At 42.4% G+C, this 144,179-nt stretch overlaps 2 protein-coding genes across 10 annotated transcripts in view; both read left to right on the top strand.

Annotated features, from left to right (window-relative positions):
• Nucleotides 1-55,799: 55,799 nt before the first annotated feature.
• Arid1a (AT-rich interaction domain 1A) lies at nucleotides 55,800-134,786 on the top strand. Of its 5 annotated transcripts, none has more exons than XM_047549299.1 (20): nucleotides 58,530-59,694; nucleotides 86,986-87,198; nucleotides 88,989-89,441; nucleotides 90,720-90,836; nucleotides 117,211-117,451; nucleotides 117,710-117,799; nucleotides 118,301-118,468; nucleotides 119,270-119,582; nucleotides 120,990-121,135; nucleotides 121,234-121,343; nucleotides 122,734-122,943; nucleotides 125,765-125,972; nucleotides 127,366-127,498; nucleotides 127,668-127,840; nucleotides 128,172-128,322; nucleotides 128,405-128,539; nucleotides 128,624-128,720; nucleotides 129,008-129,899; nucleotides 130,240-130,370; nucleotides 131,695-134,786. In XM_047549299.1, the coding sequence occupies exons 1-20, from the start codon at nucleotides 58,570-58,572 to the stop codon at nucleotides 133,423-133,425; spliced, it is 6,837 nt and encodes a 2,278-aa protein (XP_047405255.1). In that variant the 5' UTR covers nucleotides 58,530-58,569; the 3' UTR covers nucleotides 133,426-134,786. The 5 variants fall into 5 exon arrangements, with proteins under 5 accessions (XP_047405264.1, XP_047405255.1, XP_047405245.1 ...); XM_047549289.1 differs by having other exon boundaries at nucleotides 127,665-127,840; XM_047549308.1 differs by lacking the exon at nucleotides 58,530-59,694 and adding an exon at nucleotides 55,800-55,820 and having other exon boundaries at nucleotides 128,405-128,720.
• A 5,559-nt stretch (nucleotides 134,787-140,345) lies between these two features.
• Nucleotides 140,346-144,179, top strand: part of Pigv (phosphatidylinositol glycan anchor biosynthesis class V) — an 11,802-nt gene continuing 7,968 nt past the window's right edge. For 2 of the 5 annotated variants that reach the window (XM_047524369.1, XM_047524333.1), the window contains exons 1-3: nucleotides 141,201-141,283; nucleotides 141,967-142,027; nucleotides 143,938-144,072. In XM_047524369.1, the coding sequence (XP_047380325.1) occupies nucleotides 143,995-144,072 (78 nt within the window). In that variant the 5' untranslated portion in view covers nucleotides 141,201-141,283; nucleotides 141,967-142,027; nucleotides 143,938-143,994. The other 3 variants (XM_047524350.1, XM_047524342.1, XM_047524359.1) reach the window with 3 other exon arrangements.

The following is a 144,179-nucleotide window of genomic DNA, read 5'->3' as shown; positions in this document are numbered from 1 at the left end:
CAAAAGAATTAGGTAGTCTACATGGCCAAACTTTTATGTTTTTAAAATCATACATAAAAAAATGAAAATATGACCTCCTGTCCTTCTGCACCTGATTGCTCCAAAACTCGCACTTTTAAATTCTTGGTCATATAACAGTTCAGTACAGAATTCTACAAAGTGTCAAGGATTCCACAGAAATTTCTTTGGTTCACATTGGTTCTTATATTGTGGTTCACATATAGACTACATTAACATTGAAGAAATTAGTTTAGGTTGTGCCAAATCTCCTTAAAATACATTAAATAAATGCAAAGAGCCAGAACAAAGAAAGTGATTAAGTTGGTTTAACTGCATTCAAGCCCACTCTGCTAAATCCCCTTAAGGGGCTCCCGTTAAACAACAAATTTGGTTTCTCTGCCTAAATCTTTTTCTTCAAAGAAGAAAATTTTCTTGCAATTCTGATAAGTTTGTTTACATCTTCATTTTTCTGTCCCTAAGGAAGCTGGGGGTGAAAATAACCTATCTGATTGGGTTGCTTTCCAGGAGATGACTAGAGAACGGAATGGAAGGCGATGGTTTATACAGTTCGCTGGACTAACTGAGGCAGGGAGGTGTGTGATTGTTCAGCCCCAGAAACAGGCCAGCTAGTGACACTCGGGATGAGGATTTTATCCGGCAGTGAATCAAATAAGGCTGTGAGGGAGATAATAAGGTGTAATTATAGCAGTGCTGTTAGTGCCTGTTTATGGGGTCTGGCAGCAATTTGGTTGAACACCCCTCATTTTGAGAAATTTGTAATTTGGCAGGAAGAATTCTTGTCTTAAAATTTGGCACAAAGGCTCCCCGTTTAATATTGCAAAATCTGGGAAATGTTGAAATGTGGCTGGTATTCTAATTGAAATTTTTCAGGCTCTTTCGAATTGGTTTTCTTCCTGTTGGATTCAGAAACAAACGCGTCTCTTTGGAAAAAAGTTCACGAGGTTTTTTTAAACCACAAACTCCAGTAAGCTTACAAGCAAATGCACTGCTGTAATCAACTCTCATGACTTAAATCTTTGTGTACACAAGGGCGGGGGAGGTATCACTTGAAAACCCCGAGATCCTGCTGTTGGAAGTCCTTTTAAAAATTCCCCACAATCAGTATTTTGTTTGATTTCCTTTGAGTCAGAGCATTGCAACCTGGTGTTGCTCTTCGTTTCACCGACTGCTTCCCCCAAGATTATTCCCCGTCGTTTTGAAGTACAAGGGAGGTCACTAGGCTAGGGAAATGTGGCCAACTTCGGCTGGCTGGGACAAAGTTGGCCCATCGGGCTTCTCTATAAAGAAGCTGGAAGTTTTCTAACAGGAAGCCGGTCAGTTCTCGTAGGTCCCGGCTCCGGTTCCCACGGCCCGAGCGGCTGCGGCACCCCCGACGCGCCTCCCGGAGCCGGGCAGGGGCGCGGGGCCAGCGGGCGGCAGGGGGCAGCAGCGGGAACCCGCTGTTCTGGAGGCGGGGGGTGGGGCGGGAAGCTGCCCCCCCTCGGTTTCCGCGCCCCGCTCCTCCCTCCCCTCCCCCGCCTTCCCTCGCCTCCGCGGGGAGAAGGGCGGGGGCGCAGCCCTCCCCCGGGACAGGGGGCGTGCGCGTCCCCTCCGCACCCCTCCCCCCGGCCCGGCTCTCCTGGCTCCCCGAGGCGGGAGTTTCCAGGAAGAGCTCCGAGCGCGGCCGCAGCACCGGGCGCACGGAGACATCAAGTAGTCCCTCCGAGCGACCTTATTAGAGGGGAACTGCAGCTGCCAGGGGCGGCCTGAGTTGGAACCCTGAAGAGATAGGGAGCGGCTTTCCGTCTCAGGGAGAGAGGCCCGAGAGCCGACTTTCCATCCCTGGAGAAAGATGTGTGGGGGAGGCGCAACGAGTTCCGGCGGAGGGCTCGGGCGCGCCCGGTGGAGTGAAGCGCCGCGCGGTCGAAGCGCTCACAGAGTTAAAGTGGGCGGGAAAACCCGGAGCGGACTCTCTCCGACACGCCCAGGACCTCCCGCCCCGATTTTCGTGGGGGAGGGGAACGAAGAGAGCAAAGGAGAGAAACGTGTTCCCTTCCGGGGTTCCCGAAACCCCCACTGAAGAAACAGGTGTCCGCCCGCCACCTCGAGAGGTTCGCTGCAGGCCGCTCGGGTCCCGACGGGGCGGGGCGGGGCCTGCGCCTCCTCCTGCTCTAACGTCCGCACCGTCGGTGCCCGGCGCGCGGTCAGGAACCCGGGCCTGCGGGGCGCGCGCATGCGTGCATTGGGAGCGCGCTTCCCGCCCCTTTCCTGAGCGTGTTCGCTTCTCCCCTCCCCCCACGTTCCTCGGCAGCCACCTCAGAGCCTCCCCCGCACCCGGCTCCCTCTTTTTGGGGGAGGTGGCCCGGCTTCCCCATCCACTGACTAACCCCTTCACCCCAGTTTCGCCCCGCCTCTCTCGAGCTTCGGTCCAAACTCCGCTGCTAGGGTTCGGCTTTCACATTCCCGCCTCCGCCCTCAATCTCCCCTCCCAGCCCTAAAGCACTTCCTGCAAACTGCCCTGTTGTGCGCGGCGCGGCCGCCTTGGCGCTGGGGGGCCGCGGGCTGGAAACCTGGTGTGTGGGCTCCCTCCGAGTAGCGGCGGCCAGCTCCATTTCACAGATGGGGAGCTTGAGGTCCAGGGCCCCGACAGGCTGCCCCTAAAGGCTCCGTGGGTGGGTCTCAAAATCGAGTCACGGTAACGGATACGGGAAGGATGAAGCACGACTTTCTACAGTCGAAGCCACTTAGAAAGCCAGCCCTAAATCTTCCCGCCCGGGACCCTCAGCCCTCCTTGGACGTACCACGCCGGCCGCGTTAGCAAACGCCCTCGAAAGAGTTGATCCCGAATCAACTGCGTAGCGATGGGCCGATTAGGGATTTCAGCCGGCACAAGGCTTTCAGCAGCGAGGCGGGTTATTTGTTCAACGTAAAGTCTGTTTTCCCCCCTTTCCGGGATGGAACCTTAGGTCTCCTGTGTTCTAGGCAAGCGCTGTGCCCTCGAGCGACACCCCCAGCCCTTACTGTATTCTCGTTTTTGGTTTTTAAATTTTGATACTGGGAACTGAACTCAAGGACTTTCTACCACTGAGCCACATCCCCAGCCCTTTTTATTTTTTAATCTGGGACAGGGCCTTGCTAAATTGTTGAGGCTGGCCTGGAACTTGGGATCCTCCTGCCTCAGCCTCCCCAGTCGCTGGGATTACAGTCGTGGATCACAGGCTCAGTGAAATCTTTTATAAACAAGTCGTATGTTTTCTTCTATTTTACAATTCTCTTGTTTCCTGCTCCTGAGAGCATTCTTTCACTAATGAAAACATTTTCTCATAGCGTATCCCCTAAAACAAAACCCCTACCATTTTATTTAAAGAAACAACTTTTCTTTCTTTTCTTTTTTGGTACAGGGGATTGAACCCAGAGACGTTTAACCACTGAGCCACATCCCTAGCCCTTTTTATTTTTTATTTTGAGACAGGATCTCACTGAGTTACTTAGAGTCTCCCTAAGTTTAGAAAGCTGCCTTTGAACTAGCGGTCCTCCTGCCTCAGCCTCCCATAGGGCAGAGATTACAGGTGTGCATCACCTGGGCAAGTTTCTTTTTTGTTAATACAATTGGTATTATAATCCAGATTCCCCTCCCCCAAATCCCAATGTCAGTCCCTAAGGCTTGCAACAGAAGTGGTGGATGCCATAGACAATCTCCTCTCTGTAAACCTTTTGTGCACCACAGACAAAAGCTATAACCAGGAATTCAAGCAAACAGGAGACTTGTGCCTTTTTATGTATAGAAATTAATTAATGTTTTAATTTTGGGGGTGGGTGGGTACCGGGATTGAACTCAGGGGAACTCGTCCACTGAACCACATCCCCAGTCCTATTTTGTGTTTTATTTAGAGACAGGGTCTCACAGAATTGCTTAGCACCTCGCTTTTGCTGAGGCTGGCTTTGAACTCCAGGTCCTCTTGCTTCAGCCTCCCAAGCTGCGGGGATTTACAGGCATGTATCATCAGGCCTGGCTGTTTAAATGTCTTGAGGGTCTCATTCCAAACATTGTAAATATGAATCTCTCTGTTCTGTTTTGTTAGTTTTAAATGACAGCTTTATCATGATTTTTTCTATTGCAAATATTCCTTAATTATTTATTGGGTTGATGTCTTTTAAGCAAGCATAAGGATGGAGAAGAACCAGTCTAAATTTATTACTATTTTTTTTGAGGGGGGAGTCCTGGGGATCGAACTCAGGAGCTGCATCTGCATCTACCACTGAACTGCATCCCCTATTTTTATATTTTATTTAGAGACAGGGTCTCACTGAGTTGCTTAGCACCTTGCTTTTGCTGAGGCTAGTTTTGAACTCCTGATCCTCCTGCCTCAGCCTCCGGATCTGCTGGTATTACAGGCTGAGATTATAGGCGTTTGCCACCCAGGCTGGCACAAGACAATTTTTTGTTGATTTGATTGAGGTGTTGAATGCTAACATCTTCTGAACACCTATTCAGTAAATGAATGTTTTCTGTGTGCACAGTGCTATGTTAGGTATTTTGTGGGATATCAAGTTGAACAAGACAGGGCTATTCTTGAGCAATCTAACAGATAAGACTTTATCACAGGCTCAAATCAGTAAAAATATGTTATTTTTAGATAATTTTATTATTATATCTCTTAAGCTATATATTGTACTAACTGAAGATGTCCAGAATGTTTCCCTCTATTATTTATGTGCATTTCACAGGTTCTAAGCATGTAGATCAGGAGATGGGAACAGTGGATAGCCAAAAAGTTTACGTCGAAGCAGGAGTGGGAGCGGATTTCATAGGAATATGAAGAGTAATGACACTGTCTAATATTGAAAAATAAGATTATAGGAATGTCAGGAAAGAGAAATTTCAGTGTAAAAATGGCTAGGTTTCCAATACTGAAGAAAAATTGTAGAGCCTTAGGAATTCTGTTCTGTTTAGTCATATACATCGCTTTTATTTAGGAAGAATGAAACTGACTTGTCTGTAAGCTTTTGCTTACATACAATGGATATGGTGAGTAATTTAAAGGAAGAAAAATGATGTAGAAATAAAATGTACTTTGCAGTGGAATTCAAACTTCCTAAAGTAGGAAACGGAGCAAACCCTTTGATTTAAGTTCAGCAGATCCAGAATCTTACAATGGGCTTGGTAAATTGCCCAGTCTATCCTGAAACTTGTGATCCTCCTGCCTCAGCCTCCAGAGTTGCTGGGAATAGGAGTGAGCACCTGGCTCAGATCCAAAGTTCTTACCCACTCAACCCACAAAGTTTAGAAATTGTATGTGTAACTTTAACTTTCAACTTAAATCTAAATACTTTTTTACCAATTTAGAAAGCATTATATACGAAGTATATTATTCATTTTTTCCCTTCTAATGTGACCATTTTAACTTCAGCTTCATTAATTTCCTCTAAAATTTCCTATTGGGCTCCTGTCTCTGCCTCCAAGTTCACAGCAACTTCAAACTGATTGGTATGTCCTGGTCTTCAAACTGATGCCTCTTATGGGTACTATAAGATAATGTAACTATGTTTTCAGCTTAATCCCATTTTATTTCTAACATTTAAGTCCAGAAATTAAATTTGAAGAACCCCAAGTTTTCTTAAGATGAAAAAATTGCATTTGAAAATATATTACTTTGAAGTCTGGGGGTGCAGCTCAGTGGTGGAATACTTGCCGAGCATGTGGTGAGGTCCCAGGTTTGCTCTCCAGGAAAGAAGAGAAAATATATGACTTCTTATTAAATCTAGGGATACTTTTCTGAATTCTTATGCATTACTATATTGATAAAACCCACAACAATGTCCCATAGACATTAGAGTCAAACTGCTGTGGTTTATATATCACTTAACTGAGAGAATAATGACATTATCTGATTTCTTGAAGGAAAACCACATTGTATACTAAAACCTATAGAAAAAGTGACACATATCATCAGCTTTATCATAATGGAGTCCAGACCTTTCCTTTATCATCAGCCTGTGTCATATAGTCATAGAGGAGATCCTTTGTGTTTGGAACTTTATTTTATTTTTTGTACCAGGGATTGAACCCATGGGTGCTTAACCATGGAGCAACATTCCAGAGATCCTTTCTGTTGGTCTTGCATCCAGGCTGGAATTTTGTTTTTGTTTGTTTGTTTGTTTGTGGTGCTAGCATTTGAACTCAGATTGGAATGTGGGGGGGGATACTAGGGATTAAATCTAGGAGTGCTCTATTACTGGGCTACATACAGCCCCAGCCCTATTTTTATTTTTTATTTTGTGAAAGGGTCTCACTAAATTTCTGAGGCTGGCCTTGAGCTCACAATCATTTTGCCTTAGCCTCCTGAGTCACTGAAATTAAAGGCATGTGCCATCCAGCTGAACTAGTTTTTCTTTTTTTTTTTTTTTTTTTTTTTGATACCCAGAGGCTTTTAACCACTGAGCTGCTTCCCCAGCCCTTTTATTTTTTATTTTGAGACAGGGTCTTCCTAAGTTGCTTAGGGCTTCACTAAATTGCTGAGGCTGGCTTTGAACTTGTGATCCTCCTGCTTCAGCCTTCCAAGCCTCTGGGATTACAGGCAAATACCTATAGGCTGGCAAAGCTGAAATTCTCAAGGTTTCCATTTCTAGTCATTTTTAGAAGCTTCAGTTTAAGTACATGCCCATTAATTAAGCCTTTCTATTACCAGTTCTTCTAAAAACTTCTAGCCATTGAGTCTGACTCCATTCTTTGTAGGATCCAGGATAAGTCATTTCTCTCATTTGCCCTTCAATTTCTCTACCTTTGGTCTGGCTGGATCCACAACCAGCTCCTGGCTATTGAAGGTTTCTGGGACAGAGGTGTATGTTCTGTTCCTTACTGCTGTTAAGACTCTTATTTTTTGTTTAGGTATGCTTTAGAAAGATAAAGGCATAAAGAGACTATATCACTGGTTCTTAACCTGGCCTCCATGAAAAAAATTAATTTGGTTCATGAATATGGATGGGGAAGGCATCACAACACCAAACTTTAAATTATATTACAGAGCTATAGTAACAAAAATGGCATGGTATTGACACAAAAACAGACATGAAGACCAGTAGAACAGAAGACACAGAAACAAACCCACATAATACAGTTATCTCATACTAGACAAAGGCACCATAAACATACATTGGAGAAAAGATAGCTCTTCAACAAATGGTGCTGGGGAAACAGGAAATCCATATGTAGCAAAATGAATTAGACCCCTATCTCTCACACTGCACAAAACTCGACTCAAAATGGAACAAGGACTTAGGTATTAGATCAGAGAATCTGCACATACTAGAAGAAAAAGTAGGCCTAAATCTTCATCATGTTGGCTTAGGAACCAAACTGCTCAACAAGACCCTAACGTGTAAGAAGTAAAATAAAGAATCAATAAATGAGATGGTATCAAATTAAAAAGCCTCTTCACAGCAAAGGAAACAATCAAGAACATGAAGAGAGAGCCTACAGAAGGGAGAAAATTTTTACCACCAGCACCTCATATAGAGCATTACTCTCCAGGATATACAAAGAACTCAAAATACTTTGTGCGTGCACACACACCCACACCCACACCCTCCCACACACACATACGCCAAATAACCCAACACATAACAACAAGCCAATAACCCAATCAATAAACGGGCACAGTTAAGTCTTAATGATTGAGTTGCCACAGCGTGCCAGGATTATTACCACTTCCCTTGTTGCCCTTTGGCAAGGCAATCATTCAGTTCTGGAATCTCATCCCAAGGATCTTCTTTTTGAGACTTCTTGACTTACTAAGGATCTTAATTTGGGCTCTCACAGAACTATATCCTGGGAGAAAGATGGGAGTACAGCAAGTGTATTTGGGAGGTGAAGCAAACTTTAGTAGAATTAAGAAGAAATGCCAGAAGGGAAACAGTCAATAAAAAGGTACACTGTCTGGCAAAAAAAAAAAAAAAAAAAAAAAATTATGGATGGATGGGAAAAAACAAAACTTACATACTTATTTTTACTAATTTGTAATTGACATCTAGTATTTCCTTTCATGTAGGCAACAAAACCACAGTAGCATTAGCAGTCTAGTACTTAATGATTGTCACCAATAGATATCATAGATGATTTCATATTGTATTGCAGTTGGTTGCAGACATAGTGATGTAGTCTGCACTCATCACTACTAGATTTTTTTTTTTTTTTGATACTGGGGATTGAACTCAGGGGCACTCAACCAATGAGCCACATCTCCAGCCCTATTTTGTATTTTATTTAGAGACAGGGTCTCACTGAGTGACTTAGGGCCTTGCTAAGTTGCTGAGGCTAGCTTTGAACTCTGTCTTCCTGCCTCAACCTCCCCAGCTGCTGAAACTATAGGCATGTGCCACTTCACCCAGCTAGATTGTTTTGTTTTGTTTTTTAAATATTTTTATTAGTTTTTGATGGACCTTAATTTTATTTACTTATTTGTATGTGGTACTGAGGTTCGAACCCAGTGCCTCACACATGCTAGGCAAGCACTCTACCACGGAGCCATGACCACAGCCCATAAGTGAATAATTATATAAATGTAGAAGGGACAGCTTTTCTTTATAACAAGTGACAACTAGTAAGCACAGAATGATGAAGAGACTCATTCATGGACACTAAAACTAGTGGGTGAAAGTTTGATGGGTATATTTACAAGACTGCATGTATCCCCATAAATTGCTTCATAGTTGCAAGGATAAAATAATGGAAAAGTTCATTAATACCACCTGAACCAAGTCATTAGGTCTAATATCAATATCGGGACAAACTGACCTTATGTGCCCTTCTAATAAGAAGCATTGAGGACACAACATTGCTTCAGTGGTAATCCTGCCCAAAATGCACACACTGAATCTATCATGAGGAAATGTCAGATAAACCCAAATTGAGGAACATTTTTTTTTTAATATTTTTTTGGTTGTCAATGGACCTTTATTTTTATCTATTTATTTATATGCAGTGCTGAGAATCAAACCCAGTGCCTCCACGTATTAGGTGAGTGCTCTACCACTGAGCGCTTAAGGAAATTTTATAAAATAACTGACCTGTACTGTTAAAAAATGTCAAGGTCAGGAAACACAAAAGTCTTAGGGACTGGTTCAAATTAAAGAAGACAAAAGAGATATGACAACTGAATGTAATTTGTGATCTTGAATTTTATTTTGGACCGAGAAAAAAAAATCTTAAATGATGTTTTTAAGACAACTGACAAAATTTAGTATGGACTGTAAGTTAGAAAATAGTATTGTATCAATGTTAAATATCTTGATTTTCATATCCATACTGTGATTACATGAGAGGAAGTTTTGTTTTTTGATTTTGATGCTGGGGATCAAACTCAGGGTCAAACACACACTATGCAACTGCTCTACCATAGTCCTCTCTGCTCCTGTATTTCTTAGCAACAGTATCATTCCCTTAGAGCTGAGGGTGTAACTCAGTGGTAGGGCACTTGCCTGATATACACAAAGCCCTGAGTTCAATCTCCATCAAGACAAAAAAAAAAAAAAAAGTTTCTTAGTCTCAAATGGTTCAGAAAAAAATAGGCATATGTTATAACTACATATATAAAGAGGGAATAATAAAACAAATGAAACAAAAACCCTTTGGAAAAAGGGTTTGTGGGAGTTCCTTGTACTATTCTTTTTGTTTTTGGGTTTTTTTTTTTTTTTTTTTTTTTTTTAAGTACTGGGGATTGAACTCAGGACCTTGTGCTTGTGAGGCAAGCACCCTACCAGCTGAGCTATCTCCCCAGCCCTCCTTGTACTATTCTTGAAAATTTTCTATAAATTTGAAATTGTTTTCCTTTAGATTGTTTGTTCATCTCCCTTATTTTGAAGACATGAAACTTTAGTTTTTGCTTTTTTTTTTTTTTAAATCCCAGTGTTGGGGATTGAACCCAGGGCTGCTTCAGATTTTGAAAAAACGAAGACTTGCTCAGGGTCATACAAGTTAGTGACAGAGTTAGGGCCAGATCCCAAATCTCCAGATGTCTGTCTCTCTGTCTTTCTTTCTAACTGAATCCTTTGGTGTTTGTATTTGGATGGCAAAAGTTGAGCCACCCCTTTATGCTTCTCTTTTTTAGTTTCTTAGTTCCTTAGAGCTAGTTCCTTCTACCAGAGAGCCAGAATAATGTAACTAAATACTTCTTTCAGTTCCTCTCTGATTAGGCAAGGATTAGTTTCAAGGTTTTAAGCTATACAGTTGGGATATTCTTTTCCTCTTCTAGGTTTAACTTTCTTCCCCCCCTCCCCCCCCCCCCCCCCCCCCCACAGTGTTGAGGTTTGAACCCTGGGCCTCATGCAGGGTAGGCACGCACTCTACTATTCAATTATAATTCCAGCCCTGAGAATTGTATTTTAAAAATAAGGGGATTGGCGGGCGTGGTGACACATGCCTGTAATTCCAGCAGCCCAGGAGGCTGAGGCAGGAGGAGCTGGAGTTAAAAGCCAGCCTCAGCAATTTAGCAAGTCCCTAAGCAACTCAGTGAGACCCTGTCTCTAAATAAAATACAAAAAGGGCTGGAGATGTGGTTCAGTGGTTGAGTGTCCCTGGGTTCATTCCCCAGTACAAAAAAAGGAGGGGGGATTAATCCAACCACAATTATGAATAGTAGGATCCTTGTAATAGTAATAGTTTTTCTATTTCACTACATAACATTAACTTTGAAAAAAAATTTAAAAATCTACTGTTTTCCATGTAAATCAGCTAATTGCTAATTGTCAGTACTGTGAGGACTCCTGTCTCCAAATGAGATAATGTAAAATATTAAGTTGAAATAGCCATTTTTGTATAATTGAATATCAACAATTTCATATGGTTCTTCCTAATAGCAGTAATTATATGAGGAGGTAGTGGTGTGTTTTCTCTTCTCTTATTGCACTAAGAGCACTTGCAGATGGTTCATGTGGCAAACGCTCTTGACTCTTCAACTTCTCAGTTTTCTTTCCCTACCCTGGCTGTTCCTCTATCTGACAATCTCTGCTAGATTCTTGCTGGGCTTCAGATTCCTCCAAATTTCCATCTTAGCTTGTATTAACTTCTACCACTTGGGAGCCTTCTAGGGATTCATAGAAAGTTAGAGATAGGATATCAGCGAAAGTTTGTTCAATATCCTTGTATGTCGGATGAGAAAACAGAGGCTTAGAAAGATACAATGACCTACATAGCATCACCAAGCTGGTATCTCAGAGGAGTGACATGAATGCAGTATCCTGTCTCTCAGCTTAGTGATCTATCTCAGCACCCACATCCTGTTGGGACTTTTCATTTTCTTCAGTCCAGTTATATGGACTTGTGTTTATCTGTCAATCTCTCTCTCTTTAATCTTTTTCTTGGTTCTCAACTCTCACTAGTCATCTGGATCTTTCTTATTTCCTCACTTTTATTTCCCTACTGAAGAGGAGACGTCCCAGATGTGGCGGTACACCCTTATAATCCCAGCAACCTGGGAATCTGAGGCCTGAGGATTGCAACTTCAAGACCAAGCTTCCCAATTTAGAGAGATCCTGTCTGAAAATAAAAAGATAAAAGGGCTAGAGATGTAGCTCAGTGCTAAAGCACCCCTGGGTTGGTTCCATCTCCAGTAGTGGAAAAAAAAAAAAAAAAAAAGAAGAAGAGGAATCTTAACTTTTGCATTCTTTCTCTTTCCAATTTTGCCATCGGTGAAAAGTGAAGAAATAATTTTATTCCTTGATTTTTTACTTTGGGGATGTTATGATGGGGGAATGACTAGGACAATTTTATTTTTAAAATAACCAAGGTCCAGGCTGGAGGTGTAGCTCAGTGGTAGAGTGCTTGCTTAGCGTATGTGATGCTCTGAGTTTGATTTCCAGAATCGTATAAAACAAAACAAACAAACAGGTTGGTTTAGTGGTAGAACTCATAGCATGCTTAGGGCCATGGATTCAATATCCAGCATAAAAAATAGTAATTGCAAGACATGGTGGTGCACACCTATTATCCTAGCAACTTGGAAGGCTGAGGCAGGAGTGTGAAAAGTTCAAAACCAACCTCAGCAACTTAGCCAGGCCCTAAGCAAATTAGTAAGACCTGTCTGAAAATAAAATTAAAAAAAAAAAGGCCTGGGTATGTGACTCAGCGTTTAAGTGCCCCTGTGTTCAATCCCCAGTACCAAAAATAAAATAAAAAGTAAAAAAAAAATAATAATAACCAAACATCCTTGTATATTTGTGTATTATCTTGTGCTTACTGAACATTTATTTATTTTTTTGGACAGTACTGGGGATTGAACTGAGGACCTTTTAGCCTACTATGCAAGCATTCTACCACCAAGCTACATAGATTGTTCTTGTTTTGTTTTAATTTTGAGGCAGGGTCTTGCTAAACTGACCTTGGATTTGGGATCCTACTACCTCAGCCTCCCAAAATTACTGGGATTATAGGCGTGCACCACTGTACCTACTTAATGTATTTTTAAGATAGTTCAGTTAGAAATTTAGCCCCTAAGTAGCAAACTTGGGTATGAATGCTTGGTATATGAAACTGGTACTTCTGAGGACCAGCTTAGGTTTTCTTTACAGATTAAGACTTAGTTCTTGACAAAAAGTTCCCTGTAAACACCTCATTTTGTCACCATTTGCATCTTTCAGCCCACAAATTTGATTTTGTGTGTTTTACCTGCTTTGGGACAAATGGGCCTTCTCCTGGTGGGTCTGTGGTATCAAGATACTATTTCTGGGGCTGGGGAGATAGCTCAGTTGGTAGAGTGCTTGCCTTGTAAGCACAAGGCCCTGGGTTCAATCCTCAGCACCCAAAAAAAAAAAAAAAAAAAAAAAAAAAAAAAAGATACTATTTGTGCCAGACCTGTGGCACACACCTTTAATCCCAGGGACTCAGGAGGATGAGGCAGGAGGATCACAAATTCAAGCCCAACCTGGGCAATTCAGAGAGAACCTGCCTCAAGAAAAAAAAAAGTGTGTGTGTGGGGGGTGCTGGGGATGTAGCTCAGTGGTAGAGTACCCCTGGGTTCAATCCCCAGCACCACAAATATAAAAAGGGTACTACTTCAGCCTGCAGTTTGGATAAGAATAGACTGATGAGACGGGTTGAGCACTTGCCTAGCATTTGCAAAGTCCTTAGCACCAGGGGGAAAAATTGACAGATGGAAGTAAGAAGTTATTGGAGACTCTACTCTTTTACACACACTCTATCTCTCTGTTTTTCTGCACTGGGGATTGAATCCAGGCCACTCTCCCACTGACCTACACTCCTACTTCTTTTTCTTTTATTTTGAGGCAGGGTCTCACTAAATTGCTGGGGCTGGCCTCAAACTTGCAATCTTGCTGTTTCAGCCTCCCCAGCTGCTGGGATTACTGGCCTCACTGTGTGTATGGAAGCTTTTTTCTTAAAGAGAAAGACCAGAACTGGGGTTGTGACTCAGTGGTGGAGCCTGGCATGTGTGAGGCACTGGGTTCGATCCTCAGCACCACATAAAAATAAATAAATAAAGGTATTGTGTCCATCTACAACTAAAAAATATTAAAAGAGAATGAGAAAGGCCAGTGTTTTTTATTTACTTATTTGAATGTGCAACTAGGGGCTGGGGAGATAGCTCAGTTGGTAGAGTGCTTGCCTTGCAAGCACAAGGCCCTGGGTTTGATCCCCAGCACCGCAAAAAAAAAAAAAAAAAAAAAAAAAAAAATTAGAAAGGTGAATGTGCAACTAGATATAGATGTTCATTTTTTGTTTTTGTTTTTGGTTCTGGGGATTGAACCAGGGGTGCTTTTCCCACTGAGCTATATATCCATTCCCAGCTCTTTTTTTTTTTTTTTGTGGTACTGGGGATCGAACTCAGGGCCTTGTGCTTGTAAGGCAAGCACTCTACCAGCTGAGCTATCTCCCCAGCCCTCTTTTTACTTTTTATTTTGAGTCAGGGTCTTGCTAAGTTGCTGATGCTGGCCTCAAATTTGCCATCTTCTTGCCTTAGTCTCCTGAGTCACTGGGATTATAGGCACGTGCCACCTTATTATTTATTTATTTATTTATTTTGCTACTGGGAATTGAACCCAGGGTGCTTTGTCACTGAGCTACGTCTCTAGTCTTTTTTATTTTGTATTTCGTATTTTGAGACAGGTCTTGCTAAGTTGAGAGGCTGTTCTTGAACTTGCTACCTTTTTTTTTTTTTAGACATTGATAGACCTTTATTTTATTCATTTATTTATATGTGGTGCTGAGAATTGAACCCAGTGCCTCACACATGCTAGGCAAGTGCTCTACCACTGAGCCACAACCCCAGCCCTCTTTCTACCTTCTGAATCACTGGAATTACAGACCTGTGTCAAGGTGTTCTGACATTTTTTAAAAAATAAATACTTTGAACTACAACAACAAAAAGAAGCTACCTAGATCCATTCTACTTGTTCAGGATTATAAATCTGTTAAAAATTATTTTGCTGGGCATGGTGGCGTGTGCTTTTATTTCCAGCTACTCAGGTCCCTTATACTGAGACAGGAGAATTGCTTGAGTCCAGGAGTTTGAGATCAACCTGGGCAACATACCAAGATCCCATCTCAAATAATAATAATGATAATAGTTGTTTCAAATGCCCTCATCTTCATAAAAGCTTTCTAATAACTTGGCCAGGAGATCTTGTTCTTTTTTTTCTGGCCATGCATTAACATTATAAATACCAGTGTTTCCTGTGCCATCTGGATTCCTTGAGTTATTACTGTGTGTTTAGGGTGAAGTAAATTTAGTACACACTGCATATTATGTCCCTCTTTTAGATATATTCATAATTCACATTAGTATACTAAAGACTCTCAGAAGGTCTACAGTAAAAGAAATCTGCTTAGTTTTGTTTAACCCACAGTACTTAGTCAATACTTTATAATTGGAAGGTTGTAATTCAGATGTTGCTTTTCACATGAAACCTTCCATCACTCCCTTGGACAGAATCCATTGTGTCTCCCACTGAATTCATGTAAGTCAAAGTTACATTATAGGTGTTATAAAAAATCTTACTTTCTGCTAATATTGAGATATAATATGTTGATTGCAAGCAACAGAAACTTAATATCAATACAGTAAAGGAATTTAGTCATCAACTGAAAATTCAGGCTAAGCTTTGTCCTCAATGATGCTAACAAAGACCTTGTTTCTTTCCATTTCTGCTTCTAAAATATTTGACATTTCTAAATTTATTTCTTCATGATGTCCATATGGCTACAGCTGCTTCTTGGAAAGTTATCTGTGCTTCCTTCTCTTCTAGTAGAAACATCTTTCTAGAAAGTTACTTCAGTATAACAAGGAAACATCTTCCCCAGAAAATGCAGATAAGGCCTTTCATAGCTCATCAACCTGAATTAATGTCACCTGCTCATCAATGAGCTCATGGGTGTCTATGGAGTTAGTATGGGCTGGGCTTACGTCAAACTGGGTCTATCTCAGATATAGTAGTAGTCAGCTTCTTTGGAAACATTTTATGTGGTTACACATAAGAGATTATGGGTACTATTACTAAGGAATAGCAGAGGTAGATGCTCGGCAGCCCTAACCAACAAAAATCCACTACATGATGCTTACCACATTCAACTACTTCTGTAGATTTTATATTGATACATTATATATAATTAGTGAAAATAAAAGTAACAAAGCAATAAATTGCTGGATGTGGGCTGCATGCCTGTAATACCAGTGACTCTGAAGGCTGAGTCAGGAGGATCACAAGTTCAAAGACAGCCTCAGCAACTTAGTGAGTCCCTAAGCAACTCAGCAAAACCTGTCTCTAAATAAAATATATTAAAAGGGCTGGGGATGTGACTCAGTGGTTAAGTGCCCCTGGGTTCAATCTTTGGTACCATAAAAAATGTAATTAGTGCATTAATGAATATTTCTGTATTAACTTTATTCACACAAAAACTTGTAAGTGAATATTTGTAGCTTCACTATATCACTATAATAGTCGAAAAGTAAATGTCCCAAGGGTTCATCAACTGATGAATGTGTAAACAAAATGTGATATAACCATAAAATGGAATATTATCCAGCAATAAAAAGGAATGAAACAACTACAACATGGATAAAACTTTAAAACATTACATTAAGTGAAAGAAACCAGTCACAACAGGTCAGATATTATGTGATTTTTGTTTATATGAAATCCAGATTGAGCAAATCCAGAGACAGAAAGTAGATTAATGGTCACCAGAGGCCAGGGAGGGGATTTGGGGCATGATTGCTTATGGGTACAAGGTTTCCTTAGGGAGTGATGAAAATGGTAAACAGTGGTGTTGCTTGTATAATCTTGTGAATATGCTCAAAACCACTAGATTGTACACTGTGTTTTTTATGTGGTACTAGGGATGAAACCCAAAGGCTCTCTCACTGAGCTATGGCCCGGCCCTTTTTATTTTAATTCTGAGAGAAAACTAGGTGACTGACTTTCTGCATTTTAATGATAAAAATATAATAAATTATTTCAATTTAATTGGAAATTAAAATTTGTAGGAATAGGGTTTCAATAAATTGCCCAGACTGGTCTTAAACTTGTGATCCTTCTGCCTTAGTTTCCCAAGTTCTTAAGCCACCAGGACCAATTTATGCTTTAAATTTAAATGTTAGTTTGTGTGTGTGTGTGTGTGTGTGTGTGTGTGTGTGTGTGTTACTGGGATTAAACCCCAGGGCACTCTATCACTAAGCTATATCTCCAGCTACCCACCTGTAATCATTTATTCTCAGGCAGGGTCTTGCTAAAGTGCCAAGGTTGGCCTTGAACTCATGATCCTCCTGCCTTTGCCTCCCAAGTCTCTGGAATCATAGGCTTGTGCCATAGCACCAGGCATAGGGTACCTTTTATGATGTGTGAATTCATATAACAGGTGCTCAATAAAAGAGTTTATATATATATATATATATATATATATATATATATATATATATATGACACACGTGTGTGTGCATATAGAGAGTATATATTTTTCCCTCAAGCCCACCCCTCCCACAACAACCTGCTCCATAATACTCTATATATGGCAAGTGTTCAATAAATATTGGAATATATTAGTGGAAAATTAAATTGAAATAACATTATATTTTTATTGTTGAAATGCAGAGCTTGGTGGTGCATGTTGAAAAGCTGGGCTTGGTGGTGCATGCCTGTAATGCCAGTGGCTTGGTAGGTTGAGGAAGGGGGATTGCAGGTTCAAATCCAGCCTTAGCAACTTAGAGAGGCCCTGAGCAACTTAGCAAGACCCCATCTCAAAATAAAAAAAAAGGACTGGGGTGTGGCTCAGTATTTAAGCACCTGTTGGTTAAATCCCAGGTACCAATAAATAAATAAATACATAGGTAAATAAATAAAATAAATGCAGAAAAAGTTGCCAACCTAGCCCCCCATTTATTTATTTATTTTGATGATGGGATAGAACCCAGGGTCAGAGAAAGAGAGAGAAAACTAGGTAGGTAACTGTCTTTCTGCATTTTATTTTATTTATTTACTTATTGGCACTGGGGATTTAACCCAGGGGCACTTAACCACTGAGCTACATCCCTAACCCTTTTTTTTTTTTTTTTTTAATCACATAAGGGAGTTTATTAAGCAGAGTGTCTCCCTGCAGGGTAAGAGAGAAAATGAGAGGAAAAGAAAGGGAAAGAGAAAGGGCGCATGCTAGAGAGTGGAAAAGCAAGGAGGAGAAAGAAAGTGAGTCAGGGGGAGAGAAAAGCAAGAGAAAAGATGGTGGGGTAGCTACCCTAAAGCAGTTGAATTCCGCTGGGCTAACAGGGGACCAATAACAGAGAAGGATACTTGCAAGCTGACTGATGAACCAATAGCTAGCTAGGATGTTCACAGACTGACAGTAGTTGGGAGGCAGGGAAATGGCTGCAACAGAAAGGGCGGGGAGAGCAGCTTTGTACATTACATTCCCCCATTTGTTTTTTAAGAAAATCTTTTGTTCTCCAGTTCTTTCTGAAGCCTTCTCTCTCCTTCCTGCCTAAGTGACTGGGGCTGGTTTTGCAGGTGAGACGTAAAAAGTTCATTCTCCTTCCAGATTTCCAAAGGCAGATGGTTTTTATGGACTTCATTTCCTCAATTTGACTGATCCCCTGTTTGTACACTAACTGCCTGTCCCCAATTCTGGCTTAATTCACCCCTCTAATTTTAGGAACTCCTTTACTGCTGTAGGGAAAGGGGGGCGATGACCGTTCTGGCTTCTTCGAGCTGAAAGTGGGCAGCGTGGGGCAAGCAGTTTGGAGTTCCCTTTTTAGAAATTGGGTTAATTGAGGGGTCCATGGTAGAAGTCTGGTTGGGGAAGAGCAGGTTGTAAAAGCACCTGGGAATGGGTGCTTCTGTGAGAGAAGAACAAAAAGACATGTGTACTGAAATGAGATTAATATAATATAAATGTTGCAGAATCTGGAACATGCCAATGAATCCCTCACCAGGGGGTGGAAGAACTGAGAAGTTGTTCCCATAACAAGACCTAGCAAAGGCTGGAGAGGACGAGGCCTTTATTTGAGAACTTTAACATTGTCCAGGTTATCAGGAATGTGTTTAGTAGAGATCTCTATACTTCTGTTACTTAGGGCTAGATAATCATTCTAGCAGACATAGATTAAGCCTACCTGTGTAGCTTAGGAAGGTCTGTAGGCTTTAAACTGACTACAACTTCTGACTCTGGAGTTTCTATTGATAGTTATCAGGCACATTTGCCTAAGAATCTCTCTTTTGTAGCTTTAAGTCTTTAAAAAAAAAACAACAAAATATCGGACAAGTGTACCAACAGTATTTGCCATCTCTTTCTTGTTGAAGAAAAGTCCTGAAGTCCGGTGTTGCATGCAAAAAGCTGAGCGTCCAGGCGAATGGAAGGTGGGGCCGTGTCCGGGGGCACTGGGGCTCAGATGGGATTCCACTTGCTTAAAAGACAGTGGAAGGACCCATCTCAAGGCACGGCACCAATGTAAGGAATCCCACGAAAACCACACAGGACACGGGAAATCACATAAGGGAGTTTATTAAGCAAACAGAGTGTCTCCCTGCAGGGTAAGAGAGAAAATGAGAGGAATAGAAAGGGAAAGAGAAGGGCGCATGCTAGAGAGTAGAAAAGCGAGGAGGAGAAAGAAAGTGAGTCAGGGGGAGAGAAAAGCAAGAGAAAAGATCCCCTAACCCTTTTAAAAAATTTTTTTTTAAGTTATAGATGGACACAATCCCTTTATTTTATTTTTGTGTGGTGCTGAGGATTAAACCTGGTGCCTCACATGTGTGAGGCAAGCACTTTACCACTGAGCCACAACCCCAGCCCCCAGCCCTTTTTAGTTTAATTTAAATTTTTAATTTTGAGACAGAGTCTCACTAAATTGCTTATAGCCTCACTAAGTTGCCAAAACTGTCCTCCAACTTGCTATCCTCCTGCCTTGGCCTCCTGAGTTGCTGGGATTACAGGTGTGGGCCAGCATCCCAGCATTTGTTCTCTTTCTTATATTGGCAATGTATATGAATGCAGTCTGCCTTACTAAAAGTATAAATTCAGCTGGGCATGGTGGTGCATGTCTGTAATCCCAGCGATTTGGGAGGCTAACGCAGGAGGATCACAAGCTCAAAGCCAGCCTCAGCAACCAAGTGAAAGCCCTAAGCAACTTAGCAAGATGCTGTATCAAAATAAAAAAAAGGAGTTAGGAATGTGTTTCAATGGTTAGGTCCCCCTGGGTTCAATCTCTAATACCAAAAAAGAAAAGTCTAAATTTAGTCAAAGATTATTACTCTCTTCTCTTCTCTTCCTTTCCTTTTCCTTCCTTCCTTCCTTCCTTCCTTCCTTCCTTCCTTCCTTCCTTCCTTCCTTTCTTCTTTCCTTCCTTACTTCCTCTTCCTTTTTCTTTCTTTCTCTTTCTTTCTCTCTCTCTCTTTTCTTCTTTCTTTCTCTTTTTCTTTTTTCAAGGCAGAGCCTTGCTATCTTGCAGTCCTCCTACATCAAAATCCTGAGTAGCTAACAGGCTACAGGTTTATGTTACCATTCCTGTCTTCAAAGATTATTCTTCAAAGATTTGGTTGACTTATTTTGTGATTATGTCACTTGCGCAGATATCATTTAGCTATATATCATTACAGAAGTGAGCTGGTTAGTTCATGTTTTCCTCATTTCCACAGTATTTATTTTACTAATTTACTTGTAAAAATTGCTTTCATTTCATTTTCAACTTTGAGAGCAAAGAGCTTAACTGGGCTTTGAATTTGTTTCATCTGATAACTGCTTATACAATATTTATGCTATTTTAAACCACTATTACTTTGGATTTGTGTTTTCTCCCCAGATGGTTTTTAATAATATGGTCTCTGTACTAAGTTCCATAAAGGTAGAATGTGGAAGAACTTATATGTGTAGATGAAATTGTCACTAATACAAATAATAATGAGTCTCCTAATTAGTTCTTTCTAGTTTTATTTAATCTTGCCACTCTTCCTTGTCCTTAGTTTTTTTTTTTTTTTTTTTTTTGCAGTACTGGGGATCGAACTCAGGGCCTTGTGCTTGCAAGGCAAGCACTCTACCAACTGAGCTATCTCCCCAGCCCCTGTCCTTAGTTTGTAAGTAAGATAAAGAGCTTGCTTAGCTCTGCCATTAGACTGCTGGATAGGCGGTGTAGGGCAGCAGATCTTGCTGGTTTTGACTGGTTTTTGGGGTTTCCAAGAAGCTTTTTATTTCTTTCTTTCTTTTTTCTTTTTCCTTTTTTTTTTTTTTTTTTTTTTTTGCGATGCTGGGGATTGAACCCAGGGACTCGTGCAAAGCAAGCACTCTACTGATTGAGCTATATCCCCAGCCCTCTTTCCTAAAATTTTAATTTTTTTACAAATTCTAGTTCTATATAACAATGGAAAAATAGTGCAATGACCATTCCATATACTCTTCATCTTAATTTATCAATTGTTAACATCAATATTTTACCTTATTTACTATGGATGCATGTTCATATTATTTATACACACATATACATATATATATTTAAACACAGAAATATACCCTTCCTTCCTTCCTTCCTTCCTTCCTTCCTTCCTTCCTTCCTTCCTTCCTTCCTGTGTTAGTCAACTTTTCACTGTTGTGACCAACATACCTGACAAAAACAATTTAGAGGAGGAAAAGTTCATTTTGAGCTCATAGTTTCAGAGATTTAGTCCATGATGGACTGATTCTATTGCTTGGGCTCAAAGTGAGGCAGAACATTATGACAGAGGGCATGGTGGAGGGGCACTGCTCCATTCATGGCAGCCAGGAAGCAGAGAGAGTAAGGGGAAGGAGTTGCAGGGAAGATGAACCCTTCTAGGGCATGCCCCAGTGACCACCTCCTCTAGCCACACACCACCTGTCTACAGTGACACCTTTAGTCCATTCGAATTAGGATGAACTGATTAGATTATTGCTCTCATAATCTACTCATTTCACCCTTGAATGTTTCTGCATTAACCAAGGAGCTTTTAGGGGACATCTCATATCCAAACCATAATGCACTCTTCCTTCCTTCCTTTTTTATTTTTATTTATTTATTAATTTTTTTAGTGGTACTGGCGATTGAACTCAAGGGTCTCATGCATGCTAAGCAAATGCTCTGCCACTGAGCTACACCCCTACTCCCATATAGTTTTAAAAAAGATTACTTTCGGCCAGGCACAGTGGTGCACACCTATAAAACAAGTAGCTCAGGAGGCTGAGGCAGTAGGATTTTGAGTTCAAAACCAGCCTCAGCAACTTAGTGAAGTCCTAAAGCAACTCAGTGAGACCCTGTCTCTAAATAAAATATAAAATAGGGCTGGGAATATGACTCAGTGGCTAACCACCACTGAGTTCAATCTCTGGTACATATATATATGTAAAGTAATTTTATGATCCCTTTAAAAGTAAGTTGCAAATTATAGACATCATGGCACTTTCTTTTCTTTTTCTTTTGGTACTGAGGATTGAACTCAGGGGAACTTAACCACTGAAGCACATCCCGAGCCCTTTTGTATTTTATTTACAGACAGGGTCTCACTGAGTTGCTTAGGGCCTCACTCAATTTCTGGCGCTGGCTTTAAACTCTCAACCCTCCTATCTTCGCCTCCTGAGGCGCTGGGATTACAGGTGTGCATCACCACACCTGGCTGTTCTTTCTTTCTTTTTCTTTTTCTTCTTTTTTGCGGTGCTGGGGATTGAACCCAGGGACTTGTGTATGACAGGAAAGCACTCTGCAAACTGAGCTATATCCCAAGCCCCTGTACTTTCTTAATAGGTTAAATATTTTAGCATTTAATGTTTAGGGAAAAAAATCATTCTCCTACTGTATTAGTTTTCTGTGGCTGTGATAACAAATTGCCACAAACTTTATAACTTAAAACAACAGAAGTTTATTTTCTCTGGTAGCCAGAAGTCCAAAATCTGTCAGCAGCCCCACAAACCTCTAGAGGCTCTAGGGGAGAAGGAGTCCTTGCTGCTTCCATGTTCTGGTGGCTGTTAGCATTCTTTGATTTGTGGCCTCCTCACTCCAGTCTCTGCCTCTGTAATTACATTGCCTCCTCCTCTTCTGCCTCCTGTGTGTGTGTCTTGTAAGGATACTTTTTATTAGAATTAGGGACCACCAAGATAACCCTGGATAATCTCTTCATCTCAAAATCCTTAATTACATCTATTAATTCCCTTTTTCCAAATAACACTCACAGGTTCTGGGGATTAATTAGGACATGAGCATGTCTTTTGCAGGGCCTCTATTCAGCCCAATACATCTACCTAACCATGATACAGTTGTCATCCTTGAGAAGCATAATGTAGCTGGGCCTGGTGCTACATGCCTGTAATCCCAGCTACTTGGTAGGCTGAGATAGAAGTGCAAGTTCAAGACCAGCCCAACCCAGGCAATTTAGCAAGACCTGTCTCAAAATAAAATAATAAAATGACTGGGATAGAGCCCAGTGGTAGAGTGCCCCTGGGTTCAATCTGCAGTTATACAATGCAGATGCAATTTTAAAAAGTACATTTTTAGTTGTAGATGGACACATTACCTTTATTTTATTTATTTATTTTTATGTGGTGCTGAGGATCAAACCCAGTGCCTTACACATTCTAGGTAAGTGCTCTACCACTGAGCTATAGACCCAGCCCACACAGATGCAATTTTATTGCATAATGTATGAGCCTTCATCTAATATTCTCATAATGTATTCTTATAGCTTTTTTGTTTTATTTGGTTCACATTTATTCCTCAAGTCTCTTTTAGTTTCCTTTATTTTAGAGCAATTCCCCCACACCCTACCTTTAATTTGGATTAATCAAATTATTTCTTCATATTTAAAAGTTAAGCATTTTGGACAAAAATATAACTTAAACTGGGCACAGTGGCATACACCTGTAATCCCACCAGCTTGGGAGGCTGAGGCAGGAGGATTGCTAGTTCAAAGCTTGGCCTCAACAAAAGCAAGGTACTAAGCAACTCAGGGAGACCCTGTCTTTAAATAAAATACGAAATAGGGCTGGGGATGTGACTCAGTGGTCAAGTGCCCCTGAGTTTAATCCCCAGCACCCCCCCCAAAAAATTATTTAAGTGGTTAGTTGTTCTTTAAGAAAGAGCATGCTTGCCTGTAATCCCAGTGACTCTGGAATCTAAGGCAGGAGGACTGCAAGTTTGAGGCCAGCCTCCGCAATTTAGCAAGACCCTGTTTCAAAACAAAAAATGAATGCTGGGGATGTGACTCAGTGTTAAAGCACCCCTGGGTTTGATTCTCATTACAAAATAATAAAGAAAGAGCATGCTGGGCTTGGGGATTTTGCTCAGTGCAGAGTTTGCTGAGCATGTTCAAGGATTTGATTCCAGGCCCTTTCGGGGTGGGGAGAAGAAAGAAAGGAAAAGAAAGAGCATGTTAAAGGTGTGATCAATCACTTGTTCTGTTCTTGATATCCCTCCCAAAATTTTCCCTACTAGCCATTTGTTCTCTACAAAACATTTGCCAGAGGTCATAAAAATGTACTGGTTCTGGCTAGGGGTGTCGCTCTACGGTAGATCACTTGACATGCGTGCATGAGGCCCTGGATTCAGGCCCAGCTCTGCAAAAACAAGAAAACAAACAAAACACCACCACATAAGTTATTTTTTGGAGTTGGAATTTCAAAGGATCATGGAATATAAGATCTAAGAAAGAAATTGTATGGTAAAACTAGTGTTCTTTTATTCATTGATTCATTGTTAAATGTGCCTGGCAAAATCTTAGGTCACACAGGTGAAAAAATAATTCCTATCCTGAAGGATAGAATAATTGTTAGGGAAAGGTGTACACAAGTTACAAAGGGCATACAGAGAAGAGACCCTGGTTTGGGGGGGTTTTGTTATCTGTTTTTGAGATGAGCTATTTTTAAGGTAAGTACTAAAAAAAAAAAAAGTGAACAGGAAGAATTTCTGGCTGAGGGGATCTCATAAGATAAGGAAATAAACATAGGAAGATACTTTTATATATTTTATTGTATTGGGAATTGAACCCAGGAGTGCTTTACCACTGAGATAAATCCCCAACCCTTTTATTCTTTTTTTTTTTTTTTAAGTTTATTTAAACAACAAGATGCTTGACTTGAAGGGAAAACTATCTAGGAATTTTTTTTTTTTTAAGAGTAATTTACTTAAAGACAGATTGCCCTACATGTAACAGCTACATACAAAAGAGTTATAAAATTGTCCTTGGTTTTACAATGATAAATGAAAAACACTAAAATTCTCCAATCGAACAAGGTATGCAAGGATTTTTATGTTGTTCAGGTTTTTTTTTTTTTTTTTTTTTTTTTTTTTTTTGTTAAAACAGAGCAAAATAACTTACTGGAATATAAAGATAAGAGCTGAATGAGCATGCCACTAATGGAGAAAGGGGATAATTTCACAGAACCAGCATTTCCCCCATCCCATCTCCATTTGATGTCAGTCAAAACATATCATTGGCCATTTAGTTTTTAAAAATGCAATATGCGGGCTGGGGAGATAGCTCAGTTGGTAGAGTGCTCACCTCGCAAGCACAAGGCCCTGAGTTCAATCCCCAGCACCGCAAAAAAAAAAAAAAAGAAACAAAATGCAATATGCTTGTGCACATACACTAGTTACTTTATGTACAATAAAGGAATGGGGCAAGGGAAAATGAAAGAATAGAGAAAACTATACTGTAGTGGTCAGGATGTGGTGGAACCAAATTGCAGTTTTCTAATTAAGAATGTATTCTTGGTCTGTAGGAACAGAGTTCTGAAGTAAAGTAGCAGGTTCCCTTTTTAGTAGACACCTGTCTACTGCTGGAACACATCAATTGTATCTTCATCCTCCATTTCCAGCTGTGCAGGTGTGTCTGTTTCATTAATTGGCTGTCCATCAAATCGGAATCTGACCTGCCTCTTGGACAAACCCTGTCGTTCACAATAGGCTTTCATTAGTTTACTAAGTGGTGTCTGCCTCTTCATCTTAAACTGCACCACAGAACCATCCTGCCCTGCCACCTTCAATTAATATGATCGTTGTTCACAGCCTTGATTCCTTCCTTGGACTTTTCCTCTGCCATGGGGAGCGACAGTCTCCTCAGCTGCCGCTTCACAAACGAGGTACCAGGTCCGCACTGAAGGAGCACGCAAGCAGCTCCAGGAGCGGCAGAAAGAGGCAGCAGCGGTGGACGAGAGGGCTGTTACTCTTTATTTTGAGACAGGTTCTCCCTAAATTGCTTAGAGCCTCGCTAAATTGCTGAGGCTGGTCTCCAACTTGCAGTCCTCCTGTATCAGTCTCCCGAGTCACCGGGATAATAGACACGTATCACCACACCCAGCCTAGAGGATACTTTTAGAGAATAGCAAGTAATTTTGTAAATTAGAGATGCCAACCGTTTATACTATATCAATGTCCCCTTCTTTGAAACTGTCCCTTCCCAAAGTCATTATATGGTCAATTTAAGTGACCCCACGTCCTTACCAAGACCTGAAATGAGTCTTTGACTAGAATTAATGAGATTTTTCTCTTGCAGGAATAAAGTAAACTGAATGAACTTTCATTGTTGGTAATGGTAGGCTGTGTAATTCAGGTCATAGGATGTAGCTAAGCAAGCTGGATGAAACATAAAAGAGCATCTTCTAGAAGCATTTACTATGTCAGGCACTGTGGCACACCTCTGTAATCCCAGTGACTTGGCAGGCTGAGACAGGAGGATCAAAAGTTCAATGCCAGCCTCAGAAAACAGTGAGACCCTAAGGGATGTAGCTCATTGGTAAAGTAACCCTAAGTTCAATCATTAGTATCAAAACAAAAATTAAATTCAATTAAATATGGATGTAGCTCAGTGGTAGAGGGGTTGTCTCACATACATGAGGTCCTGGATTTTATTGCTGGCACTGCAAAAATAATAAATAAATAAATAAATAAAGTGATGGGGAGGAGGTAGGTCAAGAAAAATGTTATTTTTTTGTGTGTGTGTTTTGTTTTGGTAGTGGGTATTGAACCCAGGGGTGCTCTACCTGTAGCACCCCCTTTTATTTTTCATCTTAAGATAGGGTCTTGCTAAGTGGCCCAGGCTGGACTCAGAACTCTTGATTCTCCTGCCTCAACCTCCTGAGTTGCTTGCTGGGATTACAGGAGTATGCCACCACCCGAGGATAACTCTTAAGATATTTTAAATAAAGACAAAATTTTATTTTTGTTTTTTAAAAAAATATTTAATTTCAGTTATAGGTGGACACAATACCTTTATTTTATTTTTACGTGGTGCTGAGGATTGAACCAGGGCTTCACACATACTAGGTGGGTACTCTACCATTGAGCCACAACCCCAGCACCAAGACAAAATTTTAAATAGATTGTATTACATTGTATAAAATTTTAAAGGTACAAAAGGGTATGTAAACCCGGTGGGGCAGCACATGCCTATAATCCCAGCAGTTTGGGAAGCTGAGGTTGGAATTTTATAAATTCAAGGCCAGCCTCAGCAATTTAGTGAGACCTTGTTTTAAAAAAAAAAAAAAAAAAAAAAAAAAAAAAAAAATGGCTAGGGATGTAGGTCAGTGGTAAAGAACCCTTGAGTTAAATCTCCAGTCCCTCTCCCCCAAAAAGAAGTATATAATGAAAAACTCTAACTACCATAACTTTCTCTCATCCACAGTGTTTTCTACCCTATATTCAGTGTTTTCAGGCTCATAAGAATTCTTTTGGAAATATTCTTTATATATACAAGCAAATGTTGTGTGTGTGTGTGTGTGTGTGTGTGCACACATTCTTTCACCTTCCCTCCTTTTAAACAAAGATACACAAAAGGTAGCTCCCTTTGCATACTACTGCTGCCCAAGCCCCTTCCTTTTTCACTTATCAGTATGTCTTGGCAATTGTTCCATAAATGTATACGAAAAGGTCTTCTGCTTTATTTATGGCTTCATTGTGTTGTTATACCATGATATGCCATAATTTATTTATTCAATTCCTTGGCAATCCCCACTGATGAATGTTTTAGGTTATTTTCACAATTTTGTTATTACAAACAAAACTGCAAAGAATAATTTTGTACATAGGTATTTCATACATGTGACAGTGTATCTGTAGGATAAAATTACTTAGAAGAATTGCTGAATCAAAAGATAAGTACATTTGTGAGTTTGACAGATATGGTGCCAAAATGCTTCCAAGTAATTTTTACCAATATCTCTTCCACCAGCAGTGATGAGGCCTGTTTTACCATACAGTATAATATAAAGTTTTTATCTCTACCCTCCTGATAAGTGAAAAAAGGTCGCTTGGTGTGCTTTTAATTTTCATTTCTCTTATGTTGAGAGAGGTTGAATATATCCTCAAAAGTTAAAAAACTCCTTGTATTTCTTTTTCATTGAATTATCTCTTCCTACACTTGACTCATTTTCTAATCAGATGTTGGTCTTTTTCTTATTCGTTTGTAGGAACTCTTAATATATCAGGCACATTGTCCCTCTGTGATATTGAGTTGCAAATATGTCTTCTCACTTTGTTAATGGTGATTTTTATCCTACAGAAACTTTTCTTTTTATGTAGTTTAATTTTTTCCAAGTTTGGGTCAGATTTAAAAACTATCTTGACTCCAAAGGTTTTGTTTATTTGTTTGTTTAACTTACCAGAACAGTTTTTTAAGTATGGGGAAGGAGAATTAGAGTGTACTTGCATATTTTCAACAAAAAGGGGAAAACTGATGATGCAGAAGAGATTTGGGAAATTTTCAGGAGCAAAGTCCATGACTGGGCTGGAGGGAATAGGATACAGAGCCCAGATGGCATAATTGACTTCATACAGTAATGGGGACACTTTTTGCCCTATCACAGGAGAAAGGACAAAACATGGGTGCCGATAAAGATAGGTTGGTTGATTCGGTGGTTAGAAGATGAGAAATTCCTGATTGCCTATATTTTTCCAATGATGTAAAAACAAATCCATTAGGTGAGAGTGCAGGGCAGGAAAGAGGTTTAAGATTTGAGGAGAAAAAAAAAAAAAAAGATTTGAGGAGAAATGAAGATTTAGAAAGTTTAAGAGGCCTTTATTGGATAGGGTATTACGACTTCATTTTCTTTCTCCTTTGGAAAAAAGATAATTTATTTGAAGTTTTTATTGGCACAATGATTCAACTGATGGTATGACTCGGTTTCCCTTTATCCTTGGAGAATGCTGCATAGAATTATATTTTTCTAGTAACCTCAATGACTTAGCCTCTATGTGTTTGCTATTCGTGGGTTCCTAGTAGGGTGAGCTTGTTTTCAAGAAGTGTTTGGGTTCCCTCTTTGGATGACAATTGAAAGCTTCTCCATAAATAATTCATTTTCTACACTTACCACACAGCTGCTAAAAGCTCCACAACTTGAGCTTGAGTTACTTGCCTTCTCTTTGTTCACCTGGCATTTATGTGTCCCTAAAGAGAGAATTTGATTGAATTGATTTGCCATTACTTGGTCCTGAGTGCGGCTTTTGAACACTAAACCACTGCCACTACCTCACAGTGGCAGTTGGCTAGTCTGTATATAGTTGCTTTTGGTTTGTTTAAGTCACTGGTTAATCAACAATCATAGCAGAGTTTGTTTCATTCAAAACAGGTTGTACGAGTAACAGCATTTGAGCAAGAAAGAACAGTTTGGATCACTTTACCAAGAAGGGGACCATGTACCTGGCAAGCCCAGATGGCTGCATGGACTTCAACCCTTCTAGTAAATTGTTCATATTCTTCGTCTCTGTGATCATATTGTAACCTAAGGAAGCAATCCTTAGGATGCAGGGTAACAGAATGGTTAAGAACACACGTGCTTTGGAATCAGACACACTTAGAATTGAATCCCAAGTGGTGGTTCAAAAAGAATCTTCTAGAGTTTTCCTTGCTCCTCAAGTCATCAATCACTATGCATTGTTTTTTTTTTTTTTTTTTTTTTTTGTTCTGGGGATTGAACCAAGGGCCTTGTACATACAAGGCAAGCAGTTTACCAATTGAGCTATATCCCCCAGCCCAGTGTTTGTTTTTAAAAACACGGGAAATAATTCGCATACCATGAAATACACTCATTTAAAGAGCACAATTTAACAATTTTAACATATTCACAGAATTATGCAACCATCACCATAATTTTAGAACATTTTATCCTCCAAAAAGAAACCTATTATTCGCCTACCCCTCATCCTTTCAAACCCTATGCAATTACAAATATTTTTGTCTCTACTGGATTTGCCCATTCTAGACTTTTCATATAATGGGGATCACATAATGTGTGGTCTTTGGTCACTAGATTCTTTGTTTAGCATGTTTTCAGGTTCATCCATATTTAAACATGTATTGGTCCTTGATTCATTTTTATTGCTAAATAAATTTTCCACTGAATGGATATGTCACTTTCATTTATCCATTTAGGAGCTGATAAACATTTAGATTGTTTATAAATGATACTCCTATGAATATTCATGTACAATTTTTTTTTTTTGTATTGGGGACTGAACCCAGAGGTGCTTTACCACTGAGCCATATCCCCAACCCCTTTATTTTTTTATTTTTTTTATTTTGAGACAGAGGCTTGCTAAGTTGCTTCAGGTCTTGCTAAGTTGCTGATCTAGCCTCAAACTTGCAATCTTCCTGCCTCAGCCTCCTGCATTGCTGGGATGTGCCACTGCACCCAGCTCATGTACAACTTTTTGAAAACAGAAGTTTTTGTGTGACACATGCTCTCTCTGTTGTGTTTATACCTAGAAGTAAAATTGCTAGGTCATAAAGTAACTCTAATCTTGGTGCTAGGGATGCAGCTCAATGGTAGAGTGCTTGCCTAGCATGTGTGAGCCCCTGAGTTCCATCTCCAGTACCACAAATAAATAACTAAATAAATGAACTATTTTAACTTTGAGGAAAAGACAAACTATTTTCCAAAACACAGTACCATTTTACATTCCCACCAGCAATGTGTGAGAGTTCCAGTTTCTCCACATCAGTCTGTCTGTCTGACTGTCTGTCTATCTCTCTCTTTTTCTTTTGTGGTACTGAGGATGGAACCCAGGCCTCCTGCATGCTAAGCAAGCACTCTACCACTGAGCTACACCCCAACTCTATTATCTGTCTTTTTTATGATAGCCATAAGAATAAATGTGAAGCTCTCTGCTTCCTGATAACCTTGATGTGAGCTGCTTTCTTCCACCACCCTCTCCCGCCATGATGTTCAGCCTCACCTGGAGCTCTGAGAAATGGAGCCAACCTTCTATGGACTAAGACCTCTGAAACCAATAGAGCCATGAGACTGGAATATTGAAAACATCAACCAAGTTCCTTTGGTAATTGAGAACAAAAAGGCAATGTGCATACAGGTGAAACAGTGCAAAGGAAGTGATAGACCATTCTCCACCTTGGAAAGTGACAGCTCTTTTGTAATAGTCACCAAATGCATCTTCTGTCGGAGAGATCCAATGGACTTGCCAGCAGAGGCTTCATCATCATTGGAAACTGAGAACGAAGAGGACTGACAGCCACTGGACCCTTTGAGTGACTTGATAATGGGTCACCTGTCATCCAGGTTGCAGGGCTTTCTGCAGGGATCCTTCTCGGGATCCCTCTGCAACTGATGGGGCTGCCAGTCTGGGGCAGGGGCTGATCCCTAGCTGGGCTCTCAGTACAGTGCCACCTCCTCAGTTCCACAGCATCCTTGCGGGGGTGAACATTTCAGTGTTCATGCAGAGTAAATCTAGATTCCTTTGGAAAACAAGTGTGCATATGAGTTGTAGAAGCAGTTTTGCTATTTCTAAGCTTCATGTCATGGTGTTCATTTTGTCTCGTTTTGGGGATGCATTATGGATTCATATTCTGGAGTCTGGAGCTGCTCTGTAAAGTGACCCCTGGCACCAGCATTTTCTGAAGATGGGTTTGTCAAAAACATAAAGATGTGTGAGGCCCTTTTGTGGATGACGATGGCAAAGCATTGTGGTTTATATGGTTTGACCCTAAGAGTTCATATCCTGGAAGCTTGGCCCCAATGTGATGATATTGGGAGGTGGTACAACCTTTATAAGGTGGGGCCTAGTGGAAGATGATAAAGTCATGGGGGCATACCCTGGGAAGGTATCAGTACCTGCCTCTTGAGAGTGGGTTAAATATCAGGGGGCTGAATTAGTTACCTCAAGAGCAGAGTGTTATAAAGTTAGCTCTACCCCACGAGCTTGGTTTCTTCTGCATGTGCTGCTGCTTGTTCTCACACCTGCTCCTGTCATGTGGTGCCATCTGCCATGTTATGATACTATATGAAGCTCTAATCAGATGTCACTGGGTGATCTTGAACTTTCCTGCCTCTAGAACCGTGAGCTTAATAAATATTTTTTTCTCTATTAAAAAAAAATAGGTGTGAAGTGGTATCACATTGTGGTTTCAGTTGACATTTCTAATTTGTCTAATGATGTTGGGCATCTTTTCATGTGTTCACTGGTCATTTACATATCTTTTTTGAAATGATGTCTAAAAATCTTTTGCCCATTTGATTTTTAATTCATTTAATTAATTAATTAATTAATTTGAGACAGGGACTCACAGTGTTGTCCAGTTTGGCCTTGAACTTCTGGGCTCAAGCAATCATCTTGCTTCTGCCTCGCGAATAGTTGAACTACAGAAGTGTGCCACTATCTTGATGAGATCATTTGCAGCACATTTTTAATTTTGACGTAATCCAATTTATCTGTTTTTCCCTATGTTGCTAAGGTTTGAAATTACTCTCTTCCAAGTCTCTTTTTTTTAAAAAAATATTATTTTTAGATGTTGATAGACCTTTATTTTATTCATTTATTTATATGTGGTGCTAAGTATCGAACCCAATGCCACACACATACTAGGCAAGTGATCTACCACAACCCCAGCCCTTAAATTGTTTTAATAAATATTTTTTAGCTGGCAGTGGACCTTTATTCAATTCACTTATTTATAGGCAGTGCTGAGAATTGAACCCAGTGCCTAGCACCTGCTAGGCAAGCCTTCTGCCAAGGAGCCCCAACCCCAGCCCCCAGGTCTCTCTGGAACCTATGCCAATCAGGTTTTGCCCTTGCCATTCCACTGAAATTGTCCTGGTAAAGTCACCAGCCACCTTCATATTGATAACCAATGGTCAAGACTCAGTCTTCCTCCTTATCGCAGCTCTCAGTCCCTCCTTGAAATACTACCTTTCTTCAGTGGCATTCTGGGATACTAAGTTCTCTTGGTTTTCTCACTGCCCCACTCACTAGTTGCTACCTTTCAGAGGAGATTGGGCGCATTCAGGGTGGTATGGCCGTAGACTAGTTGCTTCCTTTCAGTCTCCTTTGCTCGGTCCTCCTTGCCTCTCTGACCATTAACCATGGGAGTATACCAAGGTTCAGGCCTTGAATTTGTTTCTCTTCTCTATGTTTGCTATATTGGTGATTTTGTCTAGCCTGGTGGGTTTAAATATGTGCTGACAACTCCCTAACTTATATCTCTGACCCTAACACTCTGCCTAAAACATTCTTCTCCCAGATATCTGTGTTGTGTGCTATGAACTGAACTGTATTCCCTCGAATCACATGTGGAAGCCCTAAGTCACAGTAAAGTCTGGTATTTGGATATAGTATTTTTTTTGTTGTTGTTTTTTTTTTTGTTTTTTAAGGCAATTAAGGTTTAATGAGGTCATGTGAGTAAGGTCCTGATCCAAGAGGATTAGTGCCCACATAAGAAGACACAGCAGGACTGGGGATACAGCTCAGTGTTCCAGTGCCCGGGTTTGATCCCCATTACTGCAAAACAACAACAAAAGCCCCAGCAGGTGCAGACGTGACAAAGTGGGGAAAGAAGAGACACAAAAGACCTTTTGCTCTCTTTCTCTCTCCACACACATTCGCACTGAGGAAGGGCATGTGAACACACAATGATAAGGCACTGTCTGCAAATCAAGAAGAGAACCCTCACTAGAACCTTACCAATGTTCCACTGATTGTGAATTTTCTATCTCCAGAACTATGAGAAATTTTGTTTCTATTGCTTAAGTCAACTAATATGTGGTATTTTGTTATGACAGCCCAAATCAATTGATACACTCCCCTACTTTATTCAGGTTTTTGCTCAGATGTTCTCTTCTCATTGAGGTATTTCCTCATTATATTATTTGAAATTGCAACTCTGCCTAACCCTGATATTCCCTATCCCTCTTGCCTGCCTTATTTTTCTCCACCACTGCATCATCTGACATGTCTTTTACTTATATTTTAGTTACTTTTTTTTGTGGTGCTGGGGATTGAACCCACCAGGGCCTTAAGCTTGAGAGGCAAGCACTCTACCAACTGAGCTATATTCCCTGCCTTTAGTTACTTTTTATTGTCTATCTCCCACTGCTAAAACCTAAGTTCCTTAAGGGTAGACTTCTGTCCTCTTTGTTTACCACTATATACCTAAGTCCTGGAATAGCACCAAGCAAATTATAGGTCATCAAAAATATAGTGAATGAATGATTGCCATTGCAGCCTGAGAATATATAAAGAAAATGAATATGTTAATTTCATAGCTGAAATCAGCTACTTCTGTGAAAGACTTCTGGGCAGCATGTTTGCTTCTTAAAAGGTGTTAACAATGTTGCCTGCTTTATCAGTTAGTAGAGATCCTTCCCTCATTCAAGGCTCTCAGTGAGCAAGTCACAATTTGGAGCTGAGATACTTTTAATATCAGCATCATATAAACAGAATCTAGTCCTAGAGCACCAAGTGAGAATGTTCATTCACGGGCATGGTGGTGCCTTCTGTGACTCTGATTGTTAGAAGGTCCTCTTCAAAACTGTGGTCCACAGCTGGCATCATTGTGCCTTTCTCTTTTGGATTATATATGATCTGAATAAAAAATGTTTAAATATAGGAGCACCTTTAGGTTTTGTCTTTGTTTCTTTTCTAAGATCTGTGTTCCATGCTAGTCATTATATTTTGGCAATTTAAAGTAGATTCATGGGGCTGGGACTGTAGCTCAGTGGCAGAGCACTTGCCTAGCATGTGTGAGGCACTGGGTTTGATGCTTTGCACCACATAAAAATAAACAAATAAAGGCATTCTGTCCATCTATAACCATAAAAATTTTTTTAATAAAGTAGATTCATTTTGCTTATTGCTTTATAACATATAAAGGTCACCAACTAATCAGAAAGACCACCACTGAGGAAGTCATGGGTGTGCACATAATCCTAGCTACTTGGAAGGCTAAAGCAGGAGGATCACAAATTTGTGGTCAACTGGGCAACCTAGTCAGACCCTGTCTAAAATAAATAGGTTTGGGGATATAACTCAGTCATAGAGTACCTCTGGATTCAATTCTCAGTATGGCAAAAACAACCAACCAAACAAACAGTGAAAGATATTCTCTCAATATTTTAATGATGGAATGCTATATGGATGTATTAGTATGAATTAGTTCATTCTAATAGCTGCTGCAATAGGAAATAGAAGTAACAAGAGAAAATTAACTGATTCAATTAGAAGTCATCCCTAATTCAACTGATACTCTTGCCAGTTTTAATTATTATGTATACTTGTTATATAATCTGTATAAGCAGCTTTGGTTGAAGTCAGAAGAACAAATCATGTTTGATATGTCCTAATGGTAACCTGATGGTTTAAAAAAACAATTTTTAGTTGTAGTTGGACACAATGTCTTTATTTTACTTATTTATGTAATGCTGAGGATCAAACCCAGTGTCCCATACATGCGAGGCAAGCACTCTACCACTAAGCCACAACCCCAACCCTAAACTGATGTTTTTGATGGATTTTTTCTCCTGAGAATGATTTTAACAGTTTTATTATAAATTTGTACAGTAGCATAAAGTAAAAACTAATTTCAAAACAAGTATCTTCTGACTTGTTGAAACCATAATAATGGTATTTGGATCCATAGATATTTATGAGTATTACTGTAAATACAGTTTAGAAGCATTTTTTCTTTCCACTTTTCAGTTCTGTAACATCATGAGTCTTCCAAATCATCTGTCATCACTTGATCTTTCTATATATTTTGAGTGGCATTTTCTGTCAAGGGAGCCCTTCTAACTTGAGAATCTGTGCCTGATATCTTTGGATTTCCTAGCGATTGGTTCATCTCTGGATCTGTGTGTCTTATGGAATGTAAACTTCTGGTGTTTTCTAATTGCCAAACTGGAATAATAGTTGGAGCAGAGAAGCCACTTTCCCTACTCTGATCTACTGTCTCCTTCTGTAGAACCTCTATTTAAATTTGGTTTGATAAGAGATGTTATTAAGTGGGTCTTATTTCAGTTCAGTATAATTGATGATACCACAACAAAGCAACAAATTCCCCAAAATGCAATAGTTAATGAGATGGTATTTACTGTCTTTTGTTTGTTGGTTTTGAAATAGCATAAATTTAAGTCTTGAATTGTTTTAGGGAAAGTCCACTTTTAGTCATTTCACAAATCAATCACCTCTCCTAATCCACTCAATAAGACTTTATTGCACAACCTTTATGATGGGAAATTGCAAGTACTGGAAATACAGAGGTGATCAGCTAGGGTCTTGCACTGAAGGAGCTCACACACTGACCACTAGTATTTTTATTAGTTGGTGTGATAAATACAAAGGAGACACATAAATGTATTAATCCTATATGAAAAATGACTTGGGAAAGACCCCCTTATATGTTTCAGGGATACAAAATGTTGGTAGCAAATCACTCTTAGGTTTAGGATTTTTTGTTACTAGATAGTTGCTGAACTATATTTGAATCCCTCCTGAATGCTGGGAGTTGTACTTGACTAAAAATGAGATGTGGTCTTTGCTACAGTGAAGGAGATAGACAAATAAGCAATATAGGATTAGATTTTTTTTTTTTTTTTTTTTTTTTTGGTGCTATTAGGGATTGAATCCAGGGGTGCTCTACCACTGAGTTAGGTCCCCAGCCAGTTAGGCTGTTGTGTCTCAAACTTGTGATCCTCCTGCCTCAGTCTTCTGAGTCACTGGGATTACACATATGTGTCACTGTGACTGGCTAGATATTTTAAATGCTAAGAAAAGAACCAGTATACTGAAAGACTTTAGGAAATTTAGATGAAGGAAAGCCATTTAGCATATTGTATTCCATAAAACAAATTATTCCCAAAATTTACCATCTTAAGATAATAATAAACTTTTGTTATCTCACATAGCTTCTATGGGTCAGTTTCAGAAGTGTCCAAGTAGTGTAGCTTGTAGAGAACCTCACAAAGTTACAGTCAATTGTTGGTGGGACAGCAGTCATCTAAAGCTGACTGAGGAAGAAGATCCAATTCTAGGCTGACTCACTCTCAGGGTGAGGCTGGGGGCCTCACTTGTTTATTCTCTCCATAATTTGCCTGACACAGGTTTTCAAGACATAACAGCTAGTTTCCCCCAGAGGGAATGTGATCCAGAAAAGAACAAGGCAGAAACTCTGATGTCTTTCATGATTAGTCTCAGATGACATACACCTTTATTTCTACAATAGCCTATAAGTTTCACAGTCATCCCTATTCAGTGTGGAAGTGGGCAAGGAGTAGCAGGAGGGAAGATCACTAGGGACCATCTTGGAGAATGACTCCATGAATCTTCAAAAGCAAGTTTGCTGAAGTCACACTTTTCAGAAGAGCCCAAAGTAGCCATGTTAAAAACAGCATCTAATTGTGTCATAGGGGAAGAACATATTTAATTGCAAATCAGTGGAGGTTTTGCACAATCCTGTTTTTTGCTTAATCAGGATCTTACCCCTTCCTACCTTTCTTTCTTTTCATTTTTTTTTTTTTTTGAGACAGGATCTTGCTATATTGCCAAAATTGGCCTAAAACTTAACAATCTTCCTACTTCAACCTCCGGACTCACTGGATCACAGGCATGTGCCACCACACCCAGTCACTTGCTATCTTTCTTTTCTACTTACTTCCAAAATATTTGTAGAATACCCATTAGGAGCTCAGATTTGCTTAGTTCAGAGAGATGTAAGCTCACAACACCTGTCCTCAAGGTGCTCATACTCTGGTGGAGGTAAACTTAACAGAAACAAATATGATAATGTAGTCATGAATATTTAGATTGGAAAAGAAATATCTAAGCAGAACAGGGGTCAACAAACTGGGTCATAGGCAAAATTTAGCCTCTGCCCTGTTCTTATAAATGAAGTCCTGTTGCAGTGGAACCACTCCAGTGGCGTATGGCTGCTTTTTGCACTACATGCGTGGAGTTAAGTCATTGGGACAGAGACCTTATGTCACACTCTTATGACTGGGTCTATAAAGCCTCCAGTATTCCCTATCTGGTTCTTTAGAGAAGATCTGCTGACCTCAGGTTGGGCAGAATTAGAGTCTGCTTCCTAAAGAGGTGATATTGGAGATGAGATGTGGGGAGGCATAAGATCGGATCACTTGCGGTAGAAGCAACCTGAGAAGAGGTGTGAAGGGATATGTCAGTAACGTTCTGGAGAAGAGGCATTTATTGGAGCAGAATTGACACCAGGTTAACCCCACTCAATCACTGCAGCTCAGGAACTAAAGCAGCAATGCTAACAGGACAACACAAGACTCCTCCAATGGACACAGAGCTCACTGCCCACAGCCCCGCTTCTCCCTCCCACTCACACAAAGACCCAAAGCAAACCTTTAACTGGTGAGTTGTGGCCCTCTGTAAACTTTTAGTAAACTGAGTAGTGACCGCAACTGAGTTTTTATGTCAACTTTGATGGGGTGGCGGGTTTGAAGAAAGGAGAACCCGTCAAATCCAAACTGTTTACCACGAGGAAGATGAGCTGTTTCACATCTTCTGGGTAAAAAGGTAGTAGGACACAGAAGGCCAAGTAACAGAAAACACCACAAATCTGAAAATTTAGGAAAAAAAAAAGAAGTCTTGAAAATAACAAACAAACCCCAAACTGAAAGCAGCAACCAAATGGAGAATCATGGAACGGTATAGCTGACCAGGTAGAAGCATTTGGGGTAGTAGCGGAAGATATGTACATATAATTAATTAGAGCATAAAACTAACCTCAGGCAGAAGCAGAAAATGAAAGAAAGACTATTAATTGAGGCAAACCCAAATTGGCATGTTTGTCACAATTTAAAGAAAAAGGGAAGAAAAACCAAAAAATTAAAGACTTCAAAAAGTTGCTGTAAGCCAGGCACGGTGGCATGTGTAATCCCAGCAGCTCTGGAGGCTGAGGCAGGAACATCAAGAGTTCAAAGTCAGCCTACGCAACTTAGTGAGGCCCTAAGCAACTTAGCAAGATCCTGTCTCAACATAAAAAATAAAAAAGGGCTGAGGATGTGATTCAGTAACTGAGTACTCCTGGGTTAAATCACCACTACCAGAAAAAAAAAAGCTACTGTAGGTGTTGGGCATAGTGGCACACGTTTGTAATCCCAGCAACTTGGAAGGCTGAGGTAGGAGGATCCCAAGTTTGAGGCCAGCCTGGGTAACCTAGTGAGACTCAAAATAAGAAATAAAAAGGACTGGGGATGTGGCAAGGTGGTTAAGCATCCCTGAGTTCAATTTCAATCCCTGGTTAAAAACACACACACAGGGGCTGGGGATATAGCTCAGTTGGTAGAGTGCTTGCCTTGTAAGCACAAGGCCCTGGGTTCAATCCCCAGCACCACAAAAAAAACAACAACAAAACACATACACACAAAACAGAAAAACAACAACAAAAAAGAAAACACCCCAAAACTGTTGTAAATATTAAATAAGAACTCAGAAAATTGCAGTTCTCAGTCATTTGTTCCTTAGGGGGATGGTTTCTCTGATCAAGTCATTTCATGCATCTTCCCAGAAGATCCTTGTTCCATTTAAGCCATGTAGGCCCATCTTCCTGTCTTCCAATCACAGGTTTTTGAGAAAATTGCTAAGATTATTTTTTTGTGTGTGTGTGTGTGGTACTTGGGATGGAACCCAAGGGTGCTCTACCACCGAATCATACCCCCAACTCTTTTTATTTTATTTTGAGACAGGGCTTCACTAAGTTGCCCAGGCTGGCCTCCAATTTGTGACCCTCCTACCTTAGACTCCTCCCTCAATCTCCTGAGTTGCTGAGATTACAGGCATGTACTAAAATGCTATTTTTGTTTTGTTTTGTTTTGTTTTGTTTTTTGGTGGGGTTGGGGAATCAAACCTAGGACCTTCCACAAGCTAGGCAAGTGCTCTACCACAGGGTTACATCCCCAGTTCCCTAAGACTTATTGAACTATTCTTGTATTTATTCTTATTGAAGTCTCAACTCTATATTTCATCAATTGGATATTTATTTGCCTTGTACTTTGGATGGGGCTGTTCATATACCTGTTGGCCTAATATTTGGTCCTTTGGCTTTCATCAAGTGACTATAAAGTTGCTCTTGCGGAACCTAACCCTAGACTTTAAATCACTTGGCCTTTGGCCCCAGTTGGGCTAATATAAGTCATTTCTAATATTTTCCTCAGGGGGAGATTCTAGCCGCTGGGAAGAACGACTTCTACTTTATCTTCTAATAATAATGGCTGATTATAGATACAGTTGGTTGACTACATTTATTACCAGTAAGGTCCATGGTCAAGTTGGCCACAATTGCTAGAATACCTGCTGAAAAGCCTCTTATTACCACTCAGCAATATTATTATGAAAATACCATAAAGAAGAATGAAATTATGACATTTGCCAGCAAATGGATGGGTCTGGAGACTATCATGCTAAGTGAAATAAGCCAATCCCCCAAAACCAAAGGCCCAACTGAATGTTCTCTCTGATATGTGATGATAACAGGGGGGTGGGGGAAAATATAAGTTCACTGGATTAGACAAAGGTGGATGAAAGGAAGGGAGGGGGGATGGGAATAGGAAAGAGTATAATGAATCAGACAAAACTTTCTATGCTCATATATGAATACACAACCAGTGTAACTCCACATCATGTGGATCCTAATTAGAGTAAATTATGCTCCATGTATGTATAATATGTCAAAATACACTCTCTTGTCATGTATATCTATAAAGAATGAATTAAAAAGTAATATAATGAAGGCAACCTGGTTTGATGACAAGAATTTGGACTTTGAGAGTAGCTCTGTCTGGGTATTGGAAGGAGGGAAATGGGCAGGTGGGAAATGGGTTACTCCAGTCCTTCTATCCCTTTCATTCATCCAGTGGCAACTGGATCCTCTATTTCTCCTTCCTGTCAACATACAGGAACCTTGCCTGCATCTGCCTGACTGCTACCACTCCGGGCAATCTAGACTAGATACCTCTAAGCCTAAGGTCTGACCATGCAATTGAAGTGAAACCTCTAACAGGGCAAAGCAAAAACATGACAGGAACTTCCTACTTGACTAGTGGATGCTCTCCAGAACTACTCTCTTCTAGATTGTTATGTGAGATACAAACATCTTTTTTATATTTAAAACAATTAAAAAAAAATAGAAATCCAAATTTTGGATTCACAGTTGGATTTGAATCTCAGGTAGTTGACTTAATACTCCTCTGGCTGCTTAAATTACTTAATGTCTATGAGTCTGAATTTTCCACAAATCTAAATTAGGGTTGTTATATACTTTGCAGCACTGCTTTAAGTATAGGAAAGAAAATATGAACACCTAGCATACGTTGGGTACTTCTTTCTTTTTTTCTTTTCTTTTTTTTATTGGTACAGGGAATTGGACTCAGGGCCTCCTGCATCTCCTGTATGCTAAGCATGTGGTCTATTATCCAGCTCACTCCAGTAATTTTTTTTTTTTTTTTTTTTTTTTTTTTAAGTACTGAGGATTGAACCCAGAGGAGCTCTACCACTGAATTACATCTCCAAACCCTTTTCATTTTATTTTGAGACAGGATCTCACTAAGTTGCTCAGATTGGCCTCAAATTTATGATCCTCCTGCCTCAGGCCCCCCAAGTAGCTACGATTACAAGTATGCACCAGTGTGGCCAGGAAAATACTCAATTTTATTTATGGAGTATGAGAGACAGAACCCAGGGATGCTTTACCACTGAGCCACATCCCCAGTCCGTTTTTGTATTTTCTTTTGAGACAAGGTCTCTCTAAATTGTTAGACTGGCCTCAAACTTGTGATCCTCCTGCTTCAGTCTCTCTGAGTCACTGGGATCACAGGCATGCACTACCACACCTGAATCCCCAGTTCTTTTTATTTTTTATTTTGAGCCTCAATTTTAAATGGTAATTGTTATGGCTTAACAGTTGAGTACCTTGGTTTTGGCTTAGAAACTCCAACTGGAGAGCCTTTCTCCTAACAAAAAACAAAAACAAAACATTTTATTTGGAAGGCTCCCTGAAATCTATAAGACAATCTTTGTTTTACCAGGTTTCTAAGTTATTTAGATTTTCTTTATGCCTTATTATTAGAAGGACTAGTGATTGAAATCAAAAATCAGGAGGAACTAAAAAGAATAGTTTAGAAACAGAGGAAAATTTTTATAGAAAAAAATTATATCTGACTAAATTGTGTTAGCAGAAAAGATAGAAAAACATCTCAGTTTTTTAGAAAAGGTAATTTATCCAAAAATCTAGGGCATCAGCAGTGGAATTGAGAATACTGGAGCAAGTGAAATGGACCACTGAATTGTCTTTAAAAAACGAAAACTATTTCCTTCTAGGAAAGACCCTCAGATTCAAAACATATTTGCTTTTACATACAATGCTATTCCTTTGGTTATCTGACTTCCTTGGACACAGATTAGGAAGAGGACTGCTAAAACCAGACACCCAGGAAATAGTGATTATCTAATAGCCTAACAAAGGAAGGGAAAAAGGGAAAGAAAAATTTTAGGACGTAAAAGAACTTAAAACCTTACCAGTCTTGGATCATGTTGTGTACAGCAAAAAATCTAGCATATATTAATATTTTTCAAAGATGTGTTCATTTGCAATCTACCTCTGAATGTAAGAGATTAAATTATTCTTGTTATACATTTCAAAAAGGCAAGGACCTATCTTATTTAAAGCAATATTTCATTAAAGGCATATTTTTAAACTCTTTGTACCTAAAGTGATTAGTTTCAATTATTTAGAAAATGAATTCAGGCTTTTCACCTTCTCCAAAGGTGTTAGATAAATGAAGCTTTACTAAATTGTAATAGCAAAGTCAAGAGTAAATACACACCTGTTTACATTGACAGGTCTTCTAAATGTGTCTTTAGATCTGGTTGGTTGCTTTGACCCCTAAGCAAGAGATAATAAATAATGCATTCCTCTACAAAGTGACTAACAGTAAAAGTTTAACAAGCCTCTGTTGGTATGCCCAGCCCTGTGGAAGACAAAAAGACTAGAAAATAGGAAAGGCCTGTCACATTTTGCTCTTGAGTTCCCAGGGATTAAGGTATGACCAAACTAACTCACAATGTAAATTGTTCATACTTCTAAATAATATGAAAATATACAAATTAACAAAAATTCTACATAAAAACCATTTCTCAGCTATGTTTAAGAATTCAGAACTGGGCGTGGTGGTTTATGCCTATAGTTCCAGCAACTTGGGAAGCTGAGGCAGGAGGATGGCAAGTTCAAAGCCAGCCTCAGTAACTTAATTAGACCCTAAGCAATTTAGCAAAATTAAAACACAAAAAGGGCTGGGGATGTGGTTCTGTGGTTAAGCACCCCTGGGTTCAATCCCTAATACCAAAAACAAACAAAAAGGAATTCAGCTGGGCATGGTGGTGCACACCTGAAATCTCAGTGACTCCAGAGGAAGGAGGATGGCAAGTTCAAGGCCAGCCTCAGCAATTTAGTGAGGCCCTAAGCAAGTTAGCAAGACCCTGTCTCAAAATAAAAAGTAAAAAGGACTGGGGATGATGTAGCTCAATGGTAAAGCTCCCCTTAGTTCAGTCCCCATTAAAAAAAAAAAAAAAAAAAGAAGAAGAAGAAGAAAAAGAAATCTATGGATCAATGATAACATGTAGACCACTAAATGCTATGGTTCTCAGCTTTCATAAGACTATTTCTGTGACTCTCAGGAAGTTATTCAAAGGTCAAGTAAGATAAATGCAGAAGGCTACCATCCAGGATCACCTGAGTCTATCTGATTTTTTTCCTTGGTGTACAGGACAGGAAGGTCTTTCTTGCCTGTTTCACTCAGGAATAGCCATCAAGACACACTGAGGGAATCAACCCAGCACATGACAGGTCTATAAGCACTGCAATTTAACATCATAATGCCTGCTTAGAAGCTAAACCCCATGGGAGCTAGAACCTTCTCTGCAGAAGACTGGCGTGTAGTAGTATTCAAACTTTCTTGAATGAATATGACAGAGTGGCAGTGAGATAAGTACCTGGAGACTTCATTTGGAAGGTCCCTCCCAGGAGTAAGCAATACATGAAGTGGGTGATAATCGGTAATGGAACTCTATGACCCAAATTAATTCAGAAGTTCTCAAATCCAGGCATAAGCATTTAGGGGAAGTGTATTTGTTATTATGATAGTTGTTTTTTCTTTTTTGGGGGGGATGCTCATAATACAAGTTCGTTTCATAACAAAAATTTGGCTTTGAATAGCTTCCTTTATTAAGGAAGAACATCTTTTGATTTTGGATAACAGAAAACCTTTTCCTTATTTTGCTGTTCAGTATGGCAGAATGTTTAGACAAACTCTGTGTGTGTGTGTGTGTGTGTGTGTGTGTGTGTGTGTGTGTTGTGTTTTATACTAGGGATTGAACCCAGGGGCATTTAACTACTGAGCCACATCTCCAGCCCTTTTTATATTTTATTTAGAGACAGGGTCTTGCTAAATTGCTGAGACTGGTTTTGAACTCAAGAGCCTCCTGCCTCAGCCTCCCAAGCCTCTGGGATTACCAGTGTGCACCACGGCGTCTGGCATGTGTGTGCTTTAATAGAAGTAACTTAATCCTACCTGGTGTTCAAATACACTACTACTGGGCCCCTGGAAGTGGCAAGAGAAGACAATCCAGGTGGAAATGAACAGGGAGATATGTTTAGGTTCCCTGTTCTGTGAAGAATAATAGGGAAATGAAAGTGAACTGAGGAGAGGAAGAGAAATTGGAGCTGAAGAAACAGTCAGAGAGCCAGGAAGAAAGATCATAAGATCTTTAGAGCCCATGTGCATCTGCACTTGCTCCCGTTTCTGCCTCTTGGTTGTCTTGCAGGTACCAGACATGAGTTCCCTCACAGTACACCCTCGACCTCTCCTGGTCACACTGTGTCATGAGTCACAACCTTGACTGCTGTGAAAACAGCAGAGAGCAGGGCTCTCAGGGAGGAATGGAGTGCCGTATCCAGTGTCCACTACTTCAAGAAATGGGCATAAGGTGGCAGCACTGGTAGTGCCTGCAGGTGTCTTGGGAAGGGAGCTTGGCCAACGGCCAGCTACACTTGAGCTGCTAAGTCGCAGGGAGAAGATGGAAAAAGAGAACTCTGGTAAGATGTCCTTATAGGGTAGTTTGTAATAGAAGGAGAAAGACTTCTCTTGGGTGAATGATAGCACTCAGGAGCCCCCTTGGGAGGAGTAGGTTAGGGGGTTACGTTGCTTCTGACGCCCACACATCTATTGAGAGAATATTGCCATCTGTGACTGGTGAACAACATGACGGACAAACCTTGAAAACATGATGCTATGAGAAAGCAGTCAATCAAAACAACAGCAGCAGCAACAACAAGGGACATTGTAGTCTGGGGATGGAGCTCAGTAGTAGAACACTTGCCTAGCATGCTTGAGGTAGGCCCTGGGTTCAATCCCCAGTACTGTTAAAAAAATAAAAGAAAGAAAGAAAGAACTGATGAACATTTAGTTATTTAGTTAAAAACCAGAGAGGAAAGGTTATAAAGTGAGCACATTCTCAACATATTCCCCTTCTTGGTTCTATAATGTGCATGGCTTCAACAGAGGTGAGAGGCATCCCTGCTCCTGGAATCACCCATCCCTAAGTCAGTGTTTTTCAAATTTTAATTTGCGTACAAATCACCTAAGGATCTTGTCAAAATGCAAAGTGTTTCAGAAGGTGGAACCTGAGCTCCTGAGCTCCAGAGGTGCTTTGCCTCTGAGCTGAATCCCCAGTCTTTTTGATTTTGAGATAGGGTCTCACTAAGTTGCTTAGGTCCTTGCTGAATTGCTGAAGCTGGCATCCATCTTGCAAACATCCTGCCCGGGCCTCCCAAGTTGCTAGGGAGCTTGTGCATTTCTAAGAAGCTCCAAGGAGATGCTTGTATTTCTAGACCTGGGATCATACTTTTTTGTTGGTGGTGGGGAGGATAACTAGGGATTGAACCCAGGGGCACTCTATCACTGAGCTACATCCATAACCCCTTTTATTTTTTATTTTGAGGCAGAATCTTGCTAAGTTGAGGGTTTCACTAAATTACTGAGGCTGGCCTTGAATTTATGATTCTCCTGGCTCACTCTATCAAGTAACTGAAATTACAAGGAGTACCACTGACCCCGGCAGGATTTAGAATTTCTTAGAGAGTTGAGTTTAAATCCTATCATTTAGCAGTATTTGACCTTGGATTACTTAAAGTACCTGAGCCTTGGTTTCTTTGCTTATAGAATGGGGATGATAACACCTATCATAGTGGATTTGTGTGATTTTTAGAGACAATATGATATACACATAACAGTGACTTGTAAGATAGCTATTAATAATTTGTGTGACTTTGATGTGATGGTGTACCTGTAATCCCAACAACTCAGGAAGCTGATGCAGAAGGATCACAAGTTTGAGGCCAGCCTGGGCAACTTAGTGAAGCCCTGTCTCAAAATAAAAAGGGTTGGGGGTATGGCTCGGTGGTAGAGACCCTCTGAGTTTAACATCCAGTACCAAAAAACCATTGTGTGAGATGGGGAATCTATCCCAGTTTGCTTTTCACATGTGTCTCCTCACTCCATATTTTTTATTAAATCTTGAATTTTTGATGGTATAGGAGATGTTTATTTACTTAAGGTTTTTTGTTTGTTTGTTTTTTATTTTTATTTTTAAGGGCTGGGGATGTAGCTCAGTAGTGGAAGGTTCATCTAACACATGCAGAGTTCTGGATTCAATTCCCAGCACTGAAAAAAAAAAAAGAAAAAAAAGAAAGAAAGACTTTTCCCCTAGCAATTTGAAGAAGGCATTGTTGTTTAGAGCTCTAATAAAACCCATAGAGAATATAATTTTTGATACATAGGTGTGTGCTTTCTTTGGTTTGGATTGGCTCTGATTTGAAATAAAATCTCAGGAGTTCAATGAGAATCTTAGTCTCTTGACCTGACCATATCCCCAACCCCTGCCCCACTCTGGCCGGGGTCTCACTTATTCTAGTCAGGTTCTGTACCACTGAGCTACATCCCCAGGCTGGTCTCTCTGATTTTTAAGTATGAAACTGAAGTAATTCAACAAAATTGACTTTAATTTTTGCTGCATATTCTTTCACACTGAGTTCCTTCATTGCGTCTTAGGGTCTCTGGAGTTTTCCTTTCCTATACAGGTATAGCAGGCAAGTTCCCTTAATGCCTTGGCCCTTGGGGAAGTCTACAGAGTGAGGCAATTTGGAAAACCCTGTTTGGGAACTGAGCTGCTCCTCAATTGCTCCCCATAGAAGAGGACTTCCTTTTGCCACTCTACAGCAAATGTGAGGATTGGGCTTCTCTTATTAGTATTAGTATTAGTATTTGTAAGTTTTTTTTTTCAGTTGTAGATGGACACAATACCTTTATTTTATTTTTATTTGATTGAACCCAGTGCCTCACACGTGCTAGGCAGATGCTCTACCACTGAGCTACAGCCCCAGCCCAGGTCTGGGCTTCTTGAAGCCTCAGATCTATGAGCCACCTGGACTGCAGCTCAAGGTGAGCACACCCGTGAAACTTGTTCTCCGCTGAACACCTGGGCACTCACGGAGTGTAACAGAGACAGATGCAAGAGGCCGTTCAACTTGTTTGTTTTCTGTTTTTATATTCTTTTGATTTTCAGGCTAACTTTCTCTCTTTGGTATCACTGGTCTCTGGAAGAAAATGTGGCAAATACTAATCATCACAAACAAGTTTCTTTCTTTTAAAAAATTCTTTTTTACACTTTTATAAATTTAATCTCTTGCCAACATCTTGCTATGGCTGTGTACTCAGCATTACCCATTGCAATGCTGTAGGGAGGACAGCATACGAAGGCTGAAGCAGTATGGAGACCTAAGGATTTTGTTTTCTTCTCTATTTATTTTTTAAATTATAGACGAGTCTAATGCTGTTAACTGGGAAATGTTTAGAGTTTAAGGTAAATATTGCTCCAATTTTTATAAATACTGAGATGGAAAATTAGCTTCGGAGATGCCATTTTTTTTAAAAAAAACTTTTTAAAATAGAGAATTCTGTTGAACACATATTTTCAAAATTGAAAAGGAAAACATATGTTTTGGAGCTTCAAATATTTAGGATCTCCTTGGTTAACTGTTCTGTTTTGTGTTCCTGCTAGCTGAGGTACTCAAAAATGCTGAATGGGAGGAACCAACAGGCTGAGAAGGACAGCCACCCATTCATGGAGTGAGGAAGTAGTGGCTGCTGCTCTGGGACTTCCCAGGTCACTAATTTTGAAACCCACCCAACACTAAACCCAATCTAAAGATCAAATTCTAGTCTTTCAATGGCAAGGATCAAAAGGTAGGAAAACTTTTCTGTTTCTCCCTTTAGCACCAGGATTCTGTCAGAGGGTTACAATCGAATGGATTCCGTATCCGGCTTGCTCTTTGCTTTCTCATCTGTCCAATTAAGGACATTATTTGATTTGATGTGTCTTAGCCATTCATTTTGGTGGACAGTTGTTTCTCTTTTTTTTTTTTTTTTGGTGCTGGGGATCGAACCCAGGGCCTTGTGCTTACAAGGCAAGCACTCTACCAACTGAGCTATCTCCCCAGCCCCCAGTTGTTTCTCTTGTTACAAAGACCAAAGACCATTCTAAACTCAGAGTTAGTCAAATAGGTAGAACAAATACCTCATAATTCTGCATAGGCGCCTTAGGAGTCTTCAATTGCAAGCCATGCAAGAATCTCTGGCATGAGCACATACAGGAGCCTGAGTTTTGAGAGCGGATGGTGTGGCATGAATTGTATATTATAGATAGTTTTGTGCCATGTAGTCTAAGTATAATCACCCAACGTGAGAGCCTATGTAACCCTGAGACAAAAAGAGAGAGGAAGTCAGTAGTGGGAAACCCAGCTACTCAGGAGGCTGAGTAAGGCAGGAGGATCACAAGTTTGAGGCCAGCCTGGGCAGTTTGGTGACCCTCTGTCTCAAAATTAAAAAGTAAAAAGGGTTGGATATGTAGCTCAGTGATAGAGGTTTTCTGAGTTCAATCCCTAGTACTACAAAGCAAACAAAAAGAGGAGAAAGAAGGAAACGAGGAAAGAGTAGGAGAACAGGAGAATTTCTCTTAATTCTATTCTCCTCCTGGGTGGGGGAGACTAAACTATAAACCTGAGGATAAAAGCAGTAATAACATTAATAATAATACCTTTGTGTGTGAGTATGTGTTTGGGGGTGGTACTAGGATTGAACCCAGGGGTGCTCTACTACTGAGCTACATCTGTAGCCCTTTGTATTTTTTTCTCTTGAGACAGGTTTTCACCAAGTTGCCCAGACTGGCCTTGAACTTTCAATACTCATGCCTCAGCATCCAGAGTTGCTGGGACTACAGGTATGTGCCACTAAATAGTAATGCCTTTGATAATTATTGCAATGATCTCAAAGTACTATCCTTGTACTCACCAAAATCTCTTTAAGTTCCCAAAGAATGGGGATTGCCATGTCTTCAGATTTTTCTGGTTTATCTTTCTCTTTGTTCATCAGTTTTCTTGGAAAACAAAGCTTTTTTTTTTTTTTTTTTTTTTTTTTTTTTGAGCAGGGATTGAACCCAGAGGTTCCTAAACACTGGACCACATCCACAGTTCTTTTTATTTTTTATTTTGAGACAAAGTCTTACTAAGTTGCTTAGGGTCTTACTAAGTTGCTGAATCTGGCTTTGAATTCCTGATCCTCCTGCCTCATCCCCTGAGTTGCTAGGATTACAGGCAAACACCACCACCCCTGGTCAGTGAAGCATCTTGATCAGGAGGTAGGTCCCCCAGCCCCACCTGTACTAAGGATCAAACCCAGGGTTTTGAGCATGGTAGACAAGTATTCAAGTATTCTACCACTGTGCTACACCCAAGGTCTATAAGCAAATTTTGAATGAAAAGGCCAATCTTATTTTGGAAGTATATTTTTCCTTTTAAGTAGATATCTCCTTTATAGTAAACTTATGAGGGGATTGACATCCCATATCAAAAAGTGGAAATTCCCATACTGATTTCAAATTATTATAGTAAAGAGATGGCTATTTGACTCCAAGGAAATCTCTAATGTTTCTGAACATACATAGTCTGTATGATTAGATTTAACAGGTCTATTTGAAATCTTGGTCATTCAGTTTATAAATGGATATAACCATTTGGAAACATTAGAATGAAGGTCTAGACATTCGTCCCAAATGTTGAGCTAGCTCTCAAACTGTAGGCCTCTTGCTTTGAACATTAGGAAGACCGTAGTCCTTCAACTCTTGGTTTTTTCTCTCCTCCTTAACCCCACTCACTTCCAAGAACACCTTTATAGAGTTTTCAAATCTTTACTCCATTCCTGTAAAATCCCTTCTCCATGTTTTTGCTGTTTCATCTAGTTTTGGAAAATGGCAGTGTAGAATATGTTTGGTATAACCTTAACCCTGGCCAGAATCCATGATGCCTTTTTCAAAAAGTGTGTGTGTGTGTGTGTGTGTGTGTGTGTGTGTGTGTGTGTGCGCGCGTTTTCTGGGTTTAAAGGTGTGGAAGTAAAAACCTTTAATAAAATAGAAAACAAATGCTTCCTTATTATCCAGTTTCTCCCTATATTTTTAGTTGTTTAGAAAATGGTTTTCCTGTTGTTCCTGTTACATTTTTCTCATATTTTGGCATCACACACCAAAACACGATGTCAGTGGTATGTTTGTATGCATGCGCATGTGTGTGGTAAAAGTGGGAGGGAAGTTCAGGCAGATAGCATAGTGTGTGCAATGGTGAAGAACTTACTAAATTAATTAATCTTCAATTAGCCGATCACTGAGGATATGAATCACTCGCAGGCAATCAAAAGGTGATGTCAATGAATGGTTTCAGCTCAGCATGACTGCTCCTGTTTAGCTTTGCATTTCGTCCTATCAGTAATGCAGGGCTCTCCTGTGAATTTTATTGTGGAACTTAAGAAATTTCTTACTTCCAAGAAATAACAATAAGTGCAATTCCATAGCATTTGTAAGTATACTAGGAGAAAAGGAAGAAACAAGGCATTCCTTCCCCATCCCAACCATGGTAGTGGGAATTGAACCCAGGGGTGCTGCATCTTCACCCGATTTTACTTTTTGAGACGGGGTCTTGTCAAATTGCCCAGACGGCAATCCTCCTGCCTCATTCTCCTGAATACCTGGGATTACAGGTGTGCGCCACCTTGCCCAGTGCTCAAAAAATTTCTGAGCCTCAGTAGAAGACCCACCTGGGTGGAAATTGGGTCCTGACCTGGAGAGAATGCTCTCCCTTAGGGGCCATTCACTTCCTGTTTTATGCCTACTCAAGGATTGCTAAAGATAAGTAGGAGCATAGGGTAAAGTTCTTTTATAACAAAAAGGGAGTTTTCAGGGTAGAAACTGCCCTTGATTTATAGTACACTTGGTTATACTTATAAAGTGGTTGTTGTCTAACCTTTCTACAATCAATGACAAACTATGCTAAGGATGGATTATTATTATTATTATTTGGATTGGGGATTGAACCCAAGGGTGCTTAACTACCGAGCTACATCCCCAAGCCTTTTTATTTTGAGACAGGGATCTGACTGAGTTGCTGAGGCTGGCCTTGAACTTGTGATCTTCCTGCCTTTGCCTTCTGAGTCACTAGGATTACAGGTATGTGCCACTCCACCAGGTACCTAAGGATGGATTACTAAAAATCCAGAATAGTCAATCAGGCTGCAATCTCCTTACCTCTAAGATTCTTTTTAGAGAATACCTTCTTTTTGAAGGCCATGTGGTACCTCAATTTCCTTATGATTTCATCTTGGAAATACTGGCTACTACTTCATAAAGAACTAAAGTGTAACTAGGCACAGTGGCACATGCCTGTAATCCCAGCATCTGGGGAGGCTGAGGAAGAAGGATCCTTCAGCCTCAGCAATTTAGTGAGTCAATAAGCAACTTAGCAAGACCCTGTCTCAAAACAAAACAAAACAACAACAACAACAACAAAAACAACAACAAATATATATATATATATATATATATATATATATATATATGTATATATATATATATGGGCTAGAGATGTGGTTCAGTGGTTAAGCACCCCTGGGTTCAATCCCCAGTACCGAAACAAAAAACCTGAAGTGTAGGTGTGGAGTCAAAGAATCTCTCTTTTTCTAGAACACTTTTGGCTTCCAACTTTAACTGGACTAAAGGAGCAAACATATCAGCCATGTTCTCCAGTTTCTGCTAGACAGACTGTCCATATTTTAGGTAGCTGGGACTGACAGGGGCAAATACTTGAATGAGCTCTTCGACTTTGTTCTGAGGTCAAAAGTAATCATCAAAAAATATGTAATCTATACCCTGGTCTTGGTGTTTGGAACAAAACTAGTGCCTATTGTTACATGGCATGTGACCTCTTGTTTAAGAGTAGTTTGTAGATGGGCTCTATTAATGAAAACACATGATGAGTGTGTGAGTGTGTGTGAGTGAGTGTGGGATTATTTGCCTTTGCCTCCTCTTCTCTCTCTACCACAGCAAGACTGGAAGGGCAACAACTCACTTCCACAGAGACCTCCAGCAGTCTCTTTGCAAGGAAGGCCAATGAGACCCAAACTGCTGGTCTCCAACCCTTCTGATGGCTTCTGAATCCAGTTTCAATGCTGTTAAATTTCAGGGAAGAAAGTGAATGAAGTACAGAAGTGCCAAGCCTTGCTATCATTTCTCCTGGTGGTTTTCCCTTGGTGTAATTGGTAAGTTCTTCATTTCTAAGGGGAGCACCACACCGTCACCCCTACTAATGCAGTGATCAGTCTCATGACTGACTTCTTTTGTTTGTTTGGTTCACTTGATCTTTGGAAGAAGTCATTTTTGGTAAGGATAGATTGGTTAAAACCCTATTAAAGCTTGTCAGAATGCTCTCCCTTAGAGTCCATTCACTTCCTGTCTTATGCCTAATAGGTTTCTTTGGATTTTCTTTGATTCTTACATAAAAAGCCTAGGACAGTCATTATGGAGCATTCTCTTGAGGTGACTGTGATGCAGACACTTTTGCTTTTCACACCACCGATCCTTTTTCACAAAACTGCATGCCCAACTCCTTCAATTCTGTCTGTGATCACACTGTATTTCCTTCTCTTTCTAACTCTCCTCTATAGAATTTGTGGTGGAGCAAAAGACTCCATTCCAGATCCATTCCAGAGTTGCTGTGAGAAAGTTCCCCACTCTCTTTTTCCTATCAGTAAAATGGCAGTGTAAGGAAGCTTTCTGTAAGCAAGGGGTAAGAGAAAGAGAATCACATAGAATATTTGATTTTCCTTAGGATTTCTTTTTCTATCCTCAATTTAAAATTTTTTTCCTTACTATCATTTTATATGTGTGAAATTTTCCTAGGTTGCTTTTAAAGAATAAAACAAAGCAAAAGCAACCTACATTGATTTAATATGGGAAGTCAAAGACAAGGGACATTTTCTGTTCCTGGGCAATAGCCTTCTGTATTGATTGGTGACCTTACCTTTCCTGGGTAATATGGTTGGTGCTTAGCCCTCCAAATCTAAAAGCAGCTTAGTATAATAAGTACCAAGTACAAAATTGTTAAGTTTCTTTCTTTCCTTTTCTTTTCTTCTTTTTCTGGTGACAGTGTCTTGCTACGCTGTCCTGGCTGGCCTTGAACTTGCTATTCTCCTGCCTTAGGCTCCAGAGTAGCAGGGATTATAGACAGGCACCAACAAGTCTGGCTGTTTCTCATTTGATAGACTATGAAGTGGTGATTCAAACTTCTTTTTTTAAACTGAAGGGACTATGCATCTTTTTTTTTAGTAAATTTTTAAAATAATAACTTTATTTTATTTAGTTTTGTATGTAGTGCTGAGGATTGAACCCAGGGTCTCATGCATGCTAGGCAAGCACTCCACCACTGAGCCACAATCCCAGCCCATGATCAAACTTCTTTGCAAGTAGGTTTTCCATGTACTATATAAGTTGGTATAAACTGGTGAATATGCATCTTCAATGAGACAGCAGAAAGAAGAAATGCAAATTCCCAATCTGTCCAGTGCTTTTATAATAAAATTCCAGCCCCTTGTTTTTTAAATATTAGTAGAAGTTTTACTCAGTCTTCTCAAAAAGAAAAAAGTAAGACAGCTCATCAATGAGATTGGTGAATGAGAAGATGCATCTACAGTAGTAGAGTATGGGAGGACTGGAATATTCTTCCTTCTTTTTAAATTGCCTCTGGGTGTTAATGTTTTGTCTGAAACCTGCCATAAACCAAACCCGTCTGGCTCTTTATTTTGTTTTTTATTTTAGTTTGTGTGAAGGTGGTGGTGAGGATAATTCTTATTTTATACTGGTACACAATAAGCTAATTGACATACCCGAGACTATTTATTTTTTATATTTTTAGTAGTAGATAGACACAATTCCTTTATTTATTTTTATGTGGTGCTGAGGATCGAAACCAGTGCCTCACACGTGCTAGGCAAGCCCTCTGCCACTGAGCCACAACCCTAGTCCTATTTTTTTTTTTTTTTTAATAACTGCCCTTCTTGAGGGAAAAAAAGTCTCAAAGATTAACATTTTTCAAAATGTGTTACTTATCATTATTCTGAAACGTACCTTCCCGCAAATTGTTAAGATATTCAGATGAGTGGAAAAGGGATCTAGAAAAGCAGTTGTTAAGGTCTGACCAAGCTTGAGGCATACCAGCTCGCTTCTTTGGGATTCCAGGTCGTAGGCAGGCAGAGTTTTACCGGTGAAGAGCTGCAGAGAGTCATTCGGACTCCATTCCGTTTTCCTCTGTGTGAATCCAGTTCGTATTTTACCGCTCCCGCCTGGGAGCCGGGAACATAATGAATTGCCTTGACTCTCGCTTCAATCCACTTTCCTCGCTTAATATGCAGCCCAAAGTTTTGCAGCTCGCTGTCAGATGGTAGTGCTAGACTTTCACACTGATCCCAAAGCCTCCGCTGGGGCTGTTTCTTAACACGGAGTTACAAACTTTAAGAAACAGACAGCTCCAGACGGAAATCCACGCCAGGCTTTGAACTCTGCTTCTGGCTTCCGTCAACTGACACAGTTGCCCTTTTGCTCAAACTCGCAGCTCCAGTTCGCACTCGAGAGCGCTCGGCTGGGTGTCTGCTGCTTGGCCGCGGCGGGAACGTGTGGGGGCAAGCGCCCGGCGCTGCGCCGATTCTCCTCGCCTTAATTCCTACCCGGACCAAACGCTCACGGGGTTCCTGGGTTTAAAACGTCTCCTCTAAAAAGGAGCAGGGGAAGGAAGGAAGGCGCCCCGAGTAGGAGCGCTCGATCTTTTGTTTGTGGAGTTTTGTATTTCAGACATTAAGGGGACGCAAACTGCGAGGGAGGAAGGACTGTCCTTCCAGCAAATGTTTCCTTTTCCTAGCGAACCCTCCAGGCCCGCTTCCACATTTTGCAGTTGACTGTGTGGGATTTTCATAGGTTGTTCCCTTATTCTCGGACCCAATCCTTGTAAGCTGTGCAGCCGGATAAAACGAGAGCACATCCTCTGCCATTTTCAGTCGGTTGGTCCTGGCAGCCCTGCCCCCTCCCTTGGCTGCCGCAGCCGCTGGAGTTCTGCGCCCAGAAACTCCGCCGGATCCGCGGGGCCGGAGGTCCAGTCCGCGTTTGCCGAGTGCCGTCGGGTTGGGCACGGAGATAAGAACTCTCCAGTGAGGGAGAGCGAGCGAGACTTTAGTCCGGTTTCCATGTCAACGATTCAGTCCATATTTGCCATCAGGCTGTTGGTGGCAGAGGCGCTTTCGGGAGGGGAGCGCTGTCCTAGTCCTAGTTCTCTAATCTGCGCCGGGATTCTTGAGCTGCCTGGGTGTGGGGTTAAAAGGCAGGGGCCGTGGGGGAGAACACTCCAGCGAGGGGAGGACCCACGGCCCCGAGCCGGGGTCTCGCCGCTCGGGCCGGCCACGTGCCCGGCTCCCCCTCCCCCTTCCGCGTTTCCAGTGCCCCTAGGGAAAGCGGATGGGCCAGTTTCTAAGAAAGTTCCTCAGCCCAGCAGTCCCTAGGTTAGTGGTGTGGGTCTCTAAAGATAGAGTGGAAGAGAACCCAAAGAGACGAGTTCTAAAAAATAAAAAAAAGTAGGAAAGGAGACATCCCACATTACTTCTCCCGACCCAGGTGGGTAGATTTTTGTGCACTTTACCTTATTGCTAGATTACAATGGTGATTGTTTTCAAAATAGCGTGTCCACGTGTAGGGAAAGAGATTTGGGCGCTTTCTGTATTTCACAGCCATTGAAGGAAGGGGTTTTCTCTGGAGACAAATCCATTCTGGCTTCCAGATTTTCACTGGGCTCCAGGTTTCCCATTACACCCCAGCTCTGAGGAAAATGGCAGGGTAATTGCATGTAAAAAATTCCTCATTTGTGTGCAGGACTCAGGACTGTTTGCCAGCTCCGAGGCAGTTGATTAAATAGCCAAGCTCCATTTATGAGGCAGCCTATAATTTGGTTTCTAGGACCTAATGCTCCAGGAGAGTTGTTGCCCCTGAGGACTGAGAGTGAAAAGAGGGCACTGGCCCATACCAGTCCATCGGATCTTGGTAGGCTGGTTTGGTTCTTGGCTTGGATGGGGGAGGCAGCAGATGGTTTGGGGTGGTGTTGGTGGTGGTGGTGGTGGTGGTAGTGGTGGAGGTGGAGAATCTCACCATTCTAAATTAACAGGAAGGTTTTGCCTTGTATTGTAGTTTGGTCATCGGTTTCTTGGGGGTAGAAATGAATTCAGGTTTTTGGAATTATTTATGTGGACCAATGATGCGTCAGAACTCCAGGGGCCTGCGATATCTGGAAGTTCTACGATAATGGTTTTGTGGCTGTAAAGTCTCCGTTTATAAAATCTGAACGGGGAAGGGGCCCTGGTGCCTAGTGATTCTGCCTTGGGCCTTTTCCAATGCACCCGTTGGCCTGGTAAGAAGCTAGAATCCCCTCTGGCTTCCCTAGCTTGTCATGTCATAGCATTCCAAGTCAGCCTGGGGACCAAAAGACTGCTGCTGGGATTTGGTGGTGCCTGCAGATCAGGACAACACTGGGGTTTTCTATGAATGCCTTGATCTTTTCAGATAAACCTGGCCTTAGGGTCTCTTAGAATGTAATGGTAAACTTTAAAGAATTTTTACACCGCAGGATAGAAAACAAATCTGAGTAGCATCCGTTTCCTAAGTGACCTGTTCGTGCCTTTTCTCTCTTCAAGGAGAAAATGGTTTCCATTTACTGCATCCCTCTTCTACAGTAGTTTGTGTGAACACTCTGGTTCTGCCGGTCCCTGGAGGCTCTTCTGGGCCGTTTAGTCTTACAAGTCTTTGGAGACTGGGGTTCTTGGTCATTATGGTCTAAGTTCCCTTAAGAAGTGATAATAGGGCTTGGGTTCTGCCAGAATACGGTCCTAAGCCCCCAAAGCAGTTTCAGTGGCCACCATTTTAAGTCAGTAGTGAGCTGACCAGCTTTGATTCAAACCCATTCTGATCCTATTGTTGGATCTGAGACTTCTTTTTCCTTCTTCTTTTCAGGCTAAGTAGGAGGCAGCTTTGGGGACTCCACTTCTTTTTACAGCCGCTCTCCTCTGCCTGGTGACTTTAAGTGACCTGGCAGTCCCCTCCCCTTGTCTTTCAATTCTGTGAAATGGGGATAATCCTGGACCTCATGCCCCCAGGGCCTTGTCAGGACTGGCTAATGAGGGCAGGGCAGTGGGAAAACGGGTAGTCTGAACAATGATCATCCTTCCTTTGCGCTTGCCAGAGCGGGTAAAAAGCAGGGCTCACTCAGCTGGGTCTTCAGGGCAGGTCTGTACAAAGCTTTGAAGAAGAAAAGTGCTGTAGAGGTGCTAAGTAGCAGCCAAGAGACCGGGTCCACTGCGGGGGGTCAGGCCTGGGCCGAGGCGCCCGTGGTCTCTGGCTCAGGCCAATTTTGCAGGCGCGGGTAAAGTTCACGCTGCCCGTTCCCCTTGGTGCGGCCAGGAGAGGAACGTCAGGAGGGAGGCTGCGCAGGCTCCGGAGAGGCGCGAATTCCGGGCCGGGTTTTCTCCGAAGCCCTCCGCGGCGGCGCTGCCGAGCGAAAGCGGCTGAGGGCCTGCCGCCGCCGAGGCTCGTTCTCTCCCCTCCTCCTTTGTGAGGGGAAGGGAGCGAGTCCATTCCACGGCCTGCGCCCGCTCCGCGCTCCACTCCGGGTTTTCCAGGCGGCCGCGACGGCGCTGGGTAAAATGGCAGTGCTGAGCCTCGTGTCGGAGTGAGGGGGACTCGGAGGAGAGTGGGGCGCTCTAGCCGCTCAGTCCGGCCGCCCGCTAGCTCGCCCGCCAGCTGCTGCACAGCAGTCTCGGCCCGAGCCGCGGCCCGGGAGGGGAGGCAGGGCGCCCGGCCGGGCCCGCGCTCCGACTCTGCCTCCCGGCGCCCCGGCTACTGCCGCGCGCCCTCCAGCCCGCCCGTCCCGGGTCCCCCTCCCCCCGCTCCCTCCCCGCCCCCTCCCCCTCGCCTCCCTCCCTCCCTCCCTCCTCCTTTCTCCGGCAGCAGAAAGCGGAGAGTCACAGCGGGGCCAGGCCCTGGGGAGCGGAGCCTCCACCGCCCCCCTCATTCCCAGGCAAGGGCTTGGGGGGAATGAGCCGGGAGAGCCGGGTCCCGAGCCTACAGAGCCGGGAGCAGCTGAGCCGCCGGCGCCTCCTCCGCCGCCGCCTCCTCCTCCTCCTCCGCCGCCAGCCCGGAGCCTGAGCCGGCGGGGCGGGGGGGAGAGGAGCGAGCGCAGCGCAGCAGCGGAGCCCCGCGAGGCCCGCCCGGGCGGGTGGGGAGGGCAGCCCGGGGGACTCGGCCCCGGGGCGGGGTGGGAGGGGGGGAGAAGACGAAGACAGGGCCGGGTCTCTCCGCGGACGAGACAGCGGGGATCATGGCCGCGCAGGTCGCCCCCGCCGCCGCCAGCAGCCTGGGCAACCCGCCGCCGCCGCCCTCGGAGCTGAAGAAAGCCGAGCAGCAGCAGCGGGAGGAGGCGGGGGGCGAGGCGGCAGCGGCCGAGCGCGGGGAAATGAAGGCAGCCGCCGGGCAGGAAAGCGAGGGCCCCGCCGTGGGGCCGCCGCAGCCGCTGGGAAAGGAGCTGCAGGACGGGGCCGAGAGCAATGGGGGTGGCGGCGGCGGCGGAGCCGGCAGCGGCGGCGGGCCCGGCGCGGAGCCGGACCTGAAGAACTCGAACGGGAACGCGGGCCCTAGGCCCGCCCTGAACAATAACCTCACGGAGCCGCCCGGCGGCGGCGGCGGCGGCAGCAGCGACGGGGTGGGGGCGCCTCCTCACTCAGCCGCGGCCGCCTTGCCGCCCCCAGCCTACGGCTTCGGGCAACCCTACGGCCGGAGTCCGTCTGCCGTCGCCGCGGCGGCGGCCGCCGTCTTCCACCAACAACATGGCGGACAACAAAGCCCTGGCCTGGCAGCGCTGCAGAGCGGCGGCGGCGGCGGGGGCCTGGAGCCCTACGCGGGGCCCCAGCAGAACTCGCACGACCACGGCTTCCCCAACCACCAGTACAACTCCTACTACCCCAACCGCAGCGCCTACCCCCCGCCCCCCCAGGCCTACGCGCTGAGCTCCCCGAGAGGTGGCACTCCGGGCTCCGGCGCGGCGGCCGCCGGCTCCAAGCCGCCTCCCTCCTCCAGCGCCTCCGCCTCCTCGTCGTCTTCGTCCTTCGCTCAGCAGCGCTTCGGGGCCATGGGGGGAGGCGGCCCCTCAGCGGCCGGCGGGGGAACTCCCCAGCCCACCGCCACCCCCACCCTCAACCAACTGCTCACGTCGCCCAGCTCGGCCCGGGGCTACCAGGGCTACCCTGGGGGCGACTACGGCGGCGGGCCCCAGGACGGGGGCGCGGGCAAGGGCCCGGCGGACATGGCCTCGCAGTGCTGGGGGGCTGCTGCTGCTGCTGCGGCGGCGGCCGCCGCCTCGGGAGGGGCCCAACAAAGGAGCCACCACGCGCCCATGAGCCCCGGGAGCAGCGGCGGCGGGGGGCAGCCGCTCGCCCGGACCCCTCAGGTACACAGCCGAGTGGGGAGGGGGCTGGGGCGAGCGGGTCCGGGGGGTGGGTGGCGGCCGCGGGGAGCAGGCCACAGCCGTGGGCTCCCCTCGGTCCCAGGCCCCCACTGCCGGGGAGCTGCCATTGTCTGGCTCTTCTCTCTTAAAATGGCTGCCTGTCTGCCTTCCTCTCCTTCCCTCCTTCAGCCTTTGTGTGGGGCTTTTCCAGAGGTGTCTGCTGCGCTTCTCCCTCTCCCCTGGTCCCTTCGAACTTCGGGGGCCCTTAGGGGTGTGCAGGGCAGAGAGTGCCCGGAAGGGCCAGGCCCGGGCGAGGGGGTGCTGGGGGCTCAGGTTAGGGGTGTAGGCAGCGGCAGGAGCCCGGGAGTTGAACGAACATTTCCTTGCTCACCTGCCGCTCCTCTCTGTCCCCGCTACCTTCCTCGAGGCCGTTCCCCCGTGTGTGCATTCAAAGAGGGGCCCCTCGGGCTCGGGGGACCTCGAGGGAGGCAGGGGCCTGTTTGGGGGCAGCTAGAGGCCGGCTGCGGTTCACCCAGGGCAGCCCGGTCCATCTCCTGTCTTAGTCTCCGCTGGCCCAGTGGCCTGGGCTTCTCTCTGGAAGTGCTGGTAAACAGCTGAGTGATTGGAGTAGTAAGTGCAGATTGCTTTGGTTTGGGATTTGAATTATGGAGGTAAAATCCTTCTGTCAAAGCCAGGAGACAGTTGGTCTTAGGTTGACATCCTATCTGTGATCTGATTGGCTCCCCATCTCCTGCTCTTGGCCATTTATAATTGCCTCTGATGTAATGGTACAACAATCCTGATGAGCTCATAAACTTTTACACTCTGCTTTTCTGCCAGTGATAACCCAAACCATCGCTGCCACTATCTGCCTTTTATTCCAGAGCTGAAATTGGCTGTGACCTTGAGGAGGGAGGTTTAAGCAGCAATACTGTATCAGCAGGAGCAGAGCCCCAGACAGGCTGCCCTTGTTACATTGTGCCCGAAACAAAAGAGGAGGCAATGGCATTTTTCTTGTACCTTGGATTTATTCTGCTTGTTATGTTTTATGCAGCCTGAAATAGATTCTGTGTTGTCAGAACAGTAGCTGAGTTTTTCTCTACAATGGGTTTGCTGTTTGTTTTGGTTTTGTGACTTTCCTAATGGTATAAATGACTTCTTTGATGGCTCTGAAGATGCATTTGTCTCGAGTAATTTTGACGCTGTTCACTCAGAACTGGAATTATTTTACTGGACTTTTTATTGAGTGGCAAATGTAGGATGGGGGACGTTTTTGTTAATAATTATTTTTGTTTAGGACTGGGATCTCAAAGAATTTCATATTAGCTTCAAGTGTTCTGTTTTAATCAAGGCTGGCCTCATTCTTTGTTTACGTGTTGAATCTTGTTAACACTTTCTTTTGTTAATTGAACTTTGGGAGAGCAGCTCAATTTTGAAGAGTAGCCCATGTTTTCATGCTCTTGAGAGGGATTTTTGCCTTTTTCCTAAGGGCTTGGTTTGGTAAAATTTATGGTTTGTTCCTGGTATATCACAAAGACTAGTTTTCTGTTTTGTCATTTTAGAGCTTTGAAATACTGCTTTTTTCTTTGCATTTTGTGTTTCAATTTTTTTCATCTTCTAAGGTGTAAAGATGTGACCTACAATGGCACTTAAGATTGGCTTAGAAATTGCAACATTTAGGTACTTTTTAATACATTCTGTTGTATTTGTATTTTGTTTTTCTTCCCTCTTCATCACTGCTTGGGTCACAGAATATTGGGTTGTCATGTATCTTTTCAAAGAGGGAAAAACCTCCCTCATGCCCCCATGTCCAGCAGTTGTACTTTTTGGGCCAAGAGGAGATTTTTGTTTACCTATAACAAAATAATTAATTAGTTGTATTCTCTCCTCATCCTAGAACTACTTTTCTACTCTTCTAATGAGCTGGGAATTTTGAAAATAGATGTGTTGGGCTGTGGGCATAGAGCTGTGTGTCTTGACTCTACAACTTCCCTGATGTTCCACATCTGGATGAGAAATGAGAAAATGTTTAAATTTTTTTTTTTTTTTTTTTGCTACTTGGAGGATAAGTTTTCTCTTAAAATATACAGTATCTGCATCTCATTCTGTAATCTATGTTTCCCCCTACTAGAGGGAATAATTTGGGGTAAGTTCATTAAAAAGCAAATTTGATTTGAAGTCTCATGGTTTGGGATTACTTAGGCAAAGTTTTTTTTTTTTTTTTTTTTTTTTTTCTTTCTTTTAACTCAACTTTTGCTCTATAATTTCTGTTTTTCAGACATTAAATGAGTACTTTCTGTGTGCTTAGGTACTATGCCCTTTTCTGTCCTCATCAAGTGATAATAGATATGAACCCTGTTTAGAAGCCTGTCAGTGTTGCTGTTGGTAATTTTCTGATTTCTTTTAATATCATCAGACCCAGCACCCTACATTAATTTCAGGTTAGTTGCCTGCTCCTCTGAGACCCAGGGAATGAGCTGGTGAACATCCACTTGTGGAAGAGAGAGTGCAGCTTCAGTTTTGTGGACTTCTTCAGCTGTATGGCAGTAGTCTAGGTCGTAGGGGAATAGACTCTGTTCTGAGGTCTTTTCTACTGGAGGATTAACCTCTTATCAAACCATGATGCCCCGCTCTTAAGCTTTCTTAAATAATAGGGCCTTGCTCTGCTCTTTTTTCTCCCTAACTCAGTCTTATAGTAAGACTTTTTTCCCAACATGATTAATATAGCTGAAGTAAATGTTCTTATTTTATTCTGCCTTAATGAAATAAAGATTAGGTAAGTGTGTGTGTTTTATAAGAGCCAGTTTAGTTCCAGCAAACTTTTCCTTTATTTCTTCATAAGTAGTATTGTGTCTCAAGGTGTAAGTCCTGATACTGATGAAATAGTTTTAGGTTACTATGTACTTGATCTCGATGTAAGACTTTTTACTTGGGATACTTTTAGCAGTAACACCTTGCAAGTAGTACCAGATTATTTTGGTTAAAAATGAAATATGATAAGTAGTTCAAGATCAAATTGGATATGATTGTAGAAGTTTGGCTGTTAGTTTCTGCTGTGGAAATATCAAATGGTATTTCCAACTCCTGGGAAACAGAGGAATCCTGGATTTATTATGGGAATGCCTACTGGCAGAAATTCTGGGCTGGCTGAAATACAGGACTCTTGGAGCTCTCTCAAGTAGGAGGGACCAGGAAAACCACGCTGAGATGGCACTTTAAATTGTGGGGCCTCATGTTTCTCTACCAGTTTGTGAGACAACTGGGAGTGATGAGAGTTGGGATGGTGGCGGGAGAAGAGAAAGCAGCCAGGTGGGCTTCTTGTGCATTGATCCCTGTGAGGACTTTTTTAGGTTTCTGCCTTTGTGTGACACAAAGTAACCATGACAAGTGGCACCTGCTGTAACAAGATGTCTTGGATTGCATTAAACATTCATATGTTGGATTGATTCCTGTAAGGTGTGGTGTCCACTATATTAGGCCATTCACAAAGAAGTTAATGGACTTTTAAAAAATATGGGAGTAGGCTAACAAAATCTAGATTATGCCCTTTGTTAGTACTTCCCCCCCCCCCGCCCCCAAGGGTGTATTAATTGGCTTCAAATCTCAACTTCTAGAAGCAACTGAGGCATGCAAATATGGTTAAAATACGGTATTCAAAATAAATTGGCACCGAATAATTTTTTCCTGCCAGTATGTTGTGATACCTGTGGCTCTGAAATGGAGTCTGAATACCCCTCATTTTTATCTCAGGGGTTTTTCCTTCTTTAGATTGGCCATTATCATTACTGATGCACACTGAGTCGTTTGCTGCATGGTGTTAAGGGTTAAAGAGCACCAGTTTCAGAGGAGGAGTGTGGAAGCATGGGTTCCATGTGCAGCTCCAGATGAAGCTGTGTGAGATGGGGCAAGTCATTTGCCTTCTCTGTTTATTTTCTCCTCATCATAAAATGAAGTGTTACTGTGCATCTCTGTGTGTTTACGTAACAGGCTTGTTGTGAGAGTAGATTCTTCTTGCATATTGGTAGGGGTCTTGAGACCATATTTCTTCTCCTGGGTTTAAGGATCTCAAGGCTGTTCTCTCCTGAGGATTCACAGGAACAAGTTTTGTACAATTGGGTGCTACAGTGGTCTGTGGACCTTTACTGGAAAAGCCCACCAGACTGTTTTCTTAAAACTGTTTAATCTGGGCGGGCTGGGGAGATAGCTTAGTTGGTAGAGTGCTTGCCTCACAAGCACAAGGCCCTGGGTTCAATCCCCAGCACCGCAAAAACAAACAAACAAACCGGTTTAATCTGTTTGTCATTGGTCATTTCACCTGTCTGGTTTTATTTATTTACTTACTGCACTGGGGATTGAATACAGGGGCACTCTACCACTGAGTTAAATCCCAGCACCTTTTTAAAAAATTTTTGAGACATGGACTTATTAAGTCATCAGGTTGGCCTTGAACTTGCGATCCTCCTGCGTTAGCCTCCTGAGTTGCTGGGATTGCAGGCCTGCACCACTGCACTGGTTTTAAAACACTGAACAACAACTGAAAAATTAGGCAGAGACCATTAAAGCAAGACTTTAAAGATAGTTGCATCAGTGTCCCCAGGAGGCTTTATACTTGGGGGTGAGATGGGGAGTGGCATTCATAAATTTACGTTAACACTACTTTTTGAGGGTAAGGAGGTGGCAGGGGGAGGTAGCATTTAGCTCTCAGACTCTAGTGTTTGGGCAGGTCTAGGTCTGGTTTGGGCAGTTGGTTGTAATCCAAGTGCCTGAACTTGTCCTGTAAGTTTTGCTGAGAGAAGAGCAAAAGTTCCTGAGCCCGGAACAGGAAAAGCAAAGTGTTTCAGGGTCCATTCATAGGTGTATTTGTCTTTTGTCATGCTCGTGATTTAAAAAATGACATGGTGTGGTTTGCCTGTGGTCCTGGAAGTGCTGTTCTTTCTTTTCTCTAGCACATCTGAATTTCCATTTTTTCTCCTCATGGCTTACTAGTTGAGAAGTGTAATTTAGGCTTATTAGAATTATGCTAGAAGGAAGCTTTCCTTTATAAAGGAGGGGAAAATAGAAGAAAAGGTGTTTGATAATTCTCTGCTTGACACAGCAGCTTCTTCCTCTCTAAAGGAACCAAATGTTTCAGAGCTTTGTGTAAATACTTGCTGAGCTGTCAATATGTACCCAGGAGGTTTCTGTAGTTAAGATGTAAAAGGCTCTATAGAATGTTTGACAGGAAAATTAATAAACAGTTTTCAAGCAAAGATAATACTAGTCACCTCATGTGGTAGAATAAAATAATATTGGCAAAAAAGACTTGGGGATAGAGAAGAGGGCAGTGCTGGGAGGCAGGGAGCATAGAGATAAGGCAAGGGGATCTAAAAGAGATTTGAAGTAGAAAGATGTCCTGAAAGTGAAACTCTGTGACCTTGGCTGCATGCTAACTTGAACGCATGCATACACCTTGTAATGATAGCTCAGTGGGGTGGCGCTTACCTGTAATCCCAGCAACTCTGGAGGCTGAGGCAGGAGGATCACAAGTTCAAAGCCAGTCTCAGCAACTTAGACCCCTAAGCAACTTGGTGAGACCCTGTCTCAGTTTAAAAAAAAAAAAGGGATGGGGATGTAACTCAGTGGTAAACACCCCTGGGTTAAATCCCCAGCATCGCCCACCCCCCCAAAAAAAATTATTTGCAATTAAATAGTGAAAAATAAACAGAAGTTTGGAAAAAAGTTCCTGAGTTTCAACAGTAATTATAAGCCAAAAGCTTGGTTAATGAGACTTAAGTTTTAAAACCTTGTTCCTTCAGGAAGGTGTAGTTTGGTGAGATGTTTTTTGGGTTGCGTTTACATTTTTTGAATACCAGAAAGGAGAAAAAAAAGATACTGCAACTTAAGTGTCATCCTTACCCTCTCCTCTGTGGACTGTAGTCCACTACCCAAATATAACTCTTCATATATTTTTTACTAGACCTCTCTGTAACACTTACACATGTTAAAATTACAGGGCTAGGTTGTGACTCTGTGGTAGAGCACTTGCCTTGCACATGTGAGGCACTGGGTCGATCCTTAGCACCACATAAAAATAAATAAAGATATATGTGTGTTGTGTGTGTGTGTGTATAAATTAATGCCTTCTGGCTTGTGGGTCAATACAGAGACCCTATGTTGAGTACTCACTAGGTCCTTTTTTAAGAGTTTTGTAGATAGATTTAGTCTTTGATTTTGAATTTCCATTTTAGGATTAAAAACATTTTTGGGCCCCTTTAGTGACACATTCTTTTTATGGAGAAAGAAGTATAATCTGTGAATATTTTAACTGTCTGCCTGTAGTACGCTGATAGCTTTGTGAGATGACCAGTGATCAGATTAACCTTCTCAGTCTCTTTCTCTCTTTTTTTTTTTTGGTACTGGGAATTGAACCAGGGCCTCATACATGTTATGCTAGTGCTCTACCACGCTATCTTTTTAAACTAAATTCAGCTGAGCATGTGGTGTACACGTGAAATTTCAGCAACTTGGGAGGCTGAGGCAGGAGGATCATAAATTCAAGGCCCAGCCTCAGAAATTTAGCAAAATTCTTAGCAACTTGGTGATCCTGTCTCAAAATAAAAAGGGCTGGGAATGTATCACAGTGGTAAAGCGCCCCTGGGTTCCAAATCCTGGGTTCAGTCTCTAGTATAAATAAGTAAATATCCACTGACTCTTTTTTAGTTGTCAATGAACCTTTATTTTCTAAATTTATTTATTTATATGCAGTGCTGAGAATCGAACCCAGTGACTCACACATGCTAGGCAAATGCTCTACCACTGAGATACAGCCCCCTACATATCCACTGACTTGGATACCAAATTTCTTCATAAGAAGTGTTTTTTTTTTTTTTTTTTAAACCGGTGTTCTGAAAGTGCTTTTTTGACTTAGCTACTTAGATAATAGCAGGGGATAGAAATGTAATTATGGCCCTGAACAAAATTTTTAGATTCAGCTACCATATAAGGACTATTAGCTTGTTTTAAAATAAAGTTCAAAAACTTGAATTAACATACACATTTTTTGCCAGGTATTGCCAAGGCTTTTCTCAATAAGATGATTGGTAAGGGTATTAGAACTTTTAGACTTACTGCTGAAAGCATCCTTTCAAGGTCAGGGAGCTCTGGAGATTCCAGTGGGGTTGGGAATTGTGATTGGGTACTAGAAAGGGATTTAAAAGAGAGGTGATATTTGCTTCAGAGGAATTTAATCTTGGGGAAGTATGCTTATGTGTACACACAAAACTTAACAAAGCAAGTTTTTATAAACGTATATGGACAAACTGGGTGCTGTGTACATTCCTGTAATCCCACAGCCTCAGGAGGCAGAAGCAGGAAGATCTCAAGTTCAAGGCTAGTCTTCTGGGAAATTTAGTGAGATTCTGTCTCAAAAAAATTAAAAGGGCTGGGATGTAGCTTAGTGGTAAAGCACCCCTGGGTTCAATCCTCAGTACTTAAATTATTAAAAAAAATATATATATATATATTTACATATATATATATATAGAGAGAGAGAGAGAAACAGAGAGAGAGACAGAGAGAGACAGACAGAGAGACACCAAGCTAAATATATGGGCTGCAGAAATTCAGAGCAATCAGAATTGGACAGGGTTAGTGTGGGACAGCTTTTCAAAGGTATTTGTGAACCTAAGTATTCAACAAGGAGAAAGTTACAATGTTAGTTTGCCTTTTATACCTAAGGCTACTCTAAATTCCGTGAACTTTACAAAATCCAAATTGCATGACCATCCCTATATCTGTAGTTGTCTCAGTGGTCTGTTGACTTTGCAAATATAGACTCTAACCATGAAATTCTCTGAAGATGCCATTCCAGGGTCTTAGTGGTTCATGTGACTATGTTGGTAGGGCCTTTGGTACAATTTGCTAAGTTCTTGGCCAGTGCAGGGACACATTTGTAGTAACTTGTGAGTATGGAAGGGCCTGTCACCTTCAAAGTTCTGTGTTCTGGACAGCTCTGCAGTGATGATGGTTCAACTTTGGTTGATAAGCCTGGACTTTGTCTTTCTTGGCAGTTAGTTGACCTTAAAACAAGAGTCATCAAGTACCTTTGGGACTGTTATATACTGCTGTTATTTCTAAAGAGCTTGGAGTTGTGCTCAAGCAGAGTTGCATGGATTAGACCTGGTTGATGGGTTGGATAAGCCTGTACATATGTGGTTTTGACCATCTGTTCATAGAAATGACCTTTAATATTGCTTTTGATTAGGTTGGCTGTGGCCAAGAAGTTCATAAATGCTGCAAACACATGTTTATTCCTTATGAAACCTGTGAAATGTGGTGATTTTGGTTTTTCTTTACCTGCTGGTCTGTGTGTATTTGGGCCTGGCATTTGTCAAGGGCCAGCAGTGGATGCTTAACAACTGAGTGTTCGTGGGTGTCCTGTGCCAGGCTACCACAGTACTTCCTTCTAGAAGAGAAGGGTGGATTACACAGCACCAGTGTGGAAGTATGGAGTCTTGAATACAGATTTCTAGTGTAGAAATTTCTCTTTAAACTTCTTTTGACTTCCATTTTGGTATTTTGGAAAAGAGGGTCTTTAATAACTCAGAACTGGGCATGCTAGTTCATCTGCCATGGATAGTAGGTGTGTAGGCCTCAACACTAGATAATTGCAAGTCTTACAGGAATTCAAGATAGGGTAAACATTGACTTAATGGTGTTGACTGCTCTTCCCTGAAATTGTCCCTCTCCTCCATTTTAAATAGATGAAATTAGTTCTTTATTGAATGTGAAGAGGCATCTGAGTGAATTTGTTTTTGTTAGTCACTTGTATGTAGCCGGAAGATTGTCTTGGGACAGGTTGAGTCTTTATTTCCCAGTGGCTTCTGCATTTTCTAAGGGTGGACTGGAATGGGAAGAAGCATAATGCCAAGAATGCATTCCAGCATGCTGCAGAGTAGGAAATTTGATCTCTACAATGTTGACTTAGTGTTGGTTATGGTACATATTAGAAGTCACCCAGTAATCCAGGACAGATTTTGTCGCCCTCCAGGAAGTTATGTTGATATTAAATACTAAGGGTCTGGGTACCAGACTGGGTGCTCTGCGGGTCCAGAGCACTGCTTGAATTGCCACCCATATGAAGAGGAAATGTGCCATGAGCCTTTTTTTCTCTCGATTGCATTTGGGCTTCTTCATGGCTTTGTTACTTCTGTGTTCCCAAGTCTGCAGAGTTAGATATTAGACTTTCTCCTCTCTTGGCACTGGAACAGTCATGATTTTCCGTGGCTCATCACCAGCAGCCAAGATATTTGTATGCTTTTTACTATTGTTAGCGTTCAACTTGCTTGCTTATAGGCATTTCTGTTGAAAGGAACCCTCCCTTCCCCCACGCCTAAAATCAAGCTCCAGTATGATGGGAGCCGGGGATATTTTAAAAATCTGTTTGCTGTGTGCTTGGTATTTTTGTTTTCCTCCTATTTTCCTTGAGCCCACAGCTTCTTGCTGTGCATGAGTGCATTTGGACCCAGCTGTTTACTTTCAACTTACTTAAAACGGTGTACTTTGACTTTAAGAAGACTGTAAATTCAGCCACGTGGTAGAGGATTAAAAGCAACATTGTGCTGGATGCATGCTTTTGGAGGAAACAGTAATGTCTTTGGACTTTTCTTGCTCAGTGATTTCCCTATTTCTGGGATAGACATCAGAGTTTTCTGTTGTCCTTAGAGAATAAGTAATCAAACTAGAAATTCTGGGAATTGGTTGCTATTCGTTTTCATGTCTTCTGTGGCAAATACAGGTGGCTTTCTCTCTTTTTCTTTATGTTCTGTTCCTGAGGTGGAATTCACAGGTTGGTCCAGCATTAGTTCAGGAGTCTGAAACTCTTTGTCATTCAGGTGTGGCTATCTTTCCTTTCCTTTTAAACTTCTAACTTTTACCTGGTTAGTAATCTGAGCTGCCAAAGAAAGCTATTGTAAAGGGTTTGGGGAACAATTATTTAGGTAGCTTGTGCACAATGTTGTCTTGAGTTGAGATCTTAGAAATAAGATCACATTTAGGGATAAGTCTTCATGATAGCTGTCATGTATTTGCCCACTTATTTTGTGCTAACCACTGTTTGGTTCTATTATGGTTTTCTTCATTTAATCTCCCAAACTCTAGAGGAGGTGGGTGGGTTCTATTACTCCTCTTACTTCACATCTACAAAGACTTTCAGATTCCTGAACCTAATGCTGGACCAACCTGTGAATTCCACCATCTCAGAATAAGAAATATGCTCTAGGGAAGAGCTGGATTTAAAAAAAAAGTTTTTTAAAATTTTTTATTTTTTGGTGATGCTAGGGATTGAACCCAGACCCTAGGGATTTAAAAAAATTTGTGTTTTTAGTTGTAGATGGACACAATACGTTTAATTAATTAATTAATTTATATGTGGTGCTGAGGTCGAACCCAGTGCCTCCCATGTGCTAGGCAAGTGCTCTACCACTGAGCTACAACCCAACCCAAAAGTTGGGATTTGAATCAAGGTTTGTTTGATTCTTCAGAGCTGTGACACTAATATACAAAAATACGTATACATAAATTCGTATACATACAAACACATTTTGTGGTGGCAAGAGTGGAATCCAGGGCCTTTTGCATGCTAGAAAAACTAACACCGAGCTATACCCAAACTAAAATACTAATTTTGCTTCTCCAAACAAATTATTTAAGCCCTAGGACTGATTGGGATGACATCATTTTTCCAATTGCCTGAAACTTAAAATGAGGTGAAAAACTGAAAAGATTTTGGTTATATTTTGTTATTTGTAGTACTGTGGATTGAACCCAGGGGTGCCCTACCACTGAGCCACATTCCCAACCCTTTTTATTTTTTATTTTTGAGACAGGTGTTGCTAAGTTGTTGAGGCTGGCCTCAAACTTGTGATCCTCCTTCCTCAGCCTCCAGAGTAGCTGGGTTTACATATGTGCACCACTGTGCCTTTTAGTTGGAATTTGATATCATGCCTAGAACTTGGCTATGTCTGTCCTTTACACTTAGGGTTTTGATTGTCTTGGTTTCTGATGATGGTTGTGGCACTTGGTTTATAGCTACCTTGTGATTCCAGCAGTGAGAGCTGTCAGCTTTCAGGCTCAGGTCTGCTTCTCAGGAGAGATCTTGGAAATTAGAGATCAGACTCTAAATAAGATTGGTCTAAGTGAATGGCTTGAATTGTGGAAATGTTTGCAGAATAATTTTACTTTTCAGAAACTTAAAGTACTCATTGGAGAGGAAGATATTATTGTTTTAATTTGCCATTTGGGAAAAGTGAACACATAAGGTTAAGCGTTAAATGTAAAGTTTCATAAGAAAGTCAGCTCTAAAACCTTAAATTTCCCTTAAGCTTTTTGACTTTAGGCAGGTCATTTAACTTATTGGAATCTATATTTTATCAACTGTATGATGAAGAAAAATATCTTAAAAAAAAGAAAAAGAAAAATATCTACCTACAGGCCATAAGTAGATATTAAATAATACGTATACGTACCATTAGTTCATTAAATAAAATTCTTACATGACTTCCGGCTGGTAGACTTCTGCTTGAGAGAATTGAGTGGTTAAAGAAAATGTTGGTCTTTACTGAATTAAAAATGATCCCATTGTTCATAGCTTCATCTGAGTTATATTAGTGATTAAAAAAAAAACAACACAAAACTAGAGACTGGGGGTTTGACTCAGTGGTAGAGTGCTTGACTAGCATGTCCAAGACCTTGGATTTTATCCCCAGCATCATCTCTTCCCTGCCAAAGCCTCAAATTTTATTAAGCACACATTTGTTCTCTTTGAGAGATAATTAGCACAGTGGTTCCCAGATTACCTGGTTGTGTTAAAAAATGCAAATCTTGGGACTGGAGTTGTGGCTCAGTGGTAGAGTGCCCGCCTGGCATGTGTGAGGCACTGGGTTCTATCCTCAGCATGCCATATAAATAAATAAAATTAAAAAGATCCATTGACAACTAAAAAAAATTTTTTTTTTTTTAAATGCAGTCTTCAGCCCAGACCTGTGGAATCCAGAGTTCTGGCAGTATGTTTTAACAAGTCCTTCAGGCTGTTCTGATGCACACTCAAGTTTGAGAACTACTGGATTTATTCATTTATATGTAACTGGGCTGCAGGGTGTATCTGAATTACCTGAGAGACTTCTTCTAGTTAAAAATAGATTGATATGTCCAGATATGTCCACCTAAGGTGAAAGAAAGTGTAACTGGGTGGAGAAGAGACTAAAAGTGCTTGGAATTGGGGATTATACTAGTCTGCTTGAGTGGCTATAACAAAATACCATAGACTAGGTGGCTTAAACAATAGTCATTTATTTCTTACAACTTGAGGATAGAAAGTACAAAATTAAGGTGTCAGCAGATTTGCTTCTTGGTGAGAGCCTTCTTGACTGGTAGACAGTGGTCTTAGCATCTTCTCATTGTGTGCTCACAAACCATCCCACTCTAGGAGAGGGAGCCATCTGTGTTTCTTGTTCTTCTTATAAGGGTGCTTGTTCTTATAAGGTTGCTAATCATGTTGTGGGAGCCCACATTTATGACCTAATCTAAACCTAATTATATCCCAGAGTCTCCACTTCCAGATGCTATCACATTAGGCCTTAGGACTTCAACATGAATTTTAGGGATACATGGATGTTCAGCTTGTAACAGGAGAGATTATTTTTGAGATGGATCTTCTACTATGCAATAATGATAAAACTTTAGTGAAAAAAATGTTTATTTATAGAATTTGGGGGTTCCCTACCTCCCATTTTTCTTTCTCTTAGTTCTTTGGTGAGATGGCATAAGAATAATCTGAATGTGTGGTCCTTGGGCATTTAATGAAAGTGGGAAAGATTTTTTTTTTAGACTGGTGACTGGTGGTCTTGAGTATGACCAATTCAGTAAACTTTGCCTAAAAAGTTGATTCCTGGGCTGGGGAGATAGCTCAGCTGGTAGAGTGCTTGCCTTGCAAGCACAAGGCCCTGAGTTCGATCCCCAGTACCGCAAAAAAAAAAAAAAAAAAAAAAAAGTTGATTCCTGAAGATGTTGTCTGAAGACCAAGGTTGGAGCACTAATTAAACAGCATGATGTATGTCCCTTCTGCCTGTGTTGGCCACCTGATCTGAGAACAGGGCCTTTGGTGATCTGGTGATTTCTTAGTAACCTCTTTCCCTCATCTCCAGCTCCCCAGTGGCCAGTCTGAGTTTTGCTATGAATTCTTTCCTTCTGTTCCTTGTAAAGTTCTAGCAAGTAAACCCTCAGTAGAATCCTGACAAGTCACCCCATCTTTGAAGTAATGAGACCACTCTGAGAAATTGACATTAGAACCCTGTCTTCTGTTGCATGATTTAATGAATAAGGATTATGCTTGGCACAGAAATGGAATTTATAGAAATGGTCAAGTAATCATTAACAGCTGAAAGACTAAGTAGCAAACCAGTGTTTTTGTTCACTTGGACTTTGTGAAAATCTAATGTAGTTTCTTTATCCTTCTCATTAAAACCAGGTATCCTAACACCTGTTTTTCTCTCCTGCCTGAGATATGTAGCTGTGATCACTGAATCTTGGCTGCAGTGAAGGCAGTGGTTTTCAGGAGGCAGAATGCTGACCGTTTTATCTGTGAATTGATATTTTTATATACAGGTGTATACTTTAGAAGGGAGTCTTGGGAGTGTGCCTGTTTTAATTCACTTTATCATTCTTCTGCCTTTTAACTTTATTTTTTCTTCTTAAAATTCTCTTTTTCATTCTTTCACTGTTGTCTAATTCATCTCATTAGTACTATGCAAAGTATATGGAAACCTTGGTTGGTATCTTTACCACCCAGAGCTGGTAAAAGGTCTGCAGATGTGATTTATACCACTTTTGGAACAATGTTATTTCTGAGAAGATCCTACTATCTGTTTACCTCTGTTGGAAATGTTGACTAACTGGAGGCTGAAAGTGCCTTTCTTTGTCCAACAGACAGAGGTTGGTTGGTTTTTTTAGAACTAAAGGTTGAGCCCAGGGGCACTCAAGCACTGAGCTACATCCCCAGTCTTTTAATTAATTAATTAATTTTGTACTGGGTATCAAACCTAGAGGCACTTAATCACTGAGCCACGTCCCCAGTCCATTTTTGTATTTTATTGAGAGACAGGGTCTCAATAAGTTGCCTAGGGCCTTACTAAGTTGCTGAGAGGCTGTCTTTGAACTTGTGATCCTCCTGCCTCAGCCTCTCAGGCTACTGGGATTACAGGCATGCACCACCATCCCTGACCAAACAGAGGTTTTAAATGGTCTCTACCTCTTCTCATTTCTCATTTTATTGCTTTTGGTCTGGAGACCAAATTGGATTAATTGGATTCCTAGCCCTCCTTAATCTGTTTTTGGGGTCCTGTTGGTCCAAAGATTTGTAACATTCTTGTTTTTCTTTCCAGTTTGTGATTTGCATCCTCTGCTTTCCCAGAGCAGCTTTGAATTGGCTCCTTTAAAACCCCAACATAAAACCTCAAGTGACCAATAGTGGTTTCATTATGGTATTTTGGGTTAAAATAAAATGAGATTGAGATAGTTGGGCTTACCAACCAGACACTTTCCCCAGTGGAAAATTCTGTGTGCCTTGAACAAGAGAATCTCAAAAGAGTATATGAGCCAAAGCAGATTGGGTAGGGGGAGGGGAAGAGAGGGCAGAGGGTTAGATGTTGGCTACACTTCCATAGCTGAGTATGCCAAGTATCCATCCCAATGTGATTATACTAGCCAGAGTGCAAATAGAGAGTCAGTAAGCTTCTGAAAAGAAGCTGATAATTTCGTCTTGGTCCTGCGTATTTCTGGTGTACATTACAAAGCCAGGGTCTCCTGTACATATTTGTCTGGACAATGGTGTAAAGGAGGTTGTTAGCAACATACATTTATAGTTTTGAAAAGCACTGGGGAATTTGCACGTATCTGTGGTTTTCCAATTGCTGGCCTTAAGTCCTAAGGATTTGGAGGCACCTGTAAACTTAATAAGGTTGGATCATTCCTTAACTTATATATTTGTGCCTATTATAGTTCAGAGTAGAGTTATGGGGTCCTAGTGAAAGATATTTTGGGGAAGTAGTTTAAGGCAATGCTAGAAATTAATAAAAACACAGTGGTATTGTTGCTGCTGCTTGGTGTCTTTATCAAAATTCGGTTCTTAATTGGATTGACATACAAGCACAAGGACAAAGGAATCCCTGACTGCATGTAAATTAGGTTCCTATATATCAGTGTTGTCACAGATAAATTTTTTAGTGTAGAAAGGAAAACTTTGGCAGAAGGTAGAATTATGTAGAAAACTTTAGTATCTTTTTGTATAATCTGGGAAAGATCAGACCAAGTTTGGAGGTGTAGATAAAAGTACGGGAGAAAGCTGGGGGTGCAGCTCAGTGGTAGAGCATTCATCTAGCAAGCACAAGGCTCTGGGTTTGAAAAGAATAAGTTAGAAAAGCAGAAATGCTCTTTTGAAAGAGAAAGCAAATGAGGTCTTGCAGTTTTATGGCCAAGAAGCAGTTGTTACCTTTACTTGTTTTGGAACACCTACAAATAAGTTTGATATGGAAGAGAAAGGAATTTTATAAATAATCAGGAGAAACAGGCATGAATCAAAATGGTGTTATCTTTGCTGAAAAACTGGAATATACACTCCTGGGTAAAGCTTTTTGTAAGGTTATACCTTGCCTCTCTACGTATTTCTTAAGTGTACTATATCATTTAATGATAGATGACAAGTTACTAAGGCATAAGATATCAAAGTACTGCCCCAATCAGGCTTGTGGTCCATCCACACTAAGGCCCTTTCCTTAGTAGAAGAACCAAAGAATGGTTTGTGGTAGGAAGTGCCTTATTTTGGTGTTACTCCTTACTACCTTGTGTGGGTAACCAGGTTTGTACTTTAATTTTTTGAGCATGTGCTGGGATGTAGTGTACCAACCTGTCTTCTTTAGATATCATCAGGATTTCTCAGGCTTTGGTCATATTCCCCATTTCAGGAATTTTTAGGATAAGAACTTTTTCAGTCCTCAACTAATTGTCTAATCTAGTTACTGAAATAGTGTCTAAGGCATAAAATAGTTGGGGACATGCCAACATAAGAAGTCATATGGCATGATCTTTTTTGAATAACCTGTGAGTATCTACCATATGCTAGTTGCTTAAATTAATACAACAGGTGCTTATTGAGCTTTTGTAATGTTATCAGGCAGTGTGTTGTGAGCATAAGAGTCATAATTCTTGCCACTGTGGATTACTTTCTAGTGGGGAAGAAATACTTAAGCAAATCACAAGTAACTATTATAAATTATAATTGTAATAAATGCACTAGAGGAAAAGTATCACCTTTGGTAAATCATCTTCTGTTTGTTAAAAATGAGTTTTTATGTTCACCTTAGCTAGTTGGTGACTTTATACTGCTAAGCTCTTGGGGTGGGTAATAGTTCTGACTCCCTTTCCCTTGGATGCTCCAGGGTCAAATGTTACAGAAAGTCACCCATCTGAAGTATAAGGGGCTGGGCCACTGTTTCTCAGCAAGGCTTTTTGTGTGGAGCTGCATTGCAGGACGTTTGACATTCTGCTCCCCAGGTAATAAATGCCAGAAGCACTACAGCATCACTGTGGTAACTAAAAAAAAGCACTTTTGTACATTTATTTCCAAACACTTCTCAGTGGCTGGTATTGCCCCAGTTGAAAACTATTGGCTGTACTGTTAGAATTCTTGGAAGGAGTTATTGAACAAATTCCTCTGGGAGAACAGACTGAAAGTAGGTGGTGCTTGAGACTTGGACTGGCCAACCTTTTTGGTGTCTGACTTGAGTGTTCATGTTTTTTAAGTAGGTATTTTGAAACTATGCTTTCAACCCCATTCTGCCTTTTCTCCTATGGAGGGTGGAGTGCGAAGTAATGTTCTGTTGTATGTACTTTAAGGACTGGTACTCTTAACAAGTATTTTCACATAATGCATTTAAATTGTTTCCTATCTTTTTTTAAAAAATTTTTAGTTGTAAATGGACACAATGCCATTTTTACTTATTTATTTTTGTGTCGTGCTGAGGATTGAACCCAATGCCTCACACGTGCTAGGCAAGCACTCAACCACTGAGCTACAACCCCAGCCCTAAACTGTCTCCTATATTTCTTGTCCCACCCCCCCGCCCTTCCCTTTACAGGGATTGGACTCTAGGGCACTCAATCACTGAGCCACATCACCAGCCCTGTTTTATATTTTATTTAGAGACAAGATCTCAATTGCTTAGCTCCTCACTTGTTGAGACTGACTTTGAACTTGTGATCCTCCTTCCTCAGCCTCCCCAGCTGCTGGGATTATAGGCCTCCTTCAGTGCACCTGACTAAACATAAATTTTTAATTCCTGTTTTACAGATGGTTCTAATGAAATGAGTTGCTCAAAGTGGTATCACATCCTGTACTTTTTCAAAAAGCATGACCTTAACTTATTTGATTGCCGGTTAGTTTCTAGTTGGCCACTTTGGGCTTTTGGTCTTGAGTGTAAGTGACCAGATAGATGTTAATATGTTGGTTTCTGAAGTTCAGTATCAGAAATTTGAGACTTGTGTAGGATGGTGGTAGCTAAAAGGTGCTGGAGGATACAGCAATGAATTAAACACATGCAGACATGTACCCCTTGGAGTTTATATTATAGTCCAGAATATCAACATTAAACAAAGTAAGGTCACTGAGAGTGTGATTCAGTGGTAGAGATTTTGCCTAGCAGGTTGAAGTTCTGGGTTCAATTCCCAGTACCATACACACACAAAAGACAGGTAAACCATATTGTGTGCCAGCAATATGTCAGGAGAAAAAGTTAATCAGGGACCATTTTAGAAGTATGCAGGGTTAAAATTTTATTTGGGTTCACCAGGGAAAGCCACACTGAAGTGATATTTGACATGAAAGATTCAGCTCTACTAATCTGGGAGAAAGGGGAAAAAAAGGTATTCCAGTTGGAGGAATCACTGAATACAAAGTCTTTGAGTCTGGATCCTGTCCAGCTGGATTCAGGAACACCCCCTACACACACACACACACACACACACACACACAAACACACACACCCTTCCTTTATTAACTCATTGCATTCAACCCTGAGGATGCTATTACAGTGTCGTGGTCATTGTGTCCCCCCGCCCCCATGTACCCCATCTGTGGTTTTGCTTTCTGCAATTTCAGCTACCTACAGTCAACTGCTGTTTGGAAATATTAAATGGAAGACTCCATATTTTGAGAGACTATATTCTAAGTATATTATTTTAATTGTTCTGTTTTATTAGCTACTGCTGTTAATCTCTTACTGTACCTACTATGTAAATTAAATTATCACAGGTATGTATGTATGCATAGGAAAACAGTGTATATGGGGTTGGATCAGGTGGGACTACTGTATTGTTATATTTATTCTCTTGATGAGAAAACTGAGGGACAGAAGTTGAATCTGGCAGAGTTCTCTTAAATTGCTGCCTGGGACTGGCCATGTAGGTTCCCAAAGCATTTTCTCTCAGTAGGAACAGGGCTAAGAATTGCAAGGTCCATAGAGTTTTAGTTTCTTATTGTCTTTCCTTTCCTACTTAAAAGTTTGTTTTGTAAACTTTGTCTTTCTGGAACTTGTCTTCCAAGTATTCAGACAATAAGCAAGAGTGATATGTACTCAGGTGAACACATCAGGGACCAGGTGTGGGAATTTGGGGAAGCTTGTCTTACTGACAGTGCTGCTCATTTGGAAATCTGGGAATCTTAGGTGCATTCCTGATTTTTCTCTGTTGGCCAGTCACTGCCCTCTTCAGACCACTGCTTGGCTAATGAAACTGAACGTGCATATGAATTATAGAATTGAATTATAGAGATGGGAAGAGCTTTGGAGGGAGGCCATGTAGCCCAAATGCTCCTTTGCTAAACAGAAGAATCGTCTGAGATTAAAAATCCAGATTCTTGGCCATTCTCAAGCTGCTGATTCAGAATCTGGAGAGTAGGATTAGATTGTGTAGTCAAAGGTTGGATTACAACCTGGTTAACTGCTTCACCTGTCCCCCAGGAAGCTGGTCTGAGAACTGAGATTGGAACCTTAAGTGTTCTGCCTCTCAGTTTAGTATTCTTCCCACCATGTTGTACTGCTGCCTTACTCCCGAGAATTGTAAAGAAGTGGGTGTTTAATTTTATCAGATGGTATTTTGGTTCCTGCTTAATCATCTTCTTGGGTCTTTACTATTGTTTTTATACTCCTGAGTTATAAGCAATATATACCCAAAGAGGAGTTTTTTCCAAACAAGTTATTTGGTTTCCTTAGAGGCTTTTATAATTTGTTAGAAATAGGGAGGAACTGGTTAGCTAAGTCTGGTTGTAAAAAAGAAAAAAAAAATGATCTTCGTCATTTTAGGAATAGCCTTCTCTTTGTAAAATGTGGCTAATGAAAGTGTTATGGATGAAAAGAAGGATTTTACCATTTGTTGGGAAATTCATTAATTTGAAGCTCTAGCTGCTTTGTTTCAAGGGTTCTTTCTAGTGCCAAATAAGAAATAAAGAAATACCAGCCACCTGGTTGTGGTTTTTCTGGCATGCCTCTTAGGTGGACAGCTGTGAGGTGGTTATTACTTTGGCTTTCATAATCTGTTTGAGTTTTGTTAGATGATTTGATGACTTCCCCTTTTGGTCTCCTTTTTTCTAACATTAGTGAGTTTTCTTTCATCTTCTGACCTGGAGAGATAGAGCACAGGAGCCTAAATACCCACCAGTGAGGAATTTTTTTGTTGTTTCACTTTTGCAGTAGAATGCAGGGTTGGAAGGTCCTGAGGTTGAGCTCTGGTTGCCTCCCCTTTTGGGGATTTCCTCAGGTTGGTTCTTCAGGAGATAAGTGGGCTCTTAGGCTTGGAAACTTATGGAAGTTTCAACAGATTTAAAACAAAACTCTTTTTGGGGTGATAGTTGCAAAATAGTTGTTGGTGAATTTTCTCACCAAAGGCAGATGAACAGCTTGTTTAGAACTTGAATGAACCAGAACTAGAATGAAAGAACTGTTTTTTTTTTTTTTTTTTGAAGTAGAAAATTGGGGTGTGGTTCCCAATTATGAATGATGAGAATCTTAGACCAAGTGGGTTTGATTTCCTGGGTATGGTATTGGTATATCTGATGAGATTTTAATTCTGTCGCCATTTTAGCTTCAAGAAATCTTTAATGATGTCTGGTGAGGCCAAATAAGAGGTTAGGAATTGCTTATTGTCCTAGGTCACATAAAGTCATGTTTCCCCACTGTTTAAAAATAAAACAAGATGAAGTTAGTCTCCTTATTTTAGGAGACAGGGTCTAGGGGTAAAACTAAAATAAGTAGGATTCTTTATTAGAGTTTCTCTTCAATGGGGGTAGAGGTCTTTGACCTGTCTTCAAAGCCATGAAGTGCTAGAGGAGGAGAAAAGGAAACAAAGAAGAAAAGGTGGGATAAGGGGCCATTAGATACTGATGTCTGTGGACGAGGAAGAGAGGGACAGTGGGAATGCTTTACTTATGTGTATGAGTGTACATACAGACTGTTCTTTTTGTGGAAGTCTACTTTTTAAAAAATCTTAGTCCTAAACATCTAAGTGAGCTCCTTGGAGCTGGCAGGAAAGTGAAAGCTCGTTGGACGGGAGAGGCCTTAACTTTTATACTTGTCCCTGCCTGCAATGCCCTTAACAGGAGAGGGTCCCCTATGGGAACTGAATCAACAGCTGCCGCCTGTCCCTGGAATCACAGGAAGCGGAGGCCGGGTGCCTTTGTATAGGAGCTCTGCCGCCAGACAATAGTTTGTGCTGGCGGGGCCATGTGGCGAGTCACGTGACCCGGGGCTGTTTTCTGCTGGGGTCCTTACCCATCTGTTCTCTCGGCTCTTTCTGGGTTATCAGGCGCCAGTCCAAGTCCTCCCAGGCAGCCAGCTTCATGGCCAGAGATTATGAGCACTAACCTTCCTGGCAGGGGCGGTGTGGCTTCGAGTTTATGCAGATTAGCCATGTGTTTCTCACTTCAAGGCGTTCCACAGGAAAAGCCTTTTCCTGTGTTTGGCTCTCAGTGGGCGGTTCCCAGCTTACTGTACTGGGACTCGGCGAGCAGCAGGCGTGCACGAGAGGGATCACAGTACACTGGCCCCCCTCTCCCATTCCACCTCCAGTGCTACGTCACCACAACACAACCACTCGCGCTCTCATACTGTTGGTGTCATTCATTCGGTGCCAAGATTGCTTTAAAAAATTCCCTTGGCCCCAGTTCAAACAGGAGTACAGCTGGGATGTGTTAGATTTTAGGCAGTCTGCCCTCAATTTGAGATGAGTTATAAATAGCAGTGCCGACTTCCTTAACTACCGCTCTCTGAGGTAAAATGCAGGTTAATTACTGTGGGAATCAATTAGGGGGTTCTTTCGGTTAAAGAGCCAGGGATGCTTTTTTTATTGTTATTATTAAAAGTCATACAACAAATCTGGCCAGGAATAAATTGAAAGTGTAAGAAGTAAGAAATATTTAACTATCCAAAATCCAAGGATCTGACTCTTGTTTATACTGACCCCAACTATTTGACATTTAGGGTGACAGAGCAAGTAAGTGATGATCAAGACTTCTTTCTGATGGACACCTTTTTGACAGTTCCTGGTTCATCCCTTTCTTAATCTTTTTAGTCCTTGGCTCTATTGGATACTGATCTGACCTTAGGTTGCTGCTTTGAACAGGTTCCTTTCAGTATCTTGGATTGGGTCTAGGGCTTTCCTCTATTGGATTTTTATATCAGAATTAAAATTTCTGTCTCCTGGTGCCACTACTACACGATGTGTTGCACTGTGGAGAATGGTATCTCAGGTCTTCTCTGTTCTCTTTTCAGTCACTCGTGGTCAGATGGAGAATTTGCAGCTCTGTTTAATCTGTGAGTGTCCAGAACTGGTTACTTTTGGCTATATGACACTTAGCCCAGATCTACCTTAAAGTTCCAGTCTGTTAAATCTCAGCATCTTCTGAGGATCATTATGGCTGTCCTTGGTACAGTAAGGGATTACAGTAGCTAGCTGGTCTGGAGGGGCTTGCAATTGTATTTGCTTGGAGCAGGGGAACACTCTCTGCAAGTGGTTAGTCTACAAGCTGTTTGTTCTGAATATATTCAGAAGGACAAGCCTGCTAGGCATTCTTGCCTTTGATGCCCCTAAACTGCATCTTCTGATGCATTACATTTGGCAGGCAGTTTATAACACGGCCAGTGATCTGGAAGAAGATAAATGGTAGATGGAGATGAGGAGTCTTCTTATGACTCTTTCCCCTTTTTTATTTTTATTTTTTTATGAATGCAGGAGGGTATATAGCAGGGGGCCTGACTTCCTCGATCAAGGGGCAGCATTTTCCTCTCAATTATGTGTCTCTGTGGCAGAGCCTTTGCTTTTGAAGTGTAATCACAGTAATCTACTCCTGTGGTTTCCCATTGAAAGGATTTCCTCTCTGTCTTTTCTCAGAGTGGAATCTCTGGCTCTTTGCAGCTACGATTTGGTGTTTCCCATACCCTGCCTTGTGCCTGCAGACTGCTGATACTGACTTTTATAAAACTGATTAGTGAAGATTTAAGACCCTTTTTCTGTTTTGAGAGATTTGGTGATGGCATTTCATCTATAACTGCAAATCACAAATCTTTCATAATGATTTTAAATATTCGAAGTGTGAGTTAGGTGCCTTGCCCACCTCCCCTTCTGATAAGAGTAAATATTTAACTTTGATGTTTGAACTGAATATATTTTAGTTTGCTCAGTAAGCTATATATACTCTTGATTATAAGCCTTCGGTAAAGGGGAGTCAAATCTGATGAGCAGAAAAAGAAATATCTTAAATTTTATTTTTAGAAAGAAAATTTCTTTGTCATTTATTTCTGGGCTACAAGGGTTTCCAAAAGTTGAAATGGGAGATTCCTTGAGCCCTTTATAACCTTCATGTAAGTAGTTGTATTCCATTGGGTGCATAGGCCCCCTGATGTGAGAGGAGGAGGTAGTGGTTTGTCCATAGCCTTTGGTTTTTAAGCAGTGTGCTTGGGCATGCCTGTGCAGTTTTGAAATCTCTGGTACAGGATGGTTATACTCCATATGTACTTATTGTTCTCCCTTGACTGTTTTAATCTCCCCTCTTCCATTCAGTCCAACCCAATCCAATTTTTTTCTGCCCTCAAAGTCCTGTCTTAGGTTTGGACTTAAAGTATGTTTCTGGCTTTGTGTCTGGATGGTTTGATCTGAGCTTTCTCCTGCTCACTTCTTGCACTTGGGCAGTATCACAATCAAACAGTCATTGAGCCCTAGATCTGTATTTAGATATTTGGAGGAACTTAATTCCTGAACTCTGGTTTCCTAGAACTTAGTCTTAGCTGGGTATGGTGGTTCATGCCTATAGTCCCAGCTACTCTGGAGGCCAAGGCAGGAAGATGACTTGAGTCCAAGACTTTGAAACCAACATGGGGAATAGAAAGACCCCCTCAAAAAACAAAATAACATAGTCTTAAGAAGTGAAATAGTGGGGCCAGAGTTGTGGCTCAGTGGTAGAGCACTTGCCTAGCATGTGTGAGGCACTGGGTTGGATTCTCAGTGCCACAAATAAATGGATAAAATAAAGATCTAGCAACATCTAAAAAAATATTAAACACTTAGTTACAACTAAGTGTTAAATCTTGTGGTGCTGAATGAATTTACATTAGGATATTTAGGTATGTGAGAAATTAGAGTGTGTTGAAAATTTGGGCAGTGGCTTCATGTTGAAAGGTTGAGTTTCTGCTACCAGAAGCCATTGTGTATAGGAGGGCAAGGCAAGGTACCTTTGGTATGTACAATATTGGGAAACTGTGGTATGAGAATGAAAAAGTGTATAGAACCGAACCACACTCTGCAGCCAGCTGAAGCACTATTTATCATTATTGATAATTTCTACCATTTATCAAACATTTAAATACCATGTACTGAACCAGGCACGGTGGCGCACGCCTGCAATCCTAGCAACTACAGAGACTGAGACAGGAGGATTCCGAGTTCAAAGCCAGCCTCAGCAACTTAGTGAGGCCCTAAGCAACTCAGTGAGACCCTGTCTCTAAATAAAATACAAAAACAGGGCTGGGAATGTGAATCAGTGGTTAAGTGCCCCTGAGTTCTGTCCTGGCTACAAAAACAAAAAACAAACAAACAAACAAACAAAAAAACACACACACACCAAAACAACAAAAAACCAAGCATTGTGTTAAGTTTGTTATGTGCATTTTAGGTAAAGAACTGATGTGTTCAAGGTCAGACAGACAGGATTTGAACTCAGATTTTAAAAAATTTTTACTATACTCTTTGCTCTTTATAGTACTGTTCAGGATTTAATAGGAAGTTCAGAGCTCTTATTGACCAGGGAGTGATGAAAGTTATTTGAGAATATTGCTTTAGAAATGTTCTGTCCAATAGGATAGCCACTAGTCACATGAGGTTGTATGTGAATTTAAATTAATTAAAAGTAGATAAAATATTTCAGTTCATCAGTCCTATTTTATATTTTAACTATTTAATAATTGCTACATGTCCTTAAGTTTTTATTAAATAGGACTTCTCTAGATCCTTGGTGTGTCAGCTAATAGTATATATCAGAATCATTCATAGTTCTTAAGGGGAGGGACAGGGAGGAGCCTCAGTCCTTTCAGACCCACTAAATTGGAATCTCTAGGGAGAGGCCCAGGTATTGGTGAATCTTCACAGTCTATTCTGATCTGCAGCCACTGTTAATAGCTAGTGCTCTAGAAGCTCCATGGTAACCATGGTAATGACTGCCTCTCCTGTTCTGGGAAGACCTAGACTGATGGAGGTACCTATAGCAGGCTGGTCTCTGTTCAGCAAATGTCTCTTCACTTGGAGCATATAGACAGAAGCTACAATCTGGGGGAATGAGATGAAGACCTCCATGTGATATGTGGCGTGATGTAGCCATGTAAGCCCCTGAGCTCTTTACAAGAGAGAATGGTAATATTTTGGCTTCGTTGCCAGGTGTACTGGGGAAGACCATATGCTATTTATTACTCACTAGTCCAATTGTTGCTACATTTGAACTTCCTGAGTAGCCCTCAGAGAATCTATGTAGTTTCAGAATTATGGTTGGAAACATTATTGATATAGATGTAGGACTTGGATAAAAGTTGTTAGGATTGGCCTGTACTTGTGGCTCAATGGTAGAGCGCTTGCCTAGCATGAGTGGCACTGGGTTTGATCCTCGACACCACATAAAAATAAATAAAGGTATTAAAAAAAAAGTTGTTAACTTTGCTGGGCACACACCTGTAATCCCAGCGACTCTAAAAGCTGAGACAGGAAGATCGAAAGTTCAAGGTCAACTTCAGCAATTTAGCGAGACCCTATCTCAAAATAAAAGAAAACTCAGTGGTAATGTGCCCCTGGGTTAAAATCCCAGTACCAGGGGCAGGGAGGAAGGGGATTGTTAGGATCATTGGAATCAGCCCTTTAATAACACTGACATGGAGTAGTGATTTGGGACACAGTTTGACTGACTTCAGTTTGGGAGAGGAGTATTCCCATCATCTTTATTACCTTTTTAACTGAGATTTTCAACTACGGTGTAAGAGAAAACTCTGCTTCTGCTTTTTTCCTGTTGATATTTAGAACAGTAGCTTTTGTGGATTATTGTCATACCATTTTCCTTCATGACAGCTCTATTTCCTCTTTCCTTTCCACCTGGCGGTTCTCTTTGACTGAGTTACACCCCCAGCCCATTTTATTTTTGACATAGAGTCTTGCTAAGTTGCCTGGGCTAGCCTCCAACTTGCAGTCCTCCTTAGTCTTCTAAGCAATGAGAGTACAGAAGTGGGCCACAATGCCTGCACTCTGCTTCCTCTATTGTAAAACATTTAGTATAGTAGGTTGGTTTTTTTTTTTTTTTGTATTGGGGATTGATTTCAGGGCACTTTACCCCTGAGTCACATATGCATTCCCTTTTATTTTCTATTTTGAGGTAGGGTCTTACTAAATTACCCACACTGGCCTCAAACTTGTGATTCTTTTGCCTCAGCCTCTGGGATTAGAGGTGTGTACCACCACGCCTGGCAGATCAGTGTGGTTCCTTGGCCAGAAGTGTCAGCCTTACCTGGGAACTTGTTGTAAGGGCATATCCTGGGTCCAACCCTGGAGCTACTGAATCAGAGACTCATCCCGGTGGTGCGTGGTTTAACAAATCCTCCAGGTGATTTTGAGGCATGCTTAAATTTTGAGACCTACTGAATTTGAGAGCTAATGATATTTAGACTTAAAATACTAATATCTACCCTCCCCCCCAATTTAAGATTCACTTTCAAGTTTTATATCAAGCCCAAGCCTACCTTGCAACTGAGTGTATTTAAGAGGTGTTTGATAAATCTTTCCCTTCTATATCAAAGTGTATGGGGATTCTGTCTTATGCAACTCCTATAGGATAGCATGTCAAAAGTCAATGAGTTGATTGATCCTGTTGTTCCATAGAGAGCTTGAAAGAAAACTGTTTATAGATAAATGCTTGTGATTTGAACTTTGAACTTTTAGTGGTGCTTGCTGTACCTCTGTATCTTGTTCTTGAAAGAGACAAAAGTTCTATCCTCATTATGTCCTCCAACTTGAATTTTAAAGAGAATGAAGTTTTCACTTCAAGTGCACAAGGCTCTAAATTCAGTCACTGTCCCTCAACTGTTTCTTGACCTTTTTGCTGAATTGAAGAAAGCATAAGTTTTAAGTGCTTGGTCCATAATGCAAATAGGCTACAAATGTGCAAAGGAAAAAAGTTTCCACTATTGCAAGTATAGAAACATCTGGATGCAAAACAAAAACAAACAAAAAACATCTGGATGCTTAATGTATTTGAACTCCCAGCCATACTATGTTGAAGCGTTGGTTTTGATGTTGTTGAACAAGGTCATAGTGCATAACAACAGCATCTTTTCCAATGGAAGGGCCTTTGTTCTGATTTCTACATCACAGTGTGCATATATTCATTGCTCTATACTGGACCCATCCCTTGAATTTCCAGTCATACCAAACTTACAGTTTTTAGCTTAAAAGATGTTTTTCCAAACAGTTGGTATTTTTATTTTACATATGACTTACAAATCAAGTTTCTGAAGAGGGTTAAATGACCCACTCAAGAGTTACTGGATCTGTTCCATTACTTTTTCATAATAACTGGTTTCCTGTGTGGCATACAGACTTCAAAAGACCCGTATATTTGGGTTGTGTGTTCATATTGGCCAGAGGCCATCAAAGCTTCAGGTTAATGAAATGCTCTTTATTTTGTAGCCATCCAGTCCAATGGATCAGATGGGCAAGATGAGACCTCAGCCATATGGCGGGACTAACCCATACTCGCAACAACAGGGACCTCCGTCAGGACCGCAGCAAGGACATGGGTACCCAGGGCAGCCATATGGGTCCCAGACTCCACAGCGGTACCCGATGACCATGCAGGGCCGGGCGCAGAGTGCCATGGGCAGCCTCTCTTATGCACAGCAGGTAGATGATGACTCTGATTACTTTGACTCTTGTTGCTCTTCAGGATCTGCTCTGTAAGCTGTAGAATCAAAATGTATCCTTAGCTTTCAAGCCTCTTAGTAGCAGCACAGACCAGCTGGCTCAGCTAATTATGCTGTGCTGCTAATAAGACAAAGGTTATGGGCACCATCCCATGAGTGCTCCAAGGAAAACTCCCTGGCCACAAGCTATAAAGTTCTGAGGTTTGAATCCAGGGCCTTGTGCATGCTAAGCACACATTCTGTCACTGAGCTACACCCCAGCCCCTGTTTTTTTCTCTTGATCTGTCTGGTGCGCTTGTACTCAGTGAGTGGTGATCATTGAAGGAGGTGGGATGGAGGAAAGGCAATGACTGAGCACCTGTCTACTGCTACTACAAAGACAGCCATTCATACTGTGTGCCCTGGGAATGGAAAAGGCCCTACATGTTTCTCAAGGCCTTCAACATATATCAACTGTCTGGGTCAAAATGAATGTTTACCAGGAACTGGGAGTGGAAGAAAAAGGGTAGATTATACAATAGATACTAATACTGTTACAAATGTTAAGATTTCCTCTCATCTTTTGTCTGCCTACCCTCCCTTCCTTCCTTTCCTTTGAAATGCCAGGGATGGAACCTAGGATCTTGTACATGCTAGGCAAACGCTCTACCACTGATATATATCCCCAACCCCACATCATTATCTTTTTGTTGTCTTTTTTTTTTGTATTGACAGAATTTTCTGTAATTGATATCTGAGTGATACTTCTACTGAAAATGGTGAGGGACAGAATATTTTAAAAAACTACTTCTAAGATTCTAAACACCCTTAAATATAGAAAATGGTACATTGAAGGCTGGAGTGTAGTTCAATAGTAGAGTGCTTGCTTAGCATACACAAGACCCTGGGTTCAACTCCATTACCACAAAAAAATAAGATATTGTCACTTTTTTTCTTCTCTTCCTTTTTTTTTCTTTCTCTCCCATTGAGAAAATTGAGGAGAGATGGGGTGGAATTTGGGGATGTGTGTGTGTGGCTATTTACCAGATACATCCCCAGAGCCTACAGTAGTGGTTGGTATATACCGGATAAGCAATTAGGCCCTCAAATATCTTTCAAATGAAAACTAACAAAAGCAGCTTAATGAGCCAGGCATGCACCTGTAATTCCAGCAACTTGGGAGGCTGAGGCAGAAGAATCACAAATTTGAGGTCAGCCTCAGCAACTTAGTGAGGTCCTAAGCAACTTAGTGAGACCCTGTCTCAAAAAGTTTAAAAAAATGAAAAGGTGTGGGGTTGTACCTCAGTAGTAAGGTGTCCTGGGTTAAATCCCTAATACCAAAGAATAAAAAAATAAAGTAGCTTAATGATTTGTACATTGTCTGAATTACAGAACCCTAGTTTTCAGTTGGCTGAACCAGGCTACTATTGAGTTTTTATTGTATTTCGTTTATAAATTCCTGTTGTTTATAAAAACAACCTAGGCCAAGACAAAAAGAGTAGCCTCATTGGTAAAAATAGTTGTTCTTAAACTCAAGTAAGTTGTCCAGATACGAAATAGTATAAAATTTCAGTGGATGAATGTAGTCCATGTGTAAATAAACCTAATAACCAATTTTGGCCATTCTCCCTAGCTCAGTTTAGTCAGGGATGGTAGGAAAACACTGGACCGTCTTATTATGAGACTTGGCTTGCCTCTTTTTATATCCTCAGGGCATAGCTTCTCATAGAATACTTGACATTTCTTCATCTAGAAGACTCATCACTAAACGTACCTTTTCCTTTCTTACAGATTCCTCCTTATGGACAACAAGGCCCCAGTGGGTATGGTCAGCAGGGCCAGACTCCATATTACAACCAGCAAAGTCCTCACCCTCAGCAGCAGCAGCCACCCTACTCCCAGCAACCACCATCCCAGACCCCTCATGCTCAACCTTCATATCAGCAGCAGCCACAGTCTCAGCCACCGCAGCTCCAGTCCTCTCAGCCTCCATATTCCCAGCAGCCATCCCAGCCTCCACATCAGCAATCCCCAACTCCATATCCCTCCCAGCAGTCCACGACTCAGCAGCACCCCCAGAGCCAACCCCCCTACTCGCAGCCACAGGCACAGTCTCCCTACCAGCAGCAACAACCTCAGCAGCCAGCATCCTCGACGCTCTCCCAGCAGGCTGCATATCCTCAGCCCCAGTCTCAGCAGTCCCAGCAAACTGCCTACTCCCAGCAGCGCTTCCCTCCACCACAGGTAAGATGCCCCTTCCTCTTGCCCTCTGTGTGTGTGGCCACAGACAGGTTGGGGGTTGGCATCCTCAAAACTTTGCCATGTAAATTGGTTCTCAAATGTATACTTAAAAACTAATTAAACTCTGGGTAAACATGCTAACTGGATTGATTGAACTAATAAAGATAACCTTCTTAACTATATAAAGACTTGTAACTCTCCTTACTAAGAAATAGGGCAATGGAAAATTGCATAGACAGATCAGAAATTAAAGATAATGAGACAGTTTTTTTTTTTCTTTCTTTTTTTTAACTGGCGTATCAGAACTTTAGCACCCAAGTGACTTTGGTCTTTTTTTTTTTTTTTTCCCCAAAACAGTCAGTCTCTTTAAGAGGCTGTATTATAATTCATTTCAGCTGCCATTCTGTTATTCTTTTACTCAAAATATTTTGAACCCCTTTCTTTGAAATTGCCATCAGAGAGAGCTGCTATCACATTCTTTAGAATACTCTCACTGGTGGCAAATCTTTTTGTTTCTTTGTTTCTGGTGATACTGGGGATTGAACCCAGGGGCATTCTACCACTGAGCCACATCCCCAGACTTTTTTTTTTTTGAGTGCTGGGGATTGAACCCAGGGCCTTGTGCTTGCAAGGCCTCTACTGACTGAGCTATCTCCCCAGCCCCCTTTTTTTTTAATTTTTGAGATAAGGTCTTGCTAAAGTTGCTGAGGCTGTCTTCAAACTTGCAGTCCTCCTGACTCATCCTCCTGTGTCATTGGAATTATAGGTTTGGTTGGCTGCAAATCTTGTTTTTTGAGGGTGGACTTGATTTGAGGAAATAGCAAAAATTGAGTTGGAGCTATTTCTGGAGAACAAGATGTAGGTAATGAAGCCTAAAAATAGCTTTATAAAGCCAAAAGAGAAGAAATGACTGATGAAAGGTCCACTAAAGATTTTGTGCATTGGTGGCATCATTGGAAAAAATCTCTTAATCCAACGTGGTTACTTTCAAGGAAGCAGTACTCATTTAATGGAGTTTGTGGCATGAATTTAACTCCACGAAGCAGTTCCTGTGGGTAGCAATAAATGGATGACAGTTCCACCAGAAACAGTTCACTGTTGACATACTTATCTTAAGCACCATGGCTTGGATTTTTTTCTGCCTTTAAATAATATTGTTAACAATTGTGCTGTATCTCACACCCAGTTCTCCTGTATTGAAGTCCCATATGCCTTTCACCACGAAGTAAGCTTATCTGGTTTATCAATACTAGGCCTTCACATCTTGTTCTTCTTCTTTAGGAGCTTTCTCAAGATTCTTTTGGGTCTCAGGCATCCTCAGCCCCCTCAATGACCTCCAGTAAAGGAGGGCAAGAAGATATGAACCTGAGCCTTCAGTCAAGACCCTCCAGCTTGCCTGTAAGTATTTCTGCCACCTTGGAAAGGTGGTGGGGCAACCAATGAGAGGAAAACCAATGAAAAGCAATTTCTGGTTGGATGTTTTGGTAATAATGATCTAAACAAATGATAAGCTGTTCCTTGAATTCAGGTTCAAAATTCTGAATAGGAATTCATAGACTGATTTTGTAGGATGTCTACTCCATCTACCTACTCAGGGAATAGGTTTGTGGTCTGTTTCTTTTTTTAAGATCTTGGGCTCTTAGAGATGAACATGAAGGGCAGAGAAGATGGAGATGTTAGAAGCACTTGCTGCTCTCCATCAAAATTGAGAAAAATCTGTTTTTTTACCTTACTGTTGAGCACTTATTTTTTATGTTTTTGGCTTAGTGTGTAGGAGATAGGATCCTGGGGTACATTCAAACTTGCATTATCACATTGAGCATGGATGAAATGAAAGTGGTTTTTATGATGGAGGTTTTATGTGAATGGGTGCTTTTGCCTAATAGAGCGCTTGGTGCCCTGGTGTTTGATTTTGGAATCAGGAACTTAATGATGGAGTAGACTGATCATATCTGAGAAAGGCAGTGTAGTTTGTTGATGAAGAGCTTGGGCTCTAGAGCCAGAGTTCTTGAATCTGCATCTTGATTCTACCACTAACTCTGTAGACTTGGGCAAGTCACTTCACCTTTCTGTGTCTTAGTTTTCACCTTTCTGTGTCTTAGTTTTCAACCTAAAGTATCCACTTCATGGGGTGCTAATTAACATTAAATTGGCTAACGGAAGAGAACTTGGTGTGTGGTAGACACTCCATAAATGCCAGCCATTATAATCATCTCAGAGAGCATAGGGACTGCCCGATACCCGAAAGGTAGTTAACACCAACTAAAATATTGGTTGTGGGAACATAAGTTTACTCTTAGTTTTACCTCTGCCACTACACATGGGCAAAGTCTCAGCCTCTGAAAGTTAATAGTAGGGCACAGAAATAAATGGGTTACTCCAAAATCTAGTAAGTGGGTAGATATCACCCTTCCATTATACGATCTGCTTCAATTAGAAAATGGAAGTTTAGCCACACAGACCCAGATAAGTCTTTTGAAATTTTTATTTTACTTAGATTTCCTGTCTCTTTAGACCTTCCAGCTTGGGAGAAAATGGTTTCTGAATCTTTATGATAGATACAAGGAAGGAACTGTCTTTATAGTGAAGTCTCCCATGGCTTCCCCTGAAGACCTTTAAGATACAACGTTAGCAGGGCAAGGTCTGTAGAGCTCATCAGCCTAGGCTTCCAAGGCCAACATAGAGAGACATTGTCAGGATGGGACTTCTACTGTTGACTTTCTCAACTAAGAAATTGGGGGAGGAAGTGTCTGAATAAAGTGATCACTCTTTGTTCCCTTCTCATTAGTGTCTGTTGCAATCCTTTTCTGCATCCTGAACTTCACTGGAATGTGCTTTTTAACCTGATTCAGTCAGAAATGTGTAACTACTCCCTCATCATCTGTGGTCTGTGGCTAAATCTGGGTGGTGTGCTATTGTGGCAAGAACCCAAATCAGTGGATTTCTTTCAGTCCTGTAAGTTGCTCCCCTTTAAAAAGCTGCTTCTTACTTCTGGTGACCTTTGATAAAAATGTATTTAGTATTATTTAGTTGTTGTTGTTTATTTATTTTTTTTTAAATATTTAGTTCTGAGAAAGCTCATATACGAACATGCTATGTGTGGGGTTTTTGTTTGTTTGTTTTGTTTTGTTTTGTTTGTTTTTTTTTGTACTGGGGATTGAACTCAGGGGCTCTTTAGCACTAAGCCACATTCCCAGTCCTATTGATTGATTGATTGTTGTAGATGAACACAATACCTTTATTTTATTTTTTAATTTATTTTTATGTGGTGCTGAGGATTGAATCCAGTGCCTCACACATGCTAGGCAAAGAACTCTACTGCCGAGACTGCAACCCCAGCCCCGCTATTTATTTTTTGAGACAATGTCTTGCTAAGATACTGAGGATCTTGCTAAGTTGCTGAGGCTGTCCTAGAACTTGGAATTCTGCCTGAGCTCCATAGTCCCTGGGATTACAGGTGTGCATCACCACGCCTCATGCTATTCATGCTCTTCATGCTGTTCATGTCTTCTAAGGGTTGGGAATTCAAGAGCTTGTGATCTGACCTACTGAATGCTGAAGTGAAGATGTTGGCAACCTTTTAGGCCCAGGGTAGGATTGTTCTTGGAAAGCCCCCAAATAAGGAACATTACCAAGTTTAGGCTCCTTCTATAGTGGGTCATTTGCTCTGTGGTTGAAACTCCATGTGGGAAATGAGCTGGCCAGGTTATTGGCATCTTGGTTTTTGTTTTTTAATTTATTTTTTTGTGGTGCAGGATTGAACCCAGTGCCTCACACGTTAGGCAAGTGCTCTGCCACTGAGCTATATTCCCAGCCCCGGTATCTTGTATTTTTAGTTGCTTTTTATCCTTCTGCTACTTGAACCAGAAAACAAAAGGGAGTTACTCTTTGAAATTTTGGTTTGATGGCGGATTTGCCTAGTCATGCTAGAAAGCAGTCACATCTGAAAAAATGAGAAGTCAGATTCCCTTCAAAGTTCTTTTCTTTCTTAACCAGTTGTATTAAAGAATTCCGAGACTTGGCAGTGCATTCCTTCACTAAGTAACGCTTTAGGGGGCACTTGTTTGAATTTGGCAGTCATGTAGATGCTAGGCTGACTGTACAACCCCTCCAGTTACACATTGTCCTCTTAAAACTTTGTTTTGCCTTTGTAGTACTGGAGATTGAACCCAGGGTACACTCTGCCATGGAGCTATATCCCCAGATCTTTTTATTTTTTATTTTAAGACAGTCTCACAAAGTTGTCCAGACTGGCCTCCGACTTGCAGTCCTGCCGTAGCCTCCTGGGTAGCTGCAATTACAGGTGCATATCTGGCTTGTGTTTATCATCATCTTCACTCATTCACCATACCTGCTTGGCTATAAAGGCATTAAAACCCTTAAGTATCAGAAGTGCCCAGGCATCAGAAGCAAAGCTTCTCCCACCATTTTTCTAGTTTATTAGGTCTAGAATGGATCCTGAAAATGTGCATTTCTATCAAGTGCTTCCATTCCAAAGGAAGAACCAGGAAAGTTGCCTTGAGAACCTCTACTTTGTCCTTTTTTTACACCTTGCTTGAAGCTTTCTCTGTTTGTCTCAGGCCTCATGTTTTCTCCACTTTCAGACCTTTGCATATTCTCTTCTATTTGCCTCATACTTTCTCCCACTTTCCCCGCTACCTCTTCCTGTTCATCTCTCAGTCTACATCATTTTTTTTTTTGGTACCAGGGATTGAACACAGGGATGCTTAACCATGATCCACATTTCCAGCTCTTTTTATTTTTTACTTTGAGACAGGGTCTTGCTAATTGCCTTGAACTTGGTGATTCTCCTGCCTTTGCCTCCTGAGTCACTGGGATTATAGGCATGTGCCACTGTGCCTGGTCTCAGTCTGTATCCTAAAGATAATTTCCTCTGAACATTCTTCCTAATCAAACTTCAAGATTCATCTTAAGTTAACTTTTATGATGACTTCACTGAGTAAGTCTGTTTTAACTTTAAAAATCCTAAAATATTTAAGACAGAGAAGCAGGTATAAAGAACAATTCGATGTCTGAGTATTTATCTTTAGAAACCAAACCACACTAACACATGTAATTCGATGTCTGAGTATTTATCTTTAGAAACCAAACCACACTAATACATGTAGGTAAAAACCTTATATACCCACCTCTGGGATCACTTCTCCTTCTCTTTACCCAGGGAAGTACTATCCAACTTTTGAAATTTCTTTGCTTCATGTTGATAGAACTTTTTGCTGAGACCTCTTTTTACTTAAATGGTAAGCTTCTGTTGTTGTTCCCTGTGCCCCCAACACCTATTACAGGACCAGTGGTTGTATACCATGGCCACATGTTAGGATTATCTAGGGTAACTATCTTCAAAAATGAATGCCAGCCAGGCATGGTGGTGCACACCTGTAATCCCAGTGACTTGGGAGGCTGAGGCAGGAGGATTGCAAGTTTGAGGCCAGCCTCAGCAATTTAGTGAGGCCCTAAACGACTTAGCAAGGCCTTTTCTTAAAAAATAAAAAGAGTTGGGCATGTGACTCAGTGTTAAGTGCCCTGGGTTTAATCCTTAGTACCAACACAAAAGCTAATGCCACCTAGGCATGATGTCCCATACCTGTAATATCAGCTATTCAGGAGGGTAAAGCAGGAGGATTGCAAGTTTGAGGCTAGTCTGAGCAACTTAGCAATACCCTGTCTCAAAATTAAAAGGACTGGGGACATAACCCAGTGTTAGAGTGCTTACCTAACATGTGCAGTGGGTCCAATCTCCAGGATTGCCCAAACAAGCTACTGCAAAAAGAAAAATGTCTAGGGTTCATGGAGTTCTGACTTGCTTGATGTGAGGTCGGGCTTGGGCATTGGTTTAATTAGAAGCTGTCCCAAATGATTCTGATTCGCATCCCAGGTATAGAGATCTACTACTCCAGATTGTGTCTGGTTCCTTTTAGACTCTTTGCACCCATACTTTTTGTGAGTGCTTATCTCAAGTATATTTTAAAATACTTATTTAAACGAAAGCTCATTGTGGGCTAACTTGTTCTGTCTTGCTCATTGCCATCGCAGTACCTGGCATATAGTAGGCTCCCACTCATTGGACAAATTAATATGAGCAGTGTCCATAACATTCATCTGGCAAGAGTATGTCTGGTGTGGTCAGCTTAACTATGTATTACCAGTTGTTTTTTGCTACTAGGGCAAGGTAGGCATCACAGATTGTTATGGGACGACCCAAACTCCGCCTCAGAGGATACATTATTTGTGCTTACTGACAGCAGCCTTGGGAGATGAGGTTAGGGTTTTCATTCATCTTGTAAAATATCTACAACCTCACTTTATATTAAGATTGTTTTTGTAAGATATGAGTGACCAAATCTCTAGGTGTTTCATTGAGCTCTTTAATTTTCTTCATTTGGGAGCAATATCTTTGAGGAACTCACCTGAAAATTGGTATCTAACTTTTGGTATAATTTTTCTTGAGAATGACTTGGATTTATACCTTTAAAAGCATCTATCTATCTATCTATCTATCTATCTATCTATCTATCTATCTATCTATCTTTGGTACCAGGGATTGAACCCAGGGGCACTTAATCACTGAGCCACATCCCTAACCCTTTTTATCTTTTATTAGAGATAGGGTCTCACTGAGTTCCTGAGGCTGGGTTTGAACTCAATGATCCTCCTGCCCTCAGCCTCCTGAGTTGTTGGGATTATAGGAATGAACCACGGTGCCTGGCTAAAAGCTTCTATTTAAGTGATTTGTCCATGTATGTTTGGTTTCCCTGGAATAATACTTGCCTAATGCATCCCTAATTTTCCTTACTAAGCCATTTTTCTAAATTTACATTTGGCCTTTTTCAGTTTTTGTAGTTCTGGGGATCAAATCCTGCTCATGATAGACAAGTGCTCCACTACTGAGCTACACACCTAGTCATGCACTTGAGGTAGACTGATATAAAGTGGATATGGGATTTAAAACCCAGATTTGAAGAGGATAGCTAGGGCTTCCCAAATTTTATCATGCATTAAGAATTACTTGGAGATTAATTAAAACACAGATTACTGAGATTACTGAGATCATTCTTGGTTTAGTAGTTGCAGGGCAGACCCGAAAATTTTACATTTCTCCAGTGGTACTGTTGCCGCTAGTTCAAATGATCCCAGATGGAATAACACTAAGGTAGGAATCCTTGGAAAGGGAAGGAAAAAAATTATTAGCCTAGAAGGCACAGTACTAATCTAAATAATAGCGGTCACATGCACTACTACCATTTGACTCTAGGAGATTGGGAAGGGCGGGCTATGGGTTGAAAATGATGGGGAAAAAAAGAGATTTGGACGGGATGAGACTGCTTTTGTAGCTGTAGCTTCAGAGCAGTTTGTTCCTGGGTTAGGGCAGCCCTTGCACTGATAGTGCCGCCCTGGAAATGCTCCTCAGTTTGTGCTCATCACTGGATTCCTTCCAGTAGTAGGGCCATGCTCAGACACTAGATCATAGTTTACCTTAGAAATGGTTTTGAATCTGGTTTCCCTTACACTTCCTCCACTGCATTTTTATTGAGGTCCCTGTTACCTCTCACTTGGTGGCTTGCCATAGGCTCCTGACTGTTCTTTTTCTCTCCCTTTTTACTTTCAAGTCTGTCGTCAATATAATCACCCCAGGCGGTGGTGGGGGTGGTGACGGGGGCGATCACATGACCTACCAAGTTACCTGACTGCTTTAAAACCTCAGGATATCAGTTGTTCATAGACTTAGGTTCAGACATGATAGTATACAATTTCCTTTATGATCTGGAAGATGAGAATATTAGTGATGAAAAAAATGTTGGTAAGTTCCCCATCCGTGGGGTAATAAAACCTACCACTCTGGCAAATAGGCATTAGAGACAAGACCTGGACGTGGATGATTTCGGAAATAATTTGCACTCTTATGTTTCTGATTATGAATATGACATGGTTTCTGTCTTCAGGGGTCCACTATTTCATTAGTGTAGATGTGAAACAGAAGAACATGTGCCTGAATGTTTTAATGAGTGCTATCAAGAGTTTGGTGATGTTAGTGATGCATTCATGTCTAAATAGTTGAGGAAAGACAACATGGAGGAAGTTGAATATGATCTAGACATGGTTGTATTTGCATGGTTAGAAAGGAAAAATCCAGTTTGATTAGAGGCAAAGCAGGGGTGGGGATGGGGTGCAGTGCAGGTATTTGCGGGGGTTGGTCAGGTTTCCTGAGGTGGGGAGTAACAGAAGGAAAGCTGTGTCATGGTTCAGACACTGGTGGGCTAAGTAAACCATTTGGAGCTGACCTTATAGGCCTGTAGAGGATACTTCACAAAAATGATCCATTGGCATATATTATGATTTGAAAAGGGGAGAGTATGAAAGCAAGGGAATAAGTTAAAGTGTTGAAATAATTCTGGCAATACACGTAGAGTTCTAGCTGGGTGTAGTGGTGCAGGACTGTAATCCCAGCCTCTTGGGAGGCTGAGACAGGAGAATTGCAAGTTCAAGGCCAGCATCAGCAATTTAGCAAGGACCTAAAGCAACTTAGGGAGACCCTGTCGCCCCGCCAAAAAAAAAAAAAAAAAGGCACCTCTGAGTTCAGTTCCCAGTTCCAAAGGGAAAAAAAGTTGTTCTACTTCTATCTCATTTGCATAGCCACTTCGTCCCACATGTGACACATGTAGGAAAGAATCAATAGAACTGAGAATAAGTGGATTCTCCTGGGTGAATGGTTTAATGATTTTGATAGACTGGTTTAGGATGGGGAGTAGAGAGAGAGAGAAAAAAATCTCATTGACAGAAATAGAAAGATTAATTGGGAAAACTCATTTTTCAGCAGAAGTTCCTTTTTTATGTTATGGAACATGGAAGAGTGAGAAATCCAAAAACAAACTGCGTATTTACTAGTAAGAAATGGAAGAGTAAAACTTAGGGGAGAGCTGAATCTGGATAGGGTTGCAGGGTTGTCTGTGTGGTAGTTAATAGTTAAACTATGGACTAAAGTGGACCTCAGAGGCTGCAATGGAGTGTGGAGACACTGCACAATGATGGGCCAGATGGAGCCCTGCACAATGCCTACAGTCACCAGGTAGACACAGCCAACAGAGTTAGGGAGATCGGCAGAGGACCAGGATTGTGTGATATTTCTGGAAGCAAAGGGAAGAGAGATCCTGTTAATTTATATTTCAAATATTATATGCTGTGGCACAAGCTTGTTAATTCCAGCTACTGGGGAGGTTGAAACTGGAGGGTCACAAGTTTGAGACCAGCCTTGGCTACTTATACTTAGACCCTGTCTCAAAATTTTAAAAATTAAATTGTAAAGGGCTCGGGTTGCATCTCGGTGATAACAATGCTTGCTAGCATGCACAAGGCCCTGGGTTCTATCCCCAGTATCACCCCCAAAACAGGCAAACAAGTAAACAAAAAATCAAGGAAAACAGACAGTGAATGTGTCATGAAGCATTTTATTGGGATCCTTTTTACATACAGAAATGCCCTTGGTTTATCTCTTGGGTTTCCAAGCCCCGCCCCACCCCCACTCCCTTTTTTTCTTTTTTCTTTTCTTTTTCTTTTTTTGCACCAGGGATTGAACCCAGAGGTGCTTAACCACTGAGACACAAACCCAGCCCTATTTTCTATTTAGAGACAGGGTCTTATTGAGTTGCTCAGGGCCTCCCTAAGTTGCTAAGGCTGGCTTTGAACTCACAATACTCCTGCCTCAGCCTCCTGAGCCACTGGGATTACAGATATGCACCATCGCGCCCCACTTCCAAGCCGTTCTTTAGCTATCACTAGACATAGTAGCTATTAATACTCATGTTTTACTTCTGTGATGTTCTCACACTTTGAGTTTGGATTGCAGTGGTCTGAAAAGAGGAAGTGGGTGGGAGCTATTCTGTTCCTGTAGAATCTAATAGGAGTAAAGCCAGGAAAGGAGTTTACAGACACCAGTGATCCTGGAAGGATGGGAATTGAAATGTACTGAGCACCCACTCCTATTTTAATATGAGAAAACCAAGGCTTAAAATCAGAATTTGATTCTAGCTCTGATACATCGAGTGAAGTATTTCCTCTTGTATGCCACCAAGTAAAGTCATGGACAATCTGATTTTCTGTTCATTTTTAGGCTAAAGCGTCAACTCTTTGCCATGTAACATTTACTAAACATAATCCAAAGTAAAGGAATGTGAATGGATTTTCATTCGCTTTTGTTTTTTTAGACCCCGCTTGGTGATGAAAACACCAGTGAGATGCAAAAAGGGCAGTTATGTATGTGAGGGGGATGGGGATTGACTAAACCTGTAGAGAGAGGGGTGTGACCACACCTGTAGGATCTGCTTGGATGAATGTGAGGGAATGCCTCAAACTTTGGAATGTTGAGTAGAGTTTGATTTTTTTGGCTCTCCCATGTTGATTGGACCAAGCTCTATTCTGTAGGCCTTTCTTCTTGACACACAGTATCCTGGTTGATGCTAATTTTAATTAGATCCTTGTTACTCATAATGTAATCTCTCATCCAGCAACACTGACATCTCCTAGGATCTTGCTAGAAGTGCACATTCTCAGACCCGGTCCCACCTCTCTTGGCTATAACTCTGTAAACAATGTCTCTGAGTGATTCATTTTCTAATGGTTTAGAAGCATGAAGTTAGATCCTGGAAGCTAAGAGTAAGATTTTCAAAGGAAATACCACGCTGGGAACTTTGTGATACAATATGTTTTACTCACCATGTCTAGTAAAATTTAAAGAATCTTTGGTTGTGAGAAACTATCAGTTTTTTGTTTTGCTTTTTTGTGGTACTGGGAACTGGACCCAGAGGTGCTGTACCACTGAGCTACATTCTCAATCCTTTTTATTTTTTATTTGGAAACAAGTTCTCACTAATTTGCTCAGGCTGGCCTCGAATTTGCAGTCCTTTTGCCTCAGCTTCCCAAGTCACTGGAATTACAGGTATATGCCACCCTGCCCAGCTTATCATCAGTTTTTTTGGGGTACTTCTGGGGCCCTGGCTCCCTGTGCTCACAGTTCAGAGTCCACAGTAGAGCCATCCACAGCTCTTAGCATGTCTCTGCAGCCTCTTCTCTGGCCTCTCAATTATACTTAAGCCCCTTACAACTCCTGATCCTTTCTGCTGTTGTCCCTGTGTGTGTGTGTGTGTGTCTGTTTTTAATGCCCTGCATATTTTCTGCTTTGGCTTCAGAGTCCAGCTGAAGTACCTTCTCTAGGATTTCTTCCCCGTTTTCTTCCTATGGGAGTACAATTATGCTGGTACCTCTGCTTGAGCACTCAGAACTGTGTCTGACACCTGTCCTGTGCCCAGCACAGCCAGGTATTCAGTAAAACTGTGTTGGATGGCCTTGCGTCCTGACTGAGTGTGAGGGCCAGCTTTTTGTTTGGGTTGATTGGGAGGAGTGACAAATCCTGTGAGTGCTTAAAAAATTGAGGAGGCTGGGGATGTAGCTCAGTTGGTAGAGTGCTTGCCTTGCAGGCACAAGGCCCTGTGTTCAATCCCCAGCACAGCAAAAAAAACAAAAAACAAAAAACAAAAAAAAGAACATTTGAAGGATTTTAATCTTACACTGTTTCCATTCCCTTTTGTCCATTTCATATAGGAGAGAGGGCCAATAGTTCTTGCCTAGGGATTTGATGGTGTGTTTTCTAAGGAATGACAGAAGTGCCACTAGCAATTGTGGTAACCAGAGAAGCTAAGTGTTCAGAGGTTGGTGACCTGTTTTCTTTACATCTGACCATGTGTCTATACTTGTTTCTCTTGAATTATAGCCCAGGTGCTCTCAGAGTCTTGAAAAGGAAATCCCCACCCCCTCTGTCACATCTGCACAGAATGCTCAGAGCAGTGTGTACTCTGTGCATGTAACCATCCTTCTTTAGAACGCTCGTTCTCCAGCAGGGCTGGCCAATCCGCTTCTCCATCTTAGTCACGCTGTTCTAGCCCTGATACTGCCTGGTGCCTGCTAGAGCCTCTGCTGCTTGCAGCAGATTACTGTATGCTTATTCCTGGGCCCATTTCCTGTTTCTATTCTAGTCATGGTGGCTCAGCTCTGCTTCCTGCTTGTGTGTCTCACACAGATTCCTCTTGCTGGAACCTTTTGTTTTATTCAGAACAACCACAGTCTGAAAAGCAGCTGAGCCTTACCTCTAATATGAGGGTTCCTGGACTCTGTCATTCCTACAGAGGAGTGGGGGGATATACCCCATCCCACCAAACACACCACTTGAATTGACCTTGTTTTTCATTTTGTCCTCATCCTCCTGTTTTTCATTTTGTCCTCATCCACAAAATGCTATAGATCCGAAATTGGTATCAGAAGTCGAGCCAAACATATCTTCACTCATTAGCCACACATGATTGTGGCTCGCTAGTTCTTTGGCACCTGGAGTTGATGAGCATGTTTGCTACTGCTCGGGAGGACATGTGGTCTCCTATCTAGCCCAAGCCTCCCTGAAGCCCAGATGATCCTTATTTTGTGTTGGGCAGGTAATGCCACCTTCATCAGAATAACAGACTATAGAAGAACATGGGGTTGGAAAAGAAAGTGCGTGCTGACTCAACCTTCCGTCCTGTATGAGCAATTCAACCTCTGTGCCTCCTCCCCCTAGCTTAGAGTGGGAGGGAGAAAGTGCAGGGAGGTTGTAAAAAGAGAAGAAGTGAAGGAGGCTGTCCTGGAAAAATGTATTTAAAAGTCTTAATATTTCCTCCCTGCTTGCCCACTTTCCCCAAGGAAAGCATTGCTTTGTGAACCAATCAGTTCTCCTTCCTTCACAACCACTCTTTTGGGATCATCTGATAATTCTGAGTTAGATGGGTTTTCATACTAAATCCTAGGGTTAACAGAGAGTGGTTTAATACTACTTGGGCTTGTGAAGGAAGGATTGAGGGAACATGCTCTAGGCTTGGCTTCCAGGAATGGAACCCAAATCTGACCTAGATTTGACCCACAGGGATATTCCTATCTCTCTGAGCTATCAGATTGATTGTTCTCAAGTTATACCCCTAAGTCAGTCATCCTAGGGATCAGTAAGCTGGAATCAAGAAGCAAGCTGCTCCTGCCAGAACTAGCACCTGTATTATTAAGTGGAGTATAAAACCAAAATGATTCTTCAGAAACAAGTGAAAGAGATAGAAATGTGGTCTCTGACACACCCATGAGTCTGCTTCTGATTAGCAGAACCCCAATTATACCTAAAACTCTTCTGTCTGCAAGGGGTTTTTGGAAATGTAGTTTTCAGCTTTTTTATTTTGGGGGGCGGGGGGACTGTTAATGTGGATTTCACCCAGGGGCATTTAAGACTGAGCCACATCCCCAGTCCTTCTTATTTTTTATTTTGAGACAGGGTCTCCCTAAGTTGCTTCGGGCCTTGTTAAATTGCTGAGGCTTGCCTAGAATTTGTAATCCTCCTGCCTCAGTCTCCCAAGTTGCTGGGATTACAGGCATATACTGCTGTACCCAGCAGTATTTAACTTTTTAGCTTCTACACTTATAGAAAGAATAGAATGGAGTCACATGAGCCAGTCTAACAGAATATTTATCACATTAACACTACCACTCTCCTCTTTCCCCCTCCCTCTGGCCATCTTACATACGAGCATTTTAAAGCTCATAAAAGGGTAAGGGATTTGACCACCGTCATTCAGTAACTGAAAACATTGGGTTCCCTGACTTAGTCCAGTGCTTTTACTGTTAGGACCATCTCCTGAAAAGAATCTGCAGAAAGATCCTTTAAGAAAAGAAAAAAGAGCTGTCACGGTGGCACATACCTATAATCCCAGAGACTCAGGAGGCTGAGGCAGAAGAGTTGCAATTTTGAGACCAGCCTGGGTAACTTAGGCCCTGGCTCAAAGTAAAGTTAAAAGAATTGAGGATAGAGCTCAGTGCTTGCCTAGCATGTGTGAGGCCCTGGGTTAGGTCTCCAGTGTGGAGGGAGATAGACTGCCTATTCTCTTTGGAGAATGGGAAGAAGGAGTTATGAAGGGATAGTTGATTGTGATTTTTTTTTTTTTTTTTTTTTTTTTAATGGTGCTAGGGATTGAACCCAGGGCCTTGTGCTTGCAAGGCAAGCACTCTACCAACTGAGCTATATCCCCAGCCCTGATTGTGATTTCTGACTGGGGTTGTGGCTCAGTGGTAGAACGATTGCCTAGCATGTGTGAGGAACTGGGTTTCCTCAGCACCACATTAAAAAAATAAAGTTATTGTATCCATCGACAACTAAAAAAATATTTAAAAAAAAAAAAAGATTGTGATTTCTAGGCTAAGTGAGTAGTGCTATAACTTTTGGACTTAGGTCTGCTCTCCAGGAGATACAAGAAGTATTTACTCTGGAAGAAAGAATTCTTCAAAAAGTAGAATCTTATGAAGTTCCTGAGTCAGCATATATGAGTGAACTCAGTTGCCTTAGTGACAGTGGCTTACCTGTACCCATTTTTTCCTTCTCTTTTCTCTCCTATTGGTGCTGTTATAACCTTTTGCAAAGCCAATTAGATTACCCCAGAGAACATTCCCTAGCTTCCATTGTTGTCCTGCTTTAAAAAAACCCAACCAAAATCAGAAAACCAACCCCAGATGTGTGCTTGCAAAGCTGTTTTTTGGCCCATCCTTGGCAGTTTAGGGGCCCCTTAAGTCAATCTGAGAATCTTTTCCCATCTAACTTGGTCCAGAGAAGGAGGACTTATAGTGTGGAACTATGTTAACATAACTGATAAATCTACTATAGGATTAATTCTGTTTTCTTTATCATGTTTCTATGACTTTGGTGTTCTACCTGAAAACTCTGTTGGAGTTGGATGCGTTCTGGTGCCATCACTTTGGGAACCAATGCTTGATCTCTTGAAACATTCACTTCTGTGGCCTGAAGCTATTCCATCTTTCCCACCTGATATCAGCATGGAATTGGCTAGTATTATGACATAATCACTGATTGCCTTGAAATGAAGCCCTGCTCCAAGCTACTAGCTTCCTTCCCATTTGACCTTTCCCAAGGAAGCTAAGAAGCCATGCCTTGTTGATGGAAACTAGGGGTTGAAACTCAAGCTTGAGAATCAACAAACCTGTCCCTTAAGACCAGCCTTGATGTAGGAGAAATATTGAATATTATTTACTGAGCTGAGTTAATTTCCTGACATTTGGGGAAAGGTAAGAGAAAAATCAAGTTTTAAATAAAAGGGATCAGTATTCAGAGGAAGCATTATCAAGAACGTTTGGATTTTCCCACGTCTTCTACTTTTATAACATATCTTTTTATAATAGGTCTCCTATGTTCAGTTTTGTTTCATTTTGTTTTAAAGGCCTTTAAAACAAAGGTGTTTCTAGCTATCTTTCCTGGTTTCCAGTTCTATCAGCTTCCCACTCTCAGATCTATTTGTTCTACCCAAATATTTGGATTTTAATCTAGACCAGTAGGTTGTGATAGGAAAGACTGCTGGCTAATATTAATTAATTAATTATGGTACCAGGGATTAAACCCAGGTGCTCTTAACTCCTGAGTCATCACATCTCCAATCCTTTTCTTTCTTTCTTTCTTTGGAAGTTGTAGATGGACCCAATACCTTTATTTTATTTATATGCAGTGCTGAGAATCAAACTCAGTGCCTCACACATCCTAGGCAAGTGCTCTACCACTGAGCCACAATCCCAGCCCCCCAGCCCTTTTCTTATATTTAATTCTGAGACAGGGTCACTAAGTTGCTTAGGGCCTTGCTGAGTTGCTGAGGCTGGCTTTAAATTCTCAATCCTCCTGCCTTAGCCTCCCAAGTCACTGGGATTACAGGCTACCGCACCCAGATATAAATTTTGAACTAACAGAACCTATGAGGCCATTAGCCACCTAGTTCTAAGTCATGTTCAGCATAGTGCCAACTTTGTCTTCCCAATTGCCCTTGCTTGCTTTTCTGGTTGTTAGAATTCTTTTTCCTTTTTTTTTTCTTTCTTTCTTTCTTTCTTTCTTTCTTTCTTTCTTTCTTTCCTTCTTTCCTTCTTTCTTTCTTTCCTTCTTTCTTTCCTTCTTTCTTTCTTTCCTTCCTTCCTTCCTTCCTTCCTTCCTTCCTTCCTTCTTTCTTTCTTTCTTTCTTTCTTTTTCTTTCATCTTTTCTTTTCTTTTCTTTTCTTTTCTTTTTTTTTCTTTTCTTTCTCTTTTTCTTTTTCTTTTCCAGGCATCAGGGATTGAATCCAGGACCTCATACATTATAGGCAAACACTCTACTACTGAGATATACCCCCTTTTTATTTTTCTTGCTAAGTTATGCAGGCTAACCTTGAACTTTGAATCCTCCTGCCTCCGCCTTGCAGGTAGCTGGTATTATGGTCATGCGCCACTGTGACCTTCTAGTTACTGCAGTTCTGAGGGGCAACCAGTCTTGCCATAGAGGGCAGAGCCAGATGATGTGGAAGCCTAAGGCCACACCCACTCCCCGTTACACTTCCCATACCTAGAACTCTAATTGCTTTTCTGTGTTCCTTTCCTGGCACTCCCTCTTTCCCCGCCCTGCTTGTACAAGTTCTAGGATTACAGCTGATGATCTTTATCATGGCACAAGCTCTGTGTGGTTACCTTCCTAACAGGGAATGCTTGACTTTAAGAAAGTAGGAGTTCCTTACTTCCTTGCTTTCTCTGGCTTTACAATGTTCTTTTTTCCTGCTGGGATTAGAACAGCCCTATTCCATAAATACACACGGTTCTAACTCAAGCCCAGCTCTGACCCAGTTTCATTCCCCGCCCCCATTTGACTATTAACTAGTGACCCTCAAAACACTCTGGACATATATGGTATGTGTTTGTTGTTTTGCTTAATTTTGTTTTTGTGATGCTAAAACTTGATCTCAGGGCCTGGGCAAGCACTCTGCCACTGAGCGTTATCCCCAGCCCATATATACATCTTTTACCAAGAGAACTGGATAAGAGTTAGGAACTAGATAGGATATCCCCTCCCATTAAAGAAAGAAGCCTTTGGGAGGTAGTGTGCTTGTGTAGGAGAGTTCGCTTGTGTAGGAGAGTTCGTCAGGTAGCATGGTATACAGGCCTCATGGAGACTGTGACAAACCAGAGAGCAGGGTTTTAATCAGTTAGTGCCCTGTGGGAATTCCAGGAACTTTTAATTTTTTTTAAGTCGGAAGCCTAGATTTTCTAGGCTTAAAATCTCTCAATTTAGCCAGGAATGGTGTCACATGCTTAAACAATCCCCAAGACTACAGAGGCTGGGGTAGGAGGTTCCCAAGTTCAAGGTCTGCTTGGGCAATTTATTGAGACCCTGTCTCAAAATAAAAAACTAGCTGGGAGTGGTGGTGAATGGCTGTAATCCCAGTGGCTCAGGAAGTTGAGTCAGGAGGATGCAGGTTCAAAGCCAGCCTCAGCAACTTGGCAAGGCCCTAAGCAAATTAGCGAGAGCCTGTCTCAAAATAAAATAAAAAGGCTGAGGATGTGGTTCAGTGGTAGTGGTTAAGTGCCCTGGCTTCAATCCCTGGTTCCAAAAACAAAACAACTACCACCACACACACACACACACACACACACACCTAAAAAGATCTGGGAATGTAGTTCAGTAGTTGAGCATCCTTGTGTTCACTCCCCAGAACCCCCACACATAAATAAAAATAAATAAAAAATAAATTTGTTTATAAATAAAATCTTAATTTTTATGTGGGTCTATGTGGGGGCGTTGGACAGTGAATTAAAAGATTCTCTGAGGCTTGTGGGTCTGCCTCTACAGCTTCTTGTGGACTGCCCTGTAGTTTTGGCTTATTCTATTATGCATAGCTCTCTTTAAGCTGGTGCCTAGAATTTCTCAGAAGGTAGGGACAGCTGTGAGGGAGCACCACCTCATCTATTGCCAACTCTCATTGTTTAGTGTTTGTTTTATTGGCGGGGGGGGTGGGGAGACACATAGGGGAGATGTTGAGCAGAAGCACTCGATGTGATTAAACCTCCAACTGAGCAGATCTGTGGGAGCAGAATATCGACCCCTGGAAAAATCAATCGCTGCTGCAGTGGCCAAGCTGCTGTTTGCAGGGGCTCCCACCACAGGAATGTGAGCAGCCCAGCAGTGTTTCTTCTCCCCTTTCTTACCTCAACAACGCCCTCAGCCTCTACCCCAAGAGTCAGACCTACCTCTCGAGATTTCGTTGAGGTGGGTTAGAACAGCAGGTTCTTGTTTTCTGACAATTATATTGAAATATCTTCAGTGACACAGAACCCTGCCTCCCAAAAGCCTCCTTTCCAGACATTCCAGCCTCCTTCCCTACGGTGCTATAGTTCTTCTTCTTCTTCTTTTTTGGTACTGGGGATTGAACCCAGAAGCACTTAACCGCTGAACCACATCCCCGGTCCTCTTAATTTTGAGACAGGGTCTTGCTAAATTGCTGAGACTGGTTTTGAACTTAAAATCCTTCTGCCTCGGCCTCCCAAGTCCCTGGGATTACTAATATGCACCACTGCACCTGACAGCACTGCTTGGTTCTAGCAACAGTCTTACCCAACTTGCCAAGGCCCATTTGGGGTTGTACTTCTCATTTTTAGATGGGAGAATCAGTTCCCTTTAATGCAGCACCCAAGAGTCTCTCCCTCATTGTGGAGGTCTAGAGTGTAGACACCACGATAGGATGGGAATGGAGATGCTGGGAAAGAGAAGTGAAAGAGATTGGATCTAAGGAGGATGCTTTTAGGAGATTATTCATTGAGCAACAGTTATCAAACATCTTGTCTTTTGTATAACTGACATTTTTTTCTTCACTAATACCCTGATCTTTCTCCAGTCCTGCAGGCTAGTGGAGAAAGGGGGCAAATATAGCACAATGCCATTAAGTTTTTTTTTTTTTTTTTTTTTTTTTTTGTAGATGGACCCAATACCTCTGTTTTATTTATTTATCTTTATGGATGCTGAGGATGGTACCCATTGCCTCACATGTGCTAGGCAAGAGCTCTACCACTGAGCTGCAGCCCCAGCCCCTACCATTAGTTTTTTAACACCTCGTCTAGGGCCATATACAGTGGTACACACCTATAATCTTAGCAGCTCAGGAGGCTGAGGCAGGAGGATCATGAATTCAAAGCCAGCCTCAGCAATTTAGTGAGACTCTGTTTCTTTAAAAAAAAAAAAAAAAAAAAAGAAAGAAAGAAAGAAAGAAAAGCCTAGGGATGTGACTCAGTCATTAAGTGCCACTGGATTCAATCCCCAGTACCAAAAACAAAACAAAACAAAAAAACACCTAGTCTAGTGAAGCCTCAAAGGAACTCTGGGCTCTGCCTGTGGGGTGTGGGTTGGGGTAGTGGACCAGGGAAATTGTCCTGTAGCCTCTGCTTAAAGCAGATGCTTTAACAGAATGACTTGCAGATTTCTATGAGTGCTGCCCCCACAAAGCTTTTCTCATCTATTTTTTGAAACAAGGTTTTGCTATGTTGCCCAGGCTGTCCTCAAACTTCTAGTGTCAAGCCATCCTTCTGCCTCAGCCTCCTGACTAACTACTACAAGAGGAGCATGCCACTCACTGTACCTGACTTGGTTCTCATTTTTGAAGTTCCCAAGGCTAAATTAAATAAAAAATTATGTTAGTATATAGTTGTCACACCTATAGTGCATCATTAAGCCATTGGTCCTCCCCTCCAGTTCTACTCCTCTGGTGACTGGGAAATCTGCCAACCTCATGTGTTTAGTTAAGGAAGAGCTCTGTTGCCCTGTTGTTGGAGCATGTCTGTGACCTGGGGGTTGAAACTTACTTGGCTTTTGCCTCCAGAAAGGAGCCTTTACATTCCCCACCTTAGGGGCTGGGGCTTCTAAATAAGGCCTAATTGTCCAGCAGTTTGGAAGGGTTGCTGAGGAACTGGGTGAGAAAGAAAATGTGATAGTTTGAAATCACCTGAAGTGAGGACAGGAATTATCTATCTATTTATTTATTTATTTATTTATTTAGCTAGGGATTGAACTGAAGCATGCTAAACAAGTGCTCTACTACTGAGCTACATTTCTAGCCAGAGGCCAAGAATAGCTTGACTTGTATCTGAGCCACGCCCTTATGCTTAATAATAGGAATAGAATACATTCAGGTTTTGTTTTGTTTTGTTTTGTGTGCTGGGGATTGAACCCAGGGTCATTTACCACTGTAGTCCTTTTTATTTATTTTGAGACAGGGTCTCCCTCAGTTGGTTAGGACCTTATTGAATTGCTGAAACTGTCTTCAACTTGTTATTCTCCACACATTCAGTTTGAATCTCAAGCAGAGACCAGACTTCTACCATCATAGAAATGAATTTCCTAGATTCTCCCTTCTGCCTCTTACATTTAGTACCTTTTTGAAAAATACCGGGGGGGGGGGGGGGGGGGGCACACATGTGCAAGGCCCTGGTTTGAACCCTATCACTGCAAAAGAATGAATGAAAGAAAACCATTCATGTAGGTTTAAGTTCATAGGGTGATAGGTGAAATGGCTGATTTGAAATAAACCAGGAGAGTTATCAAGAAGAGTGGCTAGCCCAGTTCATGTTGTTTGTTAACTGTCAGAACTGTATACTTTAGTCATTGGTATATCTCTTCAAACTGTAGTGGTTTCTCCTTTTTTATTGATGAATACAGTATCCCGATTACAAGATTATTTGGTACTTACCTTAATACCTTGAGTATAATAAAAACTGCTTATGAAAAAGAAAAAAAAAAAAGAAGAGTGGCTAGGAAAAATGGAACAAATAGCATTGTAGACTTGTGAAGAGTTGGATTGTCTGGTTTCAGTCTTTACTTTGTAATGGAGCTAAGAGAGACTTCGTGAAGTTAGCTTGTTCAGAGGCACCTAGTAGCTAATCACCCAGCATATCTGGAAACAGGTTACTGCTTGCTTGAATTGGAGTGTAGAGCCAGCGGTTGATAGTGTCAAAATTCTACCTTATGGAAAGAGTGCAGGGTAATATGAATTTGAATTCCAGTTTTTCTGTTTAATAGCTATCTGTCCTTAGGAAAGTCACCTAGCCTCTGAGCCTGCTTCTTTGTTAAAATGGGGGTTATACCCACATCAGAAGATAATTGTGTAAATTAAAGGTGAGTCAACCACTTACCTTGAGTTACACGTTATAGTCATATTCGTATCAATTCTGCTTCCTTATAAAAGGAAATGTAAAGGGACTTGCTTTTTTAACTTCCAACATTGTTTACATTTGGAGATTTGGTTTCCTAGAGCTTTCTTTATGAATTCTGACATATATGGGAAATTTCCTCTTGGAGGTGGGCCCCTAAAAAACATTCTAGAGACAAAAAGTGTCTGACCCTTCTCTGCTGTACATTCCCCACCAGGCAGCCAGAAGGTAAGAGGAAGAATGAGCCATTATCCTCAGAACAATAGCCCATTGTAGAAAAAGAAAAGAGGGAGTTTGGTGGGGGGTCCATCCTATGTGGTGGTTTCTAGGATACAAACCCAAGTTTTTGGAAACATAGTGGGACCAGTAGCAGTTTATGCTATTCCCAGCAGTTATGTCATTCAGACAGGAGACTGTGCTTGGTCCTAAATGAAAAGGATAGGTACCAGCCTCTGTATCTCTTCCCCTTTCTTACCGCGTGCTTTAGTCCTGACCTGAAAGTATACCACCAGGAGTAAGAGGCAGACTGTTCTGTGTTTTGATTCATTCTTGGTGTTTCAGCCAACACCAGCTATCCTGCTTTCTAGGCATAGTGGCAGTTAATCTTTTGGACCAAGACCACTCCTTGGACAGCATTTCAGGAGATCTGTCACTCTGGAGTTCTCCAGCATGGGGTGTGTCAGATTGCCCTTCCTTACGTTTATAGCAAAGACTAAAGATAAAAAGAGAACTTACAACTGAAACTTTATTGTACTGAAGACTTTTTTAAAAAGAAGTGTTTGATACAGGTAGTCTCTTCCCCCACTGACAAATACATTGCTTAAGGAAGGTTTTAAGAAAAACCAGTCATCTTAAAAACTTGCCTGAGTAATTAATTGTCTTAGTCCTTTTTCCTTGGAGTTTGTTGTGTCTGTTGCCTTCTTTCTTCTACCTTTCTTTGAGGGTTGTTTCCCAGTCTCTTCTATGTTCTTCAGGATTTCCTCTCTCTCTCTCTCTAGCATGAAAGCAACCTTCTTCCATGTCCTGGATCTGTGAGACTAAGCTGAGGGTAGGGGGTTCCGGCAAATTGCTAGTATTGATTTGGTCATTTTAGGCTATACTTTTGGAATTTTTTTAATTTAAGTGTTGTTACTTAAGTGGGTGTGGCTGAGTTGCAAAATTCCCACCACATATACTTAACTACACATATGTAGGATTTACCTGGTTTTCTGTTTTCTTCTCCCCCTCCCCCACCCCCATACTCCACCTTTTTTTGGACCAGGGTTTGAACCCAGGGTCTCTTAACCACTGAGCCACATCCCCAGCCCTTTTAATATTTTTATTTAGAGACAGGGTCTCCCTGAGTTGCTCAGGGCCTCAGCCTCTCGAGCTGCTGGGATTACAGGCATGCACCCCCATGCCCGGCTTACCTGGTTTTCTTTTTATTATTATTATTATTATTATTATTATTACTACTACTACTATTATTATTATTTTTAGTTGTAAATGGACACAGTACCTTTATTTTACTTATTTATATATTGATTGATTGATTGATTATCCTGAGGATCAAACCTAGTGCCTCACATGTGCTAGGCAAGCATTCTACCACTGAGCTACAACCCCAGGCCCTTACCTGGTTTTTTTGATGGTAATTTAGCTGCTTTCAGGCAGCACAACTAGGCAAAAGTTCTTCCCAACTAACTGGGTACAAGAACTCCATCTAGGAGTTCCTCAAGGATTCAGCCAAATTTATGGGGAAACTTAATATCAGCTTGCCATCGGCCTGTTCTTTCAACTTGCCTGATATTGTTTACTGTGCTTAGCAAAATGAACTGATGTCATCTCCATGTGGCTCTGTTGGGAGATCATTTAACCACCCCCTTCCTTTAACCCTGATCTAGTATCTTCCTGCTTAAAAATGTGCTTCACCAGGCAGCCCTTCATGTTAGAGCATGCGATTCTTCCTGTGAAAGCACCAGCACACACCCTCCCCCATCCCCCAAATGAGGTATGGACTGTGATTTCAGGCACGGTTTTGTTGTGGTGTGAAGAGAAGGTGTTAGCTGCTGAGTTCTGTTTGTCAGCAGAGCCTGACAAACCCATGCTGGCATTTGCTGGGGCTGGGCAACCAATCACAGCTGGAACAGTTATCGTCATGGAGTCCCTGTGGGCTTCCTCTATCAGGTCACATCCCAAAATAACATTGGGCAGTATTTCAAGTGAAGAAATGAAGGCTTTCGGGTCTGTAGCCAGCCTGGAGTGTGAGATTCTGTGTGAAATAGTTGGACCTGCTCCAGCGCTTTTGATCTGCATGGTAGATGAGCAATAAAATGCATGAAACACGTTGGAAACACGTGAGGAAATTCTCCTGGCCCTGCTGCTTCCTTGGAACTGGCAGGGCACTGAGTGGGATGATCAGGATAATACTTGAAGGAGAGCAAACCCAGGAAAAGAGGGCTTTTCACTAAACGTATTGCTACAGTTCTCTTGGTGATTTAGGTGGACCCTTTTCAGGGAGAGCTAAGAACCTGGAGTCTTGAAATGCTAAAGGCAGCACCTGCCAGGGAGAATAGGGGCTTGAATTGATTAAACTTGTTCTTTAAAGAGGTATGTTGTAGAAAATTGAACTTGTTAGACATATCGAGGTCTGACTCAACAACCAGACATCCGGCTTTTTGTGGAACAAAAGACCTGAAAAACTGGCTTTTTGTAGGGTAGAAAACAGAGGTGTGTCTTGTGCAATTAAAGGATGTGGAGTTCAGAGCAATATCTGTTCCTGTGGAATAGAGGGGATGAGACATCTTTTGGAGTCCCTCTCATTGTCCAACAAAAATATTTACTAGGATTAACCCCTGGGACTGAAAGGATCTTATACACTGTTTGTATGTTGTTAAATCTCTCATTCCAGAATATTGGTGCTGGTCATTTGGCCCTGACCATATGGTACTAGTGAGTTTGATGCTTATGCCCCAGAGAGTCACAGATTAGGATTTGTCCAGCCCTCTCCCTCTCGTTGTATCATGAGAAAATTGAAGTCCCAGCTTATTGTCAGCCTATCCAAGGTCACAACTAATATGTGCCAAAAGGTGCACCTTAGTCTCCTAACTCAAGGATATAGTGCTTTTTCCTTAGTTCATATAGTATCAGAGCTAATGGGGTAGGAGTGGCAAGTCCAGGCTTTGGGGTCCAGCAGACTTGAATTTGCACTGCCAATTTACTTTTAGATGACTTGGGTTATAACCCAATCTATTTGAGTATCAGCTTCCTCATCTTCAAAATGGTGATGGTAGTAGTATCCATAAGCAACAATTGAGGAAATTAATTCCACAAAAGGCCTGGCATCATAGTAGATGCACAGTGGTGCATGCCTATGGTTAATAGTTTTGAGTTTCCCCTTCCTATATTAACATTCTGATTCTTAAATTATTTCAGACCAACAGTCCTCATGCTGACCATTTATCATCTGATGAAATATAAAATATGACAATTTGAGATTGTCCCCAAAACCAAATCAGAAAGATAAGATTAATGTTGTTCCCTTCCTTAGTAGTAGTCTGTATCCAGATACCCTGGCCACTTGGAGCTATTGGGTTTTTTGTTTTAAAAAAAAATTTTTCATAGTTGTATATGGACCGAATGCCTTTATTTTATTTGCTCATTTTTATGCAGTACTAAGGATCAAACCCAGTGCCTCACATGTGCTAGGCAAATGCTCTGCCACAGAGCTACAGCCCCAGCCCTTTGCTATTGTTGACAGTGGTTTATTGAGCAGTTTTTCTCTAAGGAGTTCAGGGCACTTTACCAAAACTGATAACTCTCTTCAGAGGGCGACTGTAAGATAGTTACATCTTTACAGCCACAGGTGCTTCCAGGGTCCCGAGACCCCAGCCCCCTAGACTGCAAGGGTTTTCTATGGGCTCTTAGAATCCCTCAGCAGAACGAGGCATTCACCTTGTAGATGCGGGGACCCTGGCTTTTTCACAGAAGTGTGGCTAAAGCAATCTTTTCAGTCCTTGCCTTGACGGTATAGCAGTGGTTGATGGGTTTTTGGTGGTCTGTTTTTTATCTTTTTGCTTTGTTTTCTCAGTTCTTCAGAAGGTCTCTGAGAACATATACCAAATTGCACAGGGGTTCGTCTACAGAGGACAGCAAAAAGACAGTCAAGAGAGACTTTGGCTTTGTGTTGTACTTGTGTAAAGACAGAAATACTCAGAACAAAACACTTAATTTTCAGAGCCAGATTCTTGTCTTAATGGATAGACTCTTATTTCCCATTCTATTCTAAAATACACCAATTTCTTTTTTTTACCAGAAACTGGCAACTTGTTAAGGAACAGAAACTGGGAAGGAGTGCATGAGACAATCTACTGGTCCCTAAAACAGGGCATTGGGCCATGGATTTTGTTAGACTGTAGGGTCTAACAAGTGCCTTTGCCACCATTTCTGGCCTGCACAACTGGTTTCTCTTGTCTTGCTGTCTCTTTGTTCTCCTTGTCGCAGAAACCAGGTGTCCCTTGTATAACTTAGCTCTCAAAAATAGGATGGAATGCACCACTTTCTCTTGGGATGAATTCAGAGATGTTTGTCATTGCCCATGCTTTGAGAGGGAAGAGTTTTTTGGTGTTGCCTGGAGATTGACTTCTTGAGTTCCCTTCTGCACTGGAATTCTTACTTTGGTTGTTGGTGGCAGTGGGGGAGGTTTACTAGGTATTGCACCCAGGTCCTCAAGCATACTAGGGAAGTGCTCTACCACTGAGTGACATCCCATCCCTTTTCTATTTTTCATTTTGAGACAGGAAATCACTAAGTTGCCCAGACTGACAGACTGACCTTGAATCGGAACCTTCCTGCCTGAGTCTCTCCAGTAGCTGGGATTACAGGCGTATACCACTGTACCCAGTGTAATTGCATTTTTAAAGTATTCTGTGGTATAACAGGTCTTCTGATTATCAACCAAAAAACTAACATTTTCTGACTTCTCAGCTAATATTGAGAGCTGGACACCGAAGTGTACCTCTAGCTACCTTCAGAGCAAGCTTTCTTCCCACAGAACTCAACAAAAATGTTCCCAGCCTAACTCATTAGTCAAATGATTTGTGGAAGGTCAGACTATCTTGGAAGCTTGGAGGAAAGCCTAAGAAAGGCTCTCTGACATACAGTGACATGGTGGATTCACTTCAAACTGATCCTTCCAAGGCAAGCTCATTTGTATGAGTAGGAATAGACTCAAATTAGGCCAACTTGGATCTCCTCCTTCAGATGTGTTTCTTTAACTCTTTTCTTAATTATTTCTGTATCAGGGTTTTCATCCTTTCTTCCGTGTACATTTAATTCCACACCTTAAGAGGTATTGCTAAAGAATGAACATAGGGCAGGGGGTGTAGGGAAGTACATTTCTGGGTGTAATATTTTCATATTGAGCTCTTGATTGCTAGTCTTGGAATTCTTTACCCAGAATGAACTCTTTACTGATTAATTCAAGATAAGCAAACCCCTCAAATAAATACCAACTTCTTCATTGAAAAACTTAAAGCTGGAAGAAAATCTGAGTTTTTTCAGTTGGCAAACATTTTTTCATCCTAGTTGTAAACCAGGTGTTAGGAATATAGTCCCAAACCTTGGCAGTTAAAAAATTGTCTTTCTTTGGAATGCAAATGTATCCCTTTCTCACCTCCTACCCCTTATGTTGCAAAGTATGGTGAGTGGAAGGGAGTTGCTTTGTAAATGGAGGTTAGAGCAATCTTGAGGGAGAGGGGATCTGTAAATGTTGCCCAGTCTTGTTAAAATTCTCTTGTAGCTCCTTGTGCCATCCTGGCAGCATTTTGTAGTTTTCCCATTGGAGAAGAATTAACATCACACTGACGTAGCTGCTTTCTTTTTTTATTTTTGGTACTGGGGATTGAACCTAGGGGCACTTTTACCACTAAGATGCGTCCCTGTCCCTTTTTATTTTTTATTATGAGACAGGGTCTCACTGAGTTGCTGTGGCTGATCTTGAGCTTATGACCTTCCTTCCTTAGCCTCCCATTGTGTGCAGCAAATAGCTGCTTTCTTTCTTTTTTTTGGAGGGGGGCAGTTACCAGGGATTGAACCCAAGGGCACTCAACCACTAAACCACATCCCCAGCCCTTTTTATATTTTTTATTTAGAGACAGGGTCTTGCTAAGCTGCTTACGCCCTCGCTAAATTGCTGAAGCTGGCTTTGAACTCTCAATCCTCCTGCCTCAGCCTCCCAAGCTGCTGGGATTACAGGCATGGTCCTCCATGCTCAGCTTAGTTGCTTTCTTAGGATTGTAGAAGTTAAGGGACTCAGAATGAAGATGAAAGAACTAGGTCTGTACTATAGCTAGGGAAAGTAGAACAGGGATCAACAAATTACCATTTGTGAGCCAGCTTACAAATGGCTTAAGAAATTGTTTTACTGTAGTGCAGTATCTCTATTTTTGTGGAAGGTCAGAATATCTTGGAGCATATTGTTGCTGGCTACTTCTGCAATGCAATGCAGAATTGAGCAGTTTTGACAGACTACATGACCCACAAAATCTCAAATATTTTCTACCTGAGTCTCAACAAAGTTTACCATAAGCTATACTGTCATGACTAAATAATGTGTTTGCTCTTGGTTACTTAAGGAACATTTTCAGCATGTAGTAGGATTGTTAAAAGAAGAGTGTTTCTGCCTCATATCTCTACTAATTTGTGTTCTTACGTATGTTTCAGGATCTCTCTGGTTCAATAGACGATCTCCCTATGGGGACAGAAGGAGCTCTGAGTCCTGGAGTGAGCACATCAGGGATTTCCAGCAGCCAAGGAGAGCAGAGTAATCCAGCTCAGTCTCCTTTCTCTCCTCATACCTCCCCTCACCTACCTGGCATCCGAGGCCCTTCCCCATCCCCTGTTGGCTCTCCCGCCAGTGTTGCTCAGTCTCGCTCAGGACCACTCTCGCCTGCTGCAGTGCCAGGTACCCTCAAGTGCTAACCGTTGGGAAGAGGGAAAGGTGACTGATCCCAGTGATATTAGGGAGGCCTGGTTCATGTCTGCATAGTTTCCCCATAGCATTTGGAGAAGAAGTGGGAACCCCCTTGGCTGGATATCTCTGTGTATATGATATTGGGAGGTGTTTGGCTCTCTATGAGTCATTTCCAGCTCTAAATTGACTTCCCACTAGAATTCCCAGGCTTAGCGATGATTTGCTTACTTCTTTCTTTTCCTGGAGCAGGCAACCAGATGCCACCTCGGCCACCCAGTGGCCAGTCAGACAGCATCATACATCCTTCCATGAACCAATCAAGCATTGCCCAAGATCGAGGTGAGAGTCGTGGCTTTGGTGTAGGGATGGAGGGCTAAAGCAGACATTTGAGTATTCGTAATAGCTTTTGGAGAACTATATGTCCATGAAGCTCAGGTTAATTCCATCAGCAGATTGTGAAGTTAACACTGGTTTGGTCATGTTGATGGCTGCAGGGTTGCATTCCCCAGTAATCATTTTTTCATTTCTCAGTGCTTATCCATGTTTTGATAGATTTCCCCCTTTATACTGTGTCTAATTTTGTCAGCAATTGCTCAAGACTTAGCTTTGAGTCTTCACCAATCAAACCATTTGCCATTTTGTTTTTTGTCACTGCTGTTTGTCTTTTAAAGCATCCATTTAGTACAAACATTTGGCATGCCCTCTGTTAATGTTACTTAATGGAGAGATTGTGCAAATAGGTGCAAACGGAAATGTAGATGATAAAATCCCAGGATCAGGAGAGAGCATTTGTTCCCACTGTACTGAGCAAATAACTCCATGGACTCTACTCACAAATAGGTTATATGCAGAGGAACCCCCAGATGCCCCAATACAGTTCCCCACAGCCCGGCTCGGCCTTATCTCCACGTCAGCCTTCTGGAGGACAGATGCACACAGGCATGGGTTCCTACCAGCAAAATTCCATGGGGAGCTATGGTCCCCAAGGGGGTCAGTATGGCCCACAAGGTGAGTATATTACCCAATTAGGAGTAGGTAGAAGTAAGAGGAGAAAACAGTTCCTTCTTGATATACAGAACTGTCCTTTACCCAAAATCTACACAGCTTAGACCCTGTATTAGGGTAGGAAGATGGTAGCTATTACTTAGTATAGTGTGGGGTATTTTTTAGTAAATAAGTCTTAATAGATTTTTCCTTTACATTGGACCTGGGTGAATATAAAGCTGAATATCTTACACATAACATGGGAAGAAAGTAAGATGAGTGTGCAGAAAGGAATGAGTTCCTCCTGAGAGTTGAAGGGCCCAGATAATATGGTGGCAATGACATCTTGGCTCCACTCCCGACTCCCTGCAGTACTAGGGATTGAACCCAGGAGAGTTCTGCCACTAAACTATGTCCCCCAGCCCTTTTTACTTAAAATTTTGAGACATTCTCAATTAGTCACTGATGCTGACCTCAAACTTGTCTATGCTGTCTGTCTTTAAGATGAAGGGATGAACTGGGAGTGCGACTCAGTGGTAGAACACTTGCCTAGCATGTGTAGGGCCGTGACTTCAATATCCAGCCTTGTGAGCCAGCAAGGGGAGGAACGTGGGACAACTGGGGCCTGCCTTTACATGCTTCTGGCCTTTTCTTTCCTTTTTCCCATGGGGGTGAAGACTACCATGAACTTGATCACTTTTCCAACCAAAATATTGAATGATTCTCATTGTTTATGGAGTTTGGAAGGTGAGAGAGATTAGTACATTAGTGAGTTGCTAGTGAGTCACTAACCAAGTGTTGTGTCTTCTCTCCCTTCCCTCCCAGGAGGCTACCCCAGGCAGCCAAACTACAATGCCTTGCCCAATGCCAACTATCCCAGTGCAGGCATGGCTGGAAGCATGAACCCCATGGGTGCTGGAGGTCAGATGCATGGGCAACCTGGCATCCCACCTTATGGCACACTTCCTCCAGGGAGAATGAGTCATGCCTCCATGGGCAACAGGCCTTATGGTCCAAACATGGCCAATATGCCACCTCAGGTTGGGTCAGGGATGTGTCCTCCACCAGGGGGAATGAACCGGAAAACTCAAGAATCTGCTGTCGCCATGCATGTTGCTGCCAACTCTATCCAAAACAGGTAAGGCCTAGGAAGTAAAGAGGGTGTAAATGCAAGGAAATTTGGGTCATTGAGACCCTGTCTGTAAATAAAATACAAAATAGGGCTGAGGATGTGGCTCAGTGGCCAAGTGGCCCTGAGTTCAATCCCTAGTACCTGCCCCACCAAAAAAGAAAAAAATTAGAAAAAGAAAAAAAAAAAAAAAAAAAAAAGAATGTTGTATGTAAATATGTATTTACATATAACTGATAAATTTTCTTGGGAGCTTTTAGAAAACTGTTTTCTTAGAATGTAAAAATTAAAAATACAGAGTATTGGTTTTTACTGGTCTTCGGTTGGTATCAAATGTCCTATGACCAGGTATCATATGTAAATAACTTATAAAAGCTGAGGAAGGTGGTACATACCTATAATGTCAGTGACTCAGGGGACTAAGGTAGGGGAATTATAAGTTCAAGACCACCCTGTGTACCTTAGTGAGACTTTATCTCAATATAAAAAAGGGCAGGGGCTAGGGATGTGACTCAATGGTAGAATGCTTACCTGGCATGCATGAGGCCCTGAGTTCAACCTCTAGGACAACAAAATAAATATAAATAAAGAATGTAACAGGCTGGGGAGATAGCTCAGTTGGTAGAGTGCTTGCCTCATAAGCACAAGGCCCTGGGTTCAATCCCCAGCACTGAAAAAAAAAAAAAAAATGAATGTACCTCATCACAGTATACCTATAATCCCAGCGGCTCAGGAGACTGAGGCAGGATAATCACAAGTTCAAAACCAGCCTTAGCAATTTAGCAAGACCCTAAACAACTTAGACCCTGTCTCAAAATAAAACATACAAAGGGCCAGGATATGACTCAGTGGTTAAGCTACTTAGGAGACTGAGGCACGAAGATCACTTGAACCCACGTTTTTTAAACCAGCCTGGGTAACATAGCAAAATCCCATCTCAAATTAAAGAAAGAACACAAGTCCACTTCCAAGTTCTATACTGAGGAGTACATTCCGGTTGGAGTTTGGTATAAGAAAAAGTAATGGAATTAGGCATTTCATCTTAGCCTTTTGCCATAGAGAGGGCCCTGAAATGGAAATACAGCTCAACTTTGTAGGTGACTTAGAGGAAGGCAGTTCTTAGAGGACACAGTAGAGCAACTATTCTTCAAGGAGTGTAAACCCTAAAATTGAGCTAGTTTTTGCGATATGGAGTTCAAACCCTCTTAGAATCTTTTGAGGAAAAAAAAAAAAAAAAGAATCTTTTGAGAGAGGTAGAAGATAAGAATATTTAAATGTTGCATATTTCCGGGTTGAGAGAATCGTAAAATTTTTCTTTTTAATTCTAACTAGATGATTACACAACTTTATTTAGCTTAAGTCCAAATATGAAAGTGTCTAGCCCTTAGCTCTCTTACTTTCCGATTTCTTTCTCAGGCCACCAGGCTACCCTAATATGAGTCAGGGGGGCATGATGGGAACTGGACCTCCCTATGGACAAGGGATTAACAGTATGGCTGGCATGATCAACCCTCAGGGACCCCCATATCCCATGGGTGGAACCATGGCCAACAATTCAGCAGGTAAGTCCAAGTCATGCTCACCCCAAGGATTTCTTCAAGAGTAATCTTCAAGTTGCTGCTAAACCTATTGACTTGAGAATTTTGTTCTCTTTTTACAGGGATGGCAGCCAGCCCAGAGATGATGGGTCTTGGGGACGTCAAGTTAACTCCAGCTACCAAAATGAACAACAAGGCAGATGGGACACCTAAGACAGAATCTAAATCCAAGGTAATGATTTTTGTCTTGACTCCTCTCAGCTTTGGATCCTATTCTTTTCAATGATAGGAAGGAAAATGATAATGACAAGATTTTAACCTTTTATGGGTTCATGTAGTCTCTGAATATGCTTCTGTTGCCTCCTCTTATCATGAAGGGTTCCAGAATAATAGTTCATTGAATTAGGTTTGAGTTAGTCTAAGGGATCCCGATGTAAACAACATCATATCTCACAGCTGTACGTCATGGAGGAAATGCTAGACCCTGTAGCATAGCATTCTTTACACTTTTTGGTGCTGCTGTGAAACTATACCTCCTGTATTCAAGCACTGATAGATGATGTGTGCTGTGGGCAACTATTGCCCTTCTCTTCCTGGAGTTTACTCAAAGCAGCAGGAATGGTTGGAGCCTGTCTTGTATGAAGAGGAAGGTGCCAGGGATATTGGGTCCCTAGTTTTGTCCTATATATGCTCTGTGTTAGACTGCATGGCAGCCCTAGGATCCTCTCAGCATTTGGATCATTTTAACATTTCTGTCCTTAGTCATACCTCACTTTCCTTAGCTCTCGCTCTCTCTCTCTCTCTCTCTCTCTCTCTATATATATATATATATATATATATATGAAAAATAAAAATCCTGTCTACAGTGTTCTGTGATTTTTTTTTCACCTCTGACTTCCAGTCCTTTGGTCCACTATCTTGTCTTAGACAGGCAAAACTTTTTTCAATCAATCACGTGGGAGAGCCATCCTTTACCGAGAGGAGGAAGAATTTGTTTTCATTTTAGTCTACTCCATTGTTTCAAAACCATGTTTTGAGTTTCTCAAAGAAAACAGTATTATGTCCTGACTTCTGAGAAGTACTGTGGGAATAGTAGTGGTTTCAGTGTCAGGTGTCAGTGTCAAAGGTTTGAAACTGCCCTGCCAGTTAAAAATTGTGAGATCTTAGGTGTTGCCTGGGGTCTCCTGGGATCTGGTTCCTTATCTTTAAAAACTGAGGGAAGACGAGCACAAGGCACAGGGTTCAAATCCCCCAGCACCGCAAAAAAAAAAAAAAAAAAAAGAAAGAGAAAGAGCTGGGGATGTGGGGATGTGGCTCAGTGGTTAAGCACCCCCTGGGTTCAATCCCTGATACCACCCCTGCAAAAAAAGAAAAAAAAAAAAAAAGGAGAGAAGTTATAATACCAGATATGTAAAGGCATCTAGCCTAGTTCTCAGTACGTACTGTATAGTTAGTATTAGCTATAGTAAGAAAGTCTGGCTTCCTTTTGGCCCTGCAGCCTTATAAAGGCAGGACATGGGTTAGTGACAACCCCAGACCCACTTCCTTTATCAAGACTTCTCAGATCTTTAGTATAGGCTTTGGATTTGACCCTTCTATGAATTTTGACCTGCCCCTTCCAGAAATCCAGTTCTTCTACTACAACTAATGAGAAGATCACCAAGTTGTATGAGCTTGGTGGTGAGCCTGAGAGGAAGATGTGGGTGGACCGTTATCTGGCCTTCACGGAGGAGAAGGCCATGGGCATGACAAATCTGCCTGCTGTGGGTAGGAAACCTCTGGACCTCTATCGCCTCTATGTGTCTGTGAAGGAGATTGGTGGTTTGACTCAGGTAAGTGCCTAACAGTTGATTTCCCCTTGTTTCCATAAGCCCCTATAAGTTACCCATTGGCTTTCTGTGATACCATGTATCCCACAGGGACAGCACTGTCCTATTTTGGGTCATATACTACTGACAGACCAGGAAGACAGGGCTACCAGAAGATAAGGCAAAGGCAAGAGACTCTCCTGATAGTATGAGTTATTAGTCTGGGGTCCCACTAGAGTGCAAAAAAAAAGAAAGCTTGTAAATAATTCTGATTCCATGGAGGCAGTTTGGCATAGTAGCAAGTATAGGGTTTGGGGAGATGGGCATAGTTTTGAGTCCTGTCTTACCTTCTCAGAACAAATGTGACCATACCAAGGTCTATAAATCACTCTGAAGGGTATAATCTCAAACAAAAGTTAGAAATAATAAAGTTTTCAGCAAAATTTCTGCCACATGTATGGATCAGCAAGATGGTACAAGGGCAATCAGAGTAGTTGTTGACCCTCTCAATCCAGGAAACGTGCTCATGGAGATGTAATTTTAGGAGCTGCTTCATAGAAATAGTTGGTAAAGGAAAAAGTGAAGTGTTGGAAATATGTGTGTAGTTATTCTCTATGGGAGACTTAAGTGAATGGACTAATCCTTGCTGAAAAACCTCGGAAGAGTTGCCACCCAGAGACTTGCCCACCCCACCTTGATACCTTAGTTTGTTTTAGACTCAGTCTAAGAAGCAAATAGGTGAGGCCATGCTGACAGATAACACATACTGTTTTACAGACTGCTTCTCTCTCTGGTCTGTGGTCTCTAAACCAGAAACCTGCTCTTGGATCAGTCTGTGACTAAGCTTAGAGGGAAGGCGTGGCAGGGAGGGACTTATTCCAAACCTTCTAAATCAGAAGAAGAAAACAGCTGTCACCAGCAGAAAAGAAAGTGATTGGAATGAAGCCAACCAACAGTCAGTTATGAATTCCTTCTCCCTTTAGGCTTTCTTCCCCTCTGCCACAAAGAAAAACAAAACAAAACAAGACACGTGCATACTGCCCCATAACTGGCGTGGGAAGCAAAGCCACAGAACGCTTTGAGGTGACCCTGGGTGTATTCATGCTTATTTCTTTGATACTGAGTACTCATAATCAGACTGCTCGTGCCTGTAGGGAAAAGGGGCACCCTGGGTTAGATTTGTCTGACTTCTGACTGATGGGCATCTGAACTCATTGAACCTGTGATGAAGTATGGAGGGAATCCCCAAGCCTAGGCCTGTCTTCCAGTTTGCAAAAGGATGAAAACCTTTCAGATGCTGTGATGTAACTGAATTTTAACTACAATAAGAATTCATAGGAATGAGAGTGCTATTGTAAGTTAGTTTGTGAAAGGCTCCAAGAAGGCAAAAATATGAGTCCTGCACTTTTCTGAAAGATTAGTAGAGTTTATGTGGAGGTAGGGGCTGTTCTAATAGATTGGGCCAGAGATGGCATGATATGGGAGAAAGTCCAAATTATCATCCACCAACACCATCTCCAACTTTAGGAATAGCTCAGGTGTTACACCACTATTATAGGAAGTATTCATTCACCTCCCTTTGTTGTCCCTGTCTGTGCTTCCTTAAACTCTATTCTTTGGTATCATAGGCACCAGATCAAAATGCATCACAATCTATTAAATTTTCCTTGTGAATCGGGACTGGAAGGCCAAAGTGAGTCCAACCCTTTGGGTTCAGGCTTACTAAATGAAATACATGAAAAAGGAGATCTGCCGGGCTAATGGAGAAAAACTTAATTGTAGGGAGAATTCAGGCAATGGTCTTGTTCAATGTGCCCTGAGACTGAAAAAATTAGAAAGAACTATAGGCTGGCTGCTGAGAGGGTACAAAAAAAGTCATACACCAGGGGCTGGGGTTGTAGCTCAGTGGTAGAGCACTTGCCTAGCGTGTTTGAGCACTGGGTTCCATCCTCAGCATGACAGAAAAACAAATAAATAAAATAGAGGTATTGGGTCCATCTACAACTAAAACTTATTAAAATTTTTTAAAAAGTCACAAAGGCCCTGAACATCTTGACAATCTTGGCAGTGACTGGTGGGGGGAAGGGGTTTATAGTTACATATTACTGTTTTGCAGGGGAGCAGTAGCACAAGAATCTTAAATTTGCAGGGACCCCCACAGTGAGAAAAAAATCAGCTGTGAGTCAAGTAAAATGGTCATTGACATTGACAAGGGTCTCCCTTCTATAAAATGTTTTTCTTCTAAATTTAAAATAGAATTTGGGGCTTGGGGATATGGGTAGTAATGGAGCACTTGCCTAGCTTGTGCATGGCCCTGGGTTCAATTCTCAGCATCACCAAGTAAGTAAGTAAGTAGGTAGGAAAGTAGGTAGGATAAGTATATAAGTAAATTAATTTATTTTAAAAAAATAGGATTTGGAACTGGGCACAGTGGCGTACACCTATAATCGCAGTGACTTGGGAGGCTGAGGCAAGAGGATCTCAAGTCCAAAGCCAGCCTCAGCAACGGCGAGGTGCTAAGCAACTCAGTGAGACCCTGTCTCTAAATAAAAAATACAAAATAGGGCTGGGGATGTGGTGGTTTAGTGGTTGAGTACCCCTGAGTTTAATCCCAGGTACCAAATAAAAAATAGGATTTGGATCTGAGGAAGCATTGTACACTATTTTCAGTAGTACACTTGTATACAGCAAGGATCAGACTTTCTGAATTCTGTTGCAATGAAGCATGCTGAGGGTAAAGTGACGTCATGATTCCAAAAGAGATGAATACATTGCAGGAATCCATTTAGGCATGTGGGTAGACCAGATGGAAGGTGTACCCCAACTTTTCTGATTGGTTGTACAGGTCAACAAGAACAAAAAATGGCGGGAACTTGCAACCAACCTCAATGTGGGCACGTCAAGCAGTGCTGCCAGCTCCTTGAAAAAGCAGTATATCCAGTGTCTCTACGCCTTTGAATGCAAGATTGAGCGGGGAGAAGACCCTCCCCCAGACATCTTTGCAGCTGCTGATTCCAAGAAGTCCCAGCCCAAGATCCAACCCCCCTCTCCTGGTAAGGATGGGGTGGGCAGCCCCACCAAGGCCCAGGGCCTCTTGCCTTGGCTCCTTATTCAGTGACTCCTTATTCAATGGTACCTACCTCCAGCGGAGCAGGGCAGGTGCGAGGGATGTATGCTGTATTTTGTCCTATCACAGAGCTTAACAGGTTGGCAAATTACAGAGCGGACAATGGTAATTCCCTTGTGAGATAAACTACAGCAGCCATTAAGTTTTAATTTTCCTTGTTCACCTGGCATCTTGCCAAGTGTTTGTAAACTAGTGAGTGGGAGGGACACCAGAGAAGTGAGGGAAAACTGACAAATAACAGTGAAGCAGGGCCATCTGGGAGCTTTGGCCCACTGATGTCAGTGCCTTAGAATGTAACTCAACTGAATTCCCCAGGGAGCTGAGATGGTAATGAATGGGAAGGAGGGGGCAGGGAAGGGATATGAATGGAATTTTCTGATGGGAGTGCCTCTGCCCACCCTCCTTTCTCAGAGGGGGCTGGGGCCTAACTAGCATAGAGAGGGAAGAAGGCCAGGGCCCTAGAAGGTGGGTGTAAACATATGTGCCCTGGTGTTGACCTCTGAGGGTGTAATGAGTGCCTGGGATGACTCATCAGCCAGGGAGGCCTCAGCAGTGGGATATCTGCTGCTAGGAATGGTAACTAATGGAAACATTAATTGCTGGTAGTTCTGTGCTCATCAACTTAAGGGAACATTTGAACCTGAGGATGACATTGTGCTGGGTACTCAAGAATAGGAGCTCCTGTTGCACCACAAGTCAGATGCAAAATGGTCCCTCCCAACCCCAGATTTTGGGGACCCTGATTGGGGGCCTCTTATGCACCAGCATTAGTATTTAATAGGTTTCTTTGGGGATGTAAAGAGAGGTGGTCAGGGAAGCTAGCAGTGACTTACGAAATGATCAGCACGGTGATGTAATGACCATATCACTCAATGTTAAAAGTAAGCAGTGACCAAATTCATTCCCCCCTTTATGACCTAGCCTTGCAGATCATCTCCCGTGAGAGGGGTTGTCCAGGTTTCAAAGGCCTATGGAAATCTTTTACAAAGAGACCCTTGGGCTAGGTAGGGTGGCTCACACCTGTAATTTACTCTGCTACTCTAGAGGCTGAGGCAGGAGGATCACAAGTGTGAGGTCAGCCTGGGCAAATTGGCAAGAACATGTCTCAAAATAAAATACTTAAGGTGGGAATGTAGCTCAGTGGTAGGAGTACTTGCATGAGGATCCTGGGTTCAATCCCCAATACTACCCCCCACTACCACTGCCAAAAGAAAAACAAAGAAAAGAAAAAAAGAGACCCCTGGAGCATGTTTGTGTTTCTGTGAGAGTTAAACACACTCCTGGCAAGCAAGCTGCTCAGACTGCATCTCTGTCCACAGCGGGATCAGGGTCTATGCAGGGACCACAGACTCCTCAGTCAACCAGCAGTTCCATGGCAGAAGGAGGAGACCTGAAGCCACCAACTCCAGCATCCACACCACACAGTCAGATCCCCCCCTTGCCAGGCATGAGGTAAGACCAGGAACCAGGGGCAAGAGGTTTAGGGGACCCTGGAGGTTTTGGGCTCCTGTGCAGCCCAAGCCCAGCCTTTCCCTGACTAGCCAGTCCACTCCTGTGTGTCTTGCCTTCTGGAGGATTTGGCCTATTTGTTGTTTAATTGATTTTCTTCACTTTGGAGCAGGAGCAATTCAGTTGGGATCCAGGATGCCTTTCCTGATGGAAGTGACCCCACATTCCAGAAGCGGAATTCCATGACTCCAAACCCTGGGTACCAGCCCAGTATGAATACCTCTGACATGATGGGGCGCATGTCCTATGAGCCAAATAAGGATCCTTATGGCAGCATGAGGAAAGGTGACCAATTGTTGTTGACCATGTACTCATGAATACAGGGCCAGGGAAATGGGATATCTCCAGTGGCTGGGGATTTTTGTCAAGCCCTCTTCATTTCCATACCTCATCTCTAGGTATACCACCTGACCTAAAGACCTCCTTCATCCCTTCTTCCTTTCTTACCTCCTGGCCTTAGTTTGTCACCCTTAGTACTTACTTTTGCTGATTGGGTCCCCTTAAGATATGTTTTGAACCTGTCAGGAAAAGAGGCCCAAACTCTGAAGCGGGCAATTTATAAATTGCTTGGCCTGCTGACCAACAGTTTGTTCACTGCCTGCCTTTCTCCTTTCAGCTCCAGGGAGTGATCCCTTCATGTCCTCAGGGCAGGGCCCCAACGGCGGCATGGGTGATCCATATAGCCGAGCTGCAGGCCCTGGGCTTGGAAATGTGGCTATGGGACCACGACAGCACTACCCCTATGGAGGTCCTTATGACAGAGTGAGGTAGGCACAGCCCTTGCTCCAGTCCCACGTCTTCGATCCCACAACTCTAGTGGACTCAATTTGCTGCTTTAATTTCGTTTAGGACGGAGCCTGGAATAGGGCCCGAGGGAAACATGGGCACTGGGGCCCCCCAGCCCAATCTCATGCCTTCTACCCCAGACTCGGGGATGTATTCTCCCAGCCGCTACCCCCCGCAGCAGCAGCAGCAGCAGCAACGGTCAGTGAAGCCTGGTCTCGGTGCCACTGTTACTCAGGCTTTGCCATTCTCCAGCCTAATCTTCTGTTTCTCTCCCTCCTGTAGACATGATTCCTATGGCAATCAGTTCTCCACCCAAGGCACCCCTTCTGGTAGCCCCTTTCCCAGCCAGCAGACCACAATGTATCAGCAGCAACAGCAGGTAAGGAGGGAGTAAATGGGAATGGACTGACACCCCTCACCCCCAACCCCAGTGAGTGACCTTGTCAAGTCTGTGGCAGTCTTAAGAAGCTTACTTTCTGTGGACTGGGGTAGTGACTCAGTGGTAGAGCACTTGCCTAGCATACGTGAGTCACTGGGTTTGATCCCCAACACCAGAGGAGCAGGAGTAGAACAAACAAGTATCTGGGTATAGCCATCTTGGCATCCATAGGTTTGGGGTCCCTAAATGCAGATTATATACTTCCTCGGTTCTTGTCTCTGTTTTAGAATTATAAGCGGCCAATGGATGGCACATACGGCCCTCCTGCCAAGCGGCATGAAGGAGAGATGTACAGTGTGCCATACAGCACTGGGCAGGGGCAGCCTCAGCAGCAACAGTTGCCCCCTGCCCAGTCTCAGTCTGCCAGCCAGCAACAAGCTGCCCAGCCTTCCCCTCAGCAAGACGTGTACAACCAGTATGGCAATGCCTATCCTGCTACTGCCACTGCTGCTACTGAGCGCCGACCAACAGGCGGCCCCCAGAACCAATTTCCATTCCAGTTTGGCCGAGACCGAGTCTCTGCACCCCCTGGCTCCAATGCCCAGCAGAACATGCCACCACAAATGATGGGCGGCCCCATACAGGCATCAGCTGAAGTTGCTCAGCAAGGCACCATGTGGCAGGGGCGTAATGACATGACCTATAATTATGCCAACAGGCAGAGCACGGGTTCTGCCCCCCAGGGTCCTGCATATCATGGTGTGAACCGAACAGATGAAATGCTGCACACGGATCAGAGGCCCAACCATGAAGGCCCATGGCCTTCCCATGGCACACGCCAGCCTCCATATGGTCCCTCTGCCCCTGTGCCCGCCATGACAAGGCCCCCTCCATCTAACTACCAGCCCCCACCAAGCATGCAGAATCACATTCCTCAGGTATCTAGCCCCGCTCCCCTGCCCCGGCCAATGGAGAACCGTACCTCTCCTAGCAAGTCTCCATTCCTGCACTCTGGGATGAAAATGCAGAAGGCAGGCCCTCCAGTACCTGCCTCGCACATAGCACCTGCCGCCGTGCAGCCCCCCATGATTCGGCGGGATATCACCTTCCCACCTGGCTCTGTTGAAGCCACACAGCCTGTGTTGAAGCAGAGAAGGCGGCTCACAATGAAAGACATTGGTAAGGAGACCTCCCTGATTGAGTTGCTTAATCTACCCCTTTTCATCCTGTTCATTGTTCCCTCTATTCTGATATTCTAAATGTGGTTAAATCTGGTCCAGTATTGCCTGAAATAGAGCCAAAGAGCTTTGGAGAATTAGGAATAAGTTGATTTCAGGTTTTCTTTCAAGGCACTGACATGTAGTGATGTCCTAGAGAGCTTAGAAGCTTTGAGGGGCAGGTGTGTGTCATCTCCCAGAGAAAGCTGCATTTTTCAGAGTACTCCAAGTAATGGAGCATCCCTGAGGCTGCCTCCAGCCAACCTGAGCTTGGTGGTGGACTTCACAAAGGTTTATTTCAGGAACCCCGGAGGCATGGCGGGTAATGATGTCCCTCAAGTCTGGGCTCCTGGCAGAGAGCACGTGGGCATTAGACACCATTAACATCCTGCTATATGATGACAACAGCATTATGACCTTCAACCTCAGTCAGGTGAGTACAGATTCTGGAGTAGATTGGAAGAGCCTAGGATCTTCTTGCTGTACATAATACTAAGTAACCCTGGAGATGATGCCATCCTCAACCAAAATGGTCTTTCTCTAATATTTTCCATGTCACTATTTTGTTTTGTTTGGCGCTGGGCATGAGCCCAGGACATTGAGGGCAGTAGCAACTTGTGAAAGGTATGTTGGGTTGACTTCAAAGGGAATTTTGTTGGGGAGAAAATTTTTGGTATTGGTAAGAATCAGATTCTATGCCATGCATGTCGGCATAAGCCTATAATCCCAATAACTCAGGAGACTGAGGCAGGAGGATCACAAGTCTGAGGCTAGCCTCAGCAACTTAGCAAGGCCCTGTCTCAAAACTTTATAAAAGGCTAAGGATGTAGCTCAGTGGTAAAGCACCCCTGGGTTAAATCTCTAGTACCGCCCCCCACCCGCCAAAAAACCCTGTAAATTTGAAGAATTTTCATCATTTCATACATCTAATTACTGGAAAAACCAGAATTCATGCCTACATCTTTCTAATTCTAAAACTCTTGGTGTTTTCCATTCTGCTATACTGGTCAGCCAAAGATTACTCTAACTGGAGATTAGCTAACTGAAGATTAGTGTATTCTTCTCAAGGTACATGACCAATATAGGATCCAAGCTGGAGTTTTTTGTCTCCTTGCACCAGCTTGGAGACCAGTGTTTGGAGATCTGAAGCTTTGTCCCATTTGTGCTACAAGACTCATGGAGTTCAAATCTCCTAGTATGTTGGGAAACTAGAAAAGAGCACAGGAACATCTTTTCACACAGCATTCCCTTCTCTTAGCTCATTTTGGAAGGAGTCGTCCCACCACTACTTGACTTAGGTTCCACTTGGCAGTGGGATGTAGAGAGTGTTTAAGAGGGATAAAGGCAATGACTAGAAGGTAGAAAACAGGCCTGTTGAAGGAAAGCAGATTGGTTGAGAACGAGGAGGCTGAGAGTTGGGTGGCACTGATGGGTGAGGTGTGGCATGACAGTAGAATGCATTTTGACACATCATACATAAATGGAGTGCAGCTTCTCATCCTTCTGGTTGTGCATGCTGCTGGGGGCATATTTGTGCAACATTTGGGCAGAAGAAGACCTCAGCTCCAGGCATAGGAAAGTCGAGGTGAGTGATTTGCTTGCAAGCCTTTGGGTAAAGGAGTGACTGCCCCTCCCAGGTGATGCAAGTATCCGACTAGAAGGAAGGGGACACTGATAGAACTTGGGAGAGCTCTTATGTCAGGGACTCTCTTCTTAGGCCACTGTCCTCCCTTAATTTATTTCCTGCTCTTTTTCAGCTCCCAGGGTTGCTGGAGCTCCTTGTGGAATACTTCCGACGATGCCTGATTGAGATCTTTGGCATTTTAAAGGAGTATGAGGTGGGTGACCCAGGACAGAGAACACTTCTGGACCCTGGGAGATTCAGCAAGGTGTCTAGTCCAGCCCCCACGGAGGGGGAGGATGAAGAAGAACTTCTAGGTCCTAGATTAGAGGAGGAGGAGGAAGAAGAGGCAATTGAAAATGATGAGGAGATGGCCTTTTTGGGCAAGGACAAGCCAGCTTCAGAGAATAGTGAGGAGAAGTTAATCAGTAAGTTTGACAAACTTCCAGTAAAGATCGTACAGAAGAATGACCCATTTGTGGTGGACTGCTCAGATAAGCTTGGGCGTGTGCAGGAGTTTGACAGTGGCCTACTGCACTGGCGGATTGGTGGTGGGGACACCACTGAGCATATCCAGACCCACTTTGAGAGCAAGACAGAGCTGCTGCCTTCCCGGCCTCATGTGCCCTGTCCAACAGCCCCCCGGAAACATGTCATAACAATAGAGGGTGTGCCCGGGACAACAGAACAAGAGGGACCTCCACCTGATGGCCCTCCAGAAAAACGGATCACAGCCACTATGGATGACATGTTGTCTACCCGATCTAGCACATTGACCGAGGAGGGAGCTAAAAGTGCAGAAGCCACCAAGGAAAGCAGCAAGTTTCCATTTGGCATTAGCCCAGCACAGAGCCACCGGAACATCAAGATCCTAGAGGATGAACCCCACAGTAAGGATGAGACCCCACTGTGTACCCTTCTGGATTGGCAGGATTCCCTTGCCAAGCGCTGCATCTGTGTTTCCAATACCATCCGAAGCCTGTCATTTGTGCCAGGCAATGATTTCGAGATGTCTAAACACCCTGGGCTGTTGCTTATCCTGGGCAAGCTGATCCTGCTGCACCACAAGCACCCAGAACGAAAGCAGGCACCACTAACTTATGAGAAGGAGGAGGAACAGGACCAAGGGGTGAGCTGCAACAAAGTGGAGTGGTGGTGGGACTGCTTGGAGATGCTCCGGGAAAACACCTTGGTCACGCTCGCCAACATCTCGGGGCAGTTGGACCTCTCCCCATACCCCGAGAGCATTTGCCTGCCTGTCCTGGACGGACTCCTACACTGGGCAGTTTGCCCTTCAGCTGAAGCCCAAGACCCTTTCTCCACCCTGGGCCCCAATGCCGTCCTCTCTCCCCAGAGATTGGTCTTGGAAACCCTCAGCAAACTCAGCATCCAGGACAACAATGTGGACCTGATCCTGGCCACACCCCCCTTCAGCCGCCTGGAAAAGTTGTATAGTACCATGGTGCGCTTCCTCAGTGACCGAAAGAACCCGGTGTGCCGGGAGATGGCCGTGGTACTGCTGGCCAACCTGGCGCAGGGGGACAGCCTGGCAGCCCGTGCCATCGCAGTGCAGAAGGGCAGCATTGGCAACCTCCTGGGCTTCCTTGAGGACAGTCTTGCTGCCACACAGTTCCAGCAGAGCCAGGCCAGCCTCCTCCACATGCAGAACCCACCCTTTGAGCCAACTAGTGTGGACATGATGCGGCGGGCTGCCCGTGCGCTGCTTGCCCTGGCCAAGGTGGATGAGAACCACTCGGAGTTCACTCTGTATGAGTCGCGGCTGTTGGACATCTCAGTGTCACCATTGATGAACTCATTGGTTTCACAAGTCATTTGTGATGTACTGTTTTTGATTGGCCAGTCATGACAGCCGTGGGACACCTCCCCTCCCTGTGTGTGTGTGCGTGTGTGGAGAACTTAGAAACTGACTGTTGCCCTTTATTTATGCAAAACCACCTCAGAATCCAGTTTACCCTGTGCTGTCCAGCTTCTCCCTTGGGAAAAAAAGTCTCTCCTGTTTTCTCTTTCCTCCTCCTTTCCCTCCCCACCACCCCTCACACCCTTCTGTTCCTGTCCTTACCTTACTCCCCTCAGGACCCCACCCTATTTGAAAAGACAAAGCTCTGCCTACATAGAAGACTTTTTTATTTTAACCAAAGTTACTGTTGTTTACAGTGAGTTTGGGGAAAAAAAAAACAAAATAAAAATGGCTTCCCTGGTCCTTGCATCAATGGGATGCCACATTTCATAACTGTTTTTAATGGTAAAAAAAAAAAAAGAAAAAAAAAAGAAAAAATACAAAAAAAAAAAAACTGAAGGACAAAAAGGTGACTGCTGAACTGTGTGTGGTTTATCGTTGTACATTCACAATCTCGCAGGAGCCGAGAAGTTCGCAGTTGTGAGCAGACCCTGTTCACTGGAGAGGCCTGTGCAGTAGAGTGTAGACCCTTTCATGTACTGTACTGTACACCTGATACTGTAAACATACTGTAATAATAATGTCTCACATGGAAACGAGAGAAGACGCTGGGTCAGCAGCAAGCTGTAGTTTTTAAAAATGTTTTTAGTTAAACGTTGAGGAGAAAAAAAAAATGGCTTTTCCCCCCAAAGTATCATGTGTGAACCTACAACACCCTGACCTCTTTCTCTCCTCCTTGATTGTATGAATAACCCTGAGATCACCTCTTAGAACTGGTTTTAACCTTTAGCTGCAGCGACTGCGCTGCCACGTGTGTATATATATGACGTTGTACATTGCACATACCCTTGGATCCCCACAGTTTGGTCCCTCTCCCAGCTACCCCTTTATAGTATGACGAGTTAACAAGTTGGTGACCTGCACAAAGCGAGACACAGCTATTTAATCTCTTGCCAGACATCGCCCCTCTTGGCGTGATGCTGTACAGGTCTCTGTAAAAAGTCCTTGCTGTCTCAGCAGCCAATCAACTTATAGTTTATTTTTTTCTGGGTTTTTGTTTTGTTTTGTTTTCTTTCTAATCGAGGTGTGAAAAAGTTCTAGGTTCAGTTGAAGTTCCTGATGAAGAAACACAATTGAGATTTTTTCAGTGATAAAATCTGCATATTTGTATTTCAACAATGTAGCTAAAACTTGATGTAAATTCCTCCTTTTTTTCCTTTTTTGGCTTAATGAATATCATTTATTCAGTATGAAATCTTTATACTATATGTTCCACGTGTTAAGAATAAATGTACATTAAATCTTGGTAAGACTTTTGTGAGGCTTTTTATTTAAAAGCTTAATCTTCTGTGTTTTGGGAGTACTAGTGTTCACAAACCTCCCTTAGTGTGCTGTACTCTAAAATGGTGACATCCTGTACCCTGCCGATCCCTCCGCCCCATAGGCTACTTTAGCTTCCACACTCTTAAGTTTAAGACAACTCTGAGATGATTGAGCCTGCAGGAGGACATTTTGGCATGAAAAGTAGCTGGCCTCTTCGGTGGTTTAAATAACAAAGCAATTGATGATAGTCTAAAAAGAAATTTTAGGAAATAATTGGCAGAGACTGTTTTATTATCGTTTTTTGTTTGAGTTTTTTTGGTACTGAAGATTTAACAGGCACTTTACCACTAAGTTATATCTCTATCCTTTTTATCTTGAGACAGGGTCACAAGGTCTAAGTTTCTGAGGGTCTAGCTAAATTGCTGAGGCTGTCCTTAAACTTGGGATCTTCTTGCCTCAGCCTTCCTAGTCGCTGGGATTACAGGTATACACTCCACTCCCGGCTAGAAATTTTTGACAAATGACACTGTTTACCTGACCTCCATTTTTTGCCCCCATATTTTCATTGGTGCGTTACAGTTGTAAATAGGTAGGCTCCATTTTAGTCACTTGTATCTCCAGACTGACTCTTTTCTCTGACTCCAGGCTAAAGTGTTCAGCTGCTCTAGCATCTCTGTTGGAAATTTAATTTGGACATCTGCACGCTAAAATGCCATCCTCCTCTTAGCATCCCCTTCTCCTGGTTTTCCCAGTAAAATGGCCTTCCATTGCTTGGCAAAAAAAAATTCTTGACTTCATTCATTTCCATATCTAGTCTGTTAGTTTTAAGACAATGTCATATCTTTCCTGGATTCTGAGAATACTCCTTTAAAGTCAGAAAAACTCCTTCAATTTCTTCTCACTCAAGGTAGATGTCCATATTCTAATAATGGCATAAGGCCCTCAGTTATCTAACTGGCCACTACCTTTCCAACACTATCTTCTCTTCCCCATTGCTCACAGGGCTGTTGTCACCTTAGGGTCTTTGTACTTCACGTTCCCTCTGCAAAGAGCACTGTTTCACCAGATAACTGCTCAAGCGTTCCAGGTTTTCGTTCAAATGTTAGGAGGCTAGCTCAGTGTTAAGAGCATGTGCTTAGCACGTGTAAGGCCCTGGGTCCAATCTCTAGCACTGTGCCCCTACCCAAAAAAAAAAAAAAAAAAGTCATGAGAGTTTTTCCCTGTCTACCTAATTTAAAATAGCAATCTCAAAAATATTAATAGCAGTCTTTGTTCCCCTGCCTTATCTCCCTTCTCTGCATTACTTTTCTTACAGCACTTTTTACCATCTCACTTGTGCATTATACCCACCTGTTCCCCTCCCCTGGAACCTAAACTGCAGGCAGGGGCATTTTTTGTTCATTGCTACATCCCTGTTCTAAAGCACAACTGGCCTATAGTATCTACTTAAGTAAGTTAGGAATTGTAGCCAGGTGCAGTGTTGCACACCTGTATTCCCAGCGGCTCAGGAGGCTGAGGCAGGGGGATCACCAGTTCAAAGCCAGCCTCAGCAAAAGCAAGGCACTAAGCAACTCAGTGAGAACCTGTCTTTAAATAAAATGCAAAATAGGGCTGGGGATATGACTCAGTGGTCAAGTGCCCCTGGGTTCCATCCCCGGTTAGGAATCCATAGATGTTGGCTAGATGCAGTTGCTTTTATGAGGTTAATGTCACAATATACAACTTTACTATTCATCCCCTTCTTTAGGGGAACATGGGAGAAAGTTGAAGTTGAGGTTTCTCAGGAAAAATCGGAAGGTCAGTATTCTGGCTCCCATTGTACAGTTGGGGAAAATGAGGAAAGGGAAAGGCTTTTCTAAGTCACATACTAAGCAAGGTCCACTTGACTGAGGCCTGACCTGTGTGCTTCCTGGTATACCACACTACTTCCCTCTCTAGCTGGGAAAAACACCAGGAGTAGCAGTTCAGCTGTCGAGCACAATAAGCAAAGTTGGTTTTTATTGTACTTTGCATAATATAAATTTGTCCCAAGAATTTCAGTCAAGTGTTCATCAAACTAAGTGTGACTGTTATTATTTGGGTCAGGGAGAGAGATGAATATTTAGTATTTATTGAGAAGTGAAAAGTCTTTGTCAACCAAGATGCCTTCCTAGAACTCTTCTGGAAAAAAAAGTTAATGGGAACCTTTTCATATCTACATTTTGGTAAGCAATATTGCTAATGGCTATTTTTGCTCTGGGCCTCTTGCTCCATTTTCTAATCTGGAAAGTGCATTTCTGGGCTGTGTGTGGAGCATTACCTAGGAGTTGGGTTTCCTGGGTTCCTTTCATCTGTTCTCCTGCAATGCAGGGGAAGCCTAGCCTGGTCTCCAGTTTCTGACTGGAGTTACCACAGGCCAAGAGAACTGCTAACCACTGAGCTGTGAGTAATTTGCTTTTGAGAAGTAAATAGAACCTTGCCAGTAGAAAACCCAGGGGTGTGGCCAGTAGTTCTTTTCCCAGGCTCCTCCCTCCCCACCCCCCAAATGACCTTAACCTTTTTTCATAGCTGGACAGCAGCCAAGTCCAGCCTAAACAATACTCTCAATCTCATTGGCTCTTTTGCCTTGCAGACACTACCACCCCCAAGTGGTTAAGGCCTTCCCACGAGGCCTCTCAGTAGAATCAAGGTTTTCTAACTTCTGAAAGGCAAACTGGGAAGGGTGAAAAGTGTCCCAAGGGCTTTGAAGCATCAGCATTTGGTTCCTATGATTATAGACAGGGCAGGTTCTTTGGCTTAGGGCACCTTCGAGTGATCCAGTAGAAGGCAAAAAGGATGTTTTTGGTAAATGTCCAAGACCTGATTGATGCCACCCTAGTTGTCAGGATGAATGTAAATGTCACCCAGCATCCTTTGGAACTGCCATTGAGAGTAGATAGATACACTGGGCTGTCACTCTGCTTGGCCTGGGGCCAAGGTCATCTCCAGATGTGGAGACAGGAGCAAGGAGAGACAGCTACAGAATGAGTGGTCAGGATGCAGGAAGGTGAGTGCTCCTCGAGAACTACCTGATTTCCTCCTCCACACCTTCAGTGGGAAAAATACACATCATTTGCTGTTTTGTGTGGGTTTTTTTGTAGGTTGGGGGAGTTATAACAGCTTTGTGTGTGTACGTGTGTGCTGGGGATTGAATTTGAATACAGGGCCTCACACTGAGCTACTACCCCAGTTCTTTTTTTTTTTTTTTTTTTTTTTTTTTTTTTGAGATAGGGTCTCCCTAAGTTGCCCAGGCTGGCCTCCAACTTGTGATCCTCCTGCCTCAGCCACCTTCCTGAGAAGTTGAGATTATAGGCATGAACCAATACACCTGGCTATAGCAGCTCATCTTTATTGAGCACTTTATACCAAGTATCATAAATCCTCTGAGGTAGATGTTATCATCCCCAAGAGGGCAAGGGCTGTGTCGTTTTGTTTAGTAGTACAACTTCATCCCATCGTATGGTGGGCACTCCTATATTGTTGAATAAATCAAACAGGTAAGAAGAATTTGGTGGAGGTACAAGATATTTAGGCTTGGTATGCCCTACATAGGATTCTTAGCCCATAAGGAATGCTTAGTTGTGTGGAATAAAGAGAAGTCAAGAAATAAACCTAAGAAAGACTAATAGCACAGAATGACAGAATTAACCATGGAAAACTTGAGACCTGAATTCAAGTCCTACCTCTGCCACTCACTGTGTGACTTCAGGTCTGTCACTTCTTCTTTGTGAACCTTAGTTCCCTTGTCCATAAATTATAGGTATCAGGTTTAACAAGTTGACTTATTCACCAGAACTTAACTGAAGACACACAACGTGCAAGGCACCCTCCTGAGCACTGAGAATACATTGGTGAATGAGGCCTCTGCTTTTCCATTACATTCAGCTTACATTCCAGAAGAGGGAAACAGACAAACAGTCAAACAGACAAACAGTCAAATTTACAGAGAGGTTAGGCAGGTGGTCTTAGGGTGCTATGAAGAAAATACACGGGGTGGTGTTTGTGGCTGGGTAGTTACAGAAAACCTCTCTGAGAAGCTGACATGCCCACCGAGACCCAAATGGTCTCATTTGTGGGCTGACCAAAGGGTGGGCTGGTGGTAGAATGTTTCAAGCAGAGGAAAAAAACAGAGAGCCAGGCAAGTTCAAGGAACACAAATGATGTGACCCTCTTGAATTCTAGGATTCTAGAAATAGTGAATGAACTGCTTATTGTTTAGGTTAGGGATTTGTATTATGAAACTGTTTCTTGGTAATATGGGATATCTGCTTCTTAAAGGAAGTGGCTCTGGGATGGCTGTCTCACTTGCTTTCCACAGTTCTGGTAGCTCAACTGGCTGGCTGTGTTGATGCAGGCTCCATTTTGGCTGCAGACTATAAAAGCAGGCTGAAAAGAGCTGCCTCCTTCACCTCCCTCACACACAGCCCTGGAGTCCCAGAACCCCCTCCCATTCCACCTAGCTGCCTTCCAATCTGAAGAGCTAGGGAGCCAGGCTTTGAGAGCACGAGATTCAGCTTCCTTGTTTTCCTGTCGGAGCAGGAGCCAGAAAATGAAACAGGAAACAGAGCGGAAGAGGAGGGGGTTGGGTAGCAGAGAAGGTAAGGCAGGAGAAATTGCAGGAAAGTAGAACTAAAGATCTGGACATAGTTCTACCTCTAAAGGGTGACAGTTGAGTTTTTAGAAAACACTCTGACTTGTCACCAGAGAACCGTTGCCTTTTTACAAATAGATTTTTGAGGAAATTTCATATGGACAGAGGGAACCTTGAGAATGCTTGTCTTTTTTCTTTTGTGAATTCACAGAGCAAGGACAGTTCATTTCTCAGTTTTGTCCTTCCAAACAAGAGTGCTGCTTGGAGCCTCACTGGGCTTCTAGAGATTCAAGTCACAACCTTGGGCCCCAATCACAAGAGTGCCCCGAGGCTTTGCCATTTCTCTCACAGACCTCTGGAGTGAGAACAAATGAGTGCCATTGAAAAACCTGGGGGAAGGGCCTTCTAAACTCCATTTTTTCCCCTTCTCCACCACACAACCACTGAAATGTGCCCTGTACTTTATTCACCTTACGCACAACAAATACCTGGGGCAGTTTAGGTCTTAGGGCCTGAATGAGTTATAAAACAATCAAAAGATACAGTCCTTGGTCTCCACAGCACTGATGTGGGCTAGTTTTCTTTGCCTGGAGAGATAGCAACCATCTCTTTGTTCCCACCCACACCAGTGGCTGTTGTATAAGATAAACCCCTCCCTCAGTCCGGCTGTGGCCAGAGGCTAACCCAGACTCTGGCTTCGTTTGGAGGGCAGATAACTGAAACCACAGAAGGCTTTGGAATCCTAAGAAACATGAAATCCGCCAACGGAGAAGGATTTATTATCTGTTTCCTTTAAGGGGGGGGCAAAGTTGTTCTAACAGTTTCCGTTACAGGAGAACCAACTGGTCGCTCCTCCCTAACAGAAGGTTATTAGAGTTTGCTTCCTTTTTTTCTTGTTTGGCCCCACTTCCCAGTAGAGAAACTGAGTGAGGCAGAAGAACGGAGTCCTGAGGGTGTTCTCTGCGGCTTCCTTCACCATCCTCATTGGCCACCTCAGGTGGGGCTGAGGTCTGAAGCAGGACAGAGGTCGCTGGAAGTCAGGAGGGGAAAGTTTGGGGATCCCCCACTTTCTTCACACCCAGGACGCAGGGTGCCTCTGCTAGCCACAGAAACCCCAACGAGGCTTTTCTTTGGCTATTCAGAGAATGTATATTTTGTGCCAGGCCCTGTGCTGAGCCGTCGTTGCCAAACACCAGGGAAAGCACGGCTCAGGCTTCTACAAAGAGGTCGCGGGGGCAGTCCCCAACTACTAGAGCCTCCGCCCACATCGGGAACTCAGTGAGCGCTCGCGGGGTGGAACTGGGACAAGAGCGCCGACGCTGACACTGCGGCCTCGGCGCAATGACTGAAGGCGAGGGCTAGCGGGTTGGGAGGAGGCACAGTACGAGAGAGAACTCCTCAGGTGTCACACCAAGGCGGGAAGGTGCTACGCCGAGCCGTGCGGGACCCTGGTCCCCGCCCCGCTAGCCCGGAGTCAACATGGCCGCCGCGGAGGGAGGTGGAGCCACCCGGTGTCCGGGCAGGAGCGGGGCGGGGCCGCCGTCGGCAGAGTAGGCGCGCAGGCGCGGGCCGCGCAGGTCCCGGATGGAGGTGCTGTGGGTCGGCCTGGAGGGGGAGGACCGGACGGGCGGGCGCTGAGGGTTCGGGCGCCAGCTCCGGAGCCCTGGAGTTCTGGGGGGAGGGAAGCTGTCAAACCGAGGCCGAGAGAAATGAGGCGGAGGCTGCAGAGGAGCGTGGAGCCCCGCCTCTCCGCCATAGCGGCCTCCGGCGCCGCCTCTTCCTTTACGGCCTCCCGCCCTCGCCTGCTTCCGGCCCTGTTGCGAGTCCCGACTCCGGCTCCCTCGGGAGTATCCCCAGGGCCGAGGCTCGTTTGGGGTGAGAGTCGACGCTCAGAACCCGGTAGCCCGGTGTCCAAAAGCAGCAGGCTCGGACAGGCTCCGGACATGGCAAGGCTGGCAAAGGGCGGCTCCTGGCTCGGGACGGTCCGCGAGGCCTTAGGCCTTGAGGATCCTGGATCTGAGCGACTTGACCCCACCGAGGATGTTAGTCTTACTCAGAGGCTCTAGGGCTCCAGTTAACAGGCCTTCTCAAATTCCCAGATATGGCCCACCTACTGTAAGCATTCCAGCAGGAGCTCTTATCATTGGAGGAAGTACTGCGCTAGGCGTTGGAGGCCTGGGTTATGGTCCTGTCTGGGAAAGAGCGTATACCCTTTGGGGGTGAGGTTTAAAAAGCAGAGAACATAAAACTCTTTTAAAGTAGTCTCGGGTGTGTCGCTTGGCCCTGGTGAGCCTCAGTTTCCACATCCATAAAATGGCGATGGTAATTATACTGGCCTTACAGTGTCTAATGAGATCTCTGGAGCCTGTTTATCTCACGGAAAAATAAAAGACTGAAACTATTTGATCCGTAAGCGCCCTGCCAGTTAGTGATTTGGTAAGGGGTTTGTTGGAAAGAGGTTGGCAAATAGCTGAGAGGGAGAACTGACTGGCTTTCTTTTGCTTTTGCTTGTTCTACCTGTAATCTAATTGTGGGCTACAAATTTCCTGTGGTCGCAGAGGCCAGAGCTTGACTCCGAAAGGAGGAAAGGAAGAATGCAAGTCTGGTCAAGAGGCAGAGGTGGGTTAAGTGCTTTTTTGTTTGCAACTTCTCTCCTGTGCGTGGGTGGAAAGCCAAGGATGAGAAAGAGTGAACTCGCCCTAGGATAGAGGAGCAGCAACGTGAGGTTGGGCTGTGCCTGTCTGTGATTTCTCTCGATTCAGCGAGTGAGATGTGAAGATATTGGGTGGATTCACAAAGCATCGCTGCTCTCTGAGGTTTTCAGAAGCTTACATTTAAAACTGAATTTTCTTGAGAAAACCCATACAGAGTTAGGGGGCCCCTCCCTTCCTCTTGGCCTGTTGATGGAGTAAGCAGCAGGCGCCCCCTTGTGCCAAGAAAAGAGGACTGTTGCTTTTGGCCAACTTGACTCCCTTTCTAGAGAAGTCCTCTGACTTCTGTGACTTTGTCATATTACTCTTAACATGAGCTATGAAGGGAGGAATACTTGGAGCAGTGATTTTATATCTTGAATTAATGAACTGGTGATACTGTGTCCCTTCTCCACCACTTCTGCTCATTCAGAACACAGGCTTCTGTCCCATTTGTATGCTAGTTTCTGGGAATGCAGTTGTGCTCTGAAGCCCTGTCCTCACAAAGAGCCTACAAGTAGTAGCAGTAAAGATGACAAGGCAGAGGGCAGTTGAGAGGATAGCACATCTAGTTAGAATTCTAGAAATAATTGAAAACTAAAGTTTGGTAGGTATTTGCCAGTTAAGAGAAAGAAGAGCCTTCCAGCCCTCCTTGTTAAAATATTTCTGCTTAAATAGTTTTTTCTTTTAGCTAGGTGTAGTTCTTTACTTGAAATCAATAAACTGTTTCTTATGTTCTTGCCTTCTTTTCTGATTTCCCAGGCTGGTGTTTGAAAGTTCTGTAGGAGCTGTTGTGAATTTGCCCAAGAAATTTTTTTAAAATGTCTTAAAGTGCATTCCTTGCCTTGAATTGTTCACACATTGCTGCCACTCCAGAAAAGAGATGGGGAATAACAGTTTTCTCCATCCCTAGTAGTAGACTCCGTCTTTACCCTAAGTTTGTTTTAGCAATGGGAGCTGGCTGAAGTCCTGCTGAGTGGTGGTTTTCTTTTCCTTCTCCACTTAATTTAACAGACCAGCTGAACACACATCAGAGAGCTAAGCTGGCATGTGTAGTTATTATGGTCTTCCAGTATGGTTCTGTGCCCCACTTTTAGGAGTCTGGTTTGGGAGCTAGTTTATTATTCTGGGCAAGAGGGAAAGGTCACACATCAAATAATAGCAACCACAACATAGATGTGTGTAGTACTTCACATGGTAGTCCCCTGCACCATCATGACAGTTTGTAACATAGGCAAAAGAGATAAGTCAGGCCCCATTTTATACATAAAACTGAGGTTCAGGGACTAATAACAACTTGCAAGTAACAGTTAGGACTTAAACTCAGATCTTTAGTTCCTGCACAGGAACACCGAACAGACTACATACACACACAGATCCCTGCCACCAGTACTGGGATTTATACTCAGGGCCTTGTGCATACTGACAAAGTGCTTTACTACTCAGCTACATACATCTCAGAATTTTATTTTGAGACAGGGTTTTGCTAAATTGCTCAGGCTAAACCTTGAGCTGGTGATCCTCTTGCCTCAGACTCCTGAGTCATTGGGGTTATAGGCATTTGCTACTGTGCCCAGCTTCAACAGGCTTTTAAAGGTTTTCTGTGAGCTTAGCTTTCCAGTTTCATAATTATCTGTGAGGAAGTTGTCTGACAAAAATACACTGCTTCAGAGTGACACCCAGTGGTCCTGTCTGCCTTCAAGATATTCTTCTCTCTGGGAAGTTAGGCGGTTAAGTTTGTCATAGTAATGCCAAAGGGGGAGGTTCCTATGAAGAATGTTTTAAACATTTGCTTTTGGCCCGTGTGTCATGTTTTCTTCCTTGGGTTTTGGAGTTTAGAAACCTGAGGAAATTCAGTTCTGGTAGCAACACTCCTGTATTTCTTGTGGTGAGATTATGTGGCCCCTGGACCCATCACGGAAAGAGGTGCTGAGGTTTGCGGTCAGCTGCCGTGTCCTGACTCTGATGCTGCAGGTCAGTCTCTGATTCTTAGTCCTAAATATGCTGCTGTTACATGACTGGACCATGCACAAAGAAAGGACCCCTTCTTTCCACCTCCCTGGTGTGCCCTCCATGTGGTT

Source organism: Sciurus carolinensis, chromosome 1, assembly GCF_902686445.1.
Source record: "Sciurus carolinensis chromosome 1, mSciCar1.2, whole genome shotgun sequence".
NCBI classification, from domain to species: Eukaryota; Metazoa; Chordata; class Mammalia; order Rodentia; family Sciuridae; genus Sciurus; species Sciurus carolinensis.
The sequence above is the reverse complement of the archived record's forward strand: the minus strand, read 5'-3'. Positions and strand labels throughout refer to the sequence as shown.

Coding starts and splice junctions, on each gene's coding strand:
- Arid1a (XM_047549271.1), top strand. CDS start 58,570: ATGGCCGCGCAGGTCGCCCCCGCCGCCGCCAGCAGCCTGGGCAACCCG. Junction 119,583..120,989: donor GCCAACTCTATCCAAAACAG/GTAAGGCCTAGG, acceptor TTTCTTTCTCAG/GCCACCAGGCTACCCTAATA. Junction 128,721..129,007: donor TGTATCAGCAGCAACAGCAG/GTAAGGAGGGAG, acceptor TCTCTGTTTTAG/AATTATAAGCGGCCAATGGA.